Source organism: Barbus barbus (genome assembly GCF_936440315.1).
Source record: "Barbus barbus genome assembly, chromosome: 41".
In the NCBI taxonomy this organism is placed as follows: Eukaryota; Metazoa; Chordata; class Actinopteri; order Cypriniformes; family Cyprinidae; genus Barbus; species Barbus barbus.
Window position 1 is genome coordinate 437,739 of NC_136719.1, and position 121,597 is coordinate 559,335.

The following is a 121,597-nucleotide window of genomic DNA, read 5'->3' on the forward strand; positions in this document are numbered from 1 at the left end:
TATATATATATATTCTTGATATTGATTTGTCAGTGGTACAATATTTAATTGTCCAGTTTACATACCATAAATGATTTGATCCTCTCACGTTGTACACTCTTCTTCTAATGAGCCGTCTTCTTCGAATCAAAGTTCCTGCTGGGTCCATAAGACGGATCCTCTCTCTAACCCGATGCCTTTGGACTCTAAACCCCCTTCCTCTAATGCTTCCTTGAAATTAAACAAAGAAAATGAAAACATAAAAATAAAATACATTTCTGAAATATAATTTATAAAAATGTTATTGAAAACAGATTATTTAAAATAGTATAAGTAAATAATGTGCAGCCTACCTTGTACCAGTCTTTCACCAACATTTGAAGTGTGTGCAGGGATGTCTCGAATTATGTCATCCAGCTGAATGTTTGGAATGGCATCATAATTGCTGAGTAGTCCAAAGACCTTCGAGAAAGGGTCGACAAACCAATGCCAAGGACATTTGCTATGGAAACCCAGGACATACCAGTTGTCCTCAACTGTAAAAGTTGTTCAGCTGTGATGTGATATCTGGAAGTTAGAATTAAAATGTTATGGTTTCACTATTCTTAAGACAATAACAAATTTGTTTTACCTTTATAGTTCACCCAAAAAAAATGAAAATTGTGTCATCATTTAATTTTTTATATTAATCAATCATTAAAAATCAATCATTTAATAAATTGATGGATCCCATTGACTTCCATAGCATAAAAAAACTATGGAAGTCAATGGGACCCATCAACTGACAGATTCCCCTGTGTCACTGCACAGCAGATTTACATGAACCTAAAGAAAAAGCCTTGAAAAACTAATAATTGCAAAACTGCTGTGTCAAACTTAAAATTAACATTACCTTGGCCGTCCCCTGGTATGTAAAATTGGTAGTGAAAATGGGGCGTTCACAGGAGGGTTGAAAATATGGTCCACCAGAAGACATAAGTCTTGTATAGCCTCTTGAAGTTCATTGATTGTGGTGATGAGGTCAAGGTCATTCTAAAACATTATACATATACATATATATATATATATATATATATATATTATACAGACACATTATACAGATATCAATAACAAAGTATCAATAACATAAAATCGATCTTTAGTTTTAACATTTTATTCAAAATTAACAAATGATTGTTTTAATTATGGAATTCAGACATAAAAAGCTTAAAGTCTACAAATGATGGCTGAATGCATAACTTACTACAATAATAAAATACATTACCTGAACATGTAAACTGTCCGATATAATTACCAGAAGGTTGGCGTGCTCCACAAGACAACTACGATATTGAAAGTCATTGAAGTTTCTGCTTTGTACAGCTCTTTCCGTAGCCTCTATACATATGTGCAGTTCTTCAAAGTATCGACGCACAACACTACTCTTTACTAACACTATTAAAGATAATAAACATAAGAAATGTATGCATTTCATCTTGTCTTTCTTCTTCTTTGTCTTCTGTAGAGAAAAACTCCTAAACTTCAGCAGAGAACCAATTTTTTTGTAAGGAAGGAGGGGTTTCTTTATTGTACATTTATTTGCATGTATGGTTTACGCTGCTCTGTTTAGATTGGTCAGCGCAGCGCTGGTGAGGATTGTTCGCGCCGCGCTGTCCATTGGGTGTCGCTAGGAAACACGTCCGCGCTGCACTGACGAATCGGCCGCGCGGCTCGGACCATTGAACCGCGCAGATGACATGTCAGCGCGAGCTCTGTAAACCCCCGCTGTTTCGTCCCACTTTTGGTTTGATTGGCTTCCCATACTTCAGTTCTCATACAGCGCGCGATCAGTTCTCAGTGCTCAAATACACACACAGCAGTCCACATGTCTCTCATGTAGAGCATCTCACGGAAATACAGTCCGTTATGGTTTAAGTGAGCTTAAACAGGTGGGTGAAAACTGAATGTATGTCAGTAGGCTATTACATACATACCTTCCGTCTTAAATGGACAGCATTCCTAATTATCTGTCATTAATGTTAACCAACAAAAGATATAAATAAATAAATGTATACTTGTTAAGTAAACCTACTGTATCTGAAAATGAGTTTAATTTATATCTCTACCAAAAAATTAAAATGTATTCCAGTTTTTCCAAATTCAATCCTTGATTCAAATTTCTCATAACTAAGCTTAATTGATTTGGTCTAAAGAGGGAAGTATTGATGACTATTTTTGTTTGAATACTACATATAAAATAGCTACCAAAATAAATGTTGGTAACTGCAGTTTGACTAAAAGTAATGACTAAAAGTTGACAAAAATGGCCTCAGTTCAGGTTGAGGTTCCTCAGTCACCAGTGCCTCTCATTAAGGTCATGAAGATCATCACGCAGTTATCTGCCATCAATCCATTCTTTCAGAACCCACATAGCTAATGCTATTCTCATACACGTAGCCATTATTCCTCTGCTTTCTTCTGCAGCAACCACTCCAAGCTTCTGTGGCAATCGTTGATCCTCTACAGCACTCCATTACAGCCGCTGACAGGTCTTGAGCAGGGAAATGTGGATGAACTTCTTGACCTAGCCCATCAGTTGCCTGAAACAATCAGACCTCCCGAATCAGACAGCTCTTCTTCCGTCTCAAATCTCAAACTGTGTGTGCACCCAAGCCATGATGTTTGGTGCCAGTCCCTATATTCCTCCTCAGTCTTTTCTCCAGCCCTCAGCCACTCCTGCTGCCCAGTTCTCAATTACTGGTGCCAGAGCTGGAGCCGGTGCTCAGACAAGACTGGCACTCGTTCAGAACTGCCTCGCGTTTACACTGGCAGGGAGCAGAACCCTCTACATCACCAACCGGTGACTGTAATCACTTGATATCTCTTGTGGAAGGAGAGTGTTGATCTCCTCTGCTGACCGTCTCTGAACCTACATGCAGTGCCCTCCATAAGTATAGGAACAGTGAACAACAAAATTGCCCTGTTGGCTGTGGAGTCAAGACATTTGCAAATATGATTAAAAGATGAATATGAGACAAAACTACAGAATGTCACATTTTATTATTAGCCGTTTCAACACATATATGTTTTACCAGATAAAAACAACAGCACTTTTAGAGTTCATCCCACTCATTAATGTGAGCATAAGTATTGGGACAGTTGAACATAAGGCAGATATAAAAGATTAAAAGCTATTATACTACGGGGCCGTTGAATGCTTGAATCTGATTGGCTGACGAACGTTCTGAGGTGTGCAATTATTTTCAGGGAAACGCACGGCGAACGTAGTTCCAGGCAGCTTTCTTGACCGCATTACAGTTCCATATCACTTCGCATCGTTGTCAGCGCTGCCCTGACGATTTTATCAGTTAGCCTAGTGTAGCAACTTAAAGGCTACACATGACATTTCTCACTAGCGAGGTAATAACAGCGCTGCATCTTAAAGCAGACTTACAGTTTAGAGACGGTGCTTCAGAACACTGTTGAGGGACACACAGAGGTAGCCTAATTCATACAAGCTCTCTCTCTCTCTCTCTCTCTCTCTGTTTCTCTTTCTCTGTGTCTCTGTCTCTCTCGCTCTCTTTCTAATAACTTCATTATTAACTGCATTAGTCTGCTATCAACGGCTCAAGCCTCCATTGCCAGCTTTAAAATGACGTTTTGGAACTAGCAAAAGAGTCGTTGGATGAGATGCGGAAGAAATAATCCTACTCACAATAGCGATTTAAGTAGAAAAACCGGACGAATCCCTTGAAATATATAATCTGATCGATGTCTTGAGGTGTGGCAACCGTAGTATAAGCGGAATAATTGACTCCGGACCGTTGAATTATTAGAAAAATAATGCACACCCGAGGTATAAACACAGTTCCAAAACTCTTCTGGCTCACCTTTGTGCTTTTTTGCAAACTCTAATCTTGTCTTTCTATGTTTGGTGCTGGTCAGAGGTTTGCATCTTGCTGTGTAGCATCTGTAATTCTGTGTCAAAGTCTCCTGAGGACAGTAGATTGTCAGAGCATCACCCCAGCTTTCTGGAAGTTGTTGGTGATTTTACAGACACGTCTTTTAGGGTTCATTTTCACAGCTTTTATGATTTGTCTGTCATCAGCTACTGTTGTTTTCTCAGCCGATCAGGTCGTTGTTGGTCGCTGGTGGTTTCCAAACTCTTGATTTCTCCATGCTCTTTGTTTTTGCTAGAGCTCTAACTGACTTCCTCTTTTCTTTTAGCATCCAAATTACTTGCTTTTCTCTCAAAGTCAGCTCCCTCATCTTCATCCTGGTTTGTGTGTGTCATCATCGAATGCAAGATTCAGAATACAGAAGTAATGGATATAACTGATACGACACATTCCCTGCTTTTAATATCTGAAGAATTAATGCAGCAGGACACAGCTGATCACTTAGAAAGACCTGAGAGGCAACTGCTCCAATACTTATGCTCTCATCAGATAGAGGGATGAACTCTAAAAGTGCTGAACTTCTTAGCTGCTAAAATATCTATGTGTTGAATCTCCCAATAATAAAATGTGACATTCTGTAGTTTTGTCTCATATTCATCTTTTAATCATATCATATTTGTATGTGACAAATAAAACTCTTGAACTTGAACTTGTAAATGTCTGGACTCCACAGCAAATTTTGCCTTTACTGTTCCAATACCTTTGGAGGGCACTGTATTTAATTGTTGTGGTAATGTTGTTAATTTATCTGAACTTTGATGGCTTTTAAAAATAGTCTTGTTTGAGTTGGGAACCCATGACAGCAGTAGGGGGAGCTTCCATTACAGACCGCAGTTTGAAAGGAGCCATTAGGCTTGTTCGAGATGCATCAGAGCTGCGTACACCGATCGGTGTATGACATCAAAGTACCGCGAGTGCAATTCAAAAGCATTAAGAGCCATCTGCCACTCCCAAGCCCGCGCCCAGCCTGAAACCATCAGTAGTGGAAGCTCCACCTGCTGACGTCATAGGTTCCCTTGTTCGAGACCAGCAAGGTTTCGGGGCCGGTTCAGAACCAGGATCTGGGCAACTGGGCAACCAACCAACTGGGCTTTGGCTCCAGTCCCGGTGGAAAAGCGTTAAATGTCTCCCATCAGCCCCTGCTCTTCAGCCTCCTCTTAGTATCACACAGTGTTTGCTGGCACAATCCACGTTTACTGACCAACCAATAAAAAAATGCGACATGAAATCAATGCGACATGGCGCTTCAACATAAAACTGCTTAACTCAAGCTCTTATTCCTTCCTCTTTCGCCACTTCCACTTTTTTTAGCACACATAAAAACTACAACTGCTAAAGTGTGATTTATCATGCTCTTTTTGTTTACCACTAGCGCATGCTGATGACGTTTTATTATTCTATATTAATGTGCGTTGTAGCGTACAAGTAAATAGGTGTCATCATTGTACAGTCTACACACGTCGTATCCAAATTTATTAGATCCATGTCTCACAGTGTGACATGCAATGATCTTATAGGATTGCTAAAACTGTGCTGTTCGTAGAAGGGTTTAGCTGTGCAGCATCAAGACACCAGTCCCAAGTTACTCTTTCCAATAGGCCTACCACGGTTTATTAGCGGCCAGAGTCATTTCAGACACAGCAGAGCAGCTTCCCAACCTGAGGCTTTTTTCCCCCTGTTGTTTGAACATAGCATTTTCACCTTCCTTAAAACATAAACATACACAGGACATAACCACAAAACATTTACCCGGTTTCACAGACACGGCTTAAGCTAGTCCCAGACTAAAATGCATGTTTGAGCTGTCTCAACTGAAAATATCTTGCTCTGACATATCTTAAAATTGTTAAAATTGTTGTTTTAATAATTTACTTGCTACTAGGAAGGAATAGTTCGTTTCTACCTATTTCTACTCTGCATTTTCGCTGTTTTTTCTGTTAATTGCACTTACTGGAAATTAGAATAATTTGCGCCTCAGGTGAGAACGAGCCTTTGTGTTTGTGCAAAGTGTTAGTTTCGTCTTGAGCTATCTAGCAGTCCTTTAACCTTATTGGCTGGGCTGATCAGAAGCCGGCCACAGCTGTTTTCACTCTAGTTTCTTAGACTGTATTTAGTTGATGTCAGAGCGCTGACGGAAGCGTTCAGCCTCCTCGTGTGAAGACCAACGAGTGTAAAGACAGACGACTTTTTCCTGCGCGACTTTGACCGAGCAACGACACCGAGCACACACTTAAGTATCCTTTATATCTTCCCTCACGCTTTCCTATCCTCTATCATGTGTTTCCAAACCATTCCGGTTCTCTCTCTACCTCGCTCTAAAAATACATGCAGAAGGTCACGTAACCCTGCCAACCTGCGCACTATCTCTACATCTTCCACTGCACCTCTTTCTTTCTCTGTAGGTCTTTGGAATTGCCAGTCAGCTGTCAACAAAGCCGACTTCATTTCTGCATTTTCCTTACATTCCACACTCAGCATCCTGGGCTTGACTGAGACCTGGATCCATCCAGAAGACTCAGCAACCCCAGCTGCTCTCTCTCACAATTTCTCTTTCTCTCACACCCCTAGGCAAGTTGGCCGGGGTGGGGGCACTGGCTTGCTCATTTCTAACAATTGGAAATACTCTACCCACTCTCCCCTAGGCAATCTCAACTCATTTGAATCGCATGCTGTTACTGTGACAGCTCCTATAAGACTCCAGATTGTGGTAATCTATCGTCCGCCGGGCCAAATACCACCAACCTTCCTAGACGAGCTGGACGGACTGCTGTCGTCTTTCATGGAGGATGGCACTCCACTCTTAGTCTTCGGCGATTTCAACATTCACCTAGACAGGCCTTATGCTACAGACTTCCAGTCACTCCTAGCTTCATTTGATCTCAAACGCCTCACCACTACTAGCACGCACAAATCTGGTAACCAACTCGACTTAATTTACACACGCAATTGTTCTGCAGATAACATTCTGGTACAACCACTCCATATCTCTGACCATTTCTTCATTACATTTACGTTACATTTTGCAACTCAGGTGCCACCATCTCCCTTACCGGTTACTTTCAGACGCAACCTACGCTCCCTTTCCCCCTCCCTTCTTTCCTCTGTAGTATCCTCCTCTCTTCCCTCGCCTACCCATTTCTCTTCTCTGGATGTAAATGCAGCCACTGACACTTTATGCTCTACCTTAACCTCTTGTCTAGACGACATCTGTCCTCTCTCCTCTAGGCCAGCACGGGCTGCTCCTTCTAACCCCTGGTTATCCGATGTTCTTCGTGAGAATCGGACCAAACTCAGAGTGGCAGAGAGAAAATGGCGCAAATCAAACGATCCGTCGGACCTGAGTAGGTATCAGTCTTTGCTTTCATCTTTCTCTACTGAAGTCCACACTGCCAAATCCTCACATTTCCACAACAAGATCACCAGCGCTCCAGACATGCGTAATCTCTTCAGAACATTTAATTCTCTCCTCTGTCCCCCTCCTCCACCTCCCACCACTCTGATAACCGCTGATGACTTTGCCTCTTTTTTCACAGACAAAACTAGAACAATCAGCAACCAGTTCTCAACTCCGCAGGACCTCCGATCAACCACATCCACCGCTCCAGCTCCCATCTTCTCCTTCTGTCCTCTCACCGAGGCAGAAGTATCCAAACTTCTCCTCTCCAGCCATCCTACAACATGTCCTCTCGACCCGATCCCCTCACATCTTCTCCAAACAATCTCTCCCACACTCTTACCGGCACTCACACACATTATCAACACATCTCTCCTCACAGGCATCTTCCCCACAGCATTCAAGCAGGCTCGGGTAACCCCACTGATCAAAAAACCTACATTAAATGCTTCTCTTTTAGAAAACTACAGACCTGTCTCTCTCCTTCCATTCATAGGGAAAACACTCGAACGAGTTGTCTTCAACCAGCTCTCGCAGTTTCTTTCACAGTACAACAAGCTGGATGCTAAACAGTCAGGTTTCAGGAGTGGCCATTCAACAGAGACTGCGCTACTCTCAGTCACTGAAGCCCTGCGAATTGCAAAGGCTGATTCCAAATCGTCAGTCCTCATTCTGCTGGATCTCTCTGCTGCTTTTGACACTGTCAATCATCAGATTCTCCTGTCTACACTCTCTTCACTGGGCATCACTGGAATTCCACTTCGCTGGTTTGAATCCTATCTCACCGGTAGATCCTTCAGGGTGGCCTGGGGAGGGGAGGTATCCAAACCACATCAACTGATCACTGGAGTTCCTCAGGGATCGGTTCTTGGACCCCTCCTCTTCTCCACGTACACTACATCGCTGGGTCCCATCATACATGCACATGGCTTCTCCTATCACTGCTGTGCCGATGACACGCAGCTCTATCTCTCTTTTCAACCAGATGACCCAACGGTAGCTGCACGGATCTCAGGCTGCCTGGCGGACATCTCGGCATGGATGAAAGAACATCACCTACAGCTCAACCTGGCAAAGACGGAACTTCTGGTCTTCCCTGCCACTCCGACTCTACGGCATGACTTCACGATTCAGTTCGGCTCATCAATGATTACCCCATCAACTTCGGTCAGAAATCTTGGTGTAATCTTTGATGACCAGCTGACCTTCAAAGAGCACATTGCAAAGACTGCTCGTTCCTGCAGGTTTGCACTACACAACATCAGAAAGATCAGGCCCTTTCTGACAGAGCATGCTGCGCAACTTCTTGTCCAGGCCCTGGTTGTTTCTAGACTGGACTACTGCAATGCTCTTCTGGCTGGTCTGCCATCAAACGCAATCAAACCTCTACAAATGATTCAGAATGCAGCGGCACGACTGATCTTCAACGAGCCCAAAAGAGCGCATGTTACACCACTCTTCATCTCCTTGCACTGGCTACCAGTGGCAGCTCGCATCCAGTTCAAGTCACTGATGCTTGCGTACAGATCTACCACAGGCTCTGCACCCTCCTACTTCCACTCACTATTACGAACCTACATCCCCTCCAGAAGTTTGAGATCTGCTAGTGAGCGACGCCTTGTGGTACCATCACAGAGAGGCTCAAAATCACTCTCCAGAACATTCTCGTTCACCATTCCTGGCTGGTGGAATAATCTTCCCACCCCTATCCGGAACGCCGGATCTCTGGCAACCTTCAAGCAACAACTGAAAACTCATCTCTTTCGGCAGTACTTGACTTCATCCTAAACTTAAAAAAAAAAAAAAAAAACTTTCCCTCTATCTTTCTCTCCACCTACTAGTTTGTACTTATTTGAACAATGACTGAGACTTGGTGTTACGAGCACTTCCTCTGTCTGACTGCCTCTTCAAGATGAATCGCTTTTTGTATTCCCCAATTGTAAGTCGCTTTGGATAAAAGCGTCTGCCAAATGACTAAATGTAAATGTAAATGTAAAATATGTCAGTGTTGTTGTTCAACATGCACATCTTAATGTTTTCTTCTAAGGCATTTTTGTAAAAGCTGCTTAAATATCTTAATTTAACTAAGGCCTAGTCCTGGCTTAAGCTAAGCCCCGTTTGTGAAACTGGGCCTTAAGTTTGCAGCATAAGCATAGTGTTTTTAGGACATCAATTATGAATAAACTACAAAAAATTATCACAGGAATCACTTTCATTACCATTCTTTTTTATTAAACAATTTTCATTCTCCACCAAAAATGTCCACCACAATGGCTATCTGAAATCTGAAACAGTACGTAACGTCCTTTAAAATACTATTTAAAATATATTTGGCAGTGATCATGTAGGGTAAGGCCATTGCAAACGATTTTTGTGGTTCAAAAACTGAAGAGTTGGTTTAATATGACCTCAGCAAACTTCCAAGGAGAACCTAATAAGTCTTAAAATTATTTAAATTACTCAAGTAATTTGAAGGCCCTTATGATATGTAGAGGTACTTCAGTAAAATAAATATACTTCTCATAAAAATATATACTTTATACTTTTAAATAATAATATATCATACTGTGCATACGTTTAAGTAAACATTGACGTACTGTGTCCCCTTGGGAAGTTTCAGAGAGCCCCCAGTGTTTGAACTATATCCACAAGCATATGCTATTAAAATACTGTTTATTTTTATTTTATTATGTGTAATTATTTTATTAAATCTGCTTATTTCTCAAAGTACATTAATAAAGCTGGGCTTTTCCAAAGAATTCGTGTTTATTATGAACTTCTTTTTCTTTTTTGATATAAAAAAAGCAAGAAATAAATGAGTTGAATGACTGTATTAAATATACATTTTATAAATGACAAATGCTGTATTTTCCCCGCTTATAATTTGTGGTGAAAGTTTAGTGAAGATGCGGGACAGGTGCAGGGGTGTGTGTCATCTCTATAAATCACACTAATGATGTTCAGCCTGTGCTTCAGGAGAGTAATCAGCAGCAGTGTCGCAGATGTGCTCTGTATGTGACGTGTCTGTAATCAGCTGAAGATAATGAGCAGCGGTACTCCTTACATCGGCAGTAAGATCAGTCTGATCTCTAAAGCTCAGATCCGCTATGAGGGAATATTATACACTATTGACACGGATAACTCCACCGTGGCGCTGGCGAAAGGTGAGTGTCCTGTCCGCTGATCAGAGACATCGGCCAAAACAGAGCCAGTTCTCTTCAGTAATATGAAATAAAATAGACGGTTGTTTAAACGGGCAGAGAGTGTTCATGTTTAAAACCGGTTCATTGAAGCGGTCCAGCAAATTAACAACGAAGCCTAATCGGAGTCATAATCAAACATAGTAAGACTTTTTCACTTGATGGTAAATGTTTATAGGTTTGAATGTTAATCCTTATTTGAGCCTCTAACTGTAGCACTCTCTATTCTAATTCTATTTGATCTATTTTTATTTAAAGGAAGAAAAGAAAACCACTCGACCCTCTAACACTTGCACTCGCTATTAGTTTTCCAACTGCTTGTTTTCTTGTTATTGTGTATAAATAAATGACCTTGCTCTGACAGTATTATTGCTGTTGCTGGTTTGATTGCTTCTGTCCTCGTTTGTAAGAGTCTAAATGTTAACACTGCAGCCCTATCACTGGTGTTAATGGAGAGGGTGAAGTTTGGTTGGGTTCCAGCTCTGATTTTCTTGCCTGTCTTGTAAAGTCCATCAGATTGGTTTATTTGGCTGTGACACAGTCATGGAGTCTCACTGCAGCTTTTGTTTTTGTCAGTGAGGTCTTTTGGGACGGAGGGGCGACCGACAGACCGGCCCGTGCCGCCGAGGGATGAGGTCTTTGAGTACATCATCTTCAGAGGAAGTGACATCAAAGATATCACGGTCTGTGAGCCTCTGAAGATTCACCACAGTCTTCCTCAGGACCCTGCTATCGTTCAGGTTAGTCTGGCTGCGAGGGAGTCTCCAGCCGGTGTCTGCAGGCAGGGCTGATGTGTGTTTGTCTCCGTCAGTCGTCTGTGGGGTCGGTCCATTACCCTGCGTCTCAGGCCGGCTACAGTCCTTACCGGAGCGTGCTGCCCTCCTACAGCCAGCTGGCCGCCAGCTCGCTCCTCAGCCAGCAGTACGCCGCCGCCCTGGGCCTCGGTGAGATGAGCTGCCTCTGCTTCACACTGAGCTGTGAGCGGTGCACAACCTGACTCTTCTGTCTGTTTCTGAGGCTCTGGTGTTCCTGTGAGGAGAGGCCCGATGGTGGAGCAGGCTGTTCAGACGGTGCCTGCGGAGCAAGCGGTGCAGAAGGGTTTGTCTGGAGCGCAGCAGCAGGGAGGAGAGACGGGCCGAGCGCAGAGGGCCAGAGCCCCGGCCCAGAGAGGTGAGCGACTCCAACACAAACATGACATCCTCCGACATGTTCTCTACCAAACTGCTGGTTTAACCCTGTGACAATGCCTTTTTTTTTTTTTTTTTTTTTTTTTTTTAAATTGGAGTTAAACTGGATAAATTTAGAATTTTTAGCAGAAACTTCAAAAACCACTTTTTTTTTTTTTTTTTTTTTTTTTTTTTTTTTTCTTTGCATGAAAATAGCCACAGAAGCTGCCATGATGTTAAACACGAACTCAAACATGGCCTGGTCTGGCGTTCATTCAGTATGAAGCGATCCAGTGAACACTGTTTACATGAGTCTCCCTGTAAACTAATGCTAAGAGGGCTGGTGTGCTATTTCTGGTTTTGTAGCTTGCGTTTCTTTTTGCATATTGCATTATTTTGTATTATTATTATTATTATTATTATTATTATTATTATTATTATTATGATACTGACATCACAATATTTTAGTTGCAGGACTTCTCTCTGTTTTGTTAGTGATGAAAGCAGTCTGTAGCACTCTTCACTTTGTCTCTGCAATCATACAGTGCATGTCTATAGCAGTACTGAAGCTGTGGTGGGTTTGGGTTTTTTTAAAGTAAAGTAAAGTCGTGACGTATTGTCAAGTATGGTGACCCATACTCGAAATTGGTGCTCTGCGTTTAACCCATCCAAGTGCACACACACAGCAGTGAGTAGTGAACAAATCCACACACACACACACACACACACACACACACACACACCGTGAACACACACCCGGAGCAGTGGGCAGCATTTATGCTGCGGCGCCCGGGGAGCAGTTGGGGGTTCAGTGTCTTGCTCAAGGGCACCTCAGTCGTGGTATTGAGGGTGGAGAGAGCGCTGGACATTCACTCCCCCCACCTACAATTCCTGCCGGCCGGGGGCTCGAACTCGCAACCTTTGGATTACGAGTCCGACTCTCTAACCATTAGGCACTCAAATGGCCAAGACCACAAGCATGAGTATTGCTATGGCTACTTGAATAGCCTAAAGTAACCACCTTTTGGTTAGTTTACTTTTAATCTTGTAATTCACTTAACTGCTTGCTTGGTAGAATAAAAATACTTTTAAATATAAAAAAAAAAAACTTTTTTTTCCTCTCCCCATGGATCCCGCCTGTTTCAGCTGCACAGCAAGGAGCCTTGAAGGGGCCGAGTCCAGCCAATGACGAGAACAAGCCTCCAGGCAGCAGGAGAAAACAGGGTAAAGTCTGAAGCGTTTGTTCTCCTGTGGTAACCAGTACAGCTTCCGATCCACATCTGAGGTGTCTTGCAGGAGCTCGCCGGTCCAGGAACCGCGGCCGAGGTCAGATCCTCGTAGGCAGCAGCAAGCCCAGCACCCTGCAGTTTGACTCTGACTTTGACTTCGAAATGGCAAACGCTCAGTTTAATAAAGATTACCTGGAGAAAGGGATTGAAGACCAGCTCGGTGTTCAAGGTATGTGGTTCTACATGAACTCCTGCCCTTCGTCTGCACTTTTCTACTGCTGATTAGAGATGTTTTCTTTGTGCTCTTCTGTGTTTCTCCTGTTAGAACCGAAGGAGAGCCTGGAGGAAAGAAGCGATAAAGAGCAGGAGAAGCCTGTCCCTGAGAGCGAGAGCACTGCTGAAGAGGATCCACTCGGGCCCAAGTGCTTCTACAATAAAGCCAAGTGCTTCTTCGATAACGTCTCCTCAGAGCTCAAGTCGAGGTATGAGCCGCTTGTTTCCGGTGGGAGCGTTTCCTCGGGGTAATCTCTCTCTCTTTGTCTCTGTCTCCAGGCGTACCACGTGGGCCGAGGAGAGGAAGCTGAACGTGGAGACCTTTGGGGTCCCCGGGCGGTTTCTGAGGGGCCGTGGGTTTCGGGGTAATTACAGAGGGAGACGGGGCCGAGGGGCAGCGCAGCATCCCGTCCCACAGAGAGTAGGGAGTGGACGGCTGTGAGGTCAGTTACTCTGTTTGATGAACTCTCTGAGTTACAGCACTGTAAAATACACCATCTCTGAGACTCATCTGGAGTTTGAAGTGTGTAAGGAGAACCCTTCAGGGCTGCGTTTCCCACACAACGATGTAAACCACTGATTGACCACCATAGTACGATCTTGCTGGTCACCACTGTTTCCTGATCGCAGTCACATCTCCATCGTTCGAACCACATTAGCTTTATTTGATGTTTTGACTCGTCGCAGGTCCCTCTTATGTTATACTGCGGGGTGTTTATGCACATGCACACTCTTCAAAAACAGTGCTTATTGAGGACATGCTAAAATACATGATTAAAATGCATTTATATTTAGATAACATGCAATACTACCTTTTATATTCCATTCTAACTTATTTTGCCCAAGAGCATAATTAAAGGCCATATGTGTAACTAACAAGAAACTATGCCTCTAACCTCAGGTCGAGAGCTGTATTTCCCACTACGTAAGTTTGTGACGCTGATTGTGAATGTTTGAACTATGGTTTCGAGGAAACACCGAATCGTTGAACTATGCTGGTAACGACGGAACTTGCAACAGTAGTTGGCTAACAACACTTTTTGGAAACGCACCCCTGATATGTTCAGTTCTCAAGCTCGAGGAACATGACCGATTCACCTGTGTGCTAATACCACCGTGTTGGCAGTCTTTTGGCTTAAACTTGCCTCTTTCCTCTAGATACACTGCCTTCCTCTGGGATGTGGGTGATTCGCTCCCGTCTATGAGTTTGGTTTCCGGTGTCAGATCTTCAGTGGTAAATGTCACTAGACCGTTCTCGTCATCTCGCCCTCCTGTGAAAAATGGATACATTGATTGTTACTTTTCATTTGTTTAAATGGCCTTTTCCTTTTTGTTTAATGTGAAGAATCTCTCAGCTTTAATATGTGAATGCACCTTTAATCTATCAGTGATTTTTGCATTTAAACTAGGATAGCACTTTTATTTGCATGTACGGCCAATTTAATGGCTATAGAAGAAGATCCATTTAGTGGAGTAGATTAACTTCAGCCTATGGTATGTGGTCCCCAGTACATTAATTTTTTTTTTTTTTTTTCATGTGTAAAATTGTTAGGGGATCTTGTTCTTGATTGTGATTGTTAATAAACATAGGAAATAAATCTTGAGTCTTTTTTTTTTTTTCTTTTTTTTTCTCCATATTTTAATGTGAGTGTTAAAGATTAGTGAAAGGAATCTCTCACGCAAAACGTGTGCTCAACCTAAGGTCATTCAAATTAGGTTGATTAAAAACATCAAAATAATCCACAAGTGATCTACACCACTCCAGTCCATCAGTTAACATTAAGACTAAAAGCTGATTCTGTGCTAATTTTATCTTATGTCGATTTGTTCAGGATAATTAAAGCAACAGGAGTTTGTTTGGTTTTATTTTTTTAAACGAATGACTTCTTTTTCAGGAAATAAACCGTTGCATAAGGGGGGGGGGGTGTTCCTAGGTGATGGATGTTTCGTGTTTGGCAGGCTGTCTCTCAGTAAGGCTGCCATGTCATGAAGCACTGTCTGTATTTGAAGGATCCTTGGAAGACTGCTTTCATTTTGTCTTGGTTTGGTTTATTTTGAAGAATGCATCAGGTGTATCCTTTGTGTCCTCCAGTCACCCACAGTCTTTTGCACACATTCCAATTCACAAAGGATTAGAGGGGAAAAAATATTGACATTGAACTCGTCCATTTTTCTTTCTTTGCTTTAAATGAATCACAAAATGCTAAACGGTCTGCAATACACTGCCTGGCCAAAAGTCACCATCTGGATTTAAATAAGCACATGTTAGATTTCAGAATTGAATCATTGCAGTGTTTTTGTCATGTATGTTTGGCAACTGTTCTTTTAACCTTAACTGATGCAGTATGTAGGTTTTTATTTCTCAAACAGCTGTTGAAAGACGTACTCCTGTTCATATTCAAGGATGACAATGACAAGATGCAGTAAGTGTTGCAGTTGTTGTTTGGAACACACACCTAGTATTTTTAACTTTAAAAAATGGCAAAGTTAAACTTAAGTACTTAGATTTTACACTCTATTTGTGATTTCCTAAGTGTAATAACGGCCGACTTGAAGGTTCTTGGAACATGAGATAAAGAGCTGCTTATTGAGAGTAACAAGTCTATTTGTAAAGCACTATTTAAGAACAAGACGCATCGACCGAAGTACTGTACACAAAGATGGAAAACCCAACATAAAACAAGAAACCAAAGCCGCTGCAAATTAAAATAAGAACTGTAAACATTTCACACCGACTACACAGGGCTATGTAGAGTGTGTGTGTGTGTATACGGAGTAAACCGTGCAAACAGTATGATGGACATACAGTACAACTTAAGCAGGAGCCGGGCACAGAAGTACTGAGCAGCGCACATGAAATACAGATGAGTGTGCAAATGTGCAAGAATTGTGGGTGTGCGCGGAGGTAGATAACATAGCTATGTGGTAATGAGTGTGAGAGAGTGGATGGTAACAGTTCAATCCAGTATGTGAGTGTAGTTCTTATCGCTTCCCTCGTCTGCAGTTAAGGAGTCATGACATGATGGTTCGGGGGAAGAAGCTGTGATGCAGGCTGACCATGAGGATCGAACGCTCCTGTGCCTCCTGCCAGACAGCAGTACTGATGGCTTCACGGATGTCTGTGATGGAGGGAAAAGAGACCCCAGTGGTCTTCTCTCTCCGCTGCAGGGTCTTGTGATCCAAGATGCTGCAGCTGCTCAGGATGCTGTCAATAGTCCCTCTGTAGAAAGTGCTGTAGTGATTTTGATTTCACCAAACCTAGGGAGGGGAAATACAGGTCCTTTTCAAAATAATTAGCATATTGTGATAAAGTTCATTATTTTCTGTAATGTACTGATAAACATTAGACTTTCATATATTTTAGATTCATTACAACACAACTGAAGTAGTTCAAGCCTTTTAATGTTTTAATATTGATGATTTTGGCATACAGCTCATGAAAACCCAAAATTCCTATCTCAAAAAATTAGCATATTTCATCCGACCAATAAAAGAAAAGTGTTTTTAATACAAAAAAAGTCAACCTTCAAATAATTATGTTCAGTTATGCACTCAATACTTGGTCGGGAATCCTTTTGCAGAAATGACTGCTTCAATGCGGCGTGGCATGGAGGCAATCAGCCTGTGGCACTGCTGAGGTGTTATGGAGGCCCAGGATGCTTCGATAGCGGCCTTAAGCTCATCCAGAGTGTTGGGTCTTGCGTCTCTCAACTTTCTCTTCACAATATCCCACAGATTCTCTATGGGGTTCAGGTCAGGAGAGTTGGCAGGCCAATTGAGCACAGTAATACCATGGTCAGTAAACCATTTACCAGTGGTTTTGGCACTGTGAGCAGGTGCCAGGTCGTGCTGAAAAATGAAATCTTCATCTCCATAAAGCTTTTCAGCAGATGGAAGCATGAAGTGCTCCAAAATCTCCTGATAGCTAGCTGCATTGACCCTGCCCTTGATAAAACACAGTGGACCAACACCAGCATCACTGACTGTGGGTACTTGACACTGGACTTCAGGCATTTTGGCATTTCCCTCTCCCCAGTCTTCCTCCAGACTCTGGCACCTTGATTTCCGAATGGCATGCAAAATTTGCTTTCATTCGAAAAAAGTACTTTGGACCACTGAGCAACAGTCCAGTGCTGCTTCTCTGTAGCCCAGGTCAGGCGCTTCTGCCGCTGTTTCTGGTTCAAAAGTGGCTTGACCTGGGGAATGCGGCACCTGTAGCCCATTTCCTGCACACGCCTGTACACGGTGGCTCTGGATGTTTCTACTCCAGACTCAGTCCACTGCTTCCGCAGGTCCCCCAAGGTCTGGAATCGGTCCTTCTCCACAATCTTCCTCAGGGTCCGGTCACCTCTTCTCGTTGTGCTGCGTTTTCTGCCACACTTTTTCCTTCCCACAGACTTCCCACTGAGGTGCCTTGATACAGCACTCTGGGAACAGCCTATTCGTTCAGAAATGTCTTTCTGTGTCTTACCCTCTTGCTTGAGGGTGTCAATGATGGCCTTCTGGACAGCAGTCAGGTCGGCAGTCTTACCCATGATTGCGGTTTTGAGTAATGAACCAGGCTGGGAGTTTTTAAAAGCCTCAGGAATCTTTTGCAGGTGTTTAGAGTTAATTAGTTGATTCAGATTATTAGGTTAATAGCTCGTTTAGAGAACCTTTTCATGATATGCTAATTTTTTGAGATAGGAATTTTGGGTTTTCATGAGCTGTATGCCAAAATCATCAATATTAAAACAATAAAAGGCTTGAACTACTTCAGTTGTGTTGTAATGAATCTAAAATATATGAAAGTCTAATGTTTATCAGTACATTACAGAAAATAATGAACTTTATCACAATATGCTAATTATTTTAAAAGGACCTGTAGTGTAGTGATGGGTACTCATGTCACCAATGATGTTATGATTCTTGGATCATGCGTCACTTAATGTGCATTTATGAGTACATATAAGGAAGATTGGTGGGATCTCTTACTTGGTAGAACCTCTTTCTGTATTTATCAACAAGGAAGACACAAGTGTAATAAAATAGATTTTATTAACAAAAGATAAACAAGAATAATGAACAACTACTAAATGAATACCATGAATGGAAAAAAGAATAAAATGCAAGTGATTCATTTGGGTGTTGCTATGTCAGAGCTATTATCTTATGGGAAGATAAACTGAAACTAATAATTCCAAGAACCTTATTATGCCTCAAACAAAAAAAATGAAAGATTATTTGTTACCCATTTAAAAAAAGAAACAGGAAGGGGGCAAAAACCTTTTCACGGCACTATATATATATATATATATATATAGATAGATATAGATATAGATATAGTGTGTGGGGAAAACATTATTTGATCCCGTTGATTTTGTACGTTTGCCCACTGACAAAGAAATGATCAGTCTATAATTTTATTGGTAGTTTTATTTGAACAGAGAGAGACAATAACAACAACAAAAAATCCAGGAAAACGCATTTCAAAAAAGTTATACATTTATTTTCATTTTAATAAGTCAAATAAGTATTTGATCCCCTATCAATCATGATTTCTGGCTCCCAGGTGTCTTTTATACAGGTAAAGAGCTGAGATTAGGAGCACTCTCTTAAAAGGAGTGTATAACCTGTATAAAAGACACCTGTCCACAGAAGCAATCAATCAATCAGATTCCAGACTCTCCACCATGGCCAAGACCAAAGAGCTGCCCAAGGATATCAGGGACAGGATTGTAGACCTACACAAGGCTAGAATGGGCTACAAGACCATTGCCAAGCAGCTTGGTGAGAAGGTGACAACAGTTGTTGCAATTATTCACAAATGGAAGAAACACAAAATAACTGTCAATCTCTCTCGGTCTGGAGCTCCATGCAAGATCTCACCTTGTGGAGTGTCAATGATCATGAGAACGGTGAGGAATCAGCCCAGAACTACACAAGAGGATCTTGTCAATGATCTCAAGGCAGCTGGGACCATAGTCACCAAGAAAACAATTGGTAACACACTACGCCGTGAAGGACAGAAATCTTGCAGCACCCGCAAGCTCCCCCTGCTCAAGAAAGCACATGTACAGCCCGTCTGAAGTTTACCAATCATTCAGAGGAGAACTGGGTGAAAGTGTGGTCAGATGAGACCAAAATCCAGCTCTTTTGCATCAACTCAACTCGCCATGTTTGGAGGAGGAGGAATGCTGCCTATGACCAAGAACACCATCCCCAACGTCACATATGGAGGTGGAAACCTTATACTTTGGGGGTGTTTTTCTGCTAAGGGGACAGGACAACTTCACCACATCAAAGGGACGATGGACGGGGCCATGTACCGTCAGGGCCAGGGCACTGAAAATGGGTCGTGGATGGGTCTTCCAGCATGACAGTGACCCGAAACACACGGCCAAACCAACAATGCAGTGGCTCAAGAAGAAGCACATTAAGGTCCTGGAGTGGCCTAGCCAGTCTCCAGACCTTAATCCCATAGAAAATCTGTGGAGGGAGCTGAAGGTTCGAGTTGCCAAACGTCAGCCTCGAAACCTTGATGACTTGGAGAGGATCTGCAAAGAGGAGTGGGACAAAATCCCTCCTGAGATGTGTGCAAACCTGGTGGCCACCCACAAGAAACATCTGACCTCTGTGATTACCAACAATCACAAGTACTAAGTAATGTTTTGCGAAGGGGTCAAATACTTATTTTGACTCATTAAAATGCAAATCAATTTAAAACTTTTTGGGATTTTTTTGTTGTTATTCTGTCTCTCACTGTTCAAATAAACCTACCATTAAAATTATAGACTGATCATTTCTTTGTCAGTGGGCACACGTACAAAATCAGCAGGGGATCAAATTATTTCCCCCCCACTGTATATATATACACACAAACTGCCGCTTAGAAGTTTGGGATCATGAAGATTTTTAATGTTTTTAAGAGAGTCTGTTCTGCTCATCAAGGCTGTATCTATTCATTCAAAAATACAGAAAAAACAGTAATATTGTGATATCTTATTGCAATTTGTAATATTGGTTTCCTATTTTAATATACATTAAAATAGAATTTATTTCTTTGACGCAGTGCTGTATTTTCAGCATCATTACTCCAGTCTTCGGTGTCACATGATCCTTCAGAAATCATTCTAATATACTGATTTATTATGAGTGCTGAAACTGTTGTGCTGCTTCATATTGTTTTTTGGAACGTGATACTTTTTTCTTTGATTCTTTTATGAATATAACGAGCAGCATTCAAAATAGAAATCTTTTCTAACAATATAAGTCTTTAGTGTGACTTTTTATTCATTTAACATCCCTCCTGAATAGTATTAATTTCTTAAAAAAAAAAAAAAAAGAAAGAAAGAAAAAAATACTGACCCCAAACTTTTGAATAGCAATGTGTATTGTAACACAAAATTATTTTTTTAAATAAATGCTGTTCTTTTTAACTTTTTATTAATCAAAGAATCACAGGTCCTCAAAAAATATGAAGCAGCACAATGGTTTACAACATTGATTATAAATCAGCATATTAGAATGATTTCTGAAGGATCATGTGATACTGAAGACTGGAGACATGCTGAAAAATCAGCTTTGATCACAGAAATAAATTATGTTTTAAAGTATATTAAAATATAAAACTGTTATTTTAAATTGCAATAATATTTCACAAAATAACAGTTTTTTGGATCAAATAGATACAGCCTTGATGAGAAGAAGAAACTTCTTTAAAAAAATATAAAAAATCTTACTGATCCCAAACTTTCGAGCGGCAGTGTATATATACTGTATATATATACTGCTCAAAGACATAAAAGGAACAAGTCAGGTCACCTTTATTTATATTGCACTTTTAACAATACAGATTGTGTTAAAGCAGCTTTACAGTATTAAATAGGAAAATAGTGTGTCGGTAATGCAGAAAGACAACAGTAAACAGTTAAAGGCAGTTTTCAGTTAAAGGCATTTCATTATTGACTTCAGTGATGTCATCATCCAGCTCAGTTCAGTTCTAATAGTGTCTGTGCAATCAAGTCGACGATATCGATGGGAATGAAGCGTCCCCAACTAAGCAAGCCAGAGGCGACAGCGGCAAGGAACCAAAACTCCATCGGTGACAGAATGGAGAAAAAAAACCTTGGGAGAAACTAGGCTCAGTCAAGAAGAAACCAGCAGTTCAATTCCAGCTGCAGCAAAGTCAGATTGTAAGGGCTCAACTGGTTCCAGCGGTCTTTTCCCGATGGCCATTTTGGAGACAAGGTCTTCACTGGGGATCTGTCTCTGGGGCTCATCTAGATGTCCTGGTCTCCGCTGATGTTCAGGGCTGTAGAGGTCGTCTCTAGGTGCTGATCCACCATTTGATCTGGATATGGACTGGATCGGGTGGCTACGGTGACCTCGGAATAAGAAAGAAACAGACTAATATTAGCATAGATGCCATTCTTATAACGATGTAGCAAGTACATTGGGTGTTATGGGAAGTGTTCCCGGTTCCGGTTGACCTAATTCAGTGAATCAGAATCAGAATCAGAATGAGCTTTATTGGCCAGGTATGTTTACACATACAAGGAATGTGTTGTAGTGACAGAAGCTCCACAGTGCAACAGAAAGACAGCGACAGGACAGGACACAGATAATAAAAGAATAATATACAAATATCCAAATAGGCAATGTACAAAGCAGCAAAAACACAATATATAATATAATATAGACAACTATGTATGTACAGGTCAAGTATGTGCAAATTAGAAATGAGAAAATAAAGATAAAATAAGTGAGTGAGGTGAATGGATAATGTATTAGTTGTGTGTTCTACTTTTATTGTTGAGTGTTCATGAGATGGATTGCCTGAGGGAAGAAACTGTTCCTGTGTCTGGTCGTTCTGGTGCTCAGAGCTCTGTAGCGTCGACCAGACGGTAACAGTTCAAAGAGGTTGTGTGCTGGATGTGAGGGGTCCAGAGTGATTTTACCAGCCCTTTTGCTCACTCTGGATAAGTACAGTTCTTGGAGAGTGGGGAGGGTTGTACCAATGATTCGTTCAGCAGTCCGGACTACCCTCCGTAGTCTTCTGAGGTCAGATTTGGTAGCTGAGCTGAACCAGACAGTTATTGAGGTGCAGAGGATGGATTCAATGATGGCAGAGTAGAACTGTTTCAGTAAGTCCTGTGGCAGGTTGAACTTCCTCAGCTGGCGAAGAAAGTACAGCCTCTGCTGGGCCTTCCTGACAATGGAGTCTATGTGAATATCCCACTTCAGGTCCTGAGAGATGGTGGTGCCCAGGAACCTGCAGTCACAGTGCTGTTCATGATGGTGAGTGGGGGGAGAGCAGGGGGGTTTCTCCTGAAGTCCACGATCATCTCCACAGTTTTGAGCGTGTTAAGCTCCAGGTTGTTAAGACTGCACCAGACAGCCAGCTCCTTAACCTCCTGTCTGTAAGCAGACTCGTCACCGTCCTGGATGAGGCCGATCAGTGTGGTGTCATCTGCAAACTTCAGGAGCTTGACAGAGGGGTCTTTAGATGTGCAGTCGTTGGTGTAGAGGGAGAAGAGCAGTGGGGAGAGAACGCAGCCCTGAGGAGCTCCAGTGCTGATGGTACGAGTTCAAGTTCAAGTTTATTTGTATAGCGCTTTTTACGATACAAATCGTTGCAAAGCAGCTCTACATTTATATAATATATTTATATATATTGCAGAACCTTAATATATTTAACTTATGGCAAAATTTATTCAGATTCAGATGATGTATAAATCTCAATTTTGGAAAGTTGACCCTTATGACTGGTTTTGTGGTCCAGGGTCACAAATAACCATGGTTTTATTATAGTAAAAGTGTAGTTATCTTTTTTTTTTTTTTTTTACAGTTTTAATAAAACCATGATTAAACTAGTGCAGCAAAACCATGGTTACTTTATGATTACCATGGTTTAACTATAGTAACCATGTTTTTATTTTAATTTTTTTTTTTTTTTTTTTTGACGTAATGGTTGTTTATGATAAGGGGTGAATGATATTCTCCCGTTGGTCACATTAACCCAACATTCCCTGTCAGTGCTGGATGAGTGCGTTTGACCACGCAGCATGTGGCGCAAAACACAACAAATACTGTTCTGTCGTGTTACAAAAAGAAAATCTCAGACGTGAGCCGGTTCCCTTTGTTCACGAGCATCGCTGTGTGTGTGTGTGTGTGTGTGTGTGTGTGTGTGACGCATTCTGTTCGTGAATCCGCGTCACGGAGCGCACCGGCACCGGCCCAATAGAGATGAATAGATTATACCAAGAGAGACTGGAGGAGGTCAGGTGGTCCCCCACATAATACATTTATTTATGAATGAGCGCGGAAAATGCATGTCTAGCGAGCTGTACCAAAATTAAACACCCTTTTGTGCTTTACATCGGCCAGTTATCTAATGGTTCATTTTTTGCAAAACTGTCATATTTAGACGCTGAGACTCCCCTGTGTTCATCAGCAATACTCGTCCGGAGTCTATAAGCGCCTTAACGCGGCATAATATACACAGATAAAGCATTTATTATTATTTCACACCGGAATATGTCTGTCACATTTTCAGCTGTGCGTCCGAGGGGGAAAGGAGAGGTCACACAACAGACCATCCAGAAGGTAAGCTGCTTAGTTTGACTGTATCTGATGTCACTCCTCAACAAACAAACATATCCTAACACTTTTACTGCTTATGTACCCTAATCCAATCTCAGCAGGTTATTCATCTGTTGTGACATTAAATGTAGGCTATTTGACCAGATTTAATGCTTTGATACTATCAAACACACGCACACATATAATACCACATTATTAGTAGCTAATTGTTCACATCAGAAAATAGTTTAGTGAGATTTTAAGTTCAGTAAACACGAGTGATTATTAGCGCTCGGTCGACGGGAGTCCATTAGTTATTAATTACAGAGCCATTATTATCATCATAGAGGGATTGCCTATCTATAGTGAATCAGTTAATGCCAGGAATATATTATATTTATTATAACTGCAAATAATATCAGTCGAAGTGCAAAGAGTGATGGCAGTAAAAGTAAAATCAAAGTAATATCGATTGGTCTGGTTTAGGAATGCCTGTCTTTTCTGTATCAGGCCATCTTTGTAAAGTGCACTTACTATCCATAGATTTGCCACTTAATATAATTTGCTGTTATTTTTCTATTATTGTAGTAGCAATTATTTGAGCTCAAAAACATCACAGACCTTCTTTACTTGTTTGTTCTTGCATAGATGCTGGATGAAAATCATCATCTGATACAGTGCATTATGGACTATCAGAGCAAAGGAAAAACATCTGAATGTACACAGTATGTATTTGTCCTACATGTTCAAGACAGATGATCTTTTAAAATGTTATTTACGTAATTCTGTAATGAACACACAGAAATGTTTTAAAGGTTAAACTGAAACGGAGAAAGCTGCTGTGTTGTGTGTGGAGCGCCGTTCACCGGCACCACTGTGTTGACATCTCCCGACTTGCTGTGATGAATCTGACTACTGCTAGTATATGTGTGCTATACTGTATAGAGTGCTCTCAAGCACTGCTTTCCGTGTTTTACAAAGCACAAACATTAACGTAGATGGACAAAACAAGCAAACCAAACAATATAACAACAAACACAACTTGAATGTTATACATGTTGAAACGGAATGATTCAGATTGAATGAGTAACCAACATCACTGCAGCAGCAGTCAGTGAACAAACAGTGTGTGTCCTGAACGAGCCGGAAACCATTGTTCTTTAGAGAAGAATAAGAGTCTGATAGTTGTAAGCAATAGCTTATTGAGTTTACTTTTAAAAGAAATAAAAAAATCTGGGTTCACCATTTTATTTGTCATGGTATAAAATGGATTACATATAGGGGAAGTGATCCTATTAAGCTAACCTAAAATTGTTGGTTCACCAGAAGAAGAAACCTGGAGAACCTCACCCTGGAGTTGGTCTAATGCCATATGCTCATCTTTCTTTCTTTGACCACAAAAGGAGAATAAAAAAAAAAAAAAAAGAAATGTCCAGCTCATGATTGTCAGTGGATGGCAGTGGATAACGATCAGCATCAAGCTTTTAAAAAAAGACACGAGTATCACACAATGGTCCCATGCAGCACATATCGTATATTCCAAGTATTCCGGGTTATATGATAGTGATTAGGAAAATATCAACCGAAATTTCATGTATTATTTAAAGCAAATCTTGACCTTGGCCTTTGGTCTCTGCACACAGCTACAGATTAATGAGATTCTTATTAGCACAGCAGTTTACTCCGAGAAAAAGCAAACAAGATGTGAGAAATCAAGATGAATAAAAACAACACAAAATACAATACATGTACTTTCGTAGATGTTCGTAGATAAATCAAGCTTTATATTCTATTATTGCTATGTGTTGTATTTCATGTTGCATTTTTATTCATCTTGATTTCTCACATCTTGTGTGCTTTTTCTGGGTGAGTTGGAGTGAACTGCTGCATTCATAGTTTGAAGAAGGTGCAGTCATGCACAGAAGACCGACGGCCAAGGTCAGGACGTTCATTAAATAAATAATTTTGTCAAATTAAATTTTGGCTTGTTTTCCACCAAACCCTCTCATATACTCCCAGAACAATTGTAATATATGACCAACATGTCATGGGACAATTCTGTGATACTTTAACGTCTTTTTTAAATTAATTAATTAATTATATATAAACAAACATTTAATGTTCTGAAAAAGACAGAAGGGCATACAGCAATGGAACAACAACAGGGTAAGTAATGACTGAATTTGTATTTTTGGGTGAGCTATACCCTACATATTAATACCTTACATGTAGATGTGTGAATAATATAGTGACAAAAAGATATAGGTAAATGTGTAGCAGTTAAGGCCACCTGCATTCCAAATAAGCCCACTTCACCTTTTTATGTAATCACTTCAAATTATATTAAACATATTAGCTTGTAACTTTCATCTGGATGTTTCTTTAGTTTTAACATGGACCCTCTATAGTCTACACTTATATCTAATCTTAACATTCTTAACCCTGTGTAGTAATTTTAGAACTATTCATTTAATTTTAGTTTCTGGAAATCGAGTCGTATCGATTTCATATTCGTATGATTAATGGATATTAATCAAAACGTCCAACTTATATATTAACGATAACTCATTAACGACTTGTTCAGCAAGCATTAAAACCAGTATGTCTTAACGATTCAGATTATTCCCGTGGTCACAGTAATACAGAATTGATTAGGTAACTTTAGCATAGGTAACACAGTCTTTGGCAAATAGTTTCAGACTTGAAAATCACATAGCACCAGACAAAAGATTTCTTTAGAAGTCAAAGTTTATTTGCTACTCTACAATAATACTAAGCTAAAATAACACAAAACAGAATACGTACACACAAACACACATACACGTTGCAGGCAATGAATTGTTTTGATTTGAAGAGAGGTTAAGGTTCTAATGCTCGTTTTCAAGAATGCTCTAACTTCAACCTGAGGGAGTCATAAGCAAGGAACTTTACTATCTTTACTCTTAAAGATGAATGCAACCAGTTTCCAGCAGAATTATGGAGAATTATTTGATTACTTGCTCTGAGTTGTTTAGTTCCTTTCCTGGTTGGGGGAACCCCGGGTGCGGATTGGCTGCTGAAGTCGTCGTTGCGTGATGTCACTGGGGATGCCCTCTTGCAGTTGGTTGGTTTCTCTGTGACGACACTCTTAGGAAGTCTGTTTAGAGTTCTTTCGGCCTCCGGTGTTAAAGTTTCTTTGGTCAAAACTTTGAAGGCATGTGTGGATCTTTGCCAGATGGTATATGGCCGAGAGCGCTTAACAGCGCGATCAGATGAGGAGACGAAGTTTCAAACAGGTCAGCGCACGAGCAAGCAGCAAGCCACAGCACACCGAAGTTGGGTGTCTGTCTTTATTGGGCTGATTTCAGTCTGCCCCTTTTTCTGTTTGATCCAATCACAAGTGTTTCTGTAGGGCGGAGCCCCGCCCCGCACGGCTCAGTTTTCCGTGCGTATATCCTTTGCTGAGTTATTTCATAAAATGAAGAACATATCCTAGCAGATTCCTATAAGTGTTTTAATCATACATTACGATGAGAAAAGTCAACTTTCATTCACACCAAATTATTGCTGACGCAACTAGCTTTCATTCAAAATCAAACACCAAGTACTTTGCATACCCAAAGTACATTTATCAATTTTATCTATTACGCGGTTAAGGCATAGATTAAACGATCCTAAATTCTAAATAATCACACCAAGCATGTGAAACTAAACAATAGTGATCAGGAAAAATTAGACATCAAGAGATTACAACAATAACATAGATTCCAATAACACAGCAAGCTTAATTTAATTTAATAAAATACAACCTCAATATATATTGTAAATATATTGGATATATTGCTTTTGACTATATTGCTTTAATAGCAGCAGCAATTATTATTTGTCCTTTTGGGAACATTTATAAAGGTCTGATCTTCTTTGTTCTGCCAATAAGAAGAAAAGACACGTTTCTCTGCTGGGGAGAAACGGGAGGTCATGGGAATGTCACTCCGGATGGAGATCTGGTGATTTTCTTAGCTCGGACGTCTGTTGTAAAACCATCATCTTTGTTGATCCCATCATTGAATTACTGCGTTAAACGATCAGGAGATATCAGGGAGGGCCTGTGCTGGAGCCTTTCCAGATGCCACATGCTTTGTTCTGTTGATTATGCGACTTTTATTTATGGTAAACCGGTCAGGAACAACATTGAAGGTTCTGTTCTAAATCCATTTCAGATGTTCCCTCAAATTTATCCTGGGTTTTAGAGGTCTCCTGAGATAAGGAGATTTAGGGCAGGAAATCGGCCAGCCAGTCAAATGCAGATGCTGGGAGTGGAAGTCTTAACTCCTGCTAAGGAATGTGCTGTCTTGAAATTATTTTGTGTGTGTGTCCTGGTCTACTAGGCACTACACCTGTCTCAGGTTCCTCCTAATAATTATTATTTGCATTTCTTGTAAGACTTTTCTTACTTTTAAAACTCCCAATACTTCATCGTTACAAATTAAAAGCATGTGTTTTGAGCGCAATTGATTTACTTTTTGATTTGATATACTTTTTATATGAGGTTTGGGGTGTTTTAAGCATATTTGCAATAGTATACAAATAGAGCATAGGTGTTATTTGGGGGCCACCGCTTTTTTGCAGAAGTTGATTTTGTCCCCGCCACTTTTTGAAAGGTACGAAAAAACAAAAAAAAAACTAAATTAAAGGCTTCCAATGCAAAGAAAAGGCATCCCCAGTCAGTCGTTCTGAACTTCAGCCTTACACATAACACAAAATACATTTGTGCTAATGATTTATAAACAATAAACATTGTTGTGTATGTATCAGGATTTATAAATTATAAAGATCATAATTGTATGTGCAGTGCCGGTCACTCTGGGCCATATGCACTCTTTTACTGTGTGATTGAAGAGACTGAGCAAATGACATGAAATCATGATACAGAAGATCCAAAAGGGATAAGAATTTAAGGTATAAGTAGAAATATATAACGGATGCACTGCTTTTGAAATACTTTTCCCATGACATGCTTTTTTAAAGTGTTAATTACAGCAGGAGTTACCTGGCTCTAAAAATTCTGCTTTATATTATGTTTTGTATTGCAGAAATCTAATAAGTCTAAGCGCTAAGAAAATATTTGTACTTTTATTATTGAATATTAGATCAATGATGGCTTCGCAACATACATGCGCTCCGTGTTTCCGTTCAAACAGATGCAGTGACACCTTTGGCCTACTGTACAAACACTACCGCAAATGACCATTAAATGTGCTAGTATTCAAAGACCTATGCATCTGTCTGCACTTACCCTGACTCTCAAGTCTGATTATGCCCTAATAATTAGTACAAATTAAGCTCATATGTTTCTTGCTTTTAGCTACATTCAGTGTACAATGTATCTGGGTAGCATGGTAACTGCTCACTGCTGCTCATGAAACAGCTTGTAATAATATATATTGAGTTTCAATAATATATAATATATAAAAGGCCAATCAAAAAAGCTAAATTAACTTTCCTTGCTCTCCACACCCCTGATTTCTTTTATGTTGCTAGTTCTATTTGTGTAAACAGCCTTCACCACAAGACAGAATATTTGCACTTAGTGAAAACAAACACTCCGAAAATGTAATGCATTTGTGGATTGATTAGATTATGGTCTTCTATGACAGTGCCCCTATTATGGATTTGGATTTTTGAAAATTACCTTTCATGCAGAGTGCAATGTAGCTGTGAAAGTAAACAATCTGCAAAGCTGTAAAGCTGAAAGTGCATCATAAATATAGTTATTGTCTCAAAAAAAGAAAGAATCGACTCTGAATCGCTTAAACGAGTCGTTTAAAATTCGAATCCCATTTCTGTGAAGTTCACAAGTTACCACATTTGAATAATGCCCACCTATGTTCTGTTTGGACATCCTGCGAAAACTCCCCTCAAACCATAGGCGTAATTTGCGGGTGGGACATGTCCCCACCACTTTTTGCCAAGGTCGATTCTGTCCCCAACACTTATTATAAAGCCATCAAAAAAAATATGGCATGCAGAAGGCTTAAAACGCAAAGTAAAAGCATCTCCAATCCGTCTCCAGTCATTCTTCATAATTTAATTCAATAAATTATGTAACACAAAATGTATTTGCGCCAGTCAGACAGGCCTGATCTATAAACCTTGTCAGGCACATATCAGGATTTATATACAGTAGGCTAAATGGCGTAATTATATGTGCATCTCTTTTACTGTATGATGATAGCAATGAAGTAAGCTTTATATTTAAACATTTAGATTAAATATACCACCTCATGAATTAAGCACACAAATTACATGACATAATTTTTGAGAAGTTCAATTATTAGAAGTTAATAATCGCCCGCTTAGAACAGACATACTGTATTAATAACAGCAGGGCAGGTCCGGTTCCAGAATCAAATCACTGAGGGTGCTTCTGAAAATACCGAGGGTGCTCTAACCTTAATTCACATCTATTTTGATCTATTTTTTTTGTCCCATCCATTGCTATGGTGCAAAGAGCGCTCCCTTTAGGCTATAATTATTAACAAGCTAATCTTAGTTTACTGCGATCTTACAAAGTTCTGTTAAAGGGGTAGTTGACTGGGGTTTTTTTTCTAGGCTTGATTGTGTTTATGGGATGCAGTCCAACATGTGTTAATGCTTCGTTGGAAAAAAAAATCATAATTGTTTGCATAATTTACCTTTATTCAATGCTCTGTCCCTTCTCCGATGAATGCTCTGATGATTTCCTGTTTTTATGAAGGCCCTCCCTCAGAGTTACGCGATGGGCTCAGATTGGTTTGCTGGCCACCGCCTAGTGCGTGTTCAGAAATGTCACGCCCCTAACCTCAGAATGCGCTCATGTTGTATTGTAAACAATGGCATCGTCAATATTGCTAATCAGTTTGAGCCCGATTGAGACCCAGAGAATATTAGTGAAGAGGATCGTGCAGAACCTGTGCAAGCACGGCTCTTACAGGAAGCTTCAGAATGGTATGTGTTTTATTTTGTTTGTTTGTTTGTTGTTGTCTCATACTTTTAGATACGCCGTTATTTGTAAATGCTACTGCTTATGTAAGCTTTTAATATAGTATATAAGCGTTTTTATCCTGATTAAAGCTGTAATACAGCAGAATACATGATTGCATTGTAGCAGTTTTGTAAAGTAATTGCTTACTTTGTAGCAAGAAGTGTTTGCCAGCAAGTATTGCTCGCTAGCACGCCAACTGTGTGCGCGTCCATGTTTAACGCTTCTCGTAGCTATGTGAAAAATATGCGTCTGTCTGTACAGTGTATAATTGGAACACCGTTCATTGATGGAGCTGAGCTGATGATCTGAATCAGGCGAGCGAGAGAGAGATGCAGAGCAGGGGGACGTGAGGAGCAGGATTAAGAACCTTGATTTTGAAACTTGTGAATCCATTAGAATCGTTAGACGCAGTGTTCGAACACCCAAAAAAATATACTTGGAGTCCCTGGTTTTTCAATAAAACTATAATACTTGAAACATGAAACTAGTGAAAATGAAATGAAAGGATTTGATTGCTGTATTAAATTTAGACTAAAAATAGCTCATATTACATCTTATTTTATTTTTACAGCGTTGCTCATTATAACCAATCGCACACGATTCTGTTTAGCTTAGGAATGCAGTGGCCAATCAGAGGCATTCAGATTAGTCATCGCTGAATTTTGTTTAGACTGAAACTCGCAAATTCCCTCATTATAAGCAACAAAAGTTCAGATGTATGTATGATAAAAGTAAGAGATTCATTTATCAAATAGAGATTATAAGAGGAGTTATGAGTGCTTAAACACTAGCTAGACTGACTGTGCTCATTTACAGTGCGTTCATTCACTGCATGATTCAGTCTAATAAATGCATTTAGAATGCTGCCAAAATTCAAGATATGGGGCAGAAAATGTTTATATTTTATATAATTTCATGTAGTTAATCAATATCACACGAAGAGTGACATTTTTTCGCAAAAACCACAAATGTGATCTTGTTTATTGAACTGTTGTATAGGCTAAAATCAATAAGTTAATATTAATAGACTTACGTTTCACACGCCATATTGCCTATTTTTGCTCTATTTCGCCAACAAAAATGGTTCCAAACACAGCCACAGCGCTGTTTTGCGTCTCTGAGCAACATGATGGTGTTTCGTTCCTGAATGAATCAGCCGTTTAAATAATTCAGTACAATCACAATCACTCACTTATTAACAGTGACTTGCTGCCACCCACTGGCAGTTTTGATTTCACATTTAAAGTACTTTCAATTTTTAAATAATTTCAAATATCAGTATTAAACGTTTTAAGATTAAAATATCAAAACATTATTTATGCATTTGTAACTGCAGGTTAAATGCATTCATGTCTTTCATTAAACTGTGTAAATAAATACATCTAAACGCCTCTTCAGATGCAGCTTCTGTGTTTCCTCTGCATTGCAAAGATTAATTTTGTTAATGATGATTTTATTTGTTTGGTAACACCCCAAATGTTTATATTCTAATTGACTTTATTGCTCAAATGTAAGAATTTGACTGACCACACAGAATATGAAGAATATCAAAAACTTTAGGAGTTAGCTGTCCATGGCAGTCTTGCAGCAAAACACTCAGGAAAAGATTGTCTGATTATAGTTATCCATAAAATCCCAGAAAATATTGAGATATCATATTTTGTCGAATTGTAGGCGGGGGGAGTGAATGTCCAGCGCTCTCTCCACCCTCAATACCACGACTGAGGTGCCCTTGAGCAAGGCACCGAACCCCCAATTGCTCCCCGGGCGCCGCACCATGGCTGCCCACTGCTCCGGGTGTGTGTTCACGGTGTGTGTGTGTGTGTGTGTGCATTTGTTCACTACTCACTGCTGTGTGTGTGCACTTGGATGGGTTAAACGCAGAGCACCAATTTCAAGTATGGGTCACCATACTTGACAATACGTCACAACTTTTAACTTTAATTAATTCTTTTTTGTTTAGTGATTTTTTTTTTTTTGTACACAATTCACTGATCATCATAAAATAAGCTTTTATCTTAGAATTAGGTTTTCTCAATGAAAATGAGGACAAGACAAAAAATCTGAATTTTATATATATATATATATATGTATGTATGTATATAATAAGATTTTATTTATTTATTTATTAATTAATTAAATTAATTATTATTATTTTGTTAAGGGGACGGGGGTCGGGGGTCTGGTTAGGGGGACCCCCCAAGAGCTTTGACACAATTCGAACACTGGTTTTAGAATCACGATTCATATATGAATAGATTTTCGGACGCAATTTATATATTTGGTGGACTTAACTACTATGTACTTGCATCAAAAAATAAGTACAATGTACTTATTGTAAAACAGAATTGACAGAGCAGGCATCAAGTGTTAGACAGTGTTCTAGGTTATTACATGCAGAGGTTTTAGGTCCGATAATTAACACCTGTTTTTTTCAGAATTTAGGAGTAAGAAATTACTTGTCATCTAGTTTTTTTAAATCGACTATACATTCCGTTAGTTTTTCAAATAATATGTTTCATGTATCATCAGCATAACAGTGAAAGCTAACACCATGCTTCCTAATGATATCTACCAAGGGTAACATGTAAAGTGTGAAAAGTAATGGCCCTAGTACTGAGCCTTGAGGTACTCCATACTGCACTTGTGATCGATATGATACCTCTTCATTCACTGCTACGAATTGATGACGGTCCGATAAGTATGATTTGAACCATGCTAATGCACTTCCACTAATGCCAACAAAGTTTTCAAAAGAATGTTGTGATCGATAGTGTCAAACACAGAGCTAAGATCCAGTAGCACTAATAGAGAGATACAACCACGATCAGATGATAAAAGCAGGTCATTTCTAACTCTAATGAGAGCATTCTCCGTACTATGATATGGTCTAAATCCTGACTGGAAATCAAAATTTTTCTCTCTAAGAAGGAACATAGTTGTGATGATACTACCTTTTCTAATATCTTTGACAGAAAAGGGAGATTTGAGATCGGTCTGTTTTTTTTGATGAGAGGGTTAATAACAGCCATTTTGAAGGTTGTTGGGACATATCCTAATGACAATGATGAGTTAATAATATTCAGAAGAGGATCTGATACTTCTGGAAGCACCTCTTTTAGCTTAGATGGAACAGGGTCTAAAATACAGGTTGCTGGTTTAGATGATTTAACAAGTTTATATAATTCTTAATTTCCAATAGAAGAGAATGAGTGGAATTGTTCCTCAGGGGATCTATAGTGCACTGTGCATCTGATGTGATACTGTGGCTGACAGCTGCATGGTTACAATTTTATCTCTAATAGTTTCGATCTTGGAAGTAAAGTAGTTCATAAAGTCATTACTACTGTGCTGCAGGGTAATGTCTGCACCTGCTGATGTTATATTTTTTGTTAATTTAGCCACTGTATTAAATAAATACTTGGGGTTGTGTTTGTTTTCTTCTAAAAGAGACGTAAAGTAAGCAGATCTAGCAGTTTTTAATACTTTTCTGTAGGATAGGGTACTTTCCCACCAAGCAATACGAAATACCTCTAATTTAGTTTTTCTCCAGCTGCGCTCCATTTTCCGGGCTGCTCTCTTTAGGGCCCGAGTGTGCTCATTATACCACGGTGTTGGACTCTTTTCCTTAAGTGTAAAGGAGCAACCGTATCTAAAGTGCTAGAAACGTGAGAGCCAATAGTTTCTGTTACATCATCAAGTTTTTCTGCGCTGTTGGATATGCTGAGGAATTGAGATAAATCAGGAAGATTATTTATAAAGTAGTCTTTTGTGGTAGAAGTGATGGTTCTACCATATTTGTAACAAGGAGTTGGCTTTACAGCTTTAGCTATATGGAATATACATGAAACTAGATGATGATCTGAGATATCATCGCTCTGCTGCAATATTTCAATGCCACTGACATCAATTCCATATGACAGTATTAAATCTAGAGTATGATTTCGACAATCAGTAGGTCCTGAAACATGTTGTTTAACACCAATGGAATTTAGAATGTCTGTAAATGCTGATCCTGATGAATCTATTTCATTATCAACATGGATATTAAAATCACCAGCAATTAGGCCTTTATCTGCAGCCAGCACTACCTCAGATAGAAAATTAGCAAATTCTTTAATAAAGTCTGTATGGTGCCCTGGTGGCCTGTATACAGTAGCCAGTACAAACATCACAGGGGATTTATCATTAACACTTGTTTGTTTGGATAACGTTATATGAAGTACCATTATTTTGAACGATTTATACTTAAAACCCGACCTCTGAGAAATGCTGAAAATATTGCTATAAATTGTAGCAACACCTCCCCCTTTACCTTTTGGACGCAGTTCATGTTTGTAACTGTAATCTTGGGGGGTAAACTCGTTTAAAGTAATGTAGTTATTTGGTTTAGCCAGTCTGTCTGCTTCCTGACCTGGGCCCCAGTTAGTGAAGTAAGACTATGTGCCATATTTCTAGAGAGAAGAGCGGCACCACCCCAGGAGGGATGAAGACCATCTCTTTTCAACAGGTCAGGTCTGCCCCAAAAATTCAAAAGTTCACACACCTCTTTAACATTATTTTTAGTGATCTACGCCTGGCAAAGTTGAACATCATTAGTGCCGGCGTGAATAACAATCTTACTGAATTTACGTTTAGCATTAGCCAGCACTTTTAAATTTGCCAAGATATCAGGCGCTCTGGCTCCCGGTAAACATTGGACTATGGTGGCTGGTGTCTCTATGGTGGGCTTTTACACACACAAGGAATTTGTCTTGATGTTAGGAGCTTCCAGTACTGAAGGACAAATATAGTGCAGACAACATATATATAGGTAATAAAAACACTAATAATGAAGAGAATAGACAATAAATTCTAAATAACAAAAAATATACAGAAAAGAAAAATGTCCATAGACAGAACTGTGAATGTGCATATGTCCTATGTACAGATGAAGGCTTGATGAGTTATTTACAGATGTAGAGTACTGGGGTGTGTTATGTGTTGTTCAGGTGGGATATGGCCTGGGGGAAAAAATTGTTCTTGTGTCTGGCTGTTTTGGTACTGAGTAGTGATGTCCGGTCCGGATCTTCTTAGTGAACCGGTCGAACCAGTTCACGAAATCGGACCAAATCGTTTGAAACTGTTCGCGTCTCCAGTAAGCGCTAATCCACAAATTACTTAAGTTATTCATTTTTTTAAAGTGCTTTTCGGATCACCAGTACACTGAACCGAGAACCGTTTCTTTCGGACACCGAATTGAGAACCAATGATCTGATGATACTACTGGCTAGTAATTTTTCAAGAGGACGAAAAGCATGTTATCCAAGTATTTTGTTAAACATTAGAAAGTGTGATAATATAAAACATTTAATTTATTTTTTTAAAAGATGAATGTATCTAATCTGTGTACTTTGTTCAGTTGAAGATTCGGTTAGGTTATAGGCCGAATGGGTTTTGTGAGGGATATTGGACCTAATTAAGACTTTTTTGTTTGATAGGAATAAGGGATGATTTATGAAATACCTGTGCTGTAATTATAGTTAATGATGACACATTCACAAATTGAGTTTGTATGAAACAGAACTGATGATGAGAACGAGCAGAGCAGCTGATACACTGAATGCGCGTGCAGTGTGCCGGTTAGAGCGGTTCTCATTCTCGAGTCAAGAATCGGTTGCAACGGTTTTCAGATCGGATCACCAGTACACTGAACCGAGAACTGTTTCTTTCAGACATGTCCGATTTGAGAACTGATGAGCTGATGATACTGCGCATGCGTGATTCAGCGAACAGTGATTGTCTACTATGACTGACACAGCATCTCTTAACCAAACTAGTTATTTTGGACAACTGATTCTGTGCTAATGCTATATGGCGCGGGTAAACCGAGGCCCTGAATGAGGGCGAAACTTACGTTTATTTAATAACAAACAAATCGCAATGGATTTTGAATAGTATGGTTTCTGTGCTGATGACAACTAATTTATTCACTTTATATCTTCAAGACTTAAATCCTCGTATGCACATCACTGCCTGTACCTATATTTCGGGGCTTGCAAAACTTAATTGTAAACTTTAAAGATCATGATTATGATGTTTTAACTGACTGAAAGTTATGGTTACTGACTGAATACACATTATATTTGAATGTGTATTTTCATCCCGGGACGTAAGTTTATATTATTACGTCATCGCGAATGACGTCATTACGTTAGGGCGTAAAAGAACCGATGAACTGTTTTTTTTTTTTTAACCGGTTCATTGAAACGAACTGTCCAAAAGAACCAGTTCACGGAAAAGAACGGGGCTTCCTATCACTAGTGCTCAGTGATCTGTGGCGCCGGCCAGAGGGCAACAATTCAAAGAGAGAGTGAGCTAGATGTGAGTGGTCCAGAGTGACATTCTTAGCCCTTTTCCTCACTCTGGAGATATAAAGATCTTAGAGGTTGGTTGAGGGGCACTGGTAATCCTCTCAGCAGTCCTGACTGTCCGTTGTAGTCTTCTGATGTCTGTTTTGGTAGCTGAGCCAATCCAAACAGTTATAGATGAACACAGGACAGACTTGATGATGGCAGAGTAGAACTGTTTCAGCAGATCCTGTGGCAGGTTGAACTTCCGGGGGGGTAGGTGAATGTGTGGAGTGCAGATCAGAGCGGGTGCTGGGTGTCAGTCTGGCCCTTTCAAATCGGCAGTAAAACACATTCATATCGTCAGCCAGTTGTTGATTCTCCACAGACTCTGGGGTCTTGTACTTGTTGATGTTCCTCAGACCAGTCCATACTGATGCCGGATCGTTGGCTGAAAGCTCTCTTCTCAGCTTTTCAGAGTAGTTTTTTTAGCCACTCTGATCTCCTTTCTTAGTCTGTTCCTGGCCTGGTTATACTTGGTTATATTTTATCCCCACATCTGTAAGCATCCTCTTTGGCCTGACAAAGCTGTTTATCATTATTGAATGATAAGAATGTCCTGGTGGGGATGCACATATCCTCACAGAAACTGATATATGAAGTTACAGTCACTACAAGCTCATCCAGATCGGTGGCAGCAGCTTCAAAAACACTCCAATCAGTAAGGTGGAAACAGGCTTGTAAATCCCGCTCTGCTTCATTAGTCCATCTTTTAACAGTTCTTAATACAGGTTTAGCTGATTTCAGTTTCTGCCAGTAGGTCGGTATAAGATGAACTGATGAGTTATAATTATGTATTATTATTATTATTGTTATTATTATTTACCAAGGGCCAGTCACACTATACTTTTCAGTCCTTTACCTTCGATTTGTGCGGATGTGGGAGACAGGAAATGCAAGCTCACGCAGATTTCACTTTGTTCCAAAGTTCAACTTTGAAGATATCTCCAACAGAAGATCAACAGGTCACAACTTGACCTCTTAGCTAATTAAAAGAATGCAGAGTTTAAATCTGCAGGATTGCAGCATTTCAGTACAGTGCAGTAGATTGCATATTTTTACATTTCGGATGAATATAAACATGCTATAAATGTGACATACTATTGACACTAAACTGATCTAGACAATGACATCTCTGAACTCAATAATGAAATGCCTTTTCAATGAAAATTGAGTGTTTAATCTTATTTTTATACATAACTGACACTCTATCCTCCAATTTGATACTGTTAACTGCTTTGACACAATCTGTATTGTTAAAAGCGCTATATAAATAAAGGTGACTTGACTTGACTTGACATCATATTATGACCATTGCAGTGTTCGTAAAAATTTTGCTTGCTCAAAGTTTAGTGTGACCACAGCTTTAGGGTGGGAATCTTTGGCAGCCCGTGTAAAAGAAGAATGCTGTTTGTGTGACAAATTAGAAACGGGAGACGCTGAAGGATCTATTGGCGAGAAGGTATTTTTAAAGGTGCCATAGAATGCATTGATACAATATTTTAAATTGTTCTCTGATATCTACATAGAAGGTATGTTGCTTTAGGTAAGTGCAAAAATTCTCCAGAAACAGTTTTACATGTGCATTTACAACCCTAGGCAGGGCTCGCAAAATTTCTAGCCCGACGTCCCCGGGCTATTAAGACCATAAAACGTTTTAAATACGTTAAATGGTATAAGAAATGTCTTAATTGAATAATTTCAAGAGGTCTTACAGTTGGGGACGGAAAGACAAGAATCGCGATGCAGCTGGATTAAACTTCAAAAGGCAATGATGTCATTGAATAAATATGAGCGCTGCACATTTCAAAGTCAAAACACGGCACGGATGTCTTTATGTGAATGTAGGCTATCTGAAGGATACCGACTGTCCCCAGAAACGTGTCGTTGGCATTTTTATTTCATCTTACCTATAATGCCTGATAAAGCAGTATTTATGAGCGCGGACGGTGCTGCTTTGTGTACAGTTGCTAACAGAGAATTTCCCTGAGGAAAATAACATTGAGCCGCTCCTAAAGCGCCACCTCGTGGCAGAGAATGAATTTTCATTTCCAATAAACCTTTCTTGCTGCTTATGGTCAGGTCAATGCAAATATCGACCCATGTTTTTAAGCAGCAAACACAGTGTTGTAAATGAGAAAGAAGTTAATGTGCCTCCTAAAAATCTAAACAATTAAGACGTTTTAAATTAATATAATACTATATATGCTTGATTTATCCCTTTTCATAAAAATGTTCCATAAAGGCTGAAATGCTGTTGTATAAGATTTTTGTTTTTGTGAAACCTGTATCTGAACTGTAAATCATGTCATTTTATGGCTTAATACTGTATGTTACCATTAACAATGTCCAACCCCACTCATACTGTTCATTTTACTTGTGCAACTCATAAATGGGTCATAAATTGCCTTAAAAAAAAAAAAATTCTGCAGATACCCTGTAAAGAGTGAAATAAAATTCCTTCCTTCATATTTGTTGATATTTGTGTATTGAAATATTTTTTATTGACATTTAGACTCCTATCTAATTTTCTATATTTAAAAATTGTTTATATATATTTAAATTAATTTTCGGGCTACCAAAATCTGAAGAGTACCTTCCCGAAGGCTACCAGGGATTTTGAAATTTTGCGAGCCCTGCTAGGATTTCTCCCCAGAATGAAACGGTCTGTTATTGGCTTATGTGGAAGGGTCATGAATAATAATGTTGAGCTCTGCTCTGATTGGCTGTTTCACAATGCGGCTCAACGTTGAGCTCTGTTCTGATTGGCTGTTTCACAGTGCAGCTAATTTCAGTAGCTCACAGGAAGGAAACACAGGGAAAATATATATTTCAATTCTTTCTCGCACAGTTATATCATTGGCTAATTATACTGTAAATAAAATGCGGGCATCAGGGAGCCACTATTAATATGCTGGGCATTGAAACTGTTTTAAATGCATGATTGCATTTTACTACTACATTTACACGATTGCTTTTTTCGAGATTCGCTATCGCACGTACTCTGTTTATACTATGGAACGGCAGTACTTGCCACACATTTTACAAGATCAGGTGCTTGTCAGTGGTGCTCAGGATCTGTAAATCATTCGCCATCATCCTCAGTCATCTCTCCTTACTCTGTTTATGTGGTAAGTGAAATCTTATGCACTGCAGTGTAACAGGCTACCGCTAGCTGCACCAACCCATCCCTGCACTTCACATCCTCTGCACAGCCTGGAACATAACATTTATTTCCATGACCGGCCATTTTCACTGTTGTCCTCGCTTGTTTCTTCACAATACCTGCAGAACTTCTGATGGTTCGGCTGGCCTAGAACATGGGCGGGTATATGCAAATGTTGGGGGCGTAACTATTAGTGATCCGACTGTTACGTAACAGTCGGTGTTATGTTCTGATTTGCCTATTTTTCAGTGGTCTTTTTTATTCACAAAATTTACATAAGAAGGTGGGGTAACACTTTAGAATAAGGTTCCATTTATTAACATTAGTTAACAACATTAGTAAACATGAACTAAGAATGAACAATACTTCTACAGCATTTATTAATCTTAATGTTCATTTCAGCATTTACTGATGCATTATTAAAATCACAAGTTGTGTTTGTTAACATTAGTTAATGTAGTGTGAACTAACATGAGTAAACAATGAACAACTGTATTTTCAAGATTCAAGAGTTTCATTAACTAACATTAACAAAGATTAATAAATAGTGTAATAAATGCATTGTTCATTGTTTGTTCATGTTAGTTAATACATTAACTAATGTTAATAAATGGAACCTTATTCTAAAGTGTTACTGAAGGCGGAAACAATGGTGTTTGAAGCTCACTGTATGTCATTTCCATGTATGGAACTCTTATTATTCAACTATGCCAAGGTTAATAAATTTTTCCATTCTATGGCACCTTTAATGGGGCAAACCAGAAACAAAGTCAAAGAGCATGCAAGGGTCAAAACCAAAAGAAACAAGAGTCCAAACAGTAAATCTGAAAGACAAACCTGAGACGTTAGAACAGAACAACAAATGGGCAGGGGTCGAAACATGGGGTGGATCCAAAATACAGGAAAATGCTCAGAATTGCAATACAGATATTGGCATGACTTCGCAAAGAATGAATAGCCCAGGATGTCTGTATGTACAGTGAGCAAGCAATGGTGAAGAAAGACCTTCATGTGTGGCATGTCAAAATTCGAGAGAGGGCTCCCTCGCGTGGCTGGTGGAGGGAATAGCAAGCTCAGGTGACAGTTTGTTGTTTGTTAACCACTAAACAGGACATACTGTATGTAACAGGACATAGCTATTGTATGTTGTAGGCTATTTGTAATGTGCAGGTTCTGTACATTAAAAAAAATAAAAATAAAGAAGCCACAATAAAATAATAATTTGTTGTACAAATATAATAAATATAATAAAAGAAAAATAATTAAAAAAAAATATATATATATATATATATATATACTACAAATGGAAATTGCATTAAAATGCTCTAAAATCTAATTTATTTTATTTATTTAGTCATTTAGCAGACGCTTTTATCCAAAGCGACTTACAAATGAGGACATAAGAAGCAATCAAAACCAACAAAAGAGCAACAACGTGCAAGTGCTATTACAAGTCTTGGTTAGCCTAACGCAGTACAGATAATTATTATTATTATTGTTATTTTTTAATAAAAAGACATAGATAAAATACAATTAGAATAGATAGTGCTAGAGTTAGAGGGTCAAGTAAAGAATAATTTAATAAATAATAATTATTATTTTAATAAATAATAATTTACAGATAGAAATGGCAAAGTGCAAAAAACATTCCAAAACATTTTACTACTTTCACTGCACTACTAATAACTTGTCAAATTATTTTACATGTGAATGCATTATTTGAAATACCTCTTGAATTTATACTTTTTTACATTTTTAATTTCTTACAAATATTCAGACCTACAGTACCCTCCAAAAATATTGGAACACTAAAGACAAAATTGCTCTGTTGGCTGTGGAGTCAAGACATTTACAAATATGATTAAAGATGAATATGAGACACAACTACAGAATGTCACATTTTATTATTTGGTGATTCAACACATAGATATTTTACCAGCTAAGAAGTTCAGCACTTTTAGAGTTCATCCCTCTATCTGATGTGAGCATAAGTATTGGAGCAGTTGCCTCACAGGTCTTTCTAAGTGATCAGCGGTGTCCTGCTGCATTAATTCTTCAGATATTAAAAGCAGGGAATGTGTCGTATCAGTTATATCCATTACTTCTGTATTCTGAATCTTGCATTCGATGATGACACACAAACCAGGATGAAGATGAGGGAGCTGACTTTGAGAGAAAAGCAAGCAATTTGGATGCTAAAAGCAAGAAGATGCTCTGACAATCTACTGTCCTCAGGAGACTTTGACACAGAATTACAGATGCTACACAGCAAGATGCAAACCTCTGACCAGCACCAAAAATAGAAAGGCAAGATTAGAGTTTGCAAAAAAAGCACAAAGGTGAGCCAGAAGAGTTTTGGAACTGTGTTTATGGACCGATGAGACAAAGATGAACCTTTATCTAAGTGATGGGAAAGCAAAAATGTGGAGAAAAAAAGGGAACTGCAATGATCCCAAGCATACAGCCTCATCTGTAAAGCATGGTGGAGGTGGTGTCATGGCATGGGCATGCATGGCTGTCTCTGGAACAGGCTCTCTCAACTTTACTGATGACTTAATGTATGATGACAGGAGCAGAATGAATTTGGAAGGGTACAAAACCATCTTGCCTACCAGTATTCAAGAAAATGCCACCAGATTCATTGGGAAGTGCTTCATATTGCATCAGGACAATGACCCAAAACACCCTGCCAGTTTAGTCAAGGAGTTTATAAGGGCAAAGAAATGGAAAGTCTTAGATTGCCCAAGTCAATCTCCAGATTTAAATCTGATTGAACATGAATTTCAGCAGCTGAAGAGGAGAGTAAAGGCAGAAACTCCCCAAAACAAGCAACAATTGGAATTGGCTGCATTAAAGGCTGGGAAAAGTATTTCAAAGGATGAGAGCAAGAGTCTGGTGATGTCTATGGGTCACAGACTCACTGCTGTGATTGTGTGCAAGGGATCTGCAACTAAATAATAGCTTTTAATCTTTTATATCTGCCTTATGTTCAACTGTCCCAATACTTATGCTTACATCAATGAGTGGGATGAACTCTAATAGTGCTGTTCTTTTATTTGGTAAAACATATATGTGTTGAAACGGCTAATAATTATAATGCAGTTTGCCTACAGAGCAAACAGGTCTGTGGATGATGCAGTCAACATGGGACTGCACTTCATGCTGCAGCATCTGGACAGACCAGGGACTTATGTGAGGATCCTGTTTGTGGACTTCAGCTCTGCTTTTAACACCATTATCCCGGAAACCCTTCAAAATAAACTAACTCAGCTCTCCGTCCCCACCTCCGTCTGCCAGTGGATCAACAGCTTCCTGACAGACAGACAGCAGTTAGTAAAGCTTGGCAAATTCACATCCAGCACTCGAACCATCAGCACTGGAGCTCCTCAGGGCTGCGTACTCTCCCCACTGCTCTTCTCCCTCTGCACCAACGACTGCACATCTAAAGACCCTTCTGTCAAGCTCCTGAATTTCGCAGACGACACCACACTGATCGGCCTCATCCAGGACGGTGACGAGTCTGCTTACAGACAGGAGGTTAAGGAGCTGGCTGTCTGGTGCAGTCTCAACAACCTGGAGCTTAACACGCTCAAAACGGTGGAGATGATCGTGGACTTCAGGAGAAACCCCCCTGCTCTCCCCCCACTCACCATCATGAACAGCACCGTGACTGCAGTGGAGTCATTCAGATTCCTGGGCACCACCATCTCTCAGGACCTGAAGTGGGATATTCACATTGACTCCATTGTCAGGAAGGCCCAGCAGAGGTTGTACTTTCTTCGCTAGCTGAGGAAGTTCAACCTGCCACAGGACTTGCTGAAACAGTTCTACTCTGCCATCATTGAATCCATCCTCTGCACCTCAATAACTGTCTGGTTCAGCTCAGCTACCAAATCTGACCTCAGAAGACTATGGAGGGTAGTCCGGACTGCTGAGCGAATCATTGGTACAACCCTCCCCACTCTCCAAGAACTGTACTTATCCAGAGTGAGCAAAAAGGCTGGTAAAATCACTCTGGAACCCTCACATCCAGCACACAACCTCTTTGAACTTTTACCATCTGGTCGACGCTACAGAGCTCTGAGCACCAGAACGACCAGACACAGGAACAGTTTCTTCCCTCAGTCAATACATCTCATGAACACTCAATAAATAAACGTAGAACACACAATTAATACATTATCCATTCACCACACTCACTTATTTTATTTTCTCATTTCTAATTTGCACATACTTGACCTGTACATACATAGTCGCCTATATTATATATTATATATTGTATTTTTTATTTTTTTTTGCTGCTTTGTACATTGGTCATTGGCTATTTCCTGTTATTTTGTTTCATTACCTGTGTCCTGTCCTGTCCTTCCTGTGGAGCTTCTGTCACTACAACAAATTCCTTGTATGTGTAAACATACTTGGCCAATAAAGCTCATTCTGATTCTGATTCTGATTCTGATTCTAATAAAATGTGACATTCTGTAGTTTTGTCTCTCATTCATCTTTTAATCATATTTGCAAATGTCTTGACTCCACAGCCAACAGAGCAATTTTGTCTTCACTGTTCCTATACTTATGGAGGGCACTGTAATATTCAGCAGTTCACCAGAATAATACATACATGCATACAAAAATATATTTGATTAGCTCTTAAAGTAAAATAACAGTAACATCTGGATTAACATACATTTCCTCATACTTTGTATTTTTTCTATTTTAATATCTAGAAGTGGGCTTATCAGATGTGTGAGTTTATAGGGTCGCTTCCCCTAATGATGCATAGACAGGGATGTTAATTGATTCCATCATGTTTATTTACAGTGCTGCTTGGTTGCCTGCTAGTCTTTCTTTGTTGTATTAGGCCTTTTTCACACACAGTCTGTAACAGTAGTGCTGCTGTTGCCAGCGGTGGCCCCGCTCATGTTCATTTCAGTTCATTTCAATGATTACAGCCTCACGCTAGCATATACAGGGGTTGGACAAAAAAAAAAGTGAACACCAATTATCATAGGGTTAACATTTGTGTCCAATGAATTGTCCATATTCTCTGGGTAGTATATTAGTGTTGTATAAGTTGTGTTCAGCAGAGTTTAGTACAAGCTATGGGTGAAATGGGTGAAGCTGGAGCATCTGTAACCTTAACAGCCCTATTGTTTGGTGTATTAAGAAAAACAGTCTTTATGATTTTGACAGCAGACACAAAGCACAGCAAGACTTTGTCAGCAAAGAAGATTAGTGGGCAAAAGTGAATGATGTGAACGTCGAAAACTAACAAGTGTGTCCAAACAAAACAGAACGGTTACAGTTTATTTCGATAGTCCACTATAGGCAGTCTACAAACTATAAGTAACTTTGCAACTATGTGTCAACTAATTCTAATTAACTTGCAACTACATGTCTACTAACTCTCAGAGTAGACTGTTAGGGTAGGTTTAGGGTTAGTAGAATGAGTTGACATATTTACATTTACATTTAGTCATTTGGCAGACGCTTTTATCCAAAGCGACTTACAATTGGGGAATACAAAAAGCGATTAATCTTGAAGAGGCAATCAGACAGAGGAAGTGCTCGTAACACCAAGTCTCATTCATTGTTCAAATAAGTACAAGCTAGTAAGGGAGGGAGAGAAGGATAGAGGGAAAGATTAAGTTTTTTTTTTTTTTTTTTGAGTTTAGGATGAAGTCAAGTACTGTCGAAAGAGATGAGTTTTCAGTTGTTGCTTGAAGATTGACAGAGATCCAGCATTCCGGAGAGGGATGGGAAGAGTATTCCACCAGCCAGGAATGGTGAACGAGAATGTTCTGGTGAGTGATTTTGAGCCTCTCTGTGATGGTACCACAAGGCATCGCTCACTAGCAGATCTCAGACTTCTGGAGGGGATGTAGGTTCATAATAGTGAGTGGAAGTAGGAGGGTGCTGAGCCTGTGGTAGTTCTGTATGCAAGCATCAGTGTCGTGAACTTGATGCGAGCTGCCACTGGTAGCCAATGCAAGGAGATGAAGAGAGGTGTAACATGCGCTCTTTTGGGCTCGTTGAAGATCAGTCGTGCCGCTGCATTCTGAATTTGTAGAGGTTTGATTGTGTTTGATGGCAGACCAGCCAGAAGAGCATTGCAGTAGTCCATCCTAGAAACGACAAGGGCCTGGACAAGAAGTTGTGCAGCATGCTTTGTCAGAAAGGGCCTGATCTTTCTGATGTTGTGTAGTGCAAACCTGCAGGATCGAGCAGTCTTTGCAATGTGCTCTTTGAAGGTCAGCTGGTCATCAAAGATTACACCAAGATTTCTGACCGAAGTTGATGGGGTAATCATTGATGAGCCTAACTGAATCGTGAAGTCATGCCGTAGAGTCGGAGTGGCAGGGAAGACAAGAAGCTCCGTCTTTGCCAGGTTGAGCTGTAGGTGATGTCCTTTCATCCATGCCGAAATGTCCGTCAGGCAGCCTGAGATCCGTGCAGCTACCGTTGGGTCATCTGGTTGAAAAGAGAGATAGAGCTGTGTGTCATCGGCATAGCAGTGATAGGAGAAGCCATGTGCATGTATGATGGGACCCAGCGATGTAGTGTATGTGGAGAAGAGGAGGGGTCCAAGAACCGATCCCTGAGGAACTCCAGTGACCAGTTGATGTGGTTTGGATACCTCCCCTCCCCAGGCCACCCTGAAAGATCTACAGGTGAGATAGGATTCAAACCAGCGAAGTGGAATCCCAGTGATGCCCAGTGATGAGAGGGTAGACAGGAGAATCTGATGATTGACAGTGTCAAAAGCAGCAGAAAGATCAGCAGAATGAGGACTGATGATTTGGAATCGGCCTTAGAAATTCGCAGGGCTTCAGTGACTGAGAGTAGCGTTGAATGGCCACTCCTGATACCTGACTGTTTACCATCCAGTTTGTTGTACTGTGAAAGAAACCGTGAGAGCTGGTTGGAGACAACTCGTTCGAGTGTTTTCCCTACGAATGGAAGGAGAGAGACAGGTCTATAGTTTTCTAAAAGAGAAGTGTTTAATGTAGGTTTTTTGAGCAGTGGGGTTACCCGAACCTACTTGAATGCTGTGGGGAAGATGCCTGTGAGGAGAGATGTGTTGATTAATGTGTGTGAGTGCCGGTAAGAGTGTGGGAGAGATTGTTTGGAGAAGGTGTGAGGGGATTGGTTTGAGAGGACATGTTTGTAGGATGGCTGGAGAGGAGAAGTTTGGATACTTCTGCCTCGGTGAAGGGACAGAAGGAGAAGATGGGAGTTAGAGCAGTGGATGTGGTTGATTGGAGGTCCTGTGGAGTTGAGAACTGATTGTTCTAGTTTTGTCTGTGAAAACAGTGGCAAAGTCGTCAGCGGTTATCGAAGTGGTGGGAGGTGGAGGAGGGGGACAGAGGAGAGAATTAAATGTTCTGAAGAGATTACGCATGTCTGGAGCGCTGTTGATCTTGTTGTGTTTTGGAAGTGTGAGGATTTGGCTGTGTGGACTTCAGTAGAGAGAGAAGAAAGGTTAAGGTAGAGCATAAAGTGTGAGTAGCTGCATTCACATCCAGAGATGAGAAATGGGTAGGCGAGGGAAGAGAGGAGGATACTACAGAGGAAAGAAGGGAGGGGGAAAGGGAGCGTAGGTTGCGTCTGAAAGTAACCGGTAAGGGAGATGGTGGCACCTGGGTAGCAACATGTAAAGTAAATGTAATGAAGAAATGGTCAGAGATATGTAGTGGTTGTACCAGAATGTTATCTGTAGTACAATTGCGTGTGTAAATTAAGTCGAGTTGTTTACCTGATTTGTGCGTGCTAGTAGTGGTGAGGCGTTTGAGATCAAATGAAGCTAGGAGTGAATGGAAGTCTGTAGCATAAGGCCTGTCTAGGTGAATGTTGAAATCGCTGAAGACTAAGAGTGGAGTGCCATCCTCCATGAAAGAGGACAGCAGTCCGTCCAGCTCATCTAGGAAGGTGGCTAGAATTTGGCTAGGGGGACGGTAGATTACCACAATCTGGAGTTTTATAGGAGCTGTTACAGTAATGGCATGAGATTCAAATGAGTTGAGATTGCCTAGGGGAGAGTGGGCTGAGTATTTCCAATTGTTTGAAATGAGCAGACCAGTGCCCCCACCCCGGCCAACTTGCCTAGGGGTATGAGAGAAAGAGAAATTGTGAGCGAGAGCAGCTGGGGTTGCTGAGTCTTCTGGACGAATCCAGGTCTCAGTCAAGCCCAGGATGCTGAGTGTGGATTGTAAGGAAAAAGCAGAAATGAAGTCGGCTTTGTTGACAGCTGACTGGCAATTCCAAAGACCCACAGAGAAAGAAAGAGGTGCAGTGGAAGATGTAGAGATAGGGCGCAGGTTAGCAGGGTTACGTAGCCTTCTGCGTGTGTTTTTAGAGCGAGATTGAGAGAGAACCGGAATGGTTTGGAAACACATGATAGAGGTGGAAGGATAGAGGATAGAAAAGTGTGAGGAAAGATTCAAAACGATACTTAAGTGTGTGCTCGGTGTCGTTGCTCGGTTAAAGTCGTGGAGGAAAAAGTCGTCTGTCTTTACACTCGTTGGTCTTCACATGTGGAGGCTGAGGACAACGGCTGAATGCTTCCGCGTCAGCACTCGGACATAAAATAAATACAGTCAAGGAAACTAGAGTGAAAACAGCTGTGGCCGGCTTCTGATCAGCCCAGCCAATAAGGTTAAAGGACTGCTAATAGCTCAAGACGAAACTAACACTTTGTACAATCACACAGGCTCGTTCTCAGCTGAGGCGCAAATTATTCTAATTACCAGTAAGTGCAATCAAACATAAAAACCTCAACGAAAATGCAGAGTAGAAATAGATAGGAAACTAACTATTCCTTCCTAGCAGCAAGTAAATAATTTAAACAATAGAACTGGGACCAAGTATTTAAAACACTTACGCGAGATGTCGTCCGTCTCTTCTGGTGACTAATCGGCTTTTCCCGATTAGTTTCCCGATTAGTTTTCACATATACTTGCAAAGTTTCTCATAGTCAGTGTGTTGTATGTTGTGGACCCATCATAATAAAGTGTTTGAAGATATTAAGCAAACAGTCTACTAATACTCTAATTAGGGCTGTCAAACGATTAATCGCAATTAATTGCATACAAAATAAAAGTTTGTGTTCAAATAATAAATGTGTGTATACTGTGTATAAATATTATGTATATATAAATATAAACAAGTATATCTTTATATTTAAGAAATATGAACGTGACTATATTTATAATTTGTTATCTATAAATATAAATATTTTATTTTTAAAAATAAAATTTTTCGTAAATATATGCATGCATAAGTGTGTATTTATATATACATAATTTTTATACACAGTACACACACATTTATTATGTGAACACACTTTTATTTTGTATGCGATTAATCGTTTGGCAGCCCTAACTCTAATGACTGCTAGTTGCAAAGTTACTTACTGTTAGTAGAATGTCGAAAGTGGACTATCAAAAGTGAAAGTGACGTTACATGAGGCCAAGCATGGTTAACCCATCCAAAGTGCGCACACACCGTGAACACACACCCGGAGCAGTGGGCAGGCATTTAAGCTGCGGCGCCCGGGAAACAGTTGGGGGTTCGTGCCTTGCTCAAGGGCACCTCAGTCGTGGTATTGAAGGTGGAAGAGAGCGCTGTACATTCACTCCTCTTACCTACAATTCCTGCCGTAACCTTTGGGTTACGAGTCCGACTCTCTAACCATTAGGCCATAACTGCCCCAAAATAAAGTGTTACCAACAGAACTATGGCAAACCTCAATATTCACTTCGAAGTTCCTGTTTCCACAGAAACTGACCACGGAGAAGTTCACGAAACCAGCATCCATGTAAGAGCTGTACCTGCTTTAACTTTAATCACAGACACTAATGCTAAAAGGTGAAAAATATGGAGTCATGATCATGAAACCTGGACAGGTGGAGTAACAACTTCAACATCTGCCATGGTCAGAGAAATCACCATCTTGAATATTATCTAGGTTAACTGAATATTATCAAACCTTTATGGTTCGTTTTGGAGAGAGGAGAGAGCAGTAGATTCTCTGAAGCAACTGGCAAAGGTTTTGATAGACAACATTCCATCGCAGACTGTTCAGAGGTGGTATGAATCTACATTTCAGGCTGCATTAATTGTGGCAATATACCTCAATACAGAAATGTTTCCCTCATATTCACATGATTTTGTCCAACCACTGTGTATATATGGTAAACCAGGTCATAATCATGTCCTGTGATTACTGACAGCATGCCACATATGCTGTTGTTAGATTCTGAGTAGTAAATAACCTAAAAATGAAAAAACCTTAATGTGACATTCTAGGCTTGTAGGCAACAATCTTGATTAGGTTGCGGGAGTGCATTTGAATTTGTTCTGGTGTGTCAACTGGGTTTCCATCCAACTATTTTGTTGCTCATTTTAAAAGTGCGCATAAGATATCCTGAATGGAAACACTTAAAATGTCAACACTTAAAATTCTCATACAAATTCATTGCTCTAGGCAGAGGTGGATTACCTAGCATTTTGCATTCGTTTGCAATGACTGGCCCAATGAAGTATTGCATACAACTGCTCAAACAAACAGTTAGACGAAATGAGTCTGGGGACGAATGGGAATAGCCGTTTGAGCCATTGTTATGTGTGTTATAGACCTTAGTCATGGTAGACGCCATATTGGATTTTATGAAAATGATGCTGTAAGGCAGGGGCCACCAGACACGATCCTGGAGGGCCGGTGTCCTGCAGAGTTTAACTCCAACCCTAATCGAACACACCTGAAGCAGCTAATCAATGTCTTACTAGGTATACTTAAAACTTCCAGACAGGTGTGTTAAGGTAAGTTGGAGCTAAACTCTGCAGGACACCGGCCCTCCAGGATCAAGTTTGGTGACCCCTGCTGTAAGGGATAGATTTACAGTCTTATCGATGGCATACATTGGTCCTAGATCAAATGTTATTCACAACTTTCAACTGTTTTTTTCAACAGAATTTTTCTCTACTGAAAGTTGTAAAGACAAGTACATTGTTGTGAAACAACAGTACATTGAACACACTGTACCTCTATGCCTCACAGCATCATTTTCATTCCTGTAAAAAAAAAAAAAAAACATGGCGGTACCCTGACTAAGGTCTGTTGCACTTCTGCAACATATTTGTATTATTGCTTTGTTACAGCAAATACAGTTTTTCTCAGAGCATCATGAAGAGGCGGTCTCCCTCAAGATGACACACATAATGAAAGAATTCACATGTTCGTTCTTCAAGCTTTTTTTTTTAGAAATGCGCATGACAAATGCTAAACATTTTGGATGGAAACTCAGCTCATTGCTGAGTTATTGAACCATTGGCTTGCTCTTACCAATGATGTCTCTTGCATCTTCCCAGGTATCAGCAGATATTGCACAGAAACTTGGTCTACCTAGCAACAATAGCAGACTCTAATCAGAATATGCAGTCTCTATTACCAGCGGTATGTTGTGACTGGAAGCTTTCTTTCTTTCATGCTTTCTTGCTTTCTTTCTTTCTTCCTTTCTTTCTTTTTTTTGTGTGGTGGGATGACGCAACACACAACTTTATATCAAAATCTATGCAGCATGATGCAAATTGTCACTTACCTGAATCATAATAATAAGTAAACAATCACACACAGAGTATTTGACCACAAGGGAGAGCTGCCCCCAAAAAATCCCATGGATTTTGCTGTGGAAGCAAGACGATAAACGTCCAAGTTATGTACTCAGCAGTGGTTTTCAAAATTCAAGGTGCAGGAGACTTTGCTACTTCTCAAATCTTGTTTCTTTTCAATATTCAATATACAGCATTGACATTGGTTAAAAAAAAATATATATTCAGTATTGCTCTATAAACCAGATCATTTTGAAAGTAGAGGAAAACAAACATACAGGAAAAAAGAAATGGGGGTTACTGGATGTACTATCATTAGATTACTTCCAAATGGTCTAAGAGAGGTTCCCATGTGGCTTCAAATCATTTTGGTGAGCTAAGCTCAATAAAACGTTACCATTCCATTTGAATAATATAGTTCAGGGGTGTCAAACTCAGTGCCTGGAGGGCCGGAGCACTGTAGAGTTTAGATGCAACCCTAATTAAACACACCTGATCCAGCTAATCAAGTCCTTCAGGCTTATTTGAAAACTACATGGTGTGTGTGTGTTGGAGCAGGGTTGGAACAAAACTCTGCAGGGCTGCGGCCCTCCAGGAACTGAGTTTGACACCACTGATATAGAGCATCTCATTTAGGCCCAATCCCAATTCTATGTTATTTTCCTTCACCTACCCCTTGTCCCTTGAAACAGAGTGTCAAGGGGTAGGGGTGAAAATATTCTCCTAAGAAATGGGACATCACTACTACACCGTTGCACATCATCATACATTGTCTAGCTCCTACAATACACACACACACCTATAGTGGTGAGTAAGAGCTTTACCGTTCTACATTAATGAGCAACTGACACACACACATATCGGAGATCGCACAGCTCACACATGCAGGAGCAAAGAAGCTTGTCAACGCTGCCCCATGATTTCTATTAATAACATCGTTTAAATACTGAATCGCTACTTTATATTTTCAAACAACGAGAGGATAAAATCGCTGTCTTTGAAGTAAACTCACTCATTTTAAAAAGAGACGCACAGATACACACAACTTTCATCTCTCTCTCTCTCTCTCTCTCTCTCTCAAATTGGCCATATTTGAGAAAAAGGTTTAGCGATTTCTAATTATTGGAGGGACCAGCCCCCTATGTCTCTGGTGGTTATCGCCCTGATCAGCCATGAAAATATGTTGTGGCACTATTGTGCAGTCAGTAATGATATTGTTAGCAAACTTTAGTGATTTAATTTTTTTTTTTGCAAACAATTCTGGTAACACTTTAGAATACTGTTTCTTACTTACTGCATAACTAATAAGGAATTACTGAAGAACTAACAGGTAATTATTCATTAACACATAACTCACTAATGTTAACTACTAAGGAAGATGTGTTAACTAATCAGTATGTAATACAATTTTATGATTGTGTTAAGTAACAGTTAGCTACTCAATAACTAATGTATTCTTTAATACCTCCTTAAGAACTACTATTAATTATCTATTAGTTAAGGTTTAAGAAAAATAACTACTATAAGGTAACTACTAATGAACAGTCATACACAATTAAATTGAGTTGTAGCAGTATGAAAATGCAATATTAATAAATGCAATACATTTTATAGAGGTTTTGCCTGTGTAGTGAATTGTTTTGTGAGTGTTTTGTAAGAAATCAGCTTCCGATAGGAACCCCACCACCACTCCAGTGCCATGCGATAACTTACCTTATTTTTTATATTTTATATACAGCACTGTATGTGTGCCTCCTCAGCATATACCACATTACCATTAATTCAATTCCTGTATGTAAGGCAAAGACTCAGGGAAAATTAAAATACAGGTAACCCATTAGTAATGAATTAAGAATTCTCAAATAATTCTGCAGGACTTATTTCGAACCTGAAACAGTAGGCCTATTCTAAAGTGAAAATATAGTGAAACCTATAGCAATTAATTAAGAATTATCAGATAATTCAGCAAGAATTACTTAGAACCTGAAACAGTATTCTACAGTGAAAATATAGGGAACCGATTAGTAATTAATAAATAATTATCAAATATTTCTGCAGGACTTATTTCGAACCTGAAACAGTAGGCTGTTACGGGGCTGACGAGACGTGAGACGTGCGGATCCATGTGCAAAGCTTTATTATAAAACATGGTCATACAGGCAGGGTCGGGAGACAGCAAACAGGTATGGCAGAGGCAAGACAGAGCAATCCGTGGAGCAAGCGTGGGTCGACTATCGGCGAACAGTATCCAAAGGGGCAAGGCAGAGAGATAATCCAGAGACGAGAGCAATAATCCAAACGGGGAGCGAACAGAGTTCAAACGGCAGAGGCGAAGGGTAAATCCAGGAAACACGGGCAGGGTCAGACACGGCAAGAAAGACAAGGCAAGACTAAGACTATGGCTCTGTAAAGTAGCTATCGCTAGGAGAGAGATAAATGCTAACAATACTCGGCCGAGAGCAGGAGGAAGTCTCAGGTTAAATAGTGTGTGTGATGGGGTGATCAGTGAATTCAGCTGTGTGATCCGTGTAATCAGCTGCGTGTCGTCAGTGCAATGGATTGTGGGAACTGTAGTCCAGTGTGCTGTGTGGTGTAGGAGTCCATGTGGTGAGTGAGTGACATCTGGTGGCGAGTTAACGGAAGAGCATGGCCAGGATTCGTGACATAGCCCCCCCCCCCCAAGGAGCGGCTTCCAGACGCTCCTATATAGTCCAGGAGGGCGGTGGAGCGGAGGCGGAACAGGGGGAGGGACGGAGTGCCAGGTCCGTGAGGAAGTAGAAAGACCGGGGACTGAGGCAGAACCGGCAGAGCAGGACACCCCGGCGGAACCGGAGACCAGGACAGAGCAAGAGCCCACCAGGGCGGAGTAGACGACCACCAGACCCGAGCAGAAGACCACCACGGCAGGGCAGAGGACCACCAGACCTGAGCAGAAAACCCTCGCCAGGAAGCAGACTGGGCAGGAAACCATGGCAGAGTCTGAGATCTGGGGGAAACTAGAGACAGACAACACAGGGAGAGCAGAGACAGACAACACAGGGAGAGCAGAGACAGACAACACAGGGAGAGCAGAGACAGACAACACAGGGAGAGCAGAGACAGACAACACAGGGAGAGCAGAGACCAACAATACAGGGAGAGCGGCAGGGCAGGACGAGGATTCATAGACGGCGTTTTTAGCCGTGACAGGACAGGGCGTGAGCTCACAGACGGCCTCTTTAGCCGTGACGGGACAGGGCGAGAGCTCACAGACGGCCTCTTTGGCCGTGACAGGACAGACAGTGAGTTCAGGGACGGCCTCCGTGGCCGTGACAGGGCAGACCGTGAGTTCATGAACAGCCTCCGTGGCCGTGACAGGGCAGACCATGAGGTCAGGAATGGCCTCCATGGCCGTGACAGGACAGACAGCGAGTTCAGGGACAGCCTCCGTGGCCGTGACAGGGCAGACCGTGAGTTCAGGAATAGGTGCCACCACTTCGGGAGGTTCTGCAGCGGAAGCCGCCACCTCTGGAGGCACTGGAGCAGACTCGTGGACAGGAGAGGCCTCAGGAACACAGTGTGCAGCGCACACACTCAAAATGGCGACCGCCATAACGGGAAGCACTGAGGTCAAGGGAACAGTCTCTGTAACAGCCAGGGTTGAGGCCCTGGGAAGGCCAGCTGCTCGCACTGATATCAGTGGTGGGTCCCTTATGCTGAAAACCAGACACGGAACTCGAAGGACTGACCCTAAATCTCTGGTGACAGCCTTTGGCAGCTCGGGTTGAGGAGCTGAGGCGTGGAGAGACTCTGGCTGAGGAGCTGAGGCGTGGAGAGACTCTGGCTGAGGAGCTGAGGCGTGGAGAGACTCTGGCTGAGGAGCTGAGGCGTGGAGAGACTCTGGCAATGACATGAAGGGGTGTTGTTGCTGCCGCCATTTTGCGAGTGAGTGCGGTGTCGCGTTCCTCCGCGACACCCACAGTAAAAGAAGAGTCCACACACAGCAAAGCATAGTCCATAAATTTACTGAGAGATGAACGGGGACCCTCGCGGATTAACTGTGACCGGAGCGGCTGATTAAAGCCCTCACAAAAAAAATCTATGAGAGCACAGTCCGGCAGATCAGAAAAATAGGCGAGGTCTAAGTACTCCTGAATATAATCCTCGAGCGGTCGCGAGCCATGCTCGAGGGTTAATAACAGTCGTGCAGAGTCCATACCTGGCCAATGTCCTCTTGAAAAGCCGCTGGATCCTTGTGTGGCCGAGTATTCTGTTACGGGGCTGACGAGACGTGAGACGTGCGGATCCATGTGCAAAGCTTTATTATAAAACATGGTCATACAGGCAGGGTCGGGAGACAGCAAACAGGTATGGCAGAGGCAAGACAGAGCAATCCATGGAGCAAGCGTGGGTCGACGATCGGCGAACAGTATCCAAAGGGGCAAGGCAGAGAGATAATCCAGAGACGAGAGCAATAATCCAAACGGGGAGCGAACAGAGTCCAAACGGCAGAGGCGAAGGGTAAATCCAGGAAACACGGGCAGGGTCAGACAAGGCAAGACTAAGACTATGACTATGGCTCTGTAAAGTAGCTATCGCTAGGAGAGAGATAAATGCTAACAATACTCGGCCGAGAGCAGGAGGAAGTCCCAGGTGAAATAGTGTGTGTGATGGGGTGATCAGTGAATTCAGCTGTGTGATCCGTGTAATCAGCTGCGTGTCGTCAGTGCAATGGATTGTGGGAACTGTAGTCCAGTGTGCTGTGTGGTGTACGAGTCCATGTGGTGAGTGAATGACATCTGGTGGCGAGTTAACGGAAGAGCATGGCCAGGATTCGTGACATAGGCCTTCTAAAGTGAAAAAATAGTGAATCCTTTAAGTTGGATAGTTATGGCAAGACAGTGGAGTTGGGTTTCCTTTCCGATGCAGATTTCCTACAGAACATGCGCACAATGCAATTATTTAAGATACAGGCAAAAGCATAAGGGGTGAGAACCAGAAAGGCGTAAGTGACATTTCACCAACTTTACAGGAGGGCCAAAACAAAAATGTACCATTGGTTGATCTGACTTTGTGTACTGATTTCAATTGTTTATAATAAACATTTGTACACTCATGAATGACACTATGCTTTTATCAGTAGAAAGTGCTCATCAAGAGCTTTCTTTTGCTATATATATAAATACCGTATATATAGTGTTGTGTGTTTCATGTTTATTGTTAAGAGTTCAAGTGTTCATGAGATGGATTGCCTGAGGGAAGAAACTGTTTCTGTGTCTGGTCGTTCTGGTGCACAGAGCTCTGTAGCGTCGACCAGACCGTACCAGTTCAAAGAGGGAGTGTGCTGGATATGAGGGGCCAGAGTGATTTTACCAGCCCTTTTGCTCACTCTGGATGAGTACAGTTCTTGGAGAGTGGGGAGGGTTGTACCAATGATTCGCTCAGCAGTCCAGACTACCCTCCGGAATCTTCTGAGGTCAGATTTGGTAGCTGAGTTTAACCAGACAGTTATTGAAGTGCAGAGGATGGATTCAATGATGGCAGAGTAGAACTGTTTCACCAAGTCTTGTGGCAGGTTGAACTTCCTCAGCTGGCGAAGGAAGTACAACCTCTGCTGGGCCTTTTTCACAATAGAGTCAATGTGAATGTCCCACTTCAGGTCCTGAGAAATAGTGGTGCCCAGGAACCTGCAGTCACAGTGCTGTTCATGATGGTGAGTGGGGGGAGAGCAGGGGGGTTTCTCTTGAAGTCCACGATCATCTCCACAGTTTTTAGCGTGTTGAGCTCCAGGTTGTTAAGACTGCACCAGACAGCCAGCTCCTTAACCTCCTGTCTGTAAGCAGACTCATCACCGTCCTGAATGAAGCCAATCAGTGTGGTGTCATCCGCAAATTTCAGGAGCTTGACAGAAGGGTCTTTAGATGTGCAGTCGTTCGTGTAGAGGGAGAAGAGCTGTGGGGAGAGAACGCAGCCCTGAGGAGCTTCAGTGCTGATGGTGCGGGTGCTGGATGTGTATTTTCCCAGCCTCACTAGCTGCTGCCTGTCTGTCAGGAAGCTGTTGATCTACTGACAGACGGAGGTGGGGACAGAGAGCCGAGTTAGTTTGGGCAGGAGGAGGTCTGGAATGATAGTGTTAAAGGCCGAGCTGAAGTCCACAAACAGGATCCTCACATAAGTCCCTGTCTGTCCAGGTGTTGCAGTGTGTAATGCAGTCCCATGTTGACTGCATCATCCACAGACCTTTTGCGTAGGCAAACTGCAGGGGATCCAGTAAGGATCCAGTGATATCCTTCAGATAAGCCAAAACCAGTTTTTCAAATGACTTCATGACCACAGATGTTAGAGCCACAGGTCTGTAGTCGTTAAGTCCTGTTATCTTGTGTTTCTTTGGGACGGGGATGATGGTGGAGCGTTTGAAGCATGAGGGGGACGTCACACAGCTCCAGTGATCTGTTAAAGATTTGTGTGAAGATGCGGGCCAGCTGGTCAGCACAGGATTTCAGACAGGCTGGCGTCACACCGTTTGGGCCTGGTGCTTTCCTTTTCTTGTTCTTTTTGAAGACCTGCCGCACGTCATCTTCACTTCTCATGGTGAATGGTGTTTTTTCAAACCTACAGTAGAACTCATTAAGATCGTCTGCCAGTTGTTGATTCTCCACAGTGCTGGGGGATGGTGTCTTGTAATTGTTGTCTTTCAGACCTTTCCACACTGAAGCCATGTCACTGGAAGAGAATTGGATCTCCTATGCAAGAAGTCCCTTTCCTCTCCACATTGAGAAAACTGTCTATTAGAGTGGGCTCAAAAGAATGGTTGCATGATTTTGGTGTTAATTGAGACTTTGGGTAATTAAATTTTTTTATTTTTTAAATCTTTCAGATTTAAAATCTTTAAGGAATTTCTCAACAGAAAATGTATGTTCACCAAATTGTTAACAGTTCTGCTTTCTGTGAAGAGTAGAGCTTGGAGAGAGGACCTTGGCACTGACATAACCTCCGCTTGAACCCATAATGGAAAGGTCTCAGGTGTCCAGATTTGAATGCCATAATAAAAACTGACACTTCAACTCAACATTTAAATATCAACTTTTATTTAAAGTAGTTTTTAATAATTCCTGCAAATATATCCAAATGAATAACCTAATACAAGTAATGAGCTTTGTCTTACAATCTCACGTTCTTTCACAGCGCCTGCGCAGCACCGCTTCACCTAATATATTCAGGTCATATGATGTGAAACTATTAGTCTTTTTTACTTGGTTACTTTAATAATAGCTTAGGACATTTTTACTTGTCTTTATTGATCATCCATAAAAGAGAGTGATACAGTAGTCAAGTCAGGAGTTGAGGAAATGTGGACAAGAATCGCAGCATCTTTGATATTTAGAGAGGGACATAGTCAAGCAATTACTGAGGTGAAAGATAGCTGATTTGGTGAGAGAGAAATATTAAGGAAGGAGGTAGAAGGATCAAAATGTATGCCAAAATGTCTAACAGCAGTGGAAGGTCTAAGGATGACACCAGCAATATTAACACTCAATATAGAGGCAAGACGTAAATTGAAAATGGCCGACCAGTAATAAATCTGTTTTATCAGTGTTTAATTTAAAACACTGATAAAACAATGTTCAGTGACATTATCCAATATATTTGCATATAACTGCCTCAAGAGCAAAATATAGATGAATAGTTATCATTGCAGCATAGGCTTCACCCACTGATGTTCAGTCGCTTAACGCCTGACACGTGTCTACACAAGATATGAGTGTCATGTCATAAGCAACAAGAGCTTATAATCACTGATACCGTCTACACTGCAGACACTAAAAATGCCCATTCCATTTTTGACATACTCTGACATGCTTCAAAACTTTATTAACATAACATATTTCATATATAGGGCTGCCCCCTAATAGTTCACTAACCGTTAGTCAACCAGAAGAGGCTGGTCGACCAAAATGTTATGGTCAACCAAAATTTCAAAATGTTAAATTTTTTTCATAGAAAAAATAAAAATCCACAGGCTCAGTTCAAATACACAGTTCATGACAGTAATACAGTACGTCGAGCAGGACATCCAAATGCTCACCTATCATTCATCGAACTCAAATATGGCTTATCATCTGAAATATGTTAGTTGCAGCAACTTTACATGGCTGCTCAATCTAATGTTAACCAAGTGAAATGTGTGCTATTCAAGTGTCTGTGTGGAGTGTGGAAACTGAACAGTAGCGCTCACTGCAGGACAGATGGAGGCGCTGGTGTGCTCACTTAGTCGCCACAGCCATATCACCCTGTAGCCCAAGACTGGTTGCCCACTGAAGCTAAGCAGGGTTGAGCCTGGTTAGTACCTAGACGGGAGACCTCCTGGGAAAACTAGGTTGCTGTTGGAAGAGGTGTTAGTGAGGCCAGCAGTGGGTGCTCACCCTGTGGTCTGTGTGGGTCCTAACGCCCCAGTATAGTGATGGGGACACTATACTGTCAACAAGCACCGTCTTTCGGATTAGACGTTAAACTGAGGCCCTGACTGTCTGTGGTCATTAAAAAGAAATCCCATGGCACTTCTCATAAAGAGTAAGGGTGTTACCCTGGTGTCCTTGGCCAAATTCCCTACACTGGCCTTTGTCAATCATGGCCTCCTAATAATCCCCATTCATTGAATTGGCTCCATCACTCTCTCTCCTCTCCACCTGTGCCTGGTGTGTGGTGAGCGCACTGGCGCAATTGTCCTGTGGCTGCCGTCGCATCATCCAAGTGGATGCTGCACACTGGTGGTGATTGAGGAGAGACCCCCCCCCCCCCCCCCCCCCCCATATGATTGTAAAGCGCTTCGGATGTATAGCAATACACAATATAGCACTATGTAGTTGCCTCATTCATTCATTCATACTCTTAAAATACTAAATTTTTGGTCATACAGATAAGAGTCATGCATCTTTCAAATCTGTAAAGACGTTTATTTGTGGGCACTCACAATAGCAACAAAACATTGCACTTTTGTAAAATGAAAGCAAACAGGATGCGCTTTCTGCCGTCTCGGTCTCTGTGAACTTGAGCGCGAAAATCCGAAACTCCATGTATACTTGCCATACAGACAGAAAAATATATCTGTAGAGAGCGAAATGTTTACTTTTAAATTAACCAATTCAAATGGAAAATGAATATTCTCAGATAATGTAATCTGTATAAAACATGCATACAGGCGCATCAACCACTGCGGAGATGACGATTCAGTGTCGCCGACTTCATCTCTTAAACCGAAAACAAAGAAAGCACTAGTTTATCCATAAATTATTAAAATGTTAATGCAGCCTCCTAACTGTTTTTCCCTGACACATTCATTATCATTACTTCTGCCGGTGCGCTATGGCAAGCTTTACACATGCACTTGAGCGCTTATTAGACTATGTAGGCTATTAAAGGCTCATTAGAATTATTTAAATAGCTTATTAATAAATGTGCGATTAGTCAACTAATGCTTAAAATAAACGACTACTAGTCGACCAAAAAAATCTTTATATATAAATGATTAATATTATTGTGGCCTAGTGAAAGTCATATAAGTGATGAAGAGCAATGGACCAAGAACAGAACCCTGGGGAACACCATGAGAAACAGGGGCATCAATAGACTAATGAATATAGTTAAATAGTGTTGATAGTCAGACAAGTAGGAAATAAACCAAAGAGGGGAGTTCCAGAAATACCAAGAGCAGAAAGACAGGAGATGAGAATACTGTGAGAGATGCAGTGCCAAATGCAGACGTCTAAGAGAATCAGAATACTGGTGGAACCAGAGTCAGTGGCCATGAGGAAATTGACCAAGCAGAAATTAAGAGAGCAAAAAGCCTGATCGGACTCAAAGAATTTGTTACAGATAGGATTATAGTTAAGCGGCCTCAACATTCTCCAGCAATTTAGACTGAAAAAAAAAGATTAGAAATCAGCAGTAATATCAGGAGGGTCGATGCCAGGCTTTTTTTTAGGACTGGGGTGACATTCACAGTTTTTAATTCTAGATGAACACTAATGTACTTAGATGTACTAAGCAGTTGGCAAATGAGGAGCAAAATGGGCATATAAATTACAAACACACAAATAGTGTGAACTGAATCAAAATGACAGAATGACAAGTTCTTGATTAACTCAGAGATAAATGATGAGATCCACAAATCTGGGGGTCAGCCTTTTACTTAGACATTTTTATGTTTTTTGTTCATTTTCATGACCAAAGAGGATAAAAAACATTCCAGGATTTACATCCAGTGTATTCCCTCCCCTTTTCCTGTATCTGAAGCTAAGGACTAATGACCAACCACTATAAACATGGATGGAACATGCTAGAAGTTCACAGAGTGCAGTCATTTTCATTTAATATATCTGTTATTTTTAATCATTTTAAATTACTTAAATCAACTTTCTGGGTTCATTACAAGTTCAGATAAATCAACAGCACTTGTGGCATGAAGTTGTTATTAACAAAACAAAATCTTTTACAATCCGTAAAGATTAAAATATTGTTTCAAAAATATAGCCTCAAGACGTAAATAAAAGTTAGAAAAAAATTCATACTAAAAATTGTTAAATGTATAATTATATCTGTACTGAGAGCAGTGCTGTCACAGAAGTCACTTTTAAACCAAGCAGATTTCTGTTGGTCAGCAGGGTGAATTTGCATGACCAACTTGAACATGAGCAGATCTGCATGTGTAACTCCCATTCGCACAGATTCATATATTAATTAATGGAATTGGCCTAAGAATTTTTACACAGCAACAGTAAATATGACTGCATATTTAGTCCCTCATTGTTTGCACCTGTGTCCTGTTTCCCATGTGTATATAAGCCCGCAGGGCTCGCAAAATCGCTAGCCGACATCCCGGGGCTATTGCGTTTTCCAGTCGGGCTACCAAAATGTATCACTGTCCTGCCCGACGGGCCTTAAATACAGGGTTCCCGCGCAATGTTCCCTCTAAGCTGAGCGCGCGCGACCGCGCAGAAGAAATAATGTGCCTCGCGCACACAAAAATGAGTTGGAAGCCATCTGATTGAATGCCGCAGTAAAAGGGAAAGAATAGCAATGCTCGGGCAAACCGCTCTAGAGCTGATGTCACGACAGAGTTAGAGCCGGTTTCATAGAAAGAGAACAATGTACACCAAATGAGTCGCTGTAGAAACTGAATACTTCAATGGTTGCGGTGCGCTCAACACGAGAGACAACACAAACACAATGACATGAAATAAAACATCCTCCTGTATTAAAGAAGAGTGGCTTGATTAAGTGCTGGAAATAGAGGAGGATGGGTAACTAAACTCTGAAACATGTTCAGTCACACACAAGAGTATTGTACAAACTGTACTTCATAACCATGTTTAGACAGATATAGAAGAATTCATGTTCACGCTTTTATATGTTCACGCTTTTATATTTAACTTACAGATCTCAGCTTAGGTTTTGCTTCAGTTTCTATTCTGTTCTATTCTGTTCTATCAGTTTAAATAGTTCGTTTTGATAATATATTATGTTAGGGCTATATTATAAACCTGATAAACAATTGACCTTGTTTTTGAGTCTTTGACTTTGAGTCTCTTGCTCATCAAGGCTGCATTCATTTCAAAAATACAGAAAAAACTGTGATATAGTGAAATATTATTGCAATTTCTAATATTGGTTTCCTATTTTAATACCTATACTTTAAAATAGTATTTATTTCTTTGATCAAATCTATATTTTCAGCATCATTACTGCAGTCTTCAGTGTCACATGATCTTCAGAAATCATAATAATATACTGATTTATTATCAATGTTGAAACTGTTCTGCTGCTTAATATTTATTTGGAACCGGTTTCTTTTTTCTTTGATTCTTTGATTAATAAAAAGTTTAAAAGAACAGCATTTATTCAAAATAGAAATATTTTCTAACAATAGAAGTCTTTACTATCAATTTTATCCATTTAACACATCCTTGCTGAATAAAGCTTAACTTTCTTTAAACTTTTTTAAAGTATCTTTAAAATAGAAAGAAAACATTTCTAACCCCAAACTTTTGAACAGTTTATATTGTAACAAAATCTCTATTTCGACTAAACACTGTTCTTTTTAACTTTTTGTATTTTAAAAATATCACAGGTCCCAAAAAAAACAGTATATAAAATAAAATAAAATAGCAGTAGAACTGTTTCCAGCATTGATAATAAATCAGCGTATTAGAATGACTTCTAAAGGATCATGTGACTCTAAAATGTAATTAATTCCTGTGAAGCAAAGCAGTATTTTAAAGTATATTAAAATAGAAAACAATTATTTTAAATTGCAATAATATTTCACATTATTATTTTGTGAAATAATATTCAGTATTTTTATCAAATAGATACAGTCTTGATGAGCATAAGAAACCTCTTTAAAAACTTTATTGATCCAAACGTTTGAACTGCAGTGTATTGTTCAGTAAACATGTTTTCTCTTTAACCTAAAATATACATCATATAGTGACATCAAGGGTCAAATCAAATATAAACAGCACATTAAAGTTCAAAGTTACACACTTTTGTGTGCGTGCTGTACAGGTCTGGTATAAACAATGCTTTTGCTCAGGTGACAGAAGTGTCCGCCCAATAGATTTTCAAATTTTTCAAATTGCCTTAAATAGATTTTTAAGAATTCTGCAGATACCTTGTAAATAGTCAAATAAAACTCTTTTCTTGATATTCGTTGATATTTGTGTATTGAAAATGGTTTTGATTGACATTTATGGTCTTTATTTTATTTGGGCTAGTTAAATAAATTTTCGGGCTACCAAAATCTGAAGAGTACCTGCCCGAAGGGATACCAGGGATTTAGACATTTTGCGAGCCCTGAGCACTACTGTTTCCTGTGTTCCTCGTCAGGTTTTGTTCTTATATGGTGGTTTGCTCAGTTTTGTTCTTTGTTCCCTTAATTTTTATTGCTTTGACTGTTGTTATCAACTGAAATAAAACTACTGTTTTACTCTCCCTTGTTGCTGAGTTCACCACTCATTAGAGTTTCCAGTTTTGCACTTTTAAGAGTGCCTTATGATGTGTAAGGTATACTATGGGGCTAAAGACACCTTAAGGAAACTGTGCTTTTCTCTTCTCCCAAAATGTATGATTCCACATATTCCACATTGTTATTGAACAGTGATAAAGCAACACAGTTTGTTGAAAAATTGATTATAAAAGTAATGATACAAATACTTTAGCTAAAGTAACAAGTTCTGTATGATGTTTTCAAATATGATTAAAAAGTTAATACTTGTTTAGAACAGTCATTTTAGCAAATTCTGCTCTAATTTTATAATAAATAAGAAAAAATCTAATTAAAAACTAACTAAATTAATTCTCCTTTACAAAATAAATGAAAACAGTTCTTGCCTTCCCTGGGAATTGAATGCTCTACTGTTTGAGTTAAAGAAACTATACTGATTAGTTTGTTTTGTGCCATCTAGTAATTGAAAGAAGAAGTGCCTTTTAGCCTGGTGTGCCTCATTGTACCCTATTTGTTCCTTCAGGGGATGCTGTTGGAAGTATATGATGATTTGCAGCTTCGCTTGAGGAAAAGATTTACATTCAGTAAACACAGACTGCCTCCACTTGTTTTATTAGCAAAAAAAAAAGAGCTAACTTTGGTTTATGTTTGTAAATGAAAATTGGATAGTGTGACGAGCTTAATAAGGATAACTGGAAATGTGTATTAAAAGAGGGACATAAATAGTGTACAGTCACTTCATATGACAAGAATGGCTAAAAATAATGAAAGATTGATTTAGTCTTTTTTTCTTTATCTGTTCTTTATCTCTTTCTGTTTGTCTTTCTCTTGCTTTGTCTTCACTTTAGCCTCCCAACCCCAGTCTAAACATAGGTCCAGGTGGTGGAGGTCAGTCTTTGCACTCTCAGACTAATATGAATGATAGTATGGGCACTGGCTTGCCACCCACCTCACTGATGCAGAGCCAAATGAGCAATGGTGAGACCCTCTGCATCCAAGAATCGCTTACGTGCCTGTGCTGTGCTTGAGCTTGCTTATTTCTTTGTAAAATTAATTTTCACCGTATGTAGTACTTACTGTTTTTACACACAACTATACTTTTCTGCAGCTTGCCTGGCTCTTAACAACACTTTGTTCCCTTTCATTTGGTGGTGTTTTGATGAACTGAATGTGTGCTTTTCGCTGACTGTGAGTGTTTTGTCAGGCCCCAGCCACGCTCTCACCCAGCAGCAGCACAGCACATCCATGAGCCTGCCCGCCAGCAGCCATGGCACGGGGCCTGGGTACAGCCACTCGGCGCCCACCTCTCAGGGTCAGGTGGCCTATTCATCCATGGCCTCTCGTGCCAACCTCAACATGCAGTCCAGCCAAGGTGAGCCTGGGATGGAGCTCACCTGAAAGTCCCATCCAGAAATCAATGTAATTGGACAAGAATGGGGGATGAGGGCTTTGAGGAAAGCTTTATTCAGAAATCATTTGTCATGTGTGGTATGTATATAGATATATTAAGCTAATAAAGCCCATTTTAGCCATGTACACACTACAGTTAAATTCAGTTATCAGTTTACCTTTTAGTGATTAATCCCCTCCTGTACACACACAGTTCAGTAAATCACGAGAGTGTCATCAGCATTCTACAATCGAATTAACTCCCGAAAAATGCAGGTAGTGACAACCGTGTTTACAAAAATGATATGCAATGTGTACGGAACTGAACTGAACAACTAGTTGTACAACTAGTACAAATTTAAACGTGCATCAGAGATGTGTCTCTCTGTATTTGTGTGGTGCAAGAAAACCACAGGGAAAGTGGTATGAGCCCATAATAAACAGATAAATCCAAATGCTTTATCTTAAAAACAAAAATATCTCAACCTGCTCACTTCAATATCTCCATAAACTTAAAGGTGCCATAGAATGCATTGATACAGTATTTTAAATTGTTCTCTGATATCTACACAGAAGGTATGTGGCTTAGGTAAGGGCAAAAAATCTCCAGAAACGATTTTACATGTCCATTTACAACCCTAGGATTTCTCCCTAGAATGAAACGGTCTGTTATTGGCTTATTTGGCAGGGTCATGAATAATAATGAGCTCTGCTCTGATTGGCTGTTTCACAGTACGGCTCATCAGCAAGAAGGAAGCACAGGGAGGAAAATATATATTTAAATACTTTCTCTCGCAGTTATATCGTCGGGTAATTATACTGTATATAAAACGCGGGCATCAGGGAGCCGTTATTAATATGCGAGGCATTGAAACTGCTTTTGAACGATCCATCGATCGCGTTATAGTTTCACTTTAAAGAGACGCGATCACACAAACTATGTTTACATTATGGAGCAACAGTACTTACCACACATTTCACAAGATCAGATGCTTGTCAGTGGTGCTCAGGATCTGTAAGTCATTCGCCATCATCCTCATCTCTCCTTACTGAGAGTGAAATCTTATGTACTGTAACAGGCTACCGCTAGCAAGGAGCTAACCATGTCCCTTTAGTGGCTCGCGTTATTTGCTTTCTGTGCCTTTCTGAATACAGACACCAACCCATCCCTGCACTTCACACCCCCTGCACGGCCTGGAACATAACATTTATTGTGTTATTTTCGCTGTTGTCCGCGCTTGTTTATTTACAATACCTGCAGAGCTTCTGATGGTTCGGCCGGCTTAGAACAAGGGCGGGTTTATGCAAATGTTGGGGGCGTAGTGATCCTGACTGTTGCGTCACAGTCGGTGTTATGTTCTGATTCGCCTGTTTTTCAGTGGTCTTTTTTAATCACGAGATTTACATATGAAGGAGAAAACTATGGTGTTTGAGGCTCACTGTATGTCATTTCCATGTACAGAACTGTTATTATTTAAATATGCCAGGGTAAAGACAGTTTTTCATTCTATGGCACCTTTAAGGTAATATCACTTTTTAAAATCAAGCCCAAAAATGCTTATAAAAAGTGGACATGGCAACACTTCAAGAGCGTGCTCTGCAAACATAAACAAAACACAATGGCTCTGTTGATGGTGGTTTAGTTAAAATTGCTGAACATAAGTCTTTGATCGCTATAATATTACTTTTGACAAAAATAGTGGATACCAAACACATGAGACACCATAATGTTGATATGGTGACCACACTGTAAAGGGCAATTTTGGGAGTGAGTCATGTTCCGAGCACAAATTTAGAGAATCCCGTATTTAAATGCGGTTGCTGAAATGAACTGCTCAAATTTTACAGTGTAGCCTTTGGCATTTTTTCATGCCCAATTCAACACATTTTATTGCTTTTATACTGACCAAATGATATTTTCTTTCCCCTAACCCTAAATCTACCCCTCACACAAAACGTTCTGCCATTTTAGATTTTCAAAAAACTCCGGTCTGTATGATTTTAAAGCCTGTTTCCTCGTGGGGACCAAAAAAAGGGTTTTTGGCATGACGATCCAAAATTTACTGGTATTGCTATCCTTGTGGGGACATTTGGGAATACCAGGTACACACACACAGAAACACACATTTTGGGGAAAACTATAACAAAGACATGTTCTTGATAGGTTTCTTGATATTCATCCATGTGCTACTGTTGAGTTGTTCTTCTGCATGGGTAAAGATGCTTCATCAGAAATGTCTCTTGACCCTCGAGAGAGAGATCAAACACATTCAGTTCATCAGCAGGAGGCTGCTCCCTTCCTCTTACTTTTGATTTAATCCTCTTTTTAGGCATTCTTTAAATCTTTAAAACCCTGAAATGCTGCCCTCTGTCCCTAACTAACAGTGTTTCTTTTTAGACTCAGCTTCTTTTAGTTCTCAAAAACTGTACAGCAACATTTTAGTCCTGGATATAACCTCAGTGTTTTAAAACATTTTTTGAACAAGACTTTTGTTTACACTGTTTGTGGTGCTGGTTCCCATTAGTTTCTATGATGCATCAGCAAGGCACTGGACCCCATTACTCATCCACCTCAGCAGGGGGCCAGCAGACTGGAATAATGGCACAGGGAAACCAGGGGAACAGCATAATGTCACAAAGGCCAATGGGAAGTTATCGTGTCCCACAGCAAGGTAAGGGCTGTTACCATTATTTTATTCAACTAGTTTCGATTTTTCTGCTGTTTTCCAATGTTACCTGAAGCTGGTTAGGGTTATGTGTAATTGTGCTGTAGATTTGCAGAGGTGAAATCACAAGTGCTAATTTAAGTAATTGTTCAGCTATTTTTTTTTTCTTCGATGCAATGACATTGATTCCTATACTTGTCGGAAAGTAAAAGAATTCTTGACAAAAGGATGGCAGTCTGTTATTTCACTTACGTCAGTGTGCTTTGGAATTGATAAATGCATTTAAATGTTGAAGTAGAGCCTAAAATGACATTTGCCAAGTGCCAAATGTGAGTAAAAATCAGCCTTTATGAATATATGAAACTGTGTCATTTGCCAGTTGGACGGCAACCTTTTTAATTAATTCTAACAATGCCTGGGAACACAATTTATCGAACTGACAAATCACCAAGAATGTGTTGTAATTATACAAATGTTATCTGTTGCGCTGCATTATATAAATGTTATCTCTTTTCTTGTGAGCCGCTGAATATAAGTGTTTTTAGTGTCTCAGAAAGACTTGCAGTAAATGCTGCTCCACGTGAACTCTGTCTCTGCAAGTGCTCTGAGTTTAAATTGCTTCTAATATAATTTTAGAATGGAATATGCACCAAACATCTTTCCAATTTTGTAATGAGAATGGTTTATGAATTCTTTGACGACAAAAGAGAAGTTTACTTGAAGTTTACAGAGGAAAGACAACAAAGCTTATGTATTTTTTTTATTGTTTTCCACATTTATTTATTTCCGCATTTATTTATTGTCACATTTATTTATTTCAACATTTCTTTGTCCGTAGGGTAATGAGGAGGGCATGTTTTACCTCAGGAATAGCAATTGAGCCAGAGTAGGCGAAGGGTAAGCTTTGAGGCCACAGTGACACCTTGTGGTGCCCAAATGAAATACAAGAAGTGTCGCCTACATGACGTGCCTGTTGATATTGTGTGATGAATGACTTACATGGGCAGTATGGCCAAAATTTTATATCACGGGTCAGTGGCAACTACAGACAGTGCAGCCGCCCGAAGTGACTATGTTAATATACATATAAATATAAATATTAATAATACATTATAATTAGTGCTGAGATTCTTCACAGGATTGAATAAATACATACATTTGCATGTTTACCTCGTGTGCTTTGATAGTCTAGTGGTAGAACTTCTGTCAAACATTTTAGAGGGCTAATGTTCAAATACACCCTTATATAGATTTTTTATTTTTTTTTCATTAAAACAAATAATGTTCATCAGTGATTGTATATCAAGAGCAGGGACACGTTTGTGTGCACTTTGTTTTGGTTTTGTGCTTTTACCAGAACGAAGCGCTCGATCGTCTGTGATAACAGAACTGATAACAGCGGCACCAAGCACTCATGATTTCAAAAACAACACATTTCAGCGATAGATCGCCTGTTATTTGACACACACCAACACATTTCTAATCGAATGGACATGTTTCTTTCATTAGGTACATCAACATGTTGCAGAAAGTGATGGGGTCTTGGGGACACGTCCCACCTGCATATTACGCCTATTCAATAGGCTAGTACTTTGAGAAAACTATTCAAAATATTCCACAGAATGAATAGTCTTGTTTTATTTGTTGTATGTCGTTTCCATATTGATAATTATTCGTTGAGTTTCAGTTCATCTTTGAGACGTGTTTCAGAAAGAGTCTCTCAGAGATGGCTGAAAGCGCACCCTGTTTATTATTAATTTTATTTTTACTTGACAAAAGCAGAAGGTTTTGTTTTTATTGTGAGTGTACACAAATAAAAGTAATAATATGCAGGTGGGACGTGTCCCCAAGACCCCATCACTTTCTGCAACATGTTGCGGTGATGTACCTAATGAAAGAAACATGTCCATTCGATTAGAAATGTGTTGGTGTGTGTCAAATAACAGGCGATCTATCGCTGGAATGTGTTGTTTTTGAAATCATGGCGAGTCAGATAGCAAGCACACTCGGGCTGATTCCGGCTGAAATGCAGCACTGTCGGCTCAGTCTCGGCATCGGTGAGAAGATAATGGGCCAGAGCCGCGCCGACTCTACAAAACACTTCTGGCTGACAGACGGCTCTTTCTATCTGGGCCGATATGCGTGGCAGGTCCACACTCGGTGTAGTTTAGTGTCTCTATCTCTGGCCCGGGTTAGTTTAGTGTATCCTACCTCTGGCCCGGGTTAGTTTAGTGTATCCTACCTCTGGCCCGGGTTAGTTTAGTGTATCTACCTCTGGCCCGGGTTAGTTTAGTGTATCTACCTCTGGCCCGGGTTAGTTTAGTGTATCCTACCTCTGGCCCGGGTTAGTTTTGTGTATCTACCTCTGGCCCGGGTTAGTTTAGTGTATCTACCTCTGGCCCGGGTTAGTTTAGTGTATCTATCTCTGTCCCGGGTTAGTTTAGTGTCTCTATCTCTGGCCCGGGTTAGTTTAGTGTATCTACCTCTGTCCCGGGTTAGTTTAGTGTATCCTACCTCTGGCCCGGGTTAGTTTAGTGTATCTACCTCTGTCCCGGGTTAGTTTAGTGTATCTACCTCTGTCCCGGGTTAGTTTAGTGTCTCTATCTCTGGCCCGGGTTAGTTTAGTGTATCTACCTCTGTCCCGGGTTAGTTTAGTGTATCCTACCTCTGGCCCGGGTTAGTTTAGTGTATCTACCTCTGTCCCGGGTTAGTTTAGTGTATCCTACCTCTGGCCCGGGTTAGTTTAGTGTATCTACCTCTGTCCCGGGTTAGTTTAGTGTCTCTATCTCTGGCCCGGGTTAGTTTAGTGTATCTACCTCTGGCCCGGGTTAGTTTAGTGTATCTACCTCTGTCCCGGGTTAGTTTAGTGTATCTACCTCTGTCCCGGGTTAGTTTAGTGTATCTACCTCTGGCCCGGGTTAGTTTAGTCTCCGGCGGGCCGCTGCTAGAATGAAGGAGATCAGCGCCTGAGAGAAAGATCTGGCGGTTAATCCTGAGGAGATTTCGGCTGGAACAGTCCTCAAGAGGAATACTTCAGCTGCAAAAAGTAAGTTATTTAATATTCAATCTAGTGTTGTTTGATGTTTTAAATGCCACGAAGAGTATAGTTTTTAGATGGTTTCTATTAGGAGGTTTGCGACGATAACAACATCAGAAAAACCATTTGGTCCCAGATATATTTTGTTGATGAGTACAGCCCTAACTGTTAGGCGCGGTCTCTTTAGAAAAACAATATGTAATCTTTTTTTAAATATAAAAAAACTGATGAATGTATGCTGCACGATAATGTTAGCTAATTAAATTAATGAGTTAAATTCCATTTTGTTTTCTAGAATTCATTCGATCGTCTTTTTCAAGGAGTGATTGTTATTGAATCATAGGAGTCGACTCTGCTGCTGGCGCCATAAATATCTATACGAGTGACTCTCTGATTTGATTCACCTAACCATTCAAATGAGTCATTTGCTTGTGTATCAAACAGCACGCTGTTGTAGCATTACACCTGCTAAGACAATTCAATATGTGCAATCTGAATTTAATAATATTTATTTTGTGGTAACACTGCTGTTTGGGAAGCTGACACAGAAAAACACTATAGATATGTAAGAGAAAGCCGTAAAATGTGTATCATATTTTGTTCTTGAATGCAGGCCTAATCTGTCTGCTGCATAAGAGCAGGGTCAATTTTTAGAGTGAATGAAAACTTTTGAAGCATATATATGCCGTATGATGTGATTAAAATCATATTTATTATTTATTATTATGAGCAATCAAACTTAAAAGTTTAATCTGAACACTTTATATATGTAATCTGACTATTTTTCTGATTTTTCTTTTTTTTTACAGAAATTCTGAGCTGCTGCATGAACTTATGCATGAACATTCATCAAACATATGAGGTGCGAATTCTGGGTCTGGTCCTAATGACTGTAAAAAACTGTAATGCTTAAGATTTAATAATTACCTTACAATATATATTTATACATATATTTCAAGGCTGCAATTTGGAAAACCTTTCAAGCTAATGCTGCTGAAATGGAGGTGAAGGAGACTATGAAGAGGTGGCTCCAGCTGGCAGATCAGAAGGACAGACTTCGGGAGGCAGACACACTCTGAGTTTAAGAGTCCCATCTCTTTAACCTTCCATACACTACACACTATCACATTTCTATAATTCAAATCCCTTAAAAGATTTTAATGCTGCAGCAATTAGGGTAAGCAGCAACACTTGGCAACACTTCCTATAATATCTAATATACTTGTTAATTTGTAAGAAGAATGACATCAATGCTTATATTAATTGCTTATATACCTTATTCCTAGGTTACAGTAATCAGCTGATCCAGCCGGTATCCAGACCAGACGGTGGACCTGCTCCTGGGAATGACCACAACACACCCCTGAATGTCAGCGGAGACCATGTCAGCTAGATGACAGATCCCTGTGAAGACCTCACCGATGGCCCCAGCACAGATCGTCAGCAAAGACTACGAGAACCAGACAAGACCTCTGCACAGACCCTTTTTACCAGCTTCACCTACTGGCATGATGTTTCTTCAAGCAGAAGAAGTTGGATTAAATATTCTTAATGGTATCAATCCACAATCTGACTTGTGATGCAGCCTGGAATAATCACACCACATTCATTCCAGAGGAGACTGTTTCCTGACTGAGCCTGGTCTTGTTTGGGTTTGGGTTCCTTGTCACTGCCTTTTGTCTTGCTTAGTTGAAGATACTTAATATTCAGCAATATTATTGACTTGACTGCACTGATGCCATTTGATAAGAACTGAACTGAATTATGACAATGTTTTATATATATATATATATATATATATATATATATATATATATATATATAATATACAGTAAATATAATTTACTTGTTACTTTGGGGTTTAAATTGTGTGTTAATGTTTATACTGTAGTGCATTTGTTCATTGTTAATATATATTTATATTGAAGTATTTGGTAATTTTATAATTAAAGCCTTTTTAATGTTTTTAAATGGTTGTATTTGTGTTTCACTGATGAATTAGATTTGGAAGTTTCTGGGCCACATTTGGCCCGAGGACCAAGCCGAGACCCAGCCGGATCTGGCTTGAAGTGTCTGGGCCAGATCTGGGCCACATAAAATAATAGAAGTCACTACAGTATGTGGGCCATATCTGGGCCACATCAATAAATAAGAGTCATTTTACAGGGTGTGGGCCGCATCTGGGCCAGAGGAAATAGTTTGTGTCTGTTTTCAGTGTGTGGGCCAGTGTTGGGCTGGGGACCCAGCCAGAATTGGGCCAGAAGTGAAGCAAGGTTGTGGCCCAGAGGTGGGCCAGACAAATTTTGCTATCTGGTGCTTGTTGCCGCTGTTATCAGTTCTGTTATCACAGACGATCGAGCGCTTCGTTCTGGTAAAAGCACAAAACCAAAACAAAATGCACACAAACGTGTCCCTGCTCTTGATATACAATCACTGACGAACATTTTTGGTTTTAATGAAAAAAAATAAAATAAAAATCTATATAAGGGTGTATTCGAACATTAGCCCTCTAAAATGTTTGACAGAAGTTCTACCACTAGACTATCAAAGCACACGAGGTAAACATGCAAATGTATGTATTTATTCAATCCTGTGAAGAATCTCGGCACTAATTATAATGTATTATTAATATTTATATGTATATGTATATTAACATAGTCACTTCGGGCGGCTGCACTGTCTGTAGTTGCCACTGACCCGTGATATAAAATTTTGGCCATACTGCCCATGTAAGTCATTCATCACACAATATCAACAGGCACGTCATGTAGGCGACACTTCTTGTATTTCATTTGGGCACCACAAGGTGTCACTGTGGCCTCAAAGCTTACCCTTCGCCTACTCTGGCTCAATTGCTATTCCTGAGGTAAAACATGCCCTCCTCATTACCCTACGGACAAAGTCAAGTCAATATTATTTGTATAGCTCTTTTAACAATGCAAATTGTGTCAAAGCAGCATGTCAAAGGTGTCTTTATATCAGCTTTACAGTATTTAGATGGGGAAATAGTTTGTCGAAATAGTTTTATTCTCCTCTGGCCAGACAAAATCAGCAGTTTAAATCTAGACTAAAGCAGAATCAGATTGTGCAAAGGACTCATCTGGTTCCTGTGGTCTTGTTCTGATGGCTGTCTTGGAGACAGGGTCTTCACTGGGGGTCAGTCTCTGGGGCTCATCTAGGTGTCCTGGCTGTAGAGGTCATCTCTAGGTGCTGATCCACCATCTGATCTGGATACAGTCTGGATCTGGGTGGCTACGGTGACCTCAGAATAAGACAGAAACAGACTGATATTAGCGTAGATGCCATTCTTCTAACAATGTAACAAGTATATCAGGTGTTTTGGGAAGTGTTCCCAGTTCCAGTTGACCTAATTAATGCAGCCTAACAATCCTTTAATGAATTTGAATTATAGAAATGTGATAGTGTATTATGTGTAAACCAGGTTAAAGAGATGGGTCTTTAATCTAGATTTAAACTGACAGAGTGTGTCTGCTTCCCGAACAGTGTTAGGTAGATTGTTCCAGAGTTTGGGAGCTAAATAGGAAAAGGATCTCCGCCCGCAGTCGATTTTGATATTCTAGGTATTATCAAATGTCCAGAGTTTTGAGATCGCAGCGGACGTGGAGGACTATAATGTGATAAGAGCTCACTCAAATACTGAGGTGCCAAACCATTCAGGGCTTTATAGGTAATTAGCAAGATCTTAAAATGTATACGATATGTAATAGGGAGCCAGTGCAGTGTTGACAGAACCGGGCTAATGTGGTCATACTTCCTGGTTCTAGTAAGAACTCTAGCTGCTGCATTTTTAACCAGCTGGAGTTTGTTTATTAAACGTGCAGAGCAACCACCCAATAAAGCATTACAATAATCTATCCTCGAGGTCATGAATGCATGAATTAATGTTACTGCATTTGACATTGAGAGTGTAACCCCCTAGAGTTTTACACTGTTCTATACTTAAATTCAATGTCGTACCGTAGTTTGTCGTAGCATCGTGGGATTCTTTTCAATTACAGCTAAGCTGTTACTTCATACACACACTACCCGGGTAGTAGGATAAAACAAGGCCTTGTGCATACATTCATCTTACATTACACACACACCAACTTGCAAAGGAACCAGGAGGACTTTTGGACATTTTCTTTTTTCTTCTTCTCTTTCTTTGCTTCCTCGGACCTGTTATGCACAACCTGGACTAAATATATAATATGAGACAATACAGCAAAATACTAATTTGTTCTTCTATTATTTGTTTTTTTGTTATATGTGCAATAAATGTGCTGGCTGTTAGCTGCTTCATACCATTTGGCCCAAATTTCATTTTTATCCTCCCAAGAGTCGAACCTAGCCCTCTATCTATTCAGAGTGATATAACAGTGTTATACTGACAATTTTTGCCGTGTTACAAGAGCATAGGTCATAATTTAGATATATTTTTAAGATGGAAAAATGCAATTTTACAAATGCTAGAAACATGTTTTTCGAAGGAAAGATTGCTATCAAAAAGTACGCCTAGGTTCCTAACTAGGGTTGTAACGGTATGAGATTTTCACGGTATGATAATCGTCTCAGAAAATATCACGGTTTCACTGTATATGTTAAACAATAATTCTTATCAGTAACAATGACTCTTAAAAGAATAAGAATAAGTTATTTGAGTGAACAAATCCTTTATTGCAACAAACTTGAAATCATTTTAATGAAAGTAAGCCTCCCTTCTGAGGAAAAAAAAACAAAAACAAAAAAAACATTACAAAATAATTCCTCCCACTCCTTCATCTCTAACAGCTGACAACGTTGCCACATTCTTCATTAATAAAATTACAAACCTCACTGCACAATTTTCCACACCACAATCTATCAAACACATCTTATCAGCAAACATACACTCATCACATTCACATCCTTCTCTCCACTCTCTCAGGCAGAAGTCTCTAAACTCATCCTTTCCAGTCATCCTACTACCTGTCCGCTTGATCCTATTCCATCTCATCTCCTTCAAGCCATTTCTCCTTCACTGTACCTGCACTCACTCACATCGTTAACACATCCCTTCACACTGGAATTTTTCCCTCAAAATTTAAACAGGCTCGTATAACTTCACTTCTTAAAAAAACACTCTTAACCCAACTCTTTTAGGGAACTATAGACCAGTTTCCCTTCTTCCTTTCATTGCAAAAACACTTGAACGAGTTGTTCAACCAAGTCTCTGTTTTTCTCACACAGAACAACCTCCTGGACAGTAACCAATTTGGCTTCAGAAGTGAACATTCAAGCGAAACTGCCTTGCTTTCTGTTGTTGAAGCCCTAAGACTTGCAAGAGCAGCTTCCAAATCTTCATTACTTATCTTGCTGGATCTGTTTGCTGCTTTTGATACGGTCAACCATCAGATCCTCTTGTCAACCCTATTGAGAAAGGGCATCTCAGGAACCGCACTCCAGTGGTTTGAATCTTACCTCTCTGATAGGTCCTTCAAAGTATCTTAGAGAGGTGAGGTATCCAAGTCGCAACATCTAGCTACTGGGGTGCCTCAGGGCTCAGTTCTTGTACCACTTCTCTTTTCTGTCTACATGGCATCACTAGGTTCTGTCATTCAGAAACATGGCTTTTCATATCACTGCTATGCTGATGAAACTCAACTCTACCTCTCATTCCATCCTGATGATCCGACGATAGCTGCTCGCATCTCAGCGTGTCTAACAGACATTTCTTGCTGGATGATGGACCATCACCTTCAACTCAACCTAGCTAAGACAGAACTGCTTGTAGTTTCAGCTAACCCATCGCTTCATTACAATCTCACCTTCCAGTTAGGCTCATCTACCATAACTCCTTCAAAAACAGCCAGAAACCTTGGAGTTGTGATTGATTGATAAGCTGAATTTCTCAGACCACATTGCTAAAACTGCCCGACCCTGCAGATTTGCATTATACAATATTAAGAAGATCAGTCCCTTTCTCTCGAAACATGCAACACAACTCCTTGTTCAGGCTCTTGTTCTGTCCAGACTTGACTATTGCAATGCTCTCTTGGCAGGTCTTCCAGCTAATTCTATTAAACCTCTAAATTAATCCAAAATGCCGCTGCAAGATTAATCTTTAATGAGCCGAAAAGAACGCACGTCTCGCCACTGTTCATTAATTTGCACTGGCTACCAATAGCTGCTCGCATTAAATTCAAGGCATTAATGTTTGTCTACAGAACCACCACTGGCTCTGCACCCCTTTACCTAAATTCATTACTTCAGACTTATGTGCCTTCTAGAAGCTTGCATTCTTCAAGTGAACAACGCATTATTGTGCCATCCCAAAGACACACAAAAACACTTTCACTGACTTTTTCATTAACTGTTCCCATCTGGTGGAATGACCTGCCCAACTCAATCCGAGCAGCCGAATCCTTACCCATCTTTAAGAAACGGCTAAAAACTAATCTGTTCCATCTCTAGCTCTCTCTATTCTAATTTTATTTTATCTATTCTATATGTCTTTTTATTTAAAAAAATAAAATAAATATATATATATATATATATATATATATATATATATATATATATATATATATATATATATATATGTATGTCTGCTAAATAACTAAATAAATAAAATAAAGCCATAAGCCTTATGTATATCTATATCACACATTAACATTTTAATTAATGTTTTAAAATGTTATCAAATGAAAATTGAACAACTTTTATTTTTGGCAAAGTGCTGCACAACAGAGGTATTCTAAGTTAAAACATGGACAAACATGATATTCCTTAAAAAATAATGTATAAATTAATTATTATAAAGAATATTATTATTGTAGTCATAACTTTTAAGTACATTGTACAATGCTAATTTATTTTTGTCAAGACTTCGAGTTAAATTGAACTTTTATTTTGACGGGTTGTAGCAGACCCTTGAGTTTAGTGTATTTGACAATGGTTTTTCTCAAATAAAACTGGTTTTCTCTCAGAACAGCTCTGCTGATGGTCATGTTTATGTAGACGCTGAAAACACCATTAGTGTCATGCATGCATACTTCAGTATGTAGTAGATAAAATCTACTTTTGATTTATCCATCAATCAGATTGTGCATTTTAAGTGACCGGCTCGTTAACGTTATACTGTAAATCCCATGTTCACGATTGCACCGGGATTCTCTCTGCATCACGGAAATTATACGGCCTTATAACTTGTTATAAATGCGACATACCTTTATCTGCACGGAGGGATGATGTCTGCAAATATGAGCGAACATGTTGGATGTATTGCCTCCTTTTGCAGCCACTTTGCGTCCACATTTTTTGCAAATTGGATTCGTCCTCAAGGACAACCCCACGTTCCTGTTTTTTTTTTTTTTATATCCAGAGTATTCCCATACTGCAAATTTTAAAAAAAAAATTCGGCGGGGGAAGCAGCCGAAGCAGCCGAAATAAATTGCATATGCACGGGTGAGATTATTATTTTTTTTCATACATTTTTTTTTTTACCGTAATTATGCAAATGTTTATGGTATGATAACAGTGTACGTTCAAACCACGATAGACCGTCAAATGGGTATATTGTTACAACCCTATTCCTAACTGATGACGAAGAATTTACAGAGCAGCCATCAAGTATTAGACAGTGATCTAGGTTATTACATGCAAAGGTTTTTGGTCCAATAATTAACACCTCTGTTTTTTTAGAATTTAGCAGTAAGAAATTGCTAGTCATCCAGTATCAACTATACATTCTGTTAGTTTTGCAAATTGGTAAGTTTCATCAGGTCGCGAAGAAATATAGAGCTGGGTACCATCGGCATAAGAGTGAAAGCTAACACCATGTTTCCTAATGATATCTCCCAAGGGTAACATGTAAAGCGTGAAAAGTAATGGCCCTAGTACTGAGCCTTGAGGTACTCCATACTGCGCTTGTGATTGGTATGATACCTCTTCATTTACTGCCACAAATTGATGGCGGTCAGATAAGTACGATTTGAACCATGCCAGTGCACTTCCTCTAATGTCAAAGTAATTTTCTAGTCTATTTAAAAGAATGTTGTGGTCAATAGTGTCAAACGCGGCACTAAGATCCAGTAGCATTAATAGAGAGATACAACCACGATCAGATGATAAAAGCAGGTCGTTTCTAACTCTAATGAGAGCAGTCTCCGTACTATGATATGGTCTAAAACCTGACTGGAAATCCTCACATATATAATTTTTCTCTAAGAAGGAACATAGTTGTGATGATACTACCTTTTCTAATATCTTTGACAGAAAAGGGAGATTCGAGATCGGTCTGTAATTAATTAATTATTTGTGGTCAAGTTGTGTTTTTTTAATGAGAGGCTTAATAACAGCCAGTTTGAAGGTTTTTGGGACATATCCTAATAACAATGATGAATTAATATTCAGAAGAGAATCTATTACTTCTGGAAGCACCTCTTTTAGGAGCTTAGATGGAACAGGGTCTAAAATACAGGTTGTTGGTTTAGATGATTTAACAAGTTTATACAATTCCTAATTTCCAATAGAAGAGAATGAGTGGAATTGTTCCTCAGGGGATCTATAGTGCACTATCTAATGAGATACTGTGGCTGACAGCTGCATGGTTGCAATTTTATCTCTAATAGTTTCGATCTTGGAAGTAAAGTAGTTCATAAAGTCATTACTACTGCGCTGCTGGGTAATGTCTGCACCTGCTGATGTTATATTTTTTGTTAATTTAGCCACTCTATTAAATAAATACTTGGGGTTGTGTTTGTTTTCTTCTAAAAGAGACGTAAAGTAAGCAGATCTAGCAGTTTTTAACCCTCTGGGCCCTGAGGGTGTTTTGGGGACCTGGAGAACTTTCGACATGGTCTAAACATTCTTAGATGCGTAGCATTCATCGTGTTGTAGTTTGGGAACAACCCAACTAGTAATGTGTTCAAGTTTATGTCACAATAACACGTTAACTAATGCAGAACATAAACATTACTTACTCATCAGATCGATTTTGAGGGAAATCCAGCCTTTACTCAGCACGTCTTCTTCCAGAAAGTAACAGTAGCAGCGATGAACTCTTCACTGACGCTTTGTTTATGCTCCGCGCGCGCGGGTCACGTGGTTATTTACATGTGAACGCGAGGGGGCGGGATCTCATTAAAAATAATGAGTTAGACGGACAGACTGAACATTGTGTTGGTTTCATACGGATTACTTCATCACAGAATATTTGTTTTCGATATGACTTACTTCATTTGAAAGAAGACACTTCAGGCTTATTATAGATATAACTCTCATGTCTGTGTGTTGAGTATTCGCCGAGTTACACTTCATTTTAGTGACGCATTTCTGAAAACAGATCGCGGAGACGGAGAAGACAGAGAGCGCACCCTGTTTGTTTTCTTTATTCTTCAAAAGCACAAAGTTTAGTTGTTATTTTGAGTGAATACAAATAAAAGAAGACCCCTTACAGATTCGAATGGTGTATTGCTCTTATCTGAACGATCAAAAATGGCAGAGTAATTCAAGCTCATTTCTGCCTTATCAAGAAAATCTGCCCCAAAACGCGTATTCGCGTTTGTCGGGCTCAGAGGGTTAATGCTTTTCTGTAGGATAGGGTACTTTCCCACCAAGCAATACGAAATACCTCTAATTTTGTTTTTCTCCACCTGCTCTCTTTAGGGCCCGAGTGTGCTCATTATACCACGGTGTTGGACTCTTTTCCTTAATCTTCCTTAAGCGTAAAGGAGCAACCGTATCTAAAGTGCTAGAAAAGTGAGAGTCAGTAGTTTCTGTTACATCATCAAGTTGTTCTGAGTTATTGGATATGCTGAAGAATTGAGATAAGTCAGGAAGATTATTTATAAAGTAGTCTTTTGTGGTAGAAGTGATGGTTCTACCATATTTGTAACAAGGAGTTGGCTTTACAGCTTTAGCTATATGGAAAATTAGTAGTACATTATGGATGTAGTGATATCTGGAGTTTCTGCACACTACCACTAGTACTCCATAGATCCATACATGTAATAATTTATTTATTAAAGACATAATAGTAATACTAATAATAATAAAAAAAAAAAAAAAAAAAAACCGAATTGATTTATTGCAACATAAAAAGCACAGATCATGAATATGCATTTCATATCATTCCCCCTTGTTTTTGTTGTTGTTGTTTTCTCTTTGATTGGAGTGATGGGGTTACTATGACTTTGGCATCATTTTTATATTGATCTAAATTAAGTTTTCTTGTTTACACATAGGTCTTATTAAGTACTTGCATCCAGACTTATTTGTTTCAAGAACACTGACAACACACTCATCTTGAATTTAGAAATATCTCAAAATATAATAATAATAATAATAATATATTTATTTTGTATAGCGCCTTTAAAAGTAGCTTTCTCAAAGCGCTTTACAGACAAGCATAACAACAAAGGAATAACACAATGTAAATACAAAAAAAAAGAATAAACGCATGAAATTAAGATCATGTAAAAGCAATCCTAAAATAAAATGTTTTAAGAAGAGATTTAAAAGACACTAATGTATTTGCTTCCCTGATGTCGACCGGGAGAGAATTCCAGAGCTTAGGAGCATAGACAGAAAATGCTCGGTCACCCCACGTATGAAGCCGTGTCTTCGGAACGACCAAAAGACCACTCTGAGAGGAGCGCAGATTACGACGTGGTGTGTAAGGGATTAATAAATCAGTCAAATACTGAGGTGCCAGATTGTGCAGAGATTTATAGGCCAGCATAAGGATTTTAAAATCAATACGGTACCTAACAGGTAGCCAGTGTCTGGCCCTGACCCCAGACAGTACTCTAGCAGCTGAATTTTGAAGATACTGCAATTTATCCAAAGATGATTTAGATACTCCAGCTAGAAGACCATTGCAGTAGTCAACTTCTCAGGTACCAAAAAGGACAACATAGGACGAAGCTGTGCTATATTTCTGAGGTGATAAAATGATGTCTTACTGTCATTTGAGCCTTTTGTCCAGAATACAGTTGTGGCGTCAAATATGACACCCAGATTTTTTAATTTGGTCTTAAACTCCAGTGCAACACCATCAACAGACAGAGTAGGAGACCCAACCTTTCGTAGTTGATGTGGAGATCCAGGGAGCATAACTTCTGTTTTTGAGCCTTTTAAAGACAGAAAATTATTGGACATCCAAGTCTTTATCTCAGCAATACAGTTAGAAAGATGCCCAACGTTCACTTGCTGACCCGGTCTAGTGTGTATATAAATCTGTGTATCATCAGCATAAAAGTGATAGTTAAGGTTGAGAGATTGTAGTAATTGACCAAGTGGATAGATGTACATACTAAAGAGTAGGGGACCCAAGACTGACCCTTGTGGAACACCCGTATAAAGAGAGCCAAATTTGGACCTATAACCACCCATAAAAACAAATTGACTGCGGTCAGTGAAATAGGACTTGAACCAGTCAAGAACAGTCTCAGACAAGCCAAATACATGTTCGAGGCGATTGAGTAACAGTGCATGGTCAATAGTGTCGAAGGCTGAACTGAGATCCAAGAGAATGAGAATGGACGTGGAGTCGGAGGCAATTAGTAAGTCATTAGCGACTTTCACCAACGCAGTCTCAGTGCTGTGTAATTTTCGAAATCCTGATTGATGGGGCTCAAATAATTTATTTTCAATAAAGTGTTTGTTTAATTGGGCTGCAACCACACCCTTCAAGATTTTAGACAGAAATGAGAGATTTGAGATTGGGCGATAATTTGACAGATTTTTCACATCAGAATTTTGCTTTTTTAAAACGGGAGTAACCGCAGCAGTTTTAAGTGCTGCTGGCACCTCCCCAAATGATAAAGAGTCATTTATTATAGCAAGAACTGAGGGACATAAAGGACCAAAGCAGGATTTAAACAGGCTACCAGGCATGGGATCAAGTATGCAAGTGGTAGCTTTCATACTAGAAACCTGGTTGCAGAGCATCTCAGGTTGTAATAAAGTAAATTTGGATAAAGGAATGCCAGAGAACCTATTAACTGTATTTAACAGTATTAACTGTAAGATCGGCAGACTGCAAGGTGTGGATATTTGTGCGAATATTGTAAATTTTTTCACTGAAAGATTTGAGAAACTCATTACACAGCCAGTCAGATGAAGTCAGAGAACTGACACTATCTGCTTTAAGCAGACTATTAATTGTATGAAAGAGCTTCCTGGGATTGCTTTGATTATTATCAATAATGTTTGAGAAATAGGCAGATCTTGCAGTTTCAATGGCAACTCTGTAGTTTGACAAGCAATCTTTCCAGGCCTGGTGGAACACATTTAAACCAGAGTGACGCCATTTTCGCTCTAATTTCCGGCACACAGCCTTCTGTATACGCAAATCACCATTATACCAGGGGGCTGACTGTGCAAATTAAACTTTACGTGTTTTTATGGGTGCAAAGATGTCCAAGTTGGCTGTAAGGACATTATTAAATACTGAAATGTTTTCCTCAAGAGGAGCAGAAGACATGTCAACTAAAGAAGAGACAATCGAGTTTGCAAAGGTAGCATGATCAATTGATTGCCATTTACGGAATGAAATAGTTCGTTTAGTCTCTCTACTAGAATGAAATGTCTCAATATTAAAGAAGATAGCTAGATGATCAGAAAGTCCAGCATCCACAACAGAGAGATTAGAAAGAGATGAGTCATTTGCAATAATTAAATCTAACGTGTGTCCTTTACAGTGAGTGGGGATATTTACAAACTGAGAAAAATTCAAACAGTCCAAGAGTGATAGAAAATCCTTGGCCAAGAGACAGGCTTTCTGATCTACATGTATGTTAAAATCACCCAGAATCAAAATTCTCTTAAATCTGACAGACAGTATAGAAAGAAGATCAGCAAACTCAGACAGAAAGTCCTTATTCAGTTTAGGAGGTCGATAGATAGTGACCATAGCAGAATGGAGAGCAGAGTGAGTATCAGACACATTTAAAACAAGACATTCAAAAGTTTTAAAAGGAGGAACGGACACAGGGTGAATCTTGTATTGCAGTTTGTAAACAACTATAATACCACCACCTCTACCTGTAGTTCGTGAAACGTCAATGAGTCCAAAGCCCGCTGGAGTCAGCTGATTAAAAAGAAAACCATCGTCCTGTTTATGCCATGTTTCCGTAATGAAAAACAAGTCCAGCTTCTTGTCCATGATAAAATCTGCCAGCAATAAAGCTTTGTTGTTCACAGAGCACGCGTTAAGCAGCGCAGCTTTTAAAGGGCTTGCAGCAGACACCGCATCACAGAAATTCAAAACTGGGATGGAGGACGACGAGGAAGAGACGTAGCTTCGTCCTGTGCCCCGATGAATATACCGCTTGGGCCGCAGTAATCCAGCCCTGTCACAGTAGTCGTAGGTGTCCCCCGACAGATAGTAATTCCGCTTCAGGGATAAGAGCTGGCGAGAGGTGTACTGTAAGGCCATGTTCAATAAAGCCTCATCTGCACCAGCTCCCATAAGCCTATCTGTGAGTCCACAGAGCCGATAGAAAGCAACCAGGCCAACACCAAGAAAAGCAATCTCCCGTCAAACATGAAGAAAGCACACCGCATCATAACGGAGAGAGGAGCGGCAGCCAGAGCGCGCCAGCGTACCCTGCTCACCCGTCAAAGTCATATCTTTTGCCTGCTGCATTGGCTGCAATATATATTTAGCTCACAACAGACACAGACAGCTAGAGCACTTTCTCTCCCTTCAGAAAAGCCCAAAACCTCCCCAGTCTATTCTTCTGAAGCTGCTGTCAGATCGGCTGCTTAACCAACCCTGCTGTCGCCTGTCTTACAGGATCAGCCCCGCAGTACATTGGCCAGGAGGAGTTCTACGGAGAGCAGTATGGACACATTCAGAGCTCCAGTGAGCCTGTTAGCCAACAGAATTGCTCAGATGGTAACCAAGCTCTCATCCAGAAATTTTCTTCATTCATTCATTCATTTCATATCACATCACAACCCTGTTTCTACTTAACGTTTATCTCTGAATCTTCCAGTCATGTCTTTGTCTGTAATATATTTTTTTCCCCATAAAAATATGACTCAAACAGACTTGAGAACAAGCTTAAGTTACATAAGAGTGTCTTCATTGCCTGCAAATCTTTTTTTTTTTTTTTTTTTTGGTGTGCTGAAATTTCAGATTTGGCTTTCCTTCCTCGCTTTGTTGTTGCTGGGCTAACAGATTGGTCGTTTGAGGCTTCTGTTTTCTTTTGTGTGAGTTTGTATGTCAATTCAAAGTAGGATGCACACATCCAAAAAATCTGTTAAACAGGTGCTTGGTCAAGAGAAAGCTTAGTTGAAATGCAAAACGCCCGGCACACTATTTTATTTATATATTTGCTTCTAAAAAACGTTAATGTAGTTTCATGAACCACAAGCAGTCTTCATCAGGCAAAAACACAGCAAATATCAACAACTTTTATATAAACACAATGAACAATCACACGTTTCATTTACATAATGTTTAAATTACATGAAAAATAACAGTGTGCTGGTCTTTTTGTAATTCAGCTGAATTTGTTTATGTGCAAACAGTTGTCTGAATGTCTGCGAGCAGCGAGGGCCCTTTGTTCCTTTTTTTCCCTGTAGGTGTGTACTATTATGTCTTTTTTTCAACAGGACATGGAGAGTATTCCTATCAGCAGGCTTCCTATGGGGAGCAGAGTTATGAGAGATCCTTTGACGAGTCATCACAACACTATTATGAAGGCGGTGAGTTCCAGCTGAGTATGTTCAGAACCAAGCTTAATAAAATCAAGTTTTATTATAATATAGGGTTACTCACACACACACACACACGTTTGTATATGTGGTTTATGGGGACTCCCCACACGCGTAATGGTTTTTATACTGTACGAACTGTATTTTCTATCCCCTTACCCTAACCCTACACCTAAACTTAGGTTTTAAGCCATCTGGTTTACAAGGACACCGGAAGTGTTTTCCGGTGTTCAATTAAACGAGTACTTGAAGGAGGAGTTATGCAATAATCATTATACCAATTAAACAATTATGCTTGAATAAAACATAAGGTTAAAGAAAATATTACGAGAAAAAAAACTGCTAGATGTTTAATAATTAATCTTCAAGAAAGGAATATGATTTTCAAATCATTCATAGTCAATAATGTTTGAGCCAGGTGAAGCTGAAGAGCAAACGAACACCAGTAAACTTAAGTGGTTTTCTAGCAGGTTATTTTATCATATAGGATGCCTTTTTGAGGTGTTGGTTGACTGAAGGTGCTTGCTTGTGGTGTTAATTCTACAGAGAATGTCAAACCAGATGACACAGCAAATTTGAAATTTAAATGAGCCAGTTTCTTCAGCAAGAGAGTGGGTCTCAACTTTCACTGTGGAGTCTGTAGTCTGCTCCCTGACTTCCAACAAAGCTTCTCTCACCTTGCCTGCTTGGTAGCGTATTGGTTCAATATTGTTAACTCAGCTCTCCCATCGCGTTCCACTCCAGGACTTGTGTGACATCCACATTCTTCTGCAAGATGATCTATCTTTGAGGAGACCCTGAGAAGAGTCTGTAAAGTTTTTCCACATTTCCAAAAAAAACAAGTGGCATCCTTTAGTAGCATCTGAACCCATTAGATTTAAAGGAACACTCCACTATTTTCGAAAATAGGCTCATTTTCCAACTCCCTAAGAGTTAAACAGTTGAGTTTTACTGTTTTTGAATCCATTCAGCCAATCTCTGGGTCTGGCGGTAGCTCTTTTAGTGCAGCTTAGCATACATCATTGAATCTGATTAGACCGTTAGCATCTCGCTCAAAAATGACCAAAGAGTTTCAATATTTTTCCTATTTAAAACTTGACTCTTCTGTAGTTACATCGTGTACTAAGACTGATGGAAAATGAAAAGTTGCGATGAAAATAGTCCCCAGCTATATCATAACTAGTTACCTAGCTGGGGACTACTTTCAGGCACTGCGTAATATCCTTGCGCCTGCTGCACCCATGATACGGCAGCAAAGTTCCTTGATTATTGCACCTGAATGAGAGTATAGTTCCTAGCCATATCAGCACAGAAAATCGCAACTTTTAATTTTCCGTCAGTCTATGCTAAGAACGTGTGACAGATATGGCATTTAAAAAAACAAATGAGCCCAGTCTCATGAAAGTGTATGTATATAGCACAATTTTCTGTTTCTATTTGGCATGCAATTTATACGCAGAAATTGACTTTGGTGTGCATATGATACACACGTGTTTGGCGTGCATATGATACGCAATCAATGCTTGTAGAAAAAAAAAAGGGGTGGTACTCAACCCCCACTCCCCCACCCAAAAATAAATAAATACAAACTAAAGTACTAAAAAAAGTACTTTTTAATTTTCATAATTTGCAGTGAATGTATATGTGAATATTGTAAGGTTAACCCTGCCTGGTTTACATGTCTGAAAATGATTAACAGTTGGAAACATTAGAAATTTAGAAAAGTAATCAAAAAGTAAATGTAATCAGTTACATTACTTTAATAAAGTAATTGAAAAGTTACATTACTTATTACATTTCAAGTAGGGTAACTTGTAATCTGTAACCTGTTACATTTGCAAAGAAACCTTCCCAGCACTGCACAGTAGTCAGTGGTTTAGTAAATCTGGATCAGTCACGTCAAGGTAGCTCATTTAGTGGTCTTTTGGCGTCCTGCTGTGTTCCTGTTTGGCATCGCAGATTGACTTGTGCAAATTTTTGTATTTTTATTAAAAGTGCTATAAACAACTAAATGTAATGTAGAAATGTTAATTTTCTGTGATGCTGCTTCGAAACAGTGTATCATGAAAAGTGCTATACAAATAAATCTGAATTGAATTGCAAACAATTATAAATAAATCATTAATAATTGTTTGCAATTCAATTCAGATTTATTTGTATAGCACTTTTCATGATACACTGTTTCGAAGCAGCATCATGCATCATTTTTATGATTGTTTGCGAATCGCGTTTGCTCTTCCACAGAACAGAGGGGTGTGGTGAGCAGAGCTCATTAGCATGTAAAGAGATATGCACCGAAACGAGTGTCTGTGAACAGAGCTGTTTTTGACAAGGTAAAAAGGATGTTGTTTTTCACGACCACTGAGACCATTTCGAGAAGACCCTAAAGAATCATACCAACTTGTAGAAAATGGGCATCCGATGTCCCCTTTGAAGCACAGCCTCCACAAAATCAGACTTACTTTAAAGTCATTCTGAGGTTAAATACAGATTTAAAATCATAACAAGAAATAGTTTAATAGCTATGATACTCTTTTTGAAATCTTTGCATAGCTATGACAGGAAACACTGGAATCTAAGAATGCCTTAGAAAAAAAGTTAATCTTAAAAAAAAATAAAGCATATACATAAACCCATATAGGAAATATAAGTTATCGGATAAGCATGTTATAAACTTCTGAAACATTAGTGTTTCATATTTTAGAGCAGTCACTGCAATTTATGAAAGAAATCAATTAAATCTGTATGTGGGAGTGTGTGTGAAAAAATCAGATGTAACCCCCTTTGTAATCCTTAACATTTTCATAAGTCACTGTAATTTAATTACACATTTTTTCTTAGTAACTGTAACTAATTGCAATTATTTTTATTTTGTAATTAAATTACGTAATTCCGTTACATGTAACTAGTTACTCCCCAACACTGCTACTGCATAATTGAAAACACCTTCAACCAGCATCCAGTATAAAACACTCGTGCTTTTAAGCCAAATAGCTTGCAGATTTTGTTTGTTTGTTTTTTTGTTTTTTTTTACTGACATCTGTACGTGAGTACTATCTCCGCCATCTCTGATGATATCGGCAGTGTTTTCTGTGCATTAGCACTGTTTTGAACTTACAGTTTGAATGCATTCCCTTACTGGATCCTTAGATTTTCCAGGAGTTTACCGGTTGATCTGATCGCAAAAAAGGATCTTCTTTTTCTTTCCATTTTGTATCGTTTTCGTTAAAACTTTACTGATTCAAATTAGTAATTAGCCTGTTATTTTATTACTCTGCGCTAGGGTGACCACCCTATAGATCTGTTGCAGGACACTAGATGTGATTTTGTGGCACAATGTGGGACTCGTACGAAACAGATACATTTAGACTACTACTGTAATGCTATGTAAATACTGATTTACATTAGTTGGCATATGCGCCAATGTATGTTTCTCCCAGTGGATGCCCACACTCCAGGTTGCGTTTATTAACTATATTAACGATCATTTTTGAGTGCACGCATGTAATGTCTGACCGATAGAAAGCGTGTCCGTTTTCTGTGAGAATGAATGAATCCAGCTGCGAGCAGAGAGATAGGCTATATAATGCGCTCTGTACATTTGTCATTAAAATAACTCCATAAAACTATTGGAACGAACTATTAAAACGAGAAGAAAGTTGTGTCTGAAAGCTACAATCTTTTTTTTAATTCGAGAATGGAGAATATCATGTTTTTCCGTCGGTGGAGCACTTGATGAGGTCCACTTTATTCCTTTGAGCCTTCCACGCAGTCATCATCAACGGAAAAACTCCACACCCCTAATCCTAACCATTTCGTATCATATGCACACCAAAGTCCATTTCTGCGTATAAATAGAACGCCAAATAGAAACTTGTGGTGTTGATATGCACTTTCACAATTTACGATATAAAGCTGCATAGATTTTTATTTTAAGACAATCATATGCTCTCGCTGCGGGCCGGAAATGGCCCGCGGGCCTTGAGTTTGACATGTGCTTTAAGGTATGTGCTCCACAAGGCACATGGATTTTTGGCTAACAGCCTAGCCTGCACACCTTTATTTCAGCCCTTCATGTTTGCACCATTGTCATAAGATTGTCCCCTACAGTCCTGGAAAGGGATGTTCAACTCTTCAAGACTTTTAAGAATTAGTGTAGACAAGCTTAGACCAGCAGATTCAGGAGCTATGAGAAATCCCAAGAAGTGTTATTTTATCTCTGGTGTTTTGCCAAAACAATAACAGACATCTGTTCTTGGTAACTAACATCTTGGGTGCAATCCAATATTATGGCATAATATTTTGAATCTTTGATTTCTGCAACCATTTTGTCCATTATTTTTTCACTGACACAGCTTATCAGCTCATTTTGGATAGTTTTCCCCAAGTATGTGATATGCTGTGCTCCACTGACAGTTCATCTCACGTGATCTCTCAAAACAGGATCAAATTTAGAAATCAGTTCCACTTCTTTCAAAAAGTTCCCATTGTTTTCCTGATGTAATGTATCAACAGATCGCCTGAGTGCCAGATTTCTTTCTGCCAAGGACTGAATAATACTGATTAAGGGTGTGAGAACATCTCTCCAATTATTTTTTTTCAATTCAATTCAATTCAAGTTTATTTGTACAGCGCTTTTTACGATACAAATCGTTGCAAAGCAGCTCTACAGGAATTTAAGTTTCCACAATATATTTATATATTGCAGAACCTTAATATATTTGATTTATGGCAAAATTTGGTAATTCTGTATGTTGTCTGAGCGTTGGCATCCTCTGAGGGGTTGGCATCATCTTTTCTCAGGTGTTCGGTCATCTCAGATCATTTAAGGGTTGGATCCAGACTGAAGCTTCTGTAATTCCTAGTTACCACGGGATGATAATCAACAGAGAAACAAATAGAGACATAATTAGCGTAGCTGCTGTTCCATCTAAGCAAAAATGATTTGTTCAACCCAAGCTAAAGAATAATAATAATGTACATTTGATCAGATATAACTGCAGTACAAGATTATAAGATGCATTATGTGAATGCTTGGCTAAAGAGATGTGTCTTTAATCTAGATTTAAACAGAGAGAGTGTGTCTGAACCCCGAATGTTATCAGGAAGGCTATTCCAGAGTTTGGGAGCCAAATGTGAAAAAGCTCTACCTCCTTTAGTGGACTTTGCTATCCTAGGTACTACCAAAAGTCCAGAGTTTTGCGACCTTAGGGAGCGGGTTGGATTGTAGCGTGGTAGAAGACAAGTTAGGTACGCAGGAGCTAAACCATTTAGGGCCTTATAGGCAAGTAATAATATTTTGTAAATGATAGGAACTTAATAGGTAGCCAGCGCAGAGACTGTAAAATTGGGGTAATATGATCATATTTCGGGGGTGGTGATGGTGCAGTGGATAAGACACATGCCTTTGGTGTGAGAGACCCGGGTTCGAATCCACTGTGAGACACCAATGTGTCCCTGAGCAAGACACTTAACCCCTAGTTGCTCCAGAGGCGTGCGACCTCTGACATGTATAGCAATTGTAAGTCGCTTTGGATAAAAGCGTCAGCTAAATGAATAAATGTAAATGTAAATATTTTCTTGATCTGGTAAGAACTCTAGCCGCTGCATTTTGGACTATCTGTAGCTTGTTTATTGAAGATGCAGGACAAGCAGCTAGCAGTGCATTACAATAGTCCAGTCTAGAGGTAATGATTGCATGAACTAGCTTTTCTGCATCAGAAACAGGTAGCATGTTTCGAAGCTTGACAATGTTTCTAAGATGGAAGAATGCTGTTTTTGTAACATGGGAAATATGATTTTCAAAGGTCAAGTTGCTGTCTAATATTACACCCAGATTTTTGACTTTAGAGGATGTGACAGTGCATCCATCTAGTTGCAAATTGTAATCCACGAGATTCTGTGTACGGTTTTTTGGTCCAATAAGTAATATCTCTGTCTTATCTGAATTTAATAGGAGGAAATTATTGGTCATCCAATCTTTTACATTTTTTACACAATCTATTATCTTAGTTTAGAAGTTTAATCTGGTCTTGTTGAGATATATAGTTGAGTATCATCAGCATAACAATGAAAACTAATCCCGTATTTTCTAATAATATTACCAAGAGGCAACATGTATATTGAAAATAGCAGAGGACCTAGGACAGATCCTTGTGGTACTCCATACTTTACTGGTGATAATTGTGATGACTCTCCTTTTAAATGAACAAAGTGGTAGCGATCGGACAGGTAGGATCTAAACCATCTTAAAGCCTGCCCTTGAATACCAGTATAGTTTTGTAATTGATCTATGAGTATATCATGGTCTATAGTGTCAAACGCAGCACTAAGATCAAGTAATACTAGCAATGAGATGCAGCCTTGGTCTGAAGCAAGAAGCAAGTCATTTGTAATTTTAACAAGTGCAGTTTCTGTGCTATGGTGAGGCCTGAAACCTGACTGAAATTCTTCATAGAGATAATTTTTTTGCAAAAAGGAGCACAATTGAGCAGCACAACTTTTTCTAAAATTTTAGACATAAACGGAAGATTTGAAATGGGTCTGTAATTTGCCAGGTCATTAGAATCTAGTTGTGGTTTCTTAATAAGAGGCTTAATAACCGCCAGCTTGAATGGTTTTGGGACGTGACCTAAATATAACGATGAGTTAATAATATTGAGAAGCGGTTCTTCTGCTACAGGTAACAACTCTTTCAGTAGTTTAGTGGGTACAGGATCTAATAAACACGTTGTTGGTTTAGATGCACTAATAAGTTTATTTAGCTCTTCCTGTCCTATAGTTATAAAGCACTGCAGTTTTTCTTTGGGTGCGATGAATGAAGCTGAAATACTAGACGCAGTAGAATCTACATTTGATATTGTATTTCTGATTTTATCTATTTTATCAGTAAAGAAATTCATAAAGTCATTACTATTAAACTGTGAGGGAATATTTAGATCGGGGGTGGGGTGTCTGTTTATTTGTTAATCTAGCCACTGTGCTAAATAAGAACCTTGGATTGTTTTGGTTATTATCTATGAGTTTGCGGATATGCTCTACCCTGGCAGCTTTTAGAGCCTGTCTATAGCTGGACATAACTGTTTTTCCACGCAATTCTAAAAACTTTCAATTTAGTTTTTCTCCATTTGATTACGAGTTTCTTTCTTGAGAGAATGGGTATAACTGTCGTACCATGGCGCAGTATGTTTTTCTCTAACCTTTTTCAATTTGAGGGGGGCAACAGCTTCTAATGTGTTAGAGAAGATAGTGCCCATGTTGCTAGTCATTTCGTCTAGTTCATGTGTATTTATGGGTACACAGAGCAGTTGAGATAAATCAGACAGGTTATTTGTGAATCTGTCTTTGGTGGCTGGAACAATAGTTCTGCCCGGACGATAACGCGGAGCCATATAATTAATATCAGTAATACGCAGCATGCACGATACAAGGAAATTATCAGTAACATCATCACTTTGAGGTACGATATATATATCGGTAAAATTCCATGCGATATAATTAAATCTAGCGTATGATTAAAACGATGAGTGGGCCCGGTGACGTTTTGCTTGACTCCAAAAGAGTTTATTAGGTCATGTATTATCAACATGAATGTTAAAATCTCCGATTAGCACTTTATCAACATTAACTAGTAGATCTGAGAGGAAATCTGCAAATTCTTTTAGGAAATCTGTATATGGCCCTGGCAGTCTATACACAGTAGCCAGAGCAAGAGATAGGAGAGATTTCTTCTGCATATCTAACAGTGTAACATTGAGCAGAAGTATTTTGAATGAGTTAAACCTCCTGTATCCTGTTTTCTGAGTAACATTGAGAATATCACTATATATTGTTGCAACACCGCCGCCACGACCAGTCTGATGGAGCTCATGTTTATAACAGTAGCTCGGTGGAGTAGACTCATTTAGGCCAAAATATTCATTTGGTTTCAGCCAGGTTTCAGTCAGGCAGAGTACATCAAATTTATTATCTGTGATCATTTCATTTACAATAACTGCTTTGGGTGCGAGTGATCTAATATTTAGGAGCCCAAGCTTTAAAAATTGTTTTTGTTCATTTATTTTGCGTTTTTCTGGTTTAATCACGATCAGATTTTTTCTAGATCCTGCATTAAATTTATATTTTGACCTCGCTATTCGGGGAACAGACACAGTCTGTATAGATTGGACAACACAAGTACTTCTATCATTTAAGTGGGTAGAACAAAAGTCATCATAGCAGTTATTTGAGAGTTGGCTTACTAGTCAGATGGAGCGTAGCGTCCTGGAGATGTTGTCCGACAGGAGTTCCGCTCCGACTCTGCTGGGGTGCAGGCCATCAGCACGGAAAAGCCTAGGACGCTCCCAGAAAAGATTCCAGTTATTAACAAAGAGCAGTTTCTGTTCTTTACACCATGACAATAACCATTCGTTTAAAGCAAACAGTCTACTGAACCTTTCGCTTCCTCGTCGATACGTGGGAAGCGGTCCTGACACGATGATCGTCGTTGCGGGCGATGTGCTGTGTACAGTCTCGATCAGGCTCCTGAAGTCCCTCTTCAGTGTCTCCGTCTGCCGCAGCTTGGTGTCGTTAACCCCCATGTGCAGCACGACAGCACCGATGCTCTCATCGCCCTTCAGGATCGCTGGTATATGCGCAGAAACATCGAGAACACGAGCACCGGGGAAACAGTGAGTGTGCACTTTACCTTCAGCTAACGAAGCACGGACGTGCCGGACGATGGAGTCTCCGACGTTCACAGCGTCGCATTCCGTCTCGCGGAGGGGAGCGAAGCGGTTCCGGGTGGAGATCTCGAAGACTGGAAGCGGCGAGGTCGTCGCCCGGGGCTTGGCTTGCGTCTTCCACTGATGGCACACCCAGGGTCCGTGGCGTCCCGGCGCCGGAGTGAAGGACATCTGGGAAGATCGCGTCCTGGGTGCACAGGGTCTTTGCAGAGAAACACACGGAGTAGAGGTGGTGGGAGTGTTAGCAGCGTGCTGTATACTTACCCCGGACTTGTGAGCGTCAGCCCGGGATGTTTCCAGCGCGGCTCTCCGCTCTCTCAGCTGAGCCTGCTTCTCCACCAGGTCGCGGATCTGCTTCTCCACGGCTTCCAGCTCCAGCTGCACCGAATGCAGCTCGAACGTGTCCTCACCTGCACTCAAAGGTAGACACAAATCTGCCATTTAAGCAAGTAAGAGTGAAACAATGGTAATGTGTATGAATAGAGTATTAGCAATCTAAGCGAGATTAGCGGAAGCCACGCTGCCGATGCTAACGGGCTATAAGCTAATAGCAGACTCGAGAAATCTAAATAAAACTAGTGATAACAAGGCGCTCTGATTGGTTTTGTTTTAGAATGCTATAGTGGATATATTCACACGTTATAGAAACGAAAACGATAGTCTATAAAATTGTTTTTAAGATAGAAAATAGACGATAAAGAATCAACTTGACGGAGCTCAAACTCAAAACATGCAGTCACAAATCAGCGCATGCGCACACACAAGAATCCGCTGACCATGCTATACATGACACGAGTTGTGGTCTCATTGGCACAAATTAATTTAGATGAGATTATATCAGATTAGATAGAATTGCATTGATCCCAGATTGATTCCACTCATGTATGTCACGGACTTCCGAAGCTTTGTATGGTCACATGCTTTTTCAAACCATCCTCTGCTCTGCGATTGGTCAGATATGGTGGAGAAAACAAGTCCAACCACCAGATGTTGCTAATGTGCATTGTATTAAAAGCTTTGCGTAATGAAGCACAATGAAGCATGTGACCTTTTCTGCCTCCAAGAGGGCCATTTCAGCCTCATCAATAGTTTTCCACTTTGAGAGACGGAGTGCAAAATCCATCCATTTCACCATATTGTTGCAGTGATCAAAGCAATTTTCATGCTGTTACAGTAATATGCCTATATTCTTCTTGGAGAACAACTTGCCGCAGAAGCAGTAGACCGCCTCATTTGTTTTTGAATAAGTGAGCCAGCTTCGCTTGATTTTTTATTTTTTATTTTCTATTAATTTACTAACTGTATATGTAGTGGTAGTGGAAGCTTCGGCCATCAGGTTTTTTAGGGAATGTGAAGTTTTCCTTAATAGGCAGTGGCCCTCTGCTTACCAGATTAGTCCTTTCTGAGTCGGACAGGAGCAGGGACCTGCTGATCCATAGTGTAGGCTGGAAGTGCCACAGCTGGTGTGCCTATGACAGCCACCAGAGGGCACTCTTCTGGATCATTGTTGGTTTGTTTTGGACTTCAGTTCCCATCACACCTTGCACTGATGATTGTTTCATTACCCTCAGTAATTTGTCATTTAGCTATTAGCTCACCCTGATAAATACCATGCTCACTTAGTCTTTTGTTTAGTGATGGGAAATCGAGGCTTTCTGAAGCGTCTGTGGCTTTCGTGAAATTGTGCCGAAATTGTGCTTCATTACGCAAAGCTTTTAATACAATGCACATTAGCAACATCTGGTGGTTGGACTTGTTTTCTCCACCATATCTGACCAATCGCAGAGCAGAGGATGGTTTGAAAAAGCATGTGACCATACAAAGCTTCGGAAGTCCGTGACATACATGAGTGGAATCAATCTGGGATCAATGCAATTCTATCTAATCTGATATAATCTCATCTAAATTTATTTTTGCCAATGAGACCACAACTCGTGTCATGTATAGCATGGTCAGCGGATTCACATATTGATCAATAATATAAAATACACAAGTATTTGATCATAATTAATAACTGACGTGGGTAGCTGAAAAAAATATTTTGGGTGAGCGTTACCCTTATGTTCTGTTTGGGATCTCTGAGACCCCACCTATAAACAAAGCTGTGGGAACATATTTTATCTGGGGGGTGCTGGGGGCAGGGCTTGATGTTGCAGGGCAGGGTAATGTTTACATGGACAGACCCTCGACCCCTCGATTTTGACCGAGGGAGCGAGTCTGCTTCATATGCACACTTCAGGCCACTCCACAGACCACAATGAAAAGTGATTATGATGTCATCGCAGATCGCATTTAATTTATCCCCACCCCAAACACCTCTATAATAAATATATATTATTATTTTTACATTTATAACAGCCCAAACATGCCTATATACATTTAGAATGCTGCACCAAACAAATTAATAAGGGTAAAAATTTGAAAAATAATCCAACTCCATAGAGGATTCTAAGTGATCAAGGGTTTAGGATGTTCCAGTTCAGCCCATTCTAAGGGTTCTGCCAGAAGTGGGCACTCATGCAAACGTAATCAATAACATACATCCTAGTAAACGAGATGGAGGGAAGTTTGCGAGTGAAGGGCATAAAAAAATAGACTGGAACGCAGCCCTGGTCTCACCCATGATCCTTGCCCTGCCGGCTCCACCCATGTTCGTTGCTCTGCCGGCTCCAACCGAACTCTTTGCCCCACCTAAGCTCTCTGCTTTGCTGGCCCCACTTATGCTTTCCTCCTTTGTTGGCTCAGGAGAATGCCTCAGAAGCTGCTCCACTCCAGGACCCGCTCCAGTCTGGAAGCTCTCAAGAGTCCACTCAGGAACCTGCTCCAGTCCGGGATCCTTTAGATGGCCATGGTGGACCAGGGAGCTTTGTGGTCCCCCCCCCAAAATTTCTTTGGGAATGTTCCCCTCTAGGGGCACCATTGGAGGAGCAGGCTCTGTGGAGCACTCTGGAGGAGCGGGCTCTTGGGAGCACTCTGGAGGAGCGGGCTCTTGGGGGCGCTCTGGAGGAGCGGACACTGGAGGGCGCTCGGGAGGAGCGGACACTGGAGGGCGCTCGGGAGGCACTGAGCTGGACAGGACCAGCGGAGACGAAGGAGAGCTGGACGGGACCAGCGGAGACACAGGAGGGCGTTCTGGTAGTGCGGACACTTGAGGGCGCTCTTGCAGCGCAGACATTTGAGGGCGCACAGGAGGCGCGGAGCTGGACAGAACCAGCAGAGACGAAGGAGAGCTGGACGGGACCAGCGGAGACACAGGAGGGCGCTCTTGCAGCGCGGACACTTGAGGGCGCTCTTGCAGCGCGGACACTTGAGGACGCTCTTGCAGCGTGGACACTTGAGGGCGCTCTTGCAGCGCAGACACTTGAGGGCGCTCTTGCAGCGCGGATTCAATGGGGCGCTCGGGAGGCGCGGAGCTGGATGGTGCCAGCGGAGATGAAGGAGAGCTGGGCGGAACCACCGGAGACGAAGGAGAGCTGGACATAATCTCAGATGAAGGGCTTGGACGACGGGGAACACTTTTCAGCGCTGTTGGAAGCCCATTTCCGGGCTTGTGGGCACCTATAGCTCGACGCGATGGTGGCACCATCCCCTTCGACATCTCGGGAAGCTTCCGCCGCGGACTGGGTTTATAAAGAAATAAAAGAAATATATTCTAAAGAATTACAAAAGAAACTTCTGTTCTTAAAACCAAGACACTATGAAATAGTCGGGAAATCATTAAAATTGTTATCCTTCAAATTGAGGAAACAACAAGCATAGATATATCAGTAACTTCAGAAATACTCAAACCGGGGGGAGATACATTGTCAACTTGAGCAAATACAACAGAGTTTTGAAATTTTTTATAAAGTTTTGTATTCACAATCTAAAATTAATATCTGCAGATAGATTCATTTTTAGCCTCATTAGTTACCCACAGTGTCAGAGGAACAAAATAAATCTTTATTAGTGGAAATTACAAGGGAGGAGTTAAAAGTAGCCGTGGCAAGACTAAATTAAGAAAACAACTTCGTAAATTTTACTACACACGCATTGCAAATGCTCACAACACAATCAAATAAATAAACACACTGCAAATAGAAAAAAACACCTGCAAATTAAAGGGGTCAGCCATCCAGTGCGTTGTGATTGGCCGAATACCTCAAGCATGTGACGAAAATGTTACACCCCTCACCGTATAGTGATGCCATGTCTCGCTGCAACGACACAAAAACAATAAAACCCATTATAAACGAGGCATTTGTTGCATCCAGTGGGGACATAATTACTGATTATAATGACTTATACTGTCTTTTTTCAGACATTACCATGTCTGCATTTGTGATCGGAGAAACGACAAGCAACAAGCACTACTCAAAACTTGAGTTTGAATCGTCAGTGGCAAATTCTTTAAATAAGAAAAAGTACTTACATGCTGTGAGTCGGAAGTGCCAGACTGTCCTTGCAAAGTTGGAATTGCCCCACTTTATAGAAACAGCCTTTGTTGGCAGGCTACACCCAGGTTCAGGAAATAGTCCTCCATAAAATGCTCTGCACGCACTCTATTATTTGGGTTGAACTGTTCTGGAACACTGTTGTAAATGCAACTGAACCACTGATTTCTAGTTGTGTCCTCTTTTGGAAGCCCAAACAAAGTACTTTCACTTTCACAACGAAACCTAGCGTCTCCAGGACATGACGTCAGCGGCAGCAACAATACTACAGCGAGAATAATAGTTACGCCTTCTTTCATTGCGTAAACATTTGGGCGGTATTTTTCAAATCTTCCCACACCGTGACGTAGAAATGTGGGGGCGTGTTTGAATGAGACGTTTTAGGAGAGCGTGGTCCTTAAGTCTTAAAACCAAAGAGATATTTTGGTTAATAAAGAAACGCACTGCAAATACTCACAAAACAACCAAACAAAGAAACACGCTGCAAATAAAATTCTTTATTTGGTTGTGTTGTGAGCATTTGCAGTGCGTTTCTTTATTTGTTTGTGTTGTGAGCATTTGCTGCACCTGCTGTCAAACCGATGATGATGTTTTCTTGATTTGTTGGTGCTTTTTCTATTTTCATGTGTTTTCTGAAGTTGCAGTGCGTTGAGCTCTCTCGGCCAACGTACATTAATCTTGTCATTTTACATTATTGACGCACTATTTTCCTGGAAAGTTGCTTTGACACAATCTGTATTGTTAAAAGCGCTCTAAAAATATAGGTGACTTGACTTGTTCACAGAGTGCTGTATCAAAGTATATTAAATGCAAAGTTGACTGGAAGAAATTGTGTAAGAAAAGGTGCACAAGCAACAGGGATGACTGCAAGCTTGAGAATACTGTCAAGCAAAGCTGATTCAAACACTTGTGAGAGCTTCACAAGGAGTGGACTGAAGCTGGAGTCAGTGCATCAAGAGTCACCACGCTCAGACGTCTTCAGGAAAAGGACTACCAAGCCACTTCTGAACCAGAGACAACATCAGAAGTGTCTTACCTGGGCTAAGGAGAAAAAGAACTGGACTGTTGCTCAGTGGTCCAAAGTCCTCTTTTCAGATAAAAGTTCATTTTGCATTTAATTTTGTCTGAAGGAAGACTGGAGAGGCACAGAATCCAAGCTGCTTGAAGTCCAGTGTGAAGTTTCTGAAGTCAGGGATGATTTGGGGTGCCGTGACGTTGGCTGGTGTTGGTCCACTGTGTTTTATCAAGTCAACACAGCCGCCTACTAGGAGATTTTGGAGCACTTTATGCTTCCATCTGCTGACAAGCTTTATGGAGATGCTGATTTGCTTTTCCAGCAGAACTTTAGCACCTGCCCACACTGCCAAAACCACTTCCAAGTGCTTTGCTGACCATGATATTACTTGCTTTACATGATAGCCAACATGCCTGACCTGAACCCCATATGGAATATATGGGATATTTTCAAGAGAAAGATGAGAAACAGTCGATCCAACAATCCAGATGAGCTGAAGGCTCAATAATGCCTCAGCAGAGCCACAGGCTGATCGCTTCCATGCCATTCCTTTGGCATGGAAAGGAATGGCTTTTTGCAAATCCTTTTTTTGATTGATTTTTGGAAATATTCTAATATTTTGAGATAATGGATTGTTTACTTTCATGAGCTGTAAGCTCTCTCAGACATCGTGCTGTTTACAAAAGTTCTCTGATGATACTGCCCTTGTGGGTTTAATCAATCAAAATAATGATCTGGACTATAGAAGAGAGGTTGAGCTTTTTGTTAAATGGTGTGATGAAAATTTCCTAAAATTGAATGTGGAGAAGACTAAGGAGTTGATCATTGACTTTAGAAGAAATAAAGAAGCAATACTACTGGTGACGATTAATGGCCAGAATATAGAAATAGTCCAGTCCTATAAATATCTTGGTGTCCATTTGGACAGTAAATTAAACTGGAAAATAAAGTTCCATACAGTTTTTCTTTGGTGTGGTAAGGTTTGGGGTGGGGGGTGGTCCATGTTTCAGGAGGTAGGGGTTTGCATGGGGTTTCAGAGGGGGGCGGGGTGGTTTGAGTTCAGGGCTCTCACAGCCTGGGGGAGGGGCACCGATGATCTTTGCAGCTGTGTTCACTGTCCGCTGGAGGGTCTTGCGGTCAGCAGCACTGCAGTTCCCGTACCAGACAGTGATGCAGCTGGTCAGCACACTCTCAATGGTGCCTCTGTAGAATGTGGTGAGGATGGGTGGAGGGAGACTTGCTCTTTTCAGCCGGCGGAGAAAGTGTAGGCGCTGTTGTGCCTTTTTGGAGAGTGACATGGTGTTGGTGGTCCAGGTGAGATCCTCTGTGATGTGCACCCCCAGGAATTTAGTGCTGCTGACTCTCTCCACAGTCGAGCTGTCGATGGTCAGTGGGGGGTGGTCAACGGAGTTTCTTCTGAAGTCCATCACAACCTCCTTTGTCTTCTCCACATTGAGGGACAGATTGTTTGTGCCACACCATTCAGCCAGCTGTGCCACTTCCTCTCTGTAGTGCGTTTCATCATTGTTGCTGATGAGACCTACCACTGTTGTGTCATCAGCAAACTTGATGATGTGGTTGGAGCTGAACTTGGCAGTGCAGTCGTGGGTCGGCAGTGTGAAGAGCAGCGGGCTGAGCACACAGCCTTGTGGGCCACCTGTGCTCAGTGTTGTAGTGCTCGAGGTGTTCTTGCCAACACGGACTGACTGAGGTCTTCCAGTTAGAAAGTCCAGGATCCAGTTACAAAGGGAATTGTTAAGGCCCAGCAGGTTTAGCTTATTTATGAGCTGTTGTGGGATTATTGTGTTGAATGCCGAGCTGAAGTCAATGAACAGCATTCTAACATAGGAGTCTTTATTTTCTAGGTGGGTAAGAGCCAGGTGGAGGGTGGAGGAAATTGCATCGTCCGTAGAGCGGTTTGGACGGTATGCAAACTGGAGCGGGTCGAGTGTGTTGGGGAGGCTGGTTTTGATGTTATGCATGACTAGCCTCTCAAAGCACTTCATCATGATTGGAGTCAGTACTATGGGACGGTAGTCATTGAGACAGGACACAGGTGATTTCTTTGGTACCGGTATGATTGTTGTGGATTTGAGACATGTGGGGACGACTGCCTGGCTCAGCGAGGTGTTGAAGATATCTGTTAGGACATCTGTCAGCTGTGCAGCACAGTCTCTCAGAACACGGCCAGGTATGTTGTCAGGACCCGCAGCCTTGCGTGGGTTAATCCTAGATAGGGTCTTCCTTACGTCGGCTGGAGACAGACAGAGAGCCCGGTCGTTGGGAGGTGTGGGCAGTTTTTGTGCAGGTGTGTCATTCTGCATTTCAAACCGTGAATAAAAGTGGTTGAGTGCATCGGGGAGGGATGTGTCCTCATCACAGGCCTGTGGCGGGGGCTTGTAGTCAGTGATGGTCTGAATGGCTTACCACAGGCTCCGTGTGTCTCTGCTGTCTGTGAAGTGGTTGTTGATTTTTTGGGCATATGACCGTTTTGCTTTTGATGCCACAGGACAGATTGGCTCTTGCTGTTTTGAGGGCTGCTTTATCTCCTGATCTGAATGCTTCATCTCTGGTCTTTAGCAGCATCTGTCTCATTCAGGTCTGTGTGGTTGTTGTAGGTGGCTGCCTCTTTAAACATGTTCCAGTCTGTGTCCTGGAAGCAGTCCTGCAGTGCTGAGGTGGCATTGTCTGGCCATACTGTGATCTGCTTTTCAACCGGTTTGGTGAGTTTGAGAAGTGGTCTATATGCTGGGATTAGCATAACAGTGATGTGGTCGGAGTACCCGAGGTGGGGGCGGGGTACAGCCTTGTAAGAGTTCTTTGTGGTTGTGTAAACAAAGTCCAGTGTGTTGTTTCCCCTTGTTGCAAAGTTCACATGTTGGTAGAACTTTGGCAAAACTGTCTTTAAGTTTGCGTGGTTGAAGTCACCGGCTATGATGAAAAAGCCGTCGGGGTTTTTTGTTTGTTGTTCACTGATGGCGCTATACAGTTCACGAAGCGCGTCCTTAGCGTTTGCACACGGGGGGATGTAAACCGCAACGATAACAATGGCCGTGAACTCCCGCGGCAGATAGAACGGTCGACACTTCACAACCATAAACTCCACCAGCGAATGAACAGTGTTTTGATAGTATCGCAGCATTGTTACACCAGACTTTGTTGATATACACACACAAGCCACCTCCGCGTGTCTTACCAGACAGTGATGAATCTCTGTCCGCTCGGAAGTTGGTTAGCCCGTGCAATTGAATGGCGGAGTCCCGGATGTTGTCGTTTAGCCATGTTTCGGTGAAAACAAACACGCAACAGTCCCTTGCCTCATGCTGTGTAGATCGACTGAGTTGAATTAAGTCCAGTTTGTTTTCCAGAGAGCGAACGTTTGAGAGCATGTGTGTTGGAAGAGCCGGTCTTGAGGGGTTAGCTCTTAGCCTAGCTCGTATACCTCCGCGCTTACCACGCTTCCGTCCTCTCTCACACCGCTTGCGACGCTGCCTTGTGCGGGTAGCGTCAGTAGGCGAGGCCGCGGTCTCGAGGTCCGGCTCCAGCAGTAAACAAAGGCCTCGTAGCTTCTCAGTAGCCGCCGGCGAGAGTTGGTGTACGTAAGCGTTGCTGATATCCAAAAGACTTTGGCGATCATAGATGAATTCTGGGGTGATTTCCTTAAGAGTTAGCGGTAAACTGACACTATTTGGAGACGAACAGACGACATTAAACGACATAAAAGCACCGTCTTTGGGACCCGGAGCAGCCGCAGCGATCGATCGCGCCGCCATCTTCCTTCCAACTGCTTAATTACCTATCTAGGGCATCTAGGGCGAGGATGAAGAGCAACAGCGAGATCACGCATCCCTGGCGGACACCAGTATTAATCCAGAAGTAGTCAGAATTGCCTCGGTCCATGCAAACACAGCAACTGGTTTCATACTAGATGTTCCTTAAAATGTTGACAAACTTTGCTGGGAAACCATAGCTTTGCATTATTTTCCACGGTGTTTCTCAATGAATGCTAATTAATTGATAGCTTCCATTGGAACTCGGTGCAGCCTGGCGAATTGGGCTCTTGTTAAAGTGGCACAGGGCTGTAATCTCAGAATTAAATGCAGTCTTTTTGGTGTGATTCTTGAACAGACCATAATGAAAGAGAAATAGGGCTGACCTTGACTATTTACTGTTCTCAAGTAGGCAACAACTCCATAAGCTTGCCAAAAATGTTTTTATATGAGTGATGCTTCTCGGATCCATTGCTAGAGACACATTGGCTCAAGGAAAGCTAAACCTTGGTAGGACTTGAAGATCTCTCTCCCAAAATGTCCAGTGTTGTAATAGGTAATTAAGCAGTAGTGGGTCACCCCAGTCTCTGGTTTTGTCCCAAAGCTTGTCTTATCAGTATTTTGGCATATTTCTGTCAGGACCACTATCTTCAAAATGATATAGACACCTAGCATACAGTTTGGTTTGGCGGAATGGTTCTGTTCTGGGCAAAAACTCCCTGCCCATCCATGCAGCCTGTCGTAAATGAGCAGGGAGAGCAGCAATAGTCCCAGTGAGACTTTTCAAAATCATAAAATAATTTAGGGGAGGGTCCCTCAGCTGAAAAGAACACAAAACACAGTAGGCCATTTCAAAGTTCAAAGGAAATCCACAGATCACTACATGAAAAAGTCAATAAAGTTTTTTCTTTTTGTGTGCAAAACAACCATTGTGTCTATCATTAATCAAAGGACAAAAAAATAAATAAATAAACTTATCTAGTTGGATGAATACTGAAGTCCTCAATGATGATAGAAGGTGAAAAAAATCCAATAGTCCGATAGCAAGAGTATCACAAGCAGCGACCTTTCATTTATTTTTTTTAATTTGTTTATTTTTTCTGACAGGCTTGATTTGGAAGTATGGCAGGGCCAGGGTGCTCAGTAGTGCCTACTTCTTAGGGCATTGTGAGGACAGGCATTGTTGAAAACATTATTAATCAGGGTATCTTCCGTCCATTCCATATCCGTTTTCAAAGCAAAAAACGGAAAACGAAAAAACGGATCTTTTTTTTCATTTATCATGTTTTGCCTTATTCAGATATATACTTAAAACTATGTTTTTCTATTCTGCAAGAAAATTATTTTTTTTCTAAATAGCAGATTTTAGAATAAACGGAAAACGAAATTGTGGCTTGATTTCTCATGTTTCGTTTGCGCTTCACAAATCGGTTTATAGCTTTGATATTTCATTCGCACACGTGGGCGGCGCTGAAACGCCCCTTTCATCTGATTGGCCAAATTGCTCCGCCTTCAGTTAAATTCTCTCAGTCAGAATAAAAGTCTGTATGAATGCGGCGCAGAATAATAACACATTGTCTGAAACCACCTCTCACTGTTACCTATGTTGAAGCAGAAATATAATAATGTGAGCTAGCCTATATAGGCTATAGTATGCTAACACATTATTTCTTGGTTGTATAGCATTGTATAATAGTCACATGTCCCATTGATAAATTATGTGCAAAAATTTCTGTTCATTTGGATAAAAGTGAAGTGCAAATAAAAATCAATATTGGACTGAATAGTATAAAAATGTGTCCGTAACATTTCTCACTCTTGTCCTTTATTTATATGAAAAGGCATTAGGTGTGTGTATAAGTAATTGGAGGAGCATGGGCCCACCGCCCACAGATTGGGTTATTTCGCACACTGATGGTGTACAGCTGAAAATGGTACAGCTTATAGCCTACTGCTATTTCAGCTATTAAAATAGTTCAGTTTTGCATGTAATGGAAAAGTTATTCATTATTATTATTATTTAGCCTATTATATTTAGTTTCGTTTTTTTATAAAGTTAATTTAGAAAATCGTTTGGAGCATTTTTTGTTCGTTAAATGTAGGCCTATTTTTTTTTTTTTTTTTTTTTGTAACGACCAAGGGGCCAGCAGTTGATCACAAGTCATCAAAATGACTTGCCTAAAATAAAATCTATAGATATAAAACAGTTCAAGCATATCACAAAGTTAGTTTAAATGTTACCCATATACTGTAGCCTACATGCCCTGTTTGACAGTTTGTGCGGAGAGGAGCTAAAGCATGCTTTTATATGACATGCGCAGTCACGTGCATTTCTTTCTTACAGTAGAAACAACTTAAAATACGCCTTAATTTTTGCTCATAAAGGTAAGGAGTAATATATAATTCTGAACTGTAAAGGTTCTACCTTTTTTGTTAAATATGCTTACATTCACAATATCAATAAAACTGTGCTTTTATAAAATGAATAGGAAAACAGAGTAGGCCTATGCGCTTTCTGTCTTCAACAAGAGCGCTTCACAATTGATTGAATTGACTCACAGATATGATAAACATATATACAGAAAGCTTTAAATTACTATTTTAAAACTAAATCATTCAAATCGAAAACAAAAATTCTTTCATTATGTAACCGTAAAGATGCATTTCTCTCTAAAGGCCTGTCCAATGAGGAGATGGAGAGTAATTTTTTTCATCACCGTCTAAGGCTATAAAAATAAGAAAAAGCCTAAAACAGGCCCGATTATAATTTGCGTTTTATTTTATAATTGTATATAAAATTAAAAAATAAAACACAAACATGGGCGGCGCTAGGATGGGGCTAGCAGGTGCTCCAGCACCCCTATAAAAAATGAAATAAAATAAAAAAACATTTGACTCATTAAACATGCATAACCACTGCAATGCAATAGGCTACAACGTGACGTGATTTGCAGTCGCACATAATGTCAGCATTTTATTTAAATTTTACATTTAAAAATGTATCAGTTCAATTGTGCCAAGTAAGTGTGCACCCGACTAAGTTTGTTCTAGTCAACTAGTCGCACGAATATTTTAAATGGATTAGCATAACAACCTAAACCATCCTTTAATATAGGCATTTAGGCCTATTAACTCAAGCGCACGAATAAAACTTGCCGCAAAGCTCCATGCACGTTTTACTTTCTCTTTCAAACTTGTGCTATTCTGTCAAACAGTTGTTTGTTTGTTTGAGTTTTCCCACTTTCCTGTGCCTTTGCTCAAATAGCTTGTAAAAGCACTGCGCCCATTTTACTTTCACTTTTAAATTAGCAGTAAATTCGGCAATCAATTCAAGCAACAACAAAATACAACGTAGAACATAACTTTTATTAACAAAACGAATATAAATGCACCATGCTATATGTCTAATATAAAATAACAATTAACTTACACATTTTAAAAAAGGTATACAAAACTGAAAATCAGTAAAGACTGAGTAACAAATAATTATAAAACGTAGAATATTTTATTAGCAAAACGATTAAGAAAGTTTGGAAACATGGACTGCATACACCTTGATGTAAAATATTATATATATATATATATATATATATATATATATATATATAATTTTATTTTATTTATTTATTTTTTTAATTGGTTTTCAAGATTTCTGCAAATTAGTTTCTTATGTTGTGAGCGCTCCATTCATGCAGACTGCATGCCATGAAAGACAGCACATCCAAAAATGATGGGAGTATTTTGAGCTCATTCCGAGGAGAAAAAAATGTAATTGCGCGGGCGCCCCCGTGTACAGTAGGCTAAGCGCGACACGTTGAGGATTGATATAAAAGCAGACTTCTCCTTATCGGTGTTTTATGGCGGTTGGCAAGCCAACTTTTGGTGCTCTACCGCCACCAACCGGACTGGAGTGTGAAGCACTAATGGGCAGTGGGAAACAAAGAAACAAACAAAACTAAAAAAAAAACAGCTAAATTCTCCCTTTTAATCCAGTATCTTTAACGAATTTCATTATTGTACTGTATACTTCATATTGTCCTGCATTTTCTTTCCAAAGGCTGTGCATACTAAATGTTTCTATGCCCATTCTGCATATTGCCTTGACAAGTTTTAATCTATGAATTAAGTTTTTTTTTCTCATTGCTTTTTACATGTGTAAGGTGCACCAGGACAACAAAACAAACCAAAAAAAAAAAAAAAAACTTGAATACAAACTTATGTTCTAAAATTATAGCTTAAAGAACAATTTAAAAAGTGTGGCATTATTTGGATTTAAGTAGCTGTATAGAAATCCAGAAGGCTGCATGTCTCATGTATGCCATATATCCATTTCAAATGTACAAATTTACACAGTACTGTAAGTGGGATATTGATTTAAAGAGACTGTTTCTAAATGTTTGAATTGAGGATACGGTTGATCTCCCAATACTTGGCTGCACGCTTCGACCCCCCTCAGCCATTGTAAGGCCATGATTGACAACATGGTCCACAATAGTGGCCCTTATTTGATCTGATATGCATCTGTTTTGGCTCTGTACCCTTCCACCATGCATCCTAACTCCCCTTCTTCCCCTCAGCCGTTGACCCTGATCATTTCAATGTGTAACTCTTGTGTTCTCCTCTGTCTCTATTCTTTTCAATTAAAGGTTCATTAAATGCACCTTTGAGCAATTTCAGAGAATTGGTTTATCATTGCTTGATTTACATTATTTTCATTACTGAAAGTCAAGATTCACCTGCACAATTCATGGCAAATTTACAAAAAGTCAAATAGAAATACTTTACAGTTTATGACAACGATCCAACGTTTTTCATTTAAAGACTTAAACGATGAACTAATGACTAGATCTTTTGAGGGGTAGGACTATTGCACAGAGAGCAACACGTTTTCTAAACACATTTTGAGCAACAAGACATTAGCAACTGATGATGCAGGAAACCACAGACAGATGTACATAAGCAATTGCATGAATGTACAAAAGCAATCACAACGTGTTCAAGAGCTTGTATGATGTGCTGTTCATTGCACAGTTAAACAGTTAAGACACATTGCTGCTATGAGCATTGGAATTTTGTAATCACAGATAATGGACAGAAGTTTTACACATTGGGTTGCTGGATTTTAAGGTTTTATGGGACATTTCTATAGACAAGGGTTTTTATACTGTACCATACAGACCATAAAATGTAATGTATGCACTGTATACCACGGACACATTATTATACTATTCAGTCCAATTTTGAATTTTATTTGCACTTCACTTTTATCCAAATGAACGGAAATTTTTGCACATAATTTATCAATGGGACATGCGACTATTATACAATGCTACCAAGAAATAATGTGTTAGCATACTATAGCCTATATAGGCTAGCTCACATTATTATATTTCTGCTTCAACGTAGGTAACAGTGAGAGGTGGTTTCAGACAATGTGTTATTATTCTGCGCCGCATTCATACAGACTTGTATTCTGCCTGAGAGAATTTAAAGCCTTGTACTGAAGGCGGAGCAATTTGGCCAATCAGATGAAAGGGGCGTTTCAGCGCCGCCCACGTGTGCAAATGAAATATCAAAGCTATAAACCGATTTGTGAAGCGCAAACGAAACATGAGAAATCAAGCCAAAAAATCCGTGTATCATTCGTCCTTTCCATTTTCAATTGATAAATGAAAATCAAAAAATGAAAATCTGATTGGTTTTTTTGTTATTTGATTTTGAATCAGAAACGAAAAATTAAAATTGTCTTGTATTTCATATTTTAAAATTTCGTTTTGGATCAAAAATACAAAATTGAAAAGGGTCCACACAACAGAATCTGTTTTTAATATTTAATTGCTGGGTTGTGTAATGAGTATCTATTGTGATGAGTACTGATTTAAGCCTGTAGGTGGCAGTAATGTAGGGTATAAGATGAAGTGCACTCTCCAGAGGAAGGGGTTGTAATGGAGACATGCTTTGTGTGCCACATGGAATAAAGACGCCAGTACCATCTATTCTTTTTATCTTTATTTGTTGTATCTGGAACAATACATGGTACCAGGAGTGGGGTCCGAGAAACCCAATGGATGCCATTAAACCACCGGGATCGTTGAAGTTGTGTGGAAATGTTGATGCACATTGGAGGACTTTTAAACAGCAGTTTGAGTTGTATGTTGTTGCTATTGGACAGAAAGCGGCGGTGGATGAAAGAAAAATCGCCCTGTTACTTACCATTGCTGGAGCTGATGCCGTGGAGGTCTATAACACCTTTAATTTTGATGAAGAGGCAGACAAGAAGAAACTGGATAAGGTACTGGAAAAATGTGATGCTCATTGTTTGTCAAGGAAGAACGAGACATATGAACGATATGTATTCAGAACACGTGTGCAGCATGAAGGAGAGGCTTTTGATTACTTTCTGACTGATCTCAAGATAAAGGCAAAGACTTGTAACTTTAATGAATTGAGAGATTCAATGATTCGTGATCAGATTGTTTTTGGTATCTATGAGAAGAAACTGAGAGAAAGATTGTTACGAGAATGAGAACTCACCTTGGATTATGCTGTCAAATTGTGCCAATCCAGTGAAGTAGCGAGACAGCAAGTGAAGCAGTTTGATGGGACTAATACAGCCGCTATGTCATTTCAGAGTGTAGAAGTTGATGCCATTTCCTTCAGAGACAAGAGAAGAGGTAACACAAGAGGTTTCAGAGATAATGATACAAGAGGTTTCAGAGATAATGACAATGAAACATTCTCATGCAAGCGCTGTGGGACCAAACATAAGTTCAGACAGTGCCCAGCTTTCGGAAAAAGATGTTCTAAGTGTAATGGCCCCAACCACTTTGCAAAAATGTGTTTTTCAAAAGACATGAAGAGGGAAAATAAAGTGCATTTAGTGGAGGAGGCAGATGACAGTGATTTGAGCGACTCATTTTATGTGAACATGGTTTCTGAAGAGAAAGTAAATCTGGATGCTGCAACGTGTGTATCAAGTGATGATTCAGTCAAGTCTTCGCTGTGGATTGTTCCTCTTGTAGCGAATGGGACCGTAGTACCCTTTAAATTAGATACGGGTGCAAAAGTTAATTTAATTAACATCAGAGATGTGAAAGCACTGAAAGAAAAACCTCTAATTAAAAAACGTACAGTTCCCCTCAGAGCCTATAATGGACAACCAATTGAAACACGAGGAATATGCAGACTAAACATACAAGTAAAAGGAAAGATGAAGAGTTTGATGTTTGTTGTAGTTCCCAATGGTCATGAATCTCTTTTAGGAGATAAAGCGTGTGAGGACCTTCATTTGGTTAAAAGAGTGTATCAAGTCAACAAGGAAACCGTAGTCTTACAGCCTGTATGTGACAATATAACTGACATTGTCAAACAATTTCCAGATGTTTTTGAAGGTCAAGGCACACTGCCATTTACCTATAAAATACAATTGAAAGATGATGCTTCTCCAGTCATACATGCTCCTCGGCGGGTCCCTGCACCTCTGCGTGAGGCCTTGAAAAAGGAATTGGATCGCATGACCCAATCAGGAGTAATCCAACGGATTGATCAACCTACTGACTGGGTAAATTCTATAACTTGTGTGAAGAAGCCTAATGGTGACTTAAGAGTGTGCTTAGATCCTAAAGACCTTAATGATAGCATCAAAAGAGAACATTACCAGATACCCACTCGTGAAGAGATCATTAGTGACATGTCAGGAGCTAAGTTTTTTAGCAAATTAGATGCATCTCAAGGATTCTGGCAGATCCGATTGGATTCTGAGAGTAGCCAGTATTGTACATTTAATACTCCCTTTGGGCGATATTGTTTTCTTCGACTTCCTTTTGGAATCAAATCAGCTCCTGAGATTTTTCATCGAGCCATGGAAACCCTTATTGAAGGTCTAGAGGGTGTTCGAGTATATATTGATGATATTGTGGTGTGGGGGTCCACCATTCAACAACATAATCAGCGATTAGTAAAAGTGATGGAAAGAGTTCGAGCACATGATTTAAAGCTCAATCAGAAAAAGTGCCAATTTGGAGTCACAGAGATCACGTTCTTAGGGGACAAGCTGTCTGCAAAAGGTGTGGAGCCACATCCCGCAAAAGTGCAAGCCCTCCTTGATATGCCTCCACCTATAGATAAGAAGGGAATTCTGCGTGCTTTGGGAATGGTGAACTTCCTGGGAAAATTTTTGCCAAATTTGTCAGCTAAAACTACCCATATGAGAAAGTTGTTACAAAATGATCAGGAGTTTGTCTGGACTTCAGTACATGATCAAGAATGGAAGCAGTTAAAGGAGTCTCTTACTACTGAACCTGTCCTTGTTTTTTTTAATCACACACGACCAACTAAAATTTCTACAGATGCCTCTCAGGATGGATTGGGGGCGGTACTTCTTCAGGCCTTTGAGGATTCCTGGAGACCTGTGGCCTATGCTTCTCGATCTATGACAGAGACTGAAAGACGATATTCACAAATAGAGAAGGAGACTTTGGGTTTAGTATTTGGCTGTGAAAAATTTCATGGATATGTCTATGGATTACCTACTTTTATAGTGGAGACAGATCATAAACCATTAATCTCCATCATTCAAAAGAACTTAAATGATATGTCACCCCGAATTCAACGTATGATGATGAAATTACAGAGATATGATCTGAATCTAGTCTATACACCTGGAAAGTATATCATTGTGGCTGATGCACTGTCTCGAGCACCAGTAGCTTCGGAGATCAGCAAAATGGACGAAGTTGAGAGACATGTGAGTATGGTGTATTCAGCGTTACCAGTTTCAGATGAGATGTTAAAGCTGATCGCAGAGGAAACTGCAAAGGACGCTGAATTGCAGAGGGTTATTGCACACCTTCAACATGGATGGATCAAAGGCAAGTGTCCACAGTACTTTCCTTTAAGGGCAGAACTGAGTGTGGTTGAGGGCATGCTGTTGAGAATTAACAGAATTGTCATTCCAGTATCAATGCGCCACGACATGCTTCGTAGAATTCATGAGGGACATCTTGGTATTGAAAAATGCAAGAGAAGAGCTAGACAAGCTGTTTTCTGGCCTGGAATTAATGTGCACATTGAGAAATACATCAATCAGTGTGACGTCTGTCTAAGTCATCATTATAAACTGGCCAAAGAACCTATGATGATAGCTGCTCATCCTACTGAACCGTGGCAAAAAGTAGGAACTGATCTTTTCCAGTTGAATGGTAAGGATTATCTGGTGGTTATCGATTATTATTCCAATTATCCTGAAGTTGAACAGCTCCATCACATAACATCGAATGACCTGATTCAACGCATGAAAAGCATCTTTGCAAGGCACGGAATTCCTCATATTGTGCAAAGTGACAATGGTCCTCAGTACACTAGTTGTGAATTCAAACTGTTTGCGGAACAGTATGGTTTTAAACATACTACTTCAAGCCCATTTTATCCAAAGGCAAATGGTAAAGCAGAAAAAGGGGTACAAATTGTAAAAAGACTTATGAAAAAAGCCGCAGCAAGCAGGTCTGATATAAATCTGTCTCTTCTGAGTTACCGTTCTTCTCCACTCAGTTGTGGATTATCTCCTGGTGAGTTATTGATGAACCGAAAACTGCGTGATACACTGCCAAAAGTATCCCTGAAAACAGAAAACAACAGTCTATCATTGAAAGAGATGCAACATCTTAAAAAGAAGCAGAAAGAATATTATGACAAGGGAGCTCGACATCTGAAACCTCTTTCTGAACGAGATACAGTTAGAATTGCGGAGCCTACTGGATGGAAAAAGAAAGCTACAGTCCTAAAAGAGGTAAACCCAAGATCATATCTGGTTCAAACAGAAGATGGACAGACATTGCGGAGAAATCGACAGAGCTTGCTTAGGACTGCAGAGAAGTGTCCTCTTGTTGATGAGACAACCCTGTCTGCAGAACTGCAGTCTTGTGACATGCCCCCTGTTGATCTGCAATGTCATGAAATGCTATCTCCAGGTATGTTTAATTCTGCAGAACAAATTCCTGAACTCGAATTATCTGTACCAAAGACTGATATGCCTCTCTTGCGGAGAACTAATCGAGTTCGAAAAGCTCCTGTTCGAATGGACTTATGAAAAAAAAAAAAAAAAAAAAACATTGACATTTTTTACAGTTGGGTTGATGTGAATTATTATTAATTGTGAATCTAATGTGTTAAAAAAAAAATGTGTTAAGATTGTGTTAAAAAAAAAAAGGAAAAGAGATGTAATGAGTATCTATTGTGATGAGTACTGATTTAAGCCTGTAGGTGGCAGTAATGTAGGGTATAAGATGAAGTGCACTCTCCAGAGGAAGGGGTTGTAATGGAGACATGCTTTGTGTGCCACATGGAATAAAGACGCCAGTACCATCTATTCTTTTTATCTTTATTTGTTGTATCTGGAACAATACAGGTTGTGCGTCACCCAGAATTTTTTTCTGCGAGCAAATAGGCGGGCTTGTGTACCCCCTGGCAGTTTTTCTGTTATTGTATTAAGCTATAATTGTTAATAAAGCTTAAAAAAAAGAAAAAAGTTAGCAACACTATGGCAGCGCTGGAGCCACACTCCACATTAATCATGGAGTTGTTCAAAACCGGTATGACACGCTGAAATTTCCTGCTCACTGAAGCAGATGAATATCGTAGACTGCTCGGAAAGAAGCGTCAGAAGATTTTGTGCTGGAAACGACCTAAAGAGAAAACTATGGAAAGCCAATGTATTCATAAACGCCTGCTCGGGCGTCTGATTGCACACTGACACGTCAAAAGTGTGCGCTTTTGCCATGGAAACGCGCGTTCTTAGCGCGCGCTTTGGGATTATGGCGAACGCGCGTCGGAAACGCGCGGTTTTGTGTATCAAAACGCGCGTCTTCGACGTGTGATTTCCTATGAAACGCGCGTTCTTGACGCGCTTTTGAGTCACCAAAAACGCGCGTTTTTGACGTGCGTTTATCATAACAGGAAATGGGCGTCGAATACGTGCGTTTGGAGTCGGACAAAACGCACGTTCTGAACGTGTTACAGGTAAACCAAACAGGCAGAGCAAACTCTTTTGAAGTATCCACACAGCCGAAAACAACGTGCTCTTTCTGTAGTGTTCTCAAAATGGCATGTGTGCTGACTTCATTGCCCGATTCTGTCATGTGTCCGCCATATCCTCCTGAGACCCCCCAAAAAAGCTTTTTTTTTCATGTCATTACATTGTTTAGAGCATTAGAAAAAAATGGAAAATTAACATTTTTGAAAAAATATATTTTATTCATATTTTTTTCCTAAAAATAAAACGGCATGAATAGACATCAAAAAGGCAAAAACAATGGGATTTTTTTTTAAATCACCAATACATTTTTAGGTTTCAGGATTTTTTTCTTTTTAAGGATGATTCTCAACTATGTTATAAAATATATAACAAAATGTTTTGATATACCATTTTGCTTTATGCAATATGTCTGTAAAAATTTCCATAAACTGGTTTTCCCATTAAACGCAGTGTATCTATACTGTATCTAATTTGCATATTAATGTGTTGCTGTTGGGACAGAAAAAAAGAATTGTCATAATGGGAGTAATAATTGGCCAGATGTTCACAACAATATATAATATTTCATAAGAAAATGTATATATATAATTTATTTTTCTATTCAATTGTTATGTCTCCCAAAATGCACAATATCCTCCTGAGAGCCAGCTCTGGAGTTGTTGCCTCTGTAGTGGACATTCTATTTCAGTGAATTTCTCTGAGACCTCACATGTCACAGTTGTAAGTCTGGATGTCCTGTACAGAGCACGTTCAGGGCTTTACAGAGATACTAAATGATTGGTAGTTTCACCAGGACCACTCCCTCTCATAGGTCTTTAAATATGGCTCAATTTAATTTAGTGAAACATTTTACATCCTTATGGAAATATGATTATATTTTGTAATTGTCATTTAAATCTGAATAATTTTCTAATTGTTTGTCATAAAGCAACATCTCAGGAATATGTTATGGGTTTTCAAATTCAAATATGACTTCCTGTTATGAAACAGGACATTACTTCACACAGGTCCACTGTGGAGGACACCAGGACTAAAAGCATGTTTATTGTGCATTTTGGGAGACATAACAATTGAATAGAAAAATAAATTATATATATACATTTTCTTATGAAATATTATATATTATGAACATCTGGCCAATTATTACTCCCATTATGACAATTCTTTTTTCAACATGCTGTCCCAACAGCAACACATTAATATGCAAATTAGATACAGTATAGATACACTGCGTTTAATGGGAAAACCAGTTTATGGAAATTTTTACAGACATTGCATAAAACAAAATGGTATATCAAATCATTTTGTTATATATTTTATAACATAGTTGAGAATCATCCTTAAATCATCCTTAAATGATCCTGAAACCGCGTTCAAAAACGCGCGTTTTTGGTGACTCCAAAGAGCGTCAAGAACGCGCGTTTCATAGGAAATCACACGTCGAAGACGCGCGTTTTGATACACAAATCTTCTGACGCTTCTTTCCGAGCAGTCTACGATATTCATCTGCTTCAGTGCGCAGGAAATTTCAGCGTGTCATACCGGTTTTGAACAACTCCATGATTAATGTGGAGTGTGGCTCCAGCGCTGCCATAGTGTCGCTAACTTTTTTCTTTTTTTAAGCTTTATTAACAATTATAGCGTAATACAATAACAGAAAAACTGCCAGGGGGTACACAAGGCCGCCTATTTGCTCGCAGAAAAATTTCCGGGTGACGCACAACCCAGCAATTAAATATTAAAAACAGATTCTGTTGTGTGGACCCTTTTCAATTTTGGGTCCCACTTTATATTAGGTGGCCTTAACTACTATGTACTTGCATTTAAATTAATCATTTGGTACAATGCACTTATTGTGTACATACATGCTTTTACATTGTACTTATATTTTTAAACATACCTATATGTAATTAATCTGTAATTAATTTCTGTAATTACATTTATAATTACACTGTTGATGACCCATCCCTTACACCTTAACCCACCCTTAAACCTACCCATGCCACCAAACCTGTCCCTAACCTTACCCGTATCCCACCCCAATAGCAGCAAAAGTGTTTCGCAATACAGTATGAACACAGTAATTACATTGTACTTATTTTCTGATGTAAGTACATAGTAGTTAAGGCCACCTAATATAAAGTGTGACCCAATTGTGTATTTTTGATCCAAAACGAAATTTTAAAATATGAAATACAAGACAATTTTCATTTTTTGATTTTCATTTATCAATTGAAAATGGAAAGGACGAATGATACACGGATTAAAGCCACAATTTCGTTTTCAGTTTATTCTAAAATCTGTTATTTAGAAAAAAAATCATTTTCTTGCAGAATAGAAAAACATATTTTTAAGTATATATCTGAATAAGGCAAAACATGATAAATGAAAAAAATATTTTGGTTTTCCATTTTTTGCTTTGAAAACGGATATGAATGGACGGAAGATACCCTGATTGCGTGTGCACGGCTGCACAATTGTTCTCTGGGAGCGATGAATGAAGCTGAATTACAAGACGCTGTAGATTCTACATTTGTTATTGTATTTCTGATGCTATCTGCTGTATTTTATCAGTGGACAAATTCATAAAGTCATTACTGCTAAACTGTGAGGGAATATTTAGTTCGGGTGAATAATAGTGAAGCTTTGCTTTGCAAGCACCATTAATCTTGATAATTATTATCTTAAATAAATGTCACGCGTGTCAGAATTTGACAACAGACTGCTGCTTAAGACAGTAAATGTAAGAAGAATATTTTCCCCAAAAAATATTTCATCCTTGAACATACAACAAATCAATGATAGCATTAAGGAACTGGAATTGTTAAGAGGAACTGGAATTTAAATTAGAATCGTTCAGCTCGTTGCACCTTTCTTTCCTTACTCATTTGTCTGTGCATTTTTTTAATGTTGGTTTTATTATGTTTGCAGATTAAACGACCTCATAATCTGCCAAAGTGAAAAATGAACTAGAAAATCAATCAGTATACCAGGCTTGCAAATGTGATGTAGATTGTAATAGATTAAGTATATATTCAGTTCTCTCTTCGTGCATGATCTCAATGATCTTTCAGGAAACTCTCAGTACAGCCAACAGCAGACTCAGTACCAGCAAAGCTCTGGGACGCACCAGACGTTCAGCCGGCAGCAGTACCCGTCCCAAGCCGGCTACAGCGCTCAGCCTCAGGGATACGGTAACAGACTACATCAGATTACACCGGTTTCATTCAGTAATTGATCCCTACAGATGATATACAGCACTACAGTGACGTGTGCCGTTTGGCTCTGAAGGTGCAGGGCAGGGCAGCTCATCCCAGTATCCTCAGTATCAGCAGTACCCAGCATACCGCTCCATACAGCCAGGACCAGCCGCGCCGTCACAGAGGTCCTACTCTTTTGAACAGGTGAGCACGATGACTGTCCTGTACAGATGACAAATCAATATGTTCCGGAAGCATTCACAAACCAGCCCAGTAATGAGAGGGTCAGTTCACTCATCAGATTTCATCCAAAGTCTGATGTCATTTATTAAATGCCATTATGTATTTATTTTTATTTTTCTCTACAAAGGGTCAGTATGGAAACTATCAGCCATAAAGATCCATGGCTAATGTTTGGGGCAGTTTTTTGAGTCATCCCTCTTTATGCTGGACGCTGGAGAAGTAGAGGATTCTCCACCAGCGCTGTCTCACAGGCTTGCTACGGAATCAAAATCAAACTCTATAAACGGTAACAAATGAATTCGATTTTTTACAAGGGTCTGGAGTTTATTTTTTAATCCTGCTTTTATCATACAGGATATATTATTTTCTATACCAGCTCACTGAAGTCTCGGATACTTTTGCTTTTTTTTATCATTTGTTGAAATGATTTGTTATTTTGCACTTTAAGTTTAGTCGATTGTCTGAATGGATTAATGTTCTGATAGCACAAATGGAAATACTGATGTTTATTTTCCATGTTTATTTTGTTATTTATTTCAATTTTAAATACTGTAATCATACATTTTAATCGAAGGGAACGCAAAATTGCAGACAAATAGCCAAAGTTCAAATTTTACACACGTAATAAGTTGTATATAGATTTCTTTATGGGAATCCTCATGCACATTTATATAGTATGATGTTCTTCAACAGTTTAATGCACGACATGCTCTGAAAAAAAATGCTACTAAATTTTTTTCAAGGTAAGTTGTTGCAAACTATATATTTTAGCTACATTAAAAAAAAAAATATGTTGAAAGTTAGTCAGCTAAATTTGTTTATTTATATGTAGCTAAAATAAATTGATTGCAACCACTTACCTTAAAAATGTTTTAGTAAATTCAATGAATCATTTTTTTCAGCGTGCCGGTTGTGATGTTCTTCTCATCATGTTTTAGGGGACTGAATGTTTAGGATGTAGACATTTTCATGCCTTACTGTTGCTCTGACACTGTATGCTGTATCATATGAATAAACGTTTTTATACCATATTGCACAAATAATCTGTGACAATCGCAGGATACGTGTGTTTACTTAGCAAACTGTACGGTTTATCTGTAATTCGATTACTGATATTGAGTATGCATATGTAGTGTGACTTATGTGAAAACATCTAGTTAGCACAATTGTAAAGACATTTGTGATCATTTGAACAAATATTTTACATTTCCATCTTCACTGTTCTGTAGTATGGACTTTTATTAAATTGATAAAAATGACAAATAAATTAATTTGCATCCCTGTCCTTCACCTTAGCACTGGTGTCCTTGTGTTCTCTGACAGGGTAAGGATTTTTAAAGCTTTTTACAGGTAAACACAAGTCAAGGTGCGATGGCGATGGCTCCATTATGATTTACTATACACACCAAACACATAAAATAAGGCTTTCAAATGTGTTTGACGTCAGTGATGAACAGTTCTTCTGTGAGAGTGAGTGCTTGTCTCTGCTAGACATATTAGGAACAAACTATATTCCTTTCTTTTTTTCAGTCTATTTTATCTTATTCATTTGAAGAATCCTTCGAAATAAAACTCTTTTAAAATAGGTTATTTACCACATCAGGAAGTTGTTCTTGTTTTTCACAAGCGGTCTGAAAGCTGCTGATATACACTATACCTATACAACCCGGGATTGTTTTTTCTTCCAATTTTAGTCTAGTTGCAAACACACTCAAAAACGTTCATAACTATTTTACATTTTGGCAAATTGGTGGGTAATTAATGTGAATTTGCCATGTCATATCCAGACCAAACGTGACAACAATCTACACTTGTCTCAAAAGATTGCTAGTTCAGTACACAATGAACATTCCTTTTCTAATACAGCCTTATATGCTACTCACTAAGCTGTTGAAATGTGAACAAAATATATAGCAAATACTTGAAGTAGTTAATAACTTCTATCATTCCTGTATTGAAAAGCTTGTCTGAGGTAGTCCCTCCCATGCTTTGATTTCATTGGTCGACTCACCTGCTGGTCTGCCCTCATTTTTTTGAAAAACACTTCATCTGTTCAATAAAATCACTTTGTAAAATTGCTCAGAAATGTGAAGCATTGAGAAAATTGCATGATATTAATGATATTCCTGCACTTTTCAGTCTTTGTATGGACTGTTGTAAGTGACAAATGAAAATCAGGAAGTGAGCAACTGTTTATTTGTTTACGATTGTTTACCATAAAAGTTCATGGACAATTAATTTACAGTAAATGGCTCTCCTTAAATATTAAACAGTCAGATAACTGAAAACATACTGTACATCTTTCTGAGAGTTTTTAATTGTAAACTCATTGTCAAAATTATTTCCATGAGAATTTAAATTTTAGACTTTCACCAGTGACCGTCTCCAGAGCGGTTCGGTTTCATTTCGGCACTGTTTTGGTCATACTTTTCCTGTTCTGGTTACATGCTAAACTACTGAAAAAACAATAACAATAAAAACACCGTAA

The 121,597-nt window shown here is 39.8% G+C and overlaps 2 protein-coding genes across 2 annotated transcripts; both read left to right on the top strand.

Annotated features, from left to right (window-relative positions):
* Positions 1 to 10,354: 10,354 nt before the first annotated feature.
* On the top strand, positions 10,355 to 13,621 carry LOC306860469 (protein LSM14 homolog B-B-like; the record flags this gene model as incomplete). Its single annotated transcript, XM_079402203.1, has 8 exons — positions 10,355 to 10,475; positions 11,088 to 11,251; positions 11,323 to 11,455; positions 11,529 to 11,681; positions 12,824 to 12,901; positions 12,974 to 13,135; positions 13,232 to 13,388; positions 13,459 to 13,621. The coding sequence occupies 8 exons, from the start codon at positions 10,355 to 10,357 to the stop codon at positions 13,619 to 13,621; spliced, it is 1,131 nt and encodes a 376-aa protein (XP_079258329.1).
* A 10,076-nt stretch (positions 13,622 to 23,697) lies between these two features.
* LOC306860470 (calcium-responsive transactivator-like) lies at positions 23,698 to 119,263 on the top strand (the record flags this gene model as incomplete). Its single annotated transcript, XM_079402204.1, has 11 exons — positions 23,698 to 23,766; positions 24,391 to 24,467; positions 51,671 to 51,755; positions 65,741 to 65,870; positions 66,097 to 66,264; positions 68,807 to 68,953; positions 85,768 to 85,869; positions 86,592 to 86,699; positions 118,741 to 118,860; positions 118,958 to 119,070; positions 119,237 to 119,263. The coding sequence occupies 11 exons, from the start codon at positions 23,698 to 23,700 to the stop codon at positions 119,261 to 119,263; spliced, it is 1,146 nt and encodes a 381-aa protein (XP_079258330.1).
* Between the last annotated feature and the right edge of the window lie 2,334 nt (positions 119,264 to 121,597).